The 144,179-nt window shown below is 37.5% G+C and overlaps 1 protein-coding gene across 3 annotated transcripts; it reads left to right on the top strand.

Annotated features, from left to right (window-relative positions):
- The first annotated feature begins 10,709 nt into the window (after window positions 1-10,709).
- MDFIC (MyoD family inhibitor domain containing) lies at window positions 10,710-114,194 on the top strand. 3 transcript variants are annotated; one of them, XM_082632182.1, is made up of 5 exons: window positions 10,710-10,834; window positions 11,397-11,585; window positions 33,864-33,986; window positions 76,359-76,631; window positions 111,441-114,193. In XM_082632182.1, the coding sequence occupies exons 2-5, from the start codon at window positions 11,501-11,503 to the stop codon at window positions 111,686-111,688; spliced, it is 729 nt and encodes a 242-aa protein (XP_082488308.1). In that variant the 5' UTR covers window positions 10,710-10,834; window positions 11,397-11,500; the 3' UTR covers window positions 111,689-114,193. The 3 variants fall into 3 exon arrangements, with proteins under 3 accessions (XP_082488308.1, XP_082488310.1, XP_082488309.1); XM_082632184.1 differs by lacking the exon at window positions 10,710-10,834 and adding an exon at window positions 10,876-10,969 and having other exon boundaries at window positions 111,441-114,194; XM_082632183.1 differs by lacking the exon at window positions 10,710-10,834 and adding an exon at window positions 11,011-11,102.
- The last annotated feature ends 29,985 nt before the right edge of the window (window positions 114,195-144,179 follow it).

Here is a 144,179-nt window from a genome sequence, read left to right on the forward strand (position 1 = left end):
AGTTTTTAATGTATCTGTTGCCCTGGGTCAAAGACAACTAGGGAAATATTTCAAACTGCTGATTGTTTTACTATAGTTTTTATCTTTCTCTTGGATTAACGTTTCAAATTCTCTAATTGAAAGTCTTCTCTTTCCCCCCTTGCCCTGTTGTCTATCCTGATTCGAGTGAGGGGCGGGGGGAACATACGTGTCTCCTTGACTTAAGAACCTGTGAGTCTTGGAAAGCATGACTTTAGCAGAGCCCAAGAAGGGAGTGACTTAGCTTCTTTATGCTGAACTAAACATCAGAATCATAATTTGAGTTATTTAAGAATCTTCCATAGCTCCGTTTCTAAGGTAGTTTTGCTAAATTTGGGAATTATATTCAGTTTTTTTTAATGGCTTTTAAATAGCGATGCTAAGAAAATCCCAGGCTCTCTCCAAGGATTGATTTATCAGGAAAAAAAAAAAAAAGGTCCTAAGAAGTTGCTTCCTTCTGGTTGTGAAAGTATTCACATCCTTGTATGAAAGAGGTTTAGTGTCTGTAGTGCTGAATGATCACAGATGATGTCCGTCAGCTAGTATCTAAAGAAAGAGCACTCTGGGTCTCAATGCAGACTAAATGAAATATTCTAATGTTATTCCAGCAATTTTAAGTATCATGATTTCATTTTGTAATGGTTTGTTTCAACCTTACCTTTCTTATCATCTTTGGCCTTAATGATTATGTTTTACATGATTCAGAGATTTCCTTTTATTTTCAAACTATTTTATTATCATACCTTTTATAAGCACCATTCCTTCTTTTTTGTTTAACAAATTAACTTTAACTTATTAGTGGGATTTCCAAGTACCGCCTTCTTGATTACAGAGAGACCCAGGAGATAGTTCTTCAGAGTCTAAAAAGTAAAGACTCTAAGATGAAAAGAGACAGATGACACCAAAGGACTCCAGCCAATGTCATATTCCAGCAACACTGTAGGGCAAGATTATTCTACTGTTGGTGGTGCAGTTTGGTGGTATTGGTGGTGCAGTTTATGGTGTAAATACAAGTGAGCCTTCTAAGCATACTCTTCTTTTTGTGTGTGTGTGGCTGTCAGGTGGATTTCTTTTAAAATTTTTATTGGGGTATAGTTGATTTACAATGTTGTGTAAGTTTCAGGTGTACAGCAAAGTGAACCCATTATATATATATATATATATATATATATATATATATATATATATACATATACATCCACTCTTTTTTAGATTCTTTTCCCACGTAAGCCATTACAGAGCATTGAGTAGAGTTCCCGGTGCTGTACATGTCATGTGAATTTTTGCCAGCACCACATAGCCAATAGCATCTTCAGCATACTTCAAATGGGTTTTTGTTTGATCACCTGGGGGAAATTTAATAAACAGTCTCATTGTTAGAGAGGAGAACACTTAGTCTAGAAATCCCTCTAATAGAATTCTGAGAAGAATTTAAAACGTCTGGAATGTATAAATGAGACCCTAATTTGATATAGGCATACATGTTGTAAGAAATGCGGTAGAACAGGTGTTAGGTTTGGAGTTCTCTGAATGCCCACTTCACCTTCTCCTGTAACTTTGCACTTGCTGCTTCCTTTCTCTTTCCTCCTCACCTTCCTATCTATGGTTAAGTCCATCTCATCCAGGCTCTTCTCCAAACCCATTTCATTCTTCAGACTCCTCTCTCTTAGGATTGGGTTTGTTGTTGCCTCTTGTGTCCCATCATAGGGCCCAATTCCTACTTCAAAGTATGAATCCCATTATATTTTATTCTTCTCTTTACTTGATCCTTTCCCTTACTCTTTTAGAGCAGGGACTTTGTCTCTAATTCTATGCCCCTCTTACACACACTCACAGCATGACATTGTGTCTCTAATTTGATGCCCCTCTTACACACACTCACAGCATGACACTGTTCTTTACTAACCACTATTTGTACTTAGATACTTATATGTGTGATTATTTGACTAACGTCTACCTGTCCTAAGACTGAAACTTTGTGAAGACCAGGACACGTGTTTCACTTTTCATTTTATTCCAGTGTTTAGCAGAGTATTTGACATCTTGTAGGTGATTAAAAAAAAAAAATGCTGCCAGGACCTAACTGGAGACCTGGGGTAGAGCTTACATTCAACAAATATCTGATGAATAATTACATGAAGATTTCAGTTACAGTCTGAGCTTTTCAACTTACTACTTAATTGTTCTCCATTGAACTTCTCTCAAACGTTGTTTCCTTATTTTTATAGAACGGGGATTATAATATTGTACATTTAATACATATCAGAAAGGGTTATCCCTAAGATAAAATTGAGGATGCATGGTAAAGAATGTGTACATTTTAAAGGACTTGGTATATGATAGTCGTTATAATTGATTATAAGAGATGGGCTATACCTCTGGAGGTATTGGACCTATGTCAACCTGGAAAAGGTTTTTGATAAAAGAGTTGAGTCCCTTCAGGGATTCAGAGTAGATTGCTTTTCCCTTTGATAGTGAGCTAACAGCAAACATCAAATAATTAATAGTACACTGGGCCTAAAGAGCTTCAATTTCACTTTTTCTAAAGACAGTTGTATTAGTTTTCTGTGGCTACTGTAACAAATTACCCCAAACTTGGTGACTTAAAACAACAAAAATGTATTCTCACAGTCTCAGCAGCCAGAAGTCTGAAATCAAGGTGTTTGCAGGGCTGTATTTCTTCTGGAGGCTCAGGGCGAGGATCTGAGCCATGACTCTTTTAGTATCTGATAATTACCACCTTCCTTAGCTTGTGGCCACCTAACTCCAATCCCTGCATCCACCTTCATAGTGCCTTCTCTTGTCTGTGTGTCTGTTATAAGGGCACCTGCTGTATTAGATAGGATTCTTCAGAAAAACAGAACCAATAGGAGATATATATGACTTATTGTGAAGTATCAGATAGAGGCTGAGAAGTCCCAGGACCTGCCGTCTACATGCTGGAGACCCAGGAAAGCATGTGGAGTAGTTTGAAGGTTGAGAGCCAGAGAGCCAATAACACAGATTCTAGTTTGAGATTGAAATCTTGAGGACTAGGAGTGCCAAATGTGACAGAACATTGATATTCTAGCTCCAACAGTCAGGCAGAGCGTGAATCCCATCTTCCTCTACCTGTTTGTTCTTTTCAGGCCTTGAAAGTTTTGGATGATGCCCATCCACACTGGGGAGGTTCATCTGCTTTAATCAGTCCACGAATTCAAATGCTTATCTCTTCCAGAAACACCCTCATAGACACACCCAGAAGTGATGTTTAACCAGCTATGTGGGCATTCCCTGACTTAGTCAAGTTGACACCTAAAATTAACCATCACACCTGCTGTTGACATGAGGGCCTACCTGGATGATCCAGAATGATCTCTTCATTTCAAAATAATTATGTCTGCAAAGGCCCTTTAGCCAAGTTAACCGTGTAATGTAACATTCACAGGTTCTGGGGATTAGGATGTGGGCATATCTTTTTAGGGGCCAATACCAGCAGACTACAACAGTCTATATGAGAGTGAGTAAGAAAATATGGCTTTGTATGGATGGGCTGTTGTAACCAAAGTGTTCTGGTGTTGCTGTGTTATCTTTAACACAGATAAATTAGGTAATCACCTCTGTAGTGATTTTAGAGATATATGTAAGATACGCCTCTTTCAATACATATCCTATAACATCTTCATTTCTTGTCATTTTATTGCATTGCCTGGTAATAAGACTTGCTTGAATTTTTGTTTGGTAGATTATTATTACTTTATTATTTATTTATTTATTTATTATTGGCAGTAATAGTTGTCATGGTTTTGGACCTCTAGAGCAAAGAATTGAGTTTATCAGCCCCTTGGTACATGGCACATTATCATGGTCTGTCCAAGTCCCTTTTCTTGTATGTATGCTTGTCTGCCTCTATATGTTCTCTCTGATTCCTATTCTTTTTTTTTTTTAACATCTTTATTGGAGTATAATTGCTTTACATGGTGTTATTTCCTGCTGTACAACAAAGTGAATCAGCTATACGTATACCTATATCCCCATATCCCCTGATTCCTATACTTCACTCTTTTCCTTCCTCCCATTATCATTCTAAGATGTGTATGTAAGTCCTTTTTCTTGTGTGTATTCTTATAAACGGTGCTCTGTTGTTTTGTGTGTATATAATTTTAATTATTAATTGCTGCTGCGCTAAAATCACATTGTTCCTTACTCCTTTCACTAAGTACAATGTTTAAAGATCCGTTCTGTGGCTGACATGTACATATAATCTGTTTCTTCTAGTAGCTACACAATGCACATGCTCGGCAACCACGCCATAAACTGCCTGCTCCCCCAGGGATGGCTGCCCAGGTTGACTCCAGCTCCCTGCCACCAAAACAACGTGGCAGCAAATAACCTAGGTCCCTTTATGGGCCTGGATACATTTTAGGGGGACTATGAACATGGGAGCAGGTTTGTTGCTCCTAGAATTTGGAGGACTATGAGTTACTAATATCTTTGTGTTTAAGGTTGGAAACCTGGGTCAGCAAGAGAATAGAATGGGGATCCAGGTGCCTGGGGAGGAGGGACGGTTCAAAGTAGGAGAGAGGAGAATAATGGGAGGTGGGAGAATATTCAAGAAAGCTTTGCCTTTTTCCCAGAGTAGATTATAGGTCTCAGGATTGAATGAACAATATAATCAATCTGTAATCCTGCATTTTTTTATTTAGCATCTACCTCTTAACAGAAAATTTGGAGAAATAGAGGCATTGGTTTAAATCCCAGAGTTGAAAGTTCCTCTCTTTACCTGAGACTATAAACGAGTTTAGGGACCATGGTGACAAAAGAATCCTCATCTTCTACATTATTTCAAATATCTTTGTCTGGATCATCATGCTAAAATTATTTCTAATTGTGATTTTAGCACATGGGTCATCATTTTCAAAGACCTCCTGTATTTACTACTTTTCCACAATACCTTATATATCCAGGTTCACTATCTACATACCTTCCTGTTGGCTGCATATGATAGAAGCACATTTTCATTTCTACCTTCACTCCACTTGTTCTCTGACATGTGCCACTGTCTGCCTTAACCTCTCCCTCCCTTCCTTCAAAACACAAGCAGGAAAGTACAGTGACAGCAGGGAAATACCTGAAGGCCAGTGCCCCAGGCCAGAGGAGTCAGACAACCGAAAGGGACACTAACTGAGAGCTTGGTGGGCAGGACAAGTCAAGCTAATTCAACAACAGGAGATTCTATGCTGCATTCTTTGGTCACACATTTACAATAGAAAATCGTTGGAACTCCTGAATGGAAGATCAGATATGCCCTAGCTTCACCATCACTTAGAAGTGATGGATTCATTTACGTGGCTTCTCCAGATAATCAGTCAGAGCAAGAAGCCTGGATGTTCAGAAACTTAGCTCTATGGCAAAGCTACAAAAGGACCTTTGCCGAGTCATTTAACTTCTCTGGGGCTTTCCAGTCATTTAGCTTCTCTGTGCTTTGTAGGCATTATCTCTTGAGTCTGGAATTCCCTAAGCATTTTGACAGGCAAACTTTTACTCATCAGCAGTACTCAGCTTGGTATCTTCTCCTTTCTGAAACAGCCCCTGGCTCTCCCCGCCCACGCTCCCGCAGTTAGGCTCTGCTGCCTTCAAGTTCCTGCTGTACAGGCATTATTGACGTGAATGGCCCTCTCCCACTCCGCTCTCTGCCCATCCCTTCCCTCACACACTCTGAGCTGCCAGTCTTTCCTCTATCTTTGAACTTCTGATGCCCAGCATATGGTCTGGCCTATAGTAGATTCTAAGTATATGTTTGTTGAACCTAATGAATGAACTTTATGTCTTTATGTTTCTTTATATGTTAAATGAAGGAGTTGGGCCTTTCAGCAGTTTTCAAATGTTCAAAAAGTGGAAGAACCAGTTTTCTCAGTTAAATTTAAGGGAAGGACCTATGCATTATGGAGAAAAAGAACAAAGTGCTCTATTTGAAGTAAGGATGGAATTCCAGAAATCTGTCCACTTGACCTCTCCTCTTCAAACGGGGCACCAGGAGGTGGAGAAATACAGTCACAGCAGGTTGGCCTAGAATCATGATTGCTCATTTCCCTGGCAGCTATAAAAATGTAATCCTGTGAAAGTTATTCTTTCAAGTAGCCACATTTTCTTATGTGAACTTTTTTTTTTTTTTGGTGGAATTTTTCCTTAAATGTAAAAATACTCACCTGCCTCCTTAAAAAACAGAATGCAGCGCTAACATAACTGAGTCCTTAATGACTCAGGCCCTCATTCGCGGAACAGTCCGTTTCACTGAGTTGAAGTCACAAAGGCATTGTTATGACGTGTTTATGTCCCTGTATCTTCCCTGTCTGTCAGCTGTCATTTCTTCTGTTGTCACTTTTTTCTGACCTAATAGCTCCCTGAGCTGATCTCTTTTCCTCAAAGCCCCTGTGCCCTAAACCTTCTGTGAGGTAAAACAATAGAAAATAAAGTTTGTTGAAAAGTATATGTGCACCAAAAAAAAAATGAGTAGAATTTGAGAAAGTGGATGGCCGTTGTGGTGGCATTATGTGAAGGTTATGGAGGTTACCTGAGGGTACTAAGAGACTCAGTTTGTATGTTTGTATGTCCTTGGGTTTGGGGATTGCTGAAGTCATGCTTCTGCCTAAATGAGGTAGGTATATATGTTTTGTAGAAAAACTAACCTTGGTACAATCTGGGTGAATGTACTGACTGAATGTACCTTAAATGATATAAAGCATTTAAATCCTTTTTTAACCAAGTGAGCAGTAAAATACTTTTATGCGTGAACCCCTAATTTATATTTATTTATAAATTATACATACTTTTGTATTGAAACTTTGTATAAGTTTTAAAACATACTTGAGAATTGAAATGACAAATGATGACATAAAAACAAATAGAAATACTCATCCTACTGTTTCCTCCTCACATTCCAGAGAATTGTCTTGTCTGCCCCCTGGGAAGTATGCACAATAGCACACCCCAGTTGTAGACCTCTGGCTTAGATAACTATGCAAAGGTATTAACTTCGACGTTTGCTAGGCAGATAGCCCTCTACCCAACTGAAAAGTAATTTAGCTGCTTTTCAAGACATTAAATCAAACTAAAAAAAAAAAAAAAACTCCAGAAACTAACATGTGGCCTAGGATATAATAGGTGCACAATAAATGTTTGAATGTTGACTGAGTGATGAAGATGTGGTAGTCCACAAGGATGCTTTATAAATCCTTTTAATTAGTTCACTTCATTTGCTTAGCTCATGTCAGATCTCTTTCACAATGTGTTTACGTATCATTACATCATCATCAGTGTGTACATCACTAGGCAGGAATGGTTGTAAGGCACATTGGGATTTCAGTGGCAGAGGGCTTTGAGCCAGAGCTAGGGTATTTAATTCTAAAGGAAAGCTGGTCCCCAGGGAAGGTTTCCATCTATCAGGATGACTGGAGTTTGAGACATGATCAAATCCGGTTTAATCAGGACCATCAGGTGATACACCTGGGGCATCTGGGCTGGTGGAGGGGCACAGGCAGTAGTAGTACTAAATAATGGTGATTCTCGAAGCTAGTCAGATAAAAGTATTACTTCATTGAGAATGGTGTGGAGAAACGGAGAGGGGCCAGTAAGGACACATTTGGTTTGAGTTTCAGGGCACAGCTGTGTTTTAGGCCTTCTGTTCTTACACAGCATGCCCACCTTGGGTACTCAGGACATCCTTGCCAGGAAATGCCATCTATGTGCTTGTATTCCAGACACCTATCCAGCAGCCTACTGGATGGTTCCAATGAGCCATTTCACAGGTTTCTCAGACACTACATCATCCACATGACTAACTCAGCAGCTTTTCCCCACACCTGCTTCTCCTGAATGTTTCCATCTCTGTAGGTACTATTACCCCCATTCATCAAGATGCAGAAAACTGGAAGTCACCCTTGATTCCTCTAGCTTCCTTATCCTTTATCTCAGCCTATTTGGCTCCATTCCCACTTCTATCATCATCCCTTGCCTCCTAATTGGACTTCCGAGCTCCAATCTCAGTGCCTCCAAATCATTTTACATATTATACCAGAGTGGCTTTTATAAATAGACATTTGGAAAATATATCCTCCTTGTTCAAAGTTGCTAAGACCTCTACTCTTCTCTTCAACTTCCATCTCTCTCCCCCTCGCATTGGGTTATCCTCTTATACTGGACTTCTTTCAGTTCTTCATTGATGCTAGGCTGCCCTCAAACCTCTGCACTTGCACCCACACTGCCTAGACCGGTCTTTTCTCTTATCAATTTCTTCTTCTGCTTCCAGGAGAGACATAACTTTTTCCAGAAACTTTTCCCTGATTCCTAGACCAAACTGTATCTCCCTGCAAAAAAGAATTATCATGGCATTCCAGAACTTTCCCTGCCATCCCATTCAGCGACTGTTGTTAAGTGGTTGTGTGTCCATATTTCCTTCTAGACTGAGTTCCATGAAGGCAGTGGCCATGTTGATCATCTTCACTGCTGCATCCCCAGCACCCATGACAGTGCCTCCCACTTCCATACATATTTGTTGAATAAAAGAATGAGAGGATGAGGGCACTGGAGTGCTCTTCAGGAACCGAGCTAAGTGATGAGTCAGAAGGACTGAAATACAGCAAAGGATGGGGTAAATGGACAGCCTGGGGAACACTTAGGATCCCACACTTAATTGCTGGTTTATCAAATACTAAGCTTATGGACTTCTAGGTGCTCCTAGAAGGAAGACCTGAGTTTACCTAAAGACACAAGATAGGCTTTCAGTCAGACAGACTTGAGCTATAAATCCTAGCAGTGTAATCCTGGCAAGGTACTGGTAGGGCTGATGTCAGAAGTCTTTGAGATAATTTGTGTAAAGTATAGATTGCACATGTATGCCAGGCATGGTTACCTGGTATTTTGATGTGGCCCTTGTGATATTGTCATTATGCCATGTTCAACACTACCCATCAAAATGCTTCTGCTGAACAATCATAATAGTAAATATTTTTGAGTACCTTTCCTCATAGCTGATGTCCTTCTGAAAATTATCTTATTTAGTCCTTATGGGACCCTGTGAAGAGTTTCTTTTATCATTCTCACTTATGAAGCAACCAAGGCATAGAGAGATTGACTAACTTGCTCCAAGTTTTGCTGAGCAAGATATAGCATTTGACCATCTCGGTGATTCTACCACACAGACCCTCATTTGTTCCTAATATTTTTATTTGAATCTTATTTCTTCACTGTTAAAGAGTAAGATGTTTAAATTTAATTCAAGGAGTATTTATTGAATCACCGACCGTGTGTGCAACATTAAGTACTGTGTGAAATTAAATTAACAAATATTTACCGCTGACTATGACTTTCTAGAAGAGTGCTGTAATTTCTTAAATATTCGTGGAGTTTAACATCTTAGTGAGGGTACATTTTTTAAAAAGGCAGGGCAATATATAAAATAGAGATAAAATAGTATCTAGGCATGAAGCTTCCTCAAATGTTTGCTCTCTAATGGTAATGCAGATCAGAATTGATCTGTTTTCATCAAGCAGATTCCAAATAGTCCAGGCCCCCAGACAAGTTTTCAGAGAGTTAAGGCACTTTTATACACACCATTCCTGAAATCTCTAAATTGAAAAAAAAAAAAGGCATTTGTTAGTCACAGGTCATTGGGCAAAATGTCATTTGTCTTTTGGGGCAGAATATGGTCTGAATAACTGTCAGCAGAAACTTCAAAGGCTGTGTTTTTCAGGTTTACTTGAAAGTAAGTTTGGTTGCACCAATTCTTTAAAGGTAAGAAATAGGACTTCTCAGTCAATTGGAATCAATTCCAGTTGATTTTTTGAAGATATGAAATTCCTGGGATATTATTGATACCCCTGGAAGGAAGATGTATCCAAAGTACATTTTCTCCAATTTTGAGAACATTATTGTCATTACTTTTGTCCTAGAAAGTCAGAGAATGAGTTTGTTCTAGCTTTCTACAAATTTTGCATTTCATTCACAATGAAGTAAAGAGCAAAAGTTATCTGAAATACTTTACATCTGCAAATTAGTTTATACTTGTTATTCTTTGCTCATCAGATTAAATTGCAATCGGATCGTCTCCTTTATAAATGGAGAGTTGATCAGCTTTTTACTTCCGACCACAAGTTTATCTCACCACATAAGTCATCTGTGGGGGAGGCATTCCGCCTGTAATAGGCTGGGCCTGAGGCCCTGGGCCAGTGCATCCTCAAGGGTGTCACCCTTGCCTGCCTGGATGCCTCCAGGGACTTCATGCAACTGCAAAAGAAGTTGCAGTTTCCTCATCCTGTTTGACCAATACAAAGAAAGAAAGAACTGAAAAACACAATAAAGGTTACTTTAGAGTCAGAGATGAAGAGATTAAACACTCAGCTAGGGGTCAAGGTTTCAAAACCACCCTTACTGTATTCCACCAGGAAAGTCTGATACTTTTTTCGTTTTGCATTGTTCACCCTAAAGGCTTCTACTTTCCTCAGGGCATCCCCAGAATGTCAGTGGGTCTGAGGCAGGGCTGGGAAGAGGAGTAGGGAGAGGGGATGCGGTGACTCTCTGGGTGGGGGGCACTCTGGGGCAGCCAGGGAAGAGCCTGCTCCCTCCTTTCCCCCCCCACCGGCGTCCTCCCCAGCGCCAGCCCTGTAGGGCTTTGGCCTCCTGACCCAGACAGAGCCGGGCGCTAGGGAGCCTGCGGCCGAGCCCGGGTCGCGCCGCCCCCAGCCTCGGGGCCGAGAGCCAAGAGTTCGAGGCCTCCCCGACCCGGATATGATGAAAAGGAGCCACAGAGGGAGAAGTGTTTCTGGAGTATAGGCGCGCTGTAAGGGGGAAAGAGAGTTAGAGGGGAGAGAGTCCCGCTCGGAGGGGAGCCAGCGGGGCTGAGCTGGCTGGAAAGAGGAGGCGGAGAGCGCCGAGCAGAGGAGCGGCGGCTGCCGCCGTTGCCGCCACTGCGGTGGTGTGCGCTGAGCGGGAGGGAGGAGGGGAGGGACACCCAGGGGTGGCCGCCGGCGGGCCAGCGCGACCCACGGCCCTGCCGGAGCCTCGCTAACTTTCCGAGGCGGAAGAGGAGGAGGAGGAAGGGGCTTTGAGTGAGTTGGGGGGATGCCGAGGTAGGTGGCGGTCCCCCGGGCGGGAGGAGGATGGGTTCTGATCCCAAATCCGATCTCCCAGCCTCTCCCCCTTGGGTACCCCCGCCCCACTTCGACCCCCTAGGACTCACTGCTGTCAACTTGCTGGGTAACAGTTTTCCTCCCGGGTTTCAAGTCAAAACTTCCCCGGGGTGGGGTTTGGGGGGAGGGAAGCAGAGGGGGAGGGAATGTCCTGCAGGGGTGGTGAGCTCTTCTCTCAAAACACTTTTTTTTTTGTTTTTTAATCCCCGCCAGAAGCGGTCAGTTGCCTGCACCCAACATCTCCGAGCCCTTAGTGCGTCCGACCCGCAGGGCGGCGAGCTAGGCGGAGGCGCGGCGAGGGCTCCGTGAAGCGGCCCATGTCCGGCGCAGGTGAAGACCCCGCTCCCGGGCCCCAGCTCGGGGCCGAGGCGGGCGGTGGCCGGCTGGGCGGCGCGGCCCAGGGTGAGTGTCGCTTGCAAGTTGCAAGCTCCTTTGTCATTGTTGCATTTTCAAATGTGTTCGCACATTGACTGCTGGGGGTCTGTGTGGGGGGACTTGGTGCGAGGACCGAGCCGATCTCGTCCTTGTGAACTTTTGCATAGTTAGCGTTACTCAAGCAAGTTCTCCAGCATTGCAGCCCTAGATCAACAACCGGATAAGAGGGCGGGATCCGTTGGTCCCTCCACTCCCCCCTTCCTTTGGCTGCGGAGAAACAGGATGGCAGGATCGCTGCTTTCTTAAGCATATGCATTTCAGGGCCTAAGACCCGACAGTGTGGGCTCTGAAGCACTTCCCCACTACTTCTCTTCAGTTCTGTGCCTTCGTCAGATCAAGGACTGCCGCTGCTTTCTGAACAAGCCTGCACTCTCCCTTCATCTTTCTGTTTCTTGTGGGCTCGTCTGCAACTCTGATAATCCAGGTTTCTGTGACCAATTGCTTTGGGATGGCTCATGCATACATTTTCAACAACTGTTTTTGTTTTGAAATACACAGGCTTCAAAAGAAATGCTTTTCTAGAATGAATTAGCCCTTTGTGTTCCTCCAAAGCGTAAACACATTCAGCCTGTAAAGAAAATACTTCTGTTTCTCGGGAGAATTCCACAATAAGCTTATTAACAAGTCAAACAGTATCTTTTTTCTCTTGAAGGTAACATACTTTTCACTGGTGACAGAGAGCAAGGATCTTAATCTCCTGATGTATTTTCCTCTTAGGGTGGTTCTGATTTAAAGAGTTCTGACACTGATACAAACTAAATAATTTTCCAGGGCTCCAAAACCTATTTTACTTTTTCTCTTGATTTTAAGTCTATCTGATACACGCCCCCCGCCCCCGCCCCCTTTAGCAATAATGTAATGAGCTTCTTGGGATTCTTTTTGTTAAGGCAGTAAAAAGTGGAAAAGGAGAAGTGAATGTCGAACCCACAATAGGTAAAAGCAGAAAACATCCATGGCTAAATTAAAATGTGGAATTCAAGGGCTGTTAAATTGAATTATGTTTATCTTTTGTTTTTTTTTGCTTCTAAACAGTGAATCATTTTTTCTAAACAGAGAAAATCAGAAAATCAGAACTAGAATGGTAAACACGTTTTCCCAGAAGCAACCCATGTTCCTCACACTGTATTGCCAAGGCAATCATTTTCTTGTCATTAGGCATGCCCTCAGTAGTCATATCGACTCCTTGATGGGATGTTTAGGTTCACACTTGAGGTGTTCATCACTATTGTTAACAAATGCTTATGCCAAGAATCAACCTCAAACCCACTAGAAAAACAATTGATTTAGAGCTAGTGATATCTACAATGTCCAACTTTAATAATACACATTTTTTAAGTCAGTAGAAGTTGCAGTGATAATGCACTGTACAGATGTAATGCTGTAAGGTATCACATGATCTGACTTTAAGAAGCCAGCATCTAGAATGGTCTGAAGGAGAATGTGGACTGCATACAACACATTATCAGTGTGGAAACTCTTGGGTTATGTTTTACCTGAAAATTGACTTAACCTCAGCAACATTTTTTTTTTTTAGTAGTTTAACCTTGACTCACCACATCCTCTAAGTAGGCATCAGTTTAATTGTAAATGTAATATAAAGTTGAGTTTTTAAAAAAGAAAAACCTCAGAATCTTGTTAAAAGATTGTGTCTCAAACAAGCAGATTTCATGAGCTGAAAGAAAAAAAGTTTTGGAGCAAGTGGGTAGGGAGAAAGCTTCAAGACGTAGCCGCCATGGTTAGGGTGGTTTTATTGGTAAAGACAGTTAGTGAAGAAACTTTGCCCACGAGCCACTCTCCTCTTAAGCTCTTGCTCGAGTTCTTTCATCCTCATCCTTCTGCCCTTGGGTTATTGATCATCTTTTCAGAATAATAGTTGAATAGTACTCTGGTAAGATAAGGCTGCTTAGTTAATAGAAACCTAATTTAAAAATTTTATATATTAAAATCAGTGAGAAAAATGGAATGTTCTACGAAAGTTAACAGAAAATGTCTTTTCATGAAGGGGGAGGGTAAGATCAAGTCTTCCCCTGCGAACAAAGTACAATATATATGTGTATTAATATGTATGTGCATATATATACACATATTATATCACATAAAGACATACGATATAATCTATACATATATTACTGTGTTGTGATGCACTATCTATACTACTAACCAAAGGCATAGGAAGTTAAAGATGAAAGTAATTTTAGGGGGTCTCTAGTCTGAACTCCCCATCAAATCTAGAATTTCTACGTTCTTTCAGGTGGTTAGTTAGACACCTACAGTGTAGTACATTCTCCTTATCAGCATTCATAGTTGTGAAAGATTTTCGTATTGAAAGCATTAAAAATCTTATTTGTGCATTCTGAAAATTGTCACAGATCAAGGACTTAAGCTCATATGCCCCAGGCTGTCAGAGGGAACCAGAATGGGTGTGGGAAGGTAGGGAGCAGTGGGGACTGTGGACTACTATAGAGCTCAGGCCCAGGAGATGGTACTTCTCAGCTGCAGCTCATTGTTGCCATTTGGGTTAATATCTTCCGGTATTTCAAGAGATACTGGAAATATGGAGTTTTATGTATCATTGCTCCCTTTTTAAAAGTTGGCAACTAATTAAATTCAATTTTTTATCCAGGCCAAACAAAACAACCACACCTGCAGGCTGGAAATGGCCTGTATGCAGCTGATTTGTGATCTCTATTATAGAAAATAGAAAGTAAACCTGTGATTTAAAACCATTTCCCTGTTTATGATGAACTTCTGAAAGATTGACTTGATTTACCTTCTCAAGCAAAGTACGTGTATAAGTGTCTCGATAGGTGAAGGACAGTTTGGGCCAAACTTATTTTTGTTTTAAGAGAGAATGGATCTTGTATAGGGAGTTCACCTAATTCTCATTTTTTTCTTTTTTGGATCAAGCATCTTAAAATTCATTGTGTTATCAACCCTGATAGGTATTTGCTTTTTTGTGCAAAAGTTATTAGAATCCATGTGGTTGAAAGAGCCTTTTGATTAAGTGCTTCCATATTTGTGACTTGTAAATAGAAGGATCTTCAGAAATAACTTAGTCTAACTGGCTCACTTTCTAGAAGGGATGCCCAGAGACTTTAAGTGACTTGCCCAAGGTCTCATACACAGTAGAAATCAGGGTGTTTTGTGGTAAATGTGGTTGAAGTAGAGAATGAATACAGCTTTTTTCCTGTGGATGGATGAATTGAAGATAATCAGCTTTGGATACTGCGAATCGCTTGAGCCTGTTCCGGCCCCTGCAGCCCCCCTCCCTCCCCCATTGCATTTGCCAAGATTTAGACTGTTGGACTGTGTGCTGGAATATTCTTTAATGTGATAATGTGTGATTTACTGCACTCTTCTCTCTTGGGAGAGTCCTCTGAGACTATTAGGCGGACTTTTCATAGCAGGATGCAAAACGCCACTAAAGTTAATTAAAAATAATTTAAAATAGAAGCTAGGGAGAAGATGTTCAAGTCGAAATTACACAAGAAGAAAAATTACACAAGAAAAATGACATTGACTCAACTAGTTTACAGGTTGGGGGTGAGTAGAGAACAACAGGTTTTATACACAGCAAAGGGGAAAACAATTACAAACAAATTACATGAATATGCAATTGAATACAGATATGCAAATGAATAGGTGTAAAATGCAGCAGTAGTGCAAATAATCTCTCAATAATCTGGGCTCTAAATAAATGGGGGGAGAAAGAATTAGACACTTTCCATTAAAAAAAAAGTAGTGGGGAGGTTAGATAAAGGCACGGTGGTGCAGGGGACCAGGACACATTATCTCAGTCGTCTTAAATGTCCTGCACCTCTTACATCTAAATCTAAAGTTCCTCACCCTAAAAATGTGTTTTCAGGATAACTGACCCCTGACTCCTGCCTTCTCAGATACAAGTTCAATTGTGTTATTTCTACCAGCAAATATACTCATATTAAAGCCAAACTCTCATAGGCTCATGGAGTTTGGAGTGACATGGGCTTATAAAGATCTCTTAGCCCAACCTGAAAACATGAATTCAGTTCAAAACAATCAACATCCAGCATCGCCAGGAATAAGCCAAGGAGAGTAGGCATGAATACTTCCAGGGATAGGGAAACAGCCTCAGAAGACAGCTTACTTCAACTTAGGATGCCTTAATTATTCAAAGACTTCTCCACAATTGTCTAAATTCTACTTATAATTTTCACTGATTCATCATATTTTGCTCTTTGCAATCAAAACCTGATCTTCCCTCTTCCATATTCTATCCACTTTTATAAGCACGATAGTCTTCTTACTCTTATCTAAAAAGCTATCATGAAAGAATTTGCCTTACTGACTGTTGAAATCCAGATACCATATCTATAGCAGTTCCCCTACTCAGCAGTCAGTTAACCCTGTTACAATATAAAAAGGAATTGTATGGGAAGCCTGTTTATTTCAATTATACCACGTATGCTCGTAATATCCATATTCTTCAACTTTTATCATATCGTTTTATCCTTTTGATTAAGAATGGCATTTCTCAAAGTGTGTCATCTTTGGGCAGCTTCTATCTCTGGTCCTCAATGATCGGGGACGATAGTGCCTTCCAGGAGACATTTGGCAACCTCTCAAGACATGTTTGGTGGTCGTAACAGGGGTGGGGGTGGCTGCTCTGGGGATGTAGTGGGTGGAGGCCAGGGATAACGCTAAACATCTGACAATGCACAGGACAGGGCAGCGCCTCGCAACAAAGAATTATCTGGCCCAGAATGTCAATGGTGTTGACTTGCTATCCTAGTCTCTCAAGGCTACTGACATCTTTGGCTCCACTCCAGAGTTACAGAATCAGCATCTTGAGAGTAAGACTCAAGAATCTGCATTTTTAACAAGCTCCAGGTGCTCTTTATCTCTATTTGAGAATCATTGTTTTTAGAGGCTTTTATCTGTAGAAAGACATACTATATATATATATATATATATATATTTGGTAGAAAGCCTTAAAAAAATCTTGAGAAAAGTCCCCTTTTCAAATTCCAAACTTTAAATCATATCACTCCACGTGTACCATCTCTTAGAGCTTGCCAGCATTTTTATCCCATATCCCAATTAATAAAACTAGGCCTGAGTATTCATCCTCAAAAATGTTTCCTGTCAAGATTATATGTACTATAGTACAGTTATATTGTGAATATTAGAAAAGAAATATATGAATAAAAATTTAAAAGGATGAGATAAAAATAAGTAAATAAATAGATCTTTTAATACTTTCTTCTGCCCACCTCAGTAGACATTTTTGTCCCACCACCCTACACTTCTCTCTGAGGATCCCAGCATTATGCAATAATAAGGAAAGAAGTCCCTGATTTGCATGTGAGCTGTATTCACTTGTAAATTGGATTTTTGGAATCTGGATTATCTTTTCTCATAGAAACAGAATGATAACTTATGTTTACCTCCATAATCTCAAAAGATTGTTGAAAATTTTATTAAATTTTATATATTTACAATGATAAATTGTAGAGAACATACTCTTATGATTCTGGCAACCACATACAAATAACCAAGAACAAAATTGAGTGAAACATTTTGAATACAGATGCTTGAGAAAGAACAGCCTTAATTGGAAAACTATAAGGAAACTTGTCTAGATTTGGAAGAGGATTTGGGGGCATTTTCAAGCACCTTGGACTTTATATTCCCAATTCTTTTTATGCCTAAAGGAACTAATGTTCATTTTACAAGTTTAGTTAGAGAAGTGCAAGCCTTATCAGCTAGGCATAGTCATTTTCCTTCTGCTGAGTAAAAGAATCAAATGCGTAAGAGGAGGATGTAACTGGGAAAAAACTAAGAGGGGAGGGAGGAAGGAAGTGGTTTAAAAAGGTACGACTAAAAAGTGTCTGGAGAGGTTGAAGTGTTTGAGTTGAGAACTGCGAATAAAGTTCTAAGGGATAGCATGGTATGAACTGAGCTGGAGGGGACCATGTTAAGAAACAAGATGATGGCACAAATCTTGAGAGAGGGAGCACTGCTTACCTTGAAGTAGGCCCTAGTATATATTTGTGGAATAAATGATTGGGTAAATGGAGGGCTTGATTGCTGTCCAGAACAAGTGTGAGTCATGGCAGCAAAAGGCAATGAACAGCATCGGTTTGGGGGTCAGGGTGGAGGATGAGACTAGGGAAAGCATTTATATGTTTGTGTTTATAATTCAGAATACTTGTATAGAGGATAAATTTTTAATACCAATTTTCATCTCTACCATAGCCTTTTTGTTTGTCTTCACATCATTTATTTCTGCCTTACTCAGGTGCTCTGTGAATGTTCCATCATATCTATCTACCTCTAGATAGATAGATAGATATGATGCTATATGACAGATACAGAGAGAAATACATTGATGAATGAAATCTGGGACGTGCAGGGTGATGGGAGGAATAAATAAGTTTACACATACCTATAATATAAGGTAGATGGAAAGGTTATAACAGAGGCACAAAGAAAATGATGGCAGAACATGGGAGGGAGAAAGCATCTCTAGCTGGGGCATTTGGAAAAACCTCAAAGAAAACTTTTGATTTGAGTTGGACTAAGAAGCATAGTCAAACTCGCCTTTGTGGACATGGATGTGAAAAGCAAAACTTGGAAGGGACTGTTACAGGATGTGGAGGACTTCACTAAGACCATTGTGTGAGCTGCATTAAGGAGCTGAGAAAAAGGTAAAGTTGTAAAGATAAGCTAAAGTAATTTTGAGGAGGGCCCTGATTTTCTTGCTGAGGCATTGGTCTATCCTTTCTGTAGGCAATAGAGCCATTGAAAGTTCTTGATAAGGGTAAGGATAGGACCAAATTGGTGTTTTTAGGAAAATTAATCTGGTGGCAGTTCAAAGGATGATTTTGGAGGGAGAGGCATGAGTGCAGGCAGTGATTTTCCAGGAGGCTACTATAATAGCCTGGCAAAAGATAAGAGGACCTAGGGCTGTACCAGTGGGCGTAGAATTGAGACTATGGATTTAAGAACGATAGCAAAGGTAGGACAGAGCTCTATCTTGCTGTGAGAAATTGTTCAGGGCATTGATTTTTACTTATTCATTTTCAAATCTCCTAAAGCCAGGCACAATGTCCAAATTTTGTTCAATGGAATTGATGTGGTTGGGCAAAATATTTAATATGGGAGAAGGTGGAAAGGTAGAAATTTAAGGTAATCCACAGGTTTGCTTTTTAGCCTGAGTGGAAACATGGGAGGAGCTGTTGAGTCTTCTTTTGATCATGTTGGTTTCATGGAACTTATCCTTAAGCCAGGATAAGCCAGTAGGCCACTGAAAAAGAGAATTTGTTACTAGGAGAGTGGTGAGGGTCAGGTGCACGGACTAAGAGTTCACCACCAAGTAGCTGATGGATGGGCACAAGAGTGAGAGAGAGAGGACTGAAGGCAGACTTGGGAGAACGGCTGCCCTTTTGGGAGGAGAAGGGAAAGAATACAGAAAGAGAGTCCATAAGGATTGGTCACAGAAGTGTCAGGTGTTTAGAGGTCATGGAAGATGAGAAGAGTTCTGGTTTGTTAAGGGAGAAGCAGGGAGTATAGAAGGCTCCTTTTGGATGGGCGGATTTTGAGCATGTCCACCACACACTCATGGAAAGAAAACCAGGGGATAGAGAGAGAAAAGATGAAAGAGGATGGGGTGGAGCCGTGCTGCAGTGGGTGTTAGTAATTGAAAGAGTGAAATTGTAGGAAGGAAGGAGATGATGAGATCAGTCTTAGGAAAGTTGGGAATGTTCCCCTTTGAGATGGGGATGGGAGAAAAGGATGAGTGATCATCTAGAGAAAATTTCATGTGAGAAAGGATTATTGAAGGCCTAGATGTTCTCAGCAAAATAGATGTAACATTTGCTGAGAGCAAGGGGAGGTGTTAGGATGAGTCAAGAAATTTGAGATGTGTAGAAAAGATTAGGAAGAATGAAGAATTCAAGAGGGAGTCAATCTGGGGCAAACAAAAGGACTGCTCAGTAACACTGAGGGCTTAACAAAGAATGAACGGCATGAATTTTTAGTGGACACGGTCAGCATGGTTGATTGCCTTTCTCAGCAAGAAGCATTCGGGACCTTGGGAATAGAAGCAGATAGAATGGAGTTTTTGTATTAGCATGGGGTTGGAAGTTGGCAGAATGGAAGCAGTGGAGGGGCTGGGGCAAGGGAGGAGGATTAGGCATGTGTGGGAAGAGTGTCTTTGTACCAGCTGATCTTGTGTTCCAGGCTGTATGGGGAGCTGGAGAGACCAGCAGTGCAATTAGAAGGCTATGATTTCTGGCCAGGAAGAATCATGCCTGTTGGCCTTGTTTGGTCAGTTCACATACAAGGATTTAATATACATAACTGAGTGATCTTTACAGGGCTACTGGGGAAGCTGTGGAATTTTTGGGTGTGTAAGAGCCTTTCCTGTTTCTTTGAACCTCATTTCCTGGATCTTGGTGAGGTGATTTCATGGAAAGTTCTAATAAAAGTGTGCAATTATTTTACTAGCATTATATTTTTATAATAAAAGATTTTGGGGAAAAGGAAACACATAAATTGTCACAGTCTAAAGTTAGGCCATTTGCAAATGGAAAATTAGTTAGAACAACAACAAACAGAGGAGGAAAACAATTCAAACAAATTGTTTTTCTGAGTCAATGTAATTATTCTATTGTATAAAGGCATGGGATGTGATTTTTATGTTTCTATTCCGAAAAATCTTTACTCAATTTTTATTAAGGGGGGATTGATTCTGCGCTGGCTAGAGTCTAGATGTTTGGATAGTTGAACTTTGGTGATTCATTGGAGCAGATAAAAGATGCTGCAGCCCTTTCTGCTATCTTAATCAGTCCTGGGTTTTAGATGATTTTCTCTCTCTGTCTTTACCTTTTTTTCTCTGTGTCTGTCTTTTTCCCCCTCCTCTCCCTCTTGCCATTAACACTGTACTGAAGTTACTTAAACTTTTCATATTTTCTTTTGACATTAGCATACGCATTCTGAAGGAGGTAAGCATTTTTACTGCAAGTTTTTGAAGCTGAGTTGTATTTAATAGGTTCTAATCGCTCAGAGTTCACTAGGTAGGAACTACAGAGTTATTTTAACATTAATTTTGTTTGTGGTTTCTACTTGCAGTCCACTTCTGTTTTCAGATTCACACCCACATGATCTGAAGTAAGATGATTCATATGCATGTGCTTTTATGCCAAATTTTTAAGTAGTTTCAGGAATAAAGTCTGAAATACATTTTCACGCTAGCACATATATTTTATCAAATATATCGACATATTTGAACAGGAAACCCTGTCAACAAATATTTCTTGTGTGCCTACTATGTAGAAAATCCCGTGATGATTGAAAATGTATAACACATAGTTCTGCCCAGAAGGAATTTGTAAACTAGGTGAGAGAGAGGATGATGTTTACATGTGTGCCAAATTAAATTGTAATCCCTTGTCTAAATATCAATTCAAGATTACGACAAGTACCATGTGACAGATGAGTTTATGGGCAGTTGCCAGCTTACTGGTACAGTTCTGGCTTCTTAAGGTTGAGAGCAAATCTCAGAATAACGAGTCAGTTTTGTCTGGGTTGGGCTGTGAGTGACCCCAGCTGAAGAAGGCACAGTTTGTAGGTCTTCTTGGTTTGGATTATGCAGAGTTGAGCACCAAAAATAAGGCACCTTGTGGTTGAGCAGGTGACAGGCCCTCTGAAGGCAGGTGGCAGAGGGCAAGGGAACACGCTTCCTCTCCTCACTTTCTCTACTCCAAGAGATGGTCCTCCTACGCTTTTTCATAGGGGATCAGTCTGTAATCTTCTGGGTCTCTATGAATATAGGCCTATCCTGTTCTTATTTTTTCCATCACATCATCCAAGCAACATGCAGGATTTTAGGAAAATTTTTTGAGAGGTTTTAGTCTTCATTTCTTACTGAGATACAAGGTGAAATTATGGAGCATGGGAAAGATGTAGGACTTTACAACCTTAAAATATGTACAATGTTAAAATAACTATCAGTTTTTCATCCATATGCAAAATGAATTTAATTCTTACTGAGCCAAGGAGTAGCATGTTCAATCTTTGGGTTAGAAAAATATTTCTGGTTGGAGCAGAAAAAGATGGGAGGCCCTGGTAGTGGGTATGGGCGAGAAAGTATAGATTTAAGAGAAATTGGGGTGCTGTAACTAGCAGGGTCTGGTAATTGATTGTTGGGGCCGGGGAAATAAGGGGGAAAATAGAGAGCTAAAAGTGATTCCATGGATACCATTGACCAATATACAGACTATAGTTGGAGAAATAGGCGGGGACTGAAGAGAAGTGGTGATGAATTTTGGGAAATGTTAAGTTTAAATTGCTAAAGATATAGTCGTGTAGAGTTGAAACTCCAAATCTACAGGTCAGGGCAGGAATCAGGGTGAAGGTAATGGATCTACAGGTTATCCTCCTGGAGGTGACTGAAACTGTGGAAGTTAATGAGATTGCAGAGGTTGTAAAGCCAAAATGGGTTGGTGGTCTTAAAGGAGAATTTAAAGTAGGCAGTGCCCCAAAGAGATGGTCCAGAAGGTCAGAGGCTGTGTTGGTGAATTAAATGAGAGGCTCCTGGTTTTGTCCTTTAGGAGAATTACCAGAGAGGAAGCATCCTCTGACTTCTAATTCATATCTGTCATTCTGAAGTCCAAGAAATCAATTTCAATATACTGCAAATTCTCTTATTATTTGTGGCTTCACCACTATTTGAAATGCTCTTCTCCATCCTCTCTCATTTATTTCAAGATCAGGCTCAAATCATAGCTTTGAAATGCCTTTACAAATTAAACAACTTCCTTTGGTTCACTTTTGACTTCCAATGGCCTTCCTTCTTGTAATAGTGCTAAATAAGGGTTTATTCCTTAACCAGAGAGCTTGGGGCAGAAAATGTTCTTGATAAAATCACTCAGTTTAACTGAGAGGTAACAGAAAAGTTTTAAAAATTGTGGCACTTAGAATAATGATGATGCTAAAAAACTAAAGATGGGTGTGTACCCTTATTTTAAAAAAGGGGAAGAAGGTAATATCCTCAATTCCTTTTTATATTGTAACAGGGTTAACTGACTGCTGAGTAGGGGAACTGCTATAGATATGGTATCTGGATTTCAACAGTCAGTAAGGCAAATTCTTTCATGATAGCTTTTTAGATAAGAGTAAGAAGACTATCGTGCTTATAAAAGTGGATAGAATATGGAAGAGGGAAGATCAGGTTTTGATTGCAAAGAGCAAAATATGATGAATCAGTGAAAATTATAAGTAGAATTTAGACAATTGTGGAGAAGTCTTTGAATAATTAAGGCATCCTAAGTTGAAGTAAGCTGTCTTCTGAGGCTGTTTCCCTATCCCTGGAAGTATTCATGCCTACTCTCCTTGGCTTATTCCTGGCGATGCTGGATGTTGATTGTTTTGAACTGAATTCATGTTTTCAGGTTGGGCTAAGAGATCTTTATAAGCCCATGTCACTCCAAACTCCATGAGCCTATGAGAGTTTGGCTTTAATATGAGTATATTTGCTGGTAGAAATAACACAATTGAACTTGTATCTGAGAAGGCAGGAGTCAGGGGTCAGTTATCCTGAAAACCCATTTTTAGGGTGAGGAACTTTAGATTTAGATGTAAGAGGTGCAGGACATTTAAGACGACTGAGATAATGTGTCCTGGTCCCCTGCACCACCGTGCCTTTATCTAACCTCCCCACTACTTTTTTTTTAATGGAAAGTGTGTAATTCTTTCTCCCCCCATTTATTTAGAGCCCAGATTATTGAGAGATTATTTGCACTACTGCTGCATTTTACACCTATTCATTTGCATATCTGTATTCAATTGCATATTCATGTAATTTGTTTGTAATTGTTTTCCCCTTTGCTGTGTATAAAACCTGTTGTTCTCTACTCACCCCCAACCTGTAAACTAGTTGAGTCAATGTCATTTTTCTCATTCTTTTGAATCGAAACACACCATAAGCTTCTAAATGCATAAGAAGCCCTTTGAAGTAGTGAATTTAGATTTTGCTATTATTTTTCAAAGTAATGGTAATAACGATTAGTTGATTAAATTGATTTAAGCATTTAATTCATTCAACAAACATAGTATATCTTATTATATAATAACTTATAAAATTATGAAATTTTGTGCATATGCTCATTCATCTGTTAAAAATGCTTTGGTTATCTTAAAATGTTGTTTTGGACAATGAGATTTTAATCTGTGTTAGAACATTAGGCTAAGCAGGTAGGTTTTGCAGTGTTTCTTAAAGGTCATTAAGCTTGAGAGATTTTTGTTTGTTTGTTTTTCTTTTTTTGGATCAGTGAAGAAGTAAAATCCAGAACCTCAGGTCTTCCTGAAAGCTGCCTTATCTTTGGTTTTTAAAGGTTACATTTGGGAAACATTTGTAGATTTCCACATGTTCTTAGCCTCTGGGAAATAGAGATCCAGATTTTTTTTTTTTAACTTTTCCCAGACATTTTAGTCTCAGATTACTTGAGATTTCATAATCCGGAATACACATAGATGATCTGAGATAATGCTGGTATTTGAATGGAAGAGTAAAAATGAAATGGTTTAAAGCTTACAGATAAAGGAGGTATGAATATAGATTGCATAGCAGTAAGAATATACGTATTATGTAGATCTTAAATGATTTACCATAGATTAAAATCAAATATTTAATTGAAGTAGATCTAACATGCAACAGTCCTAAATTTTAAGCATGAAGAAAGTTGCTAATGCTCCTTTCTATAAGAACTAAGTGTATTGTATACTGATTAAGTTTTATGAGGTTTTATAAGGATATCCGCCAAGGACCATCATTTATATTAGTTCTTCGCAAAGTAAGCATATAAAGTACGGATAACAAGTAGACCAATGTACTTGATGATTGGCTCGTGCATTTTACACTTACCTCTGCCTAGTTCAAAAGAACATTTGAGGTAACTTATAGGAGTACATTTTTAAAAAGAGATTCAAACAGAATAATGGGAAGTATGGGTAGCCCAAGAGATACAAACCTGAGGGAAAATAGAAATGTACAGGTATAACTGTAGGGTCCAACCCGGTTACTCAGTTTTGTCTGCAAAGTTGAGGCAAAAAGAAAACATTTTTCCCTCATATGATTTTCATTGTCCATAAGGAAAAAAAAATAACATATAGCTTCTCAGAGGAAGGAATAGTTTTCCTTATATTCAGTCTGGAAACAGATTTCTAGCACAGTTTCTTACATGGAGATTACTGAATAGATAAGATACTGTCCTCAACAGTATCCCTAAGGTTTTAAAAAGGTGCTTATTGTAATGACACTTAATGTAATACTAATAGCAAGTGTGAATGAGCCCTTATTGTATACCAGCCACTCTGCTTTCCAGGCATGGTTTCCGTTTATTTCCGCATCCACCTTCTGATGTAGGTACTGGTGTTATTCCCATTTTAAAGATTAAGAATCTGACAAAGGTTATGTAATTTGCTCAGGATTCGCATAGTTAGTGGTGGACCCAGGCACTCTGATTTCAGATCCTGTGCTCTTAACCATTTCTCCAGTAAAAAGTACAGTTTAAGGATATTATTTCTGTCCCAGAGAACCTAATGAGAGTCTTTATTTATCAGGAAGGATTCAAATATCTGGACTTTTAGGTGACAATATTGTCTCTATTTCTTGGAAAACCATGGCATGAACAGTATTGGACATGTTTTAAAAGTTCATTCGTGGGCTTCCCTGGTGGTGCAGTGGTTAGGAGTCCGCCTGCCGATGCGGGGGGCGCGGGTTCATGCCCCGGTCCAGGAGGACCCCACATGCCGCGGGGCGGCTGGGCCCGTGTGCCATGGCCGCGGAGCCTGCGCGTCCGGAGCCTGTGCTCCGCAACAGGAGAGGCCACAGCGGTGAGAGGCCCGCGTACCGCAAAAAAAAAAAAAAGTTCATTTGTAACTTTGACAAGCTGATTTCATCCTCATACGACATTACTAAATTCTTCTGTTACTCTTATTTGTTAAAACCATTTAACTATTGAGAGAATAAATGTGCTTGACTACAAACTGTTGGAAAAAAAAATCCCTCTTCAATAGTTTGAATGATTGTCTTATAGAAGTAAGTTTATTATTTCTACCTACAGTGGGCAGAACTAGAACTAGTTAAAGATCACCTGTCGGTGTATTTATGCTCAAAATAAAGAACAACTTACTACTAAATCAAACTGATGAAGAATAGAATATGTTCCTTTATGGGATATCATTCCTTGGAATTTTGGAGAAAGGCTGAGTATTCCAGGGGGCTTTCTGTCCTGGGAAGGATATGAAATTAGCTGAGCTGCAAGATCCTTTCCAGCTCTGCATTTCATCATTCTATTTCCAATTGAATATCTATTTCTGAGACTCACTCTGTAGTCTCATCAGTAAAATTGAGCTAACGTTTTCCTTATTGTATGGTTGATGGGTTCTGAAGATCAAATAAATATTATATATTAAAGTCCTTTGAAAATTGCTAATACTGTAATTATAATAATTCATTAATTCTTTCAACAAAAGGAAACATTTTTTCTTTTCTTTTTTTATTTAATAACTACATACCAGCTGAGTGGCTGTTATATGGCACATATAATATTTTACATGTATTACTATCCAGTTGACTTATTTTTAATACATTTAGATTTTTCTCTCTTTTTAATCACTATTCACCTATTTTATTCCCCAACTGCCTGAGATAAGTAAAATGCTGAAAGTTTTAAATTTAGATAATGCCAACTAGGTAAAATATTATACAGTTTTAAATCAAATGGAAATTCTGTTTACCTGAATCTGTCTCATTATCCTTTAGCAAGAAAAATCAAGATTGGAGACAGATTGCTTCTCACCATCATGCCCTTCTTTAGAAAAATAGCAAAAAATAAAGAGTATTGATCCTGTAAGATAGACAGTCATTTCTGAGTAGGACATATTATAGTTAAATTGATCCTTTATGGGCTTCCCTGGTGGCGCAGTGGTTGAGAGTCCGCCTGCCGATACAGGGGACACGGGTTCGTGCCCCGGTCCGGGAGGATCCCACATGCCGCGGAGTGGCTGGGCCCGTGAGCCATGGCCGCTGAGCCTGCGCATCCGGAGCCTGTGCTCCGCAACGGGAGAGGCCACAACAGTGAGAGGCCCGTGTACCGCAAAAAAAAAAAAAAAAAAAAAAAAAAAAATTGATCCTTTAGAACTATTACTTTTTTCCTTTGACTCTTTGGTGTAATTCATGCTCATCATTTTCTTTGAAAATTAACTCAAATCCAGTGCTTTACAGAGGGTTTACTAGGTTTTTCTCCACTTCATTCTAAATACTCTACAGTGTGTATATGAAGTTTTGGCTCTGTTGTTTAGCCCTTGCGCAGACTCAGATTTACAGATTTTTAGAGCCAAAAAAGTTCTCTGCAACCATCCAGCTCAGTGCCTTCATTTCTCGATAAAGAGAATGAGACCCAGCCCCAGTCACAAAGCTGGTCAGTTTTTGAGCCAGAATTATGACCCAGGGCAATTTTCATTCCCTTCTGTTTTGTAGTTGCTTGATTGTTTTGTGTGTATGTTGGGTCTCCCCAGCTAGAGGATTCGTTGTCAGGGACCAAGCTTTTTTCCCCTCATCCAAAGATTCTTCTGCATTGTCCCTATTCAGTGGAGGCACAATAGAATGCTGGGAAGCTAGCCTTTTGGTAGCAGATGCCAGTGGTATATGACTATCCTTTGCTCTAGTGCTATTTTTAAACTGTCTTCAATTTTTGTATTAATATTGAAAACATATTTCTTATATGTTTATCTATTAGTGGGACTGTTTAGTGTTATCTAATTCAGGTTTTGTATTCTCAGAGTTGTCCTGACACAGAGACAGAACTAAATACCTCTGTATTAATTACTGATTAGATAAAATTGTACTTTTTGATAACTTGGAATACTGTGACAAAGGGGATGAGAAGCAAGGTCTGTGTCTCAGTGTTTGATGGGCTCTTCTAAGTTTTCTGTAAGTTGTGTAGTACACAAGAGTTTACCTAGCACAGTGCCCCTCAAACCTGGCCATATATGATGATGACACGCCCCTCCCACATACCACCTGAATTGGGACCCCTGACGTTGGGACTTGTGTATCTTTATGTTTAAAGTGCTCTGTGGTAGAGAACCATTGGCGTGGAAGAACAGCATCATTGAGATAAGGTCCCCTGTTAAGAGAAAGTTGCTAAGTTGGGAAGGAGTGCTTGTATATATATAGTTGAGGAAGAATGGATGTGTATATAGAAATCTTGTAGAAAGATACAGATTGATTTTTTGCATCATTGAAATTACTTGATTGCTTTTGGGATATGTCTTTTGGGCCCACATAGCAGTTGAATTGCAACTACAAACCTTCATAAAGCCAGAAAGGAATTAAATAAATAAGGACTATGGTTTCTGCTGCTGCAATTCAGAAGTGATAGACAATCTACACTGATAACAGAAATCTGTTATTAGAAACTGCTATTTTGTCATCTTAATGAGTAGTGGCTAACCCAAACCTACTGAAAGTTGTAGTAAGATTGGTTCTGTACCTGGACATCATGGGACCCATTTTACAGTTATCTATCAATTAAATCTCACTCTCATTGCATTTATTCAATATTAGATATAACCGCACACCATTTATGAGGCCTCCATATTGGTATTCCATTAAATATTAAAGAGATGTTAATAAAATAAAAATAGATATGTTAGGAAATCACAGAACAGTCAAGTGGTCACAGAAGTTTATAAAAGTGGAGAATTAGCAAGTCAATTTAAACTTGGAGTTTTTTCTGAGCCTTACTTTGGGCTGGGTTCTATGGGTTACAGCAAAAGCCTGAGACCAACTTTTTTTTTTTTTTTGAATTTTATTTAATTTATTTTTTTGTACAGCAGGTTCTTATTAGTTATCCATTTTATACATATTAGTGTATATATGTCAATCCCAGTCTGCCAATTCATCCCACCACCACCACCACCACTTTCCCCCCGTGATGTCCATACATTTGTTCTCTGCATCTGTGTTGCTATTTCTGCCCTGTAAACTGGTTCATCTGTACCTTTTTTCTAGGTTCCACATATATGTGTTAATATACAACATGTGTTTTTCTCTTTCTGACTTACTTCACTCTGTAGGACAGTCTCTAGATCCACCCACATCTCTACAAATGACTCAATTTCATTCCTTTTTATGGCTGAGTAATATTCCATTGTACATATGTACCACATCTTCTTTATCCATTCGTCTGTCGATGGGCATTTAGGTTGCTTCCATGACCTGGCTATTGTAAATAGTGCTGCAATGAACATTGGGGTGCATGTGTCTTTTTGAATTATGTTTTTTTCTGGGTATATGCCCAGTAGTGGGATTGCTGGGTCATATGGTAATTCTATGTTTTAGTTTTTAAGGAACCTCCATACTGTTCTCCATAGTGGCTGTATCAGTTTACATTCCCACCAACAGTGCAAGAGGGGTTTTTTTTCTCTACACCCTCTCCAGCATTTGTTGTTTGTAGATTTTCTGATGATGCCCATTCTAACTTGTGTGAGGTGATACCTCATTGTAGTTTTGATTTGCATTTCTCTAATAATTAGGGATGTTGAGCAGCTTTTCATGTGTTTGTTGGCAGTCTGTATTTCTTCTTTGGAGAACTGTCTAGGTCTTCTGCCCATTTTTGGATTGGGTTGTTTGTTTTTTTAATATTGAGCTGCATGAGCTGTTTATATATTTAGGAGATTAATCCTTTGTCCGTTGATTCGTTTGCAAATATTTTCTCCCATTCTGAGGGTCGTCTTTTCATCTTGTTTGTAGTTTCCTTTGCTTTGCAAAAGATTTTAAGCTTGATTAGGTCCCATTTATTTATTTTTGTTTTCATTTCCATTACTCTAATAGGTGGATCAAAAAAGATCTTGCTGTGATTTATGTCAAAGAGTGTTCTTCCTATGTTTTCCTCTAAGAGTTTTATTGTGTCCAGTCTTACATTTAGGTCTTTAATCCATTTTGAGTTTATTTTTGTGTATGGTGTCAGGGAGTGTTCTAATTTCATTCTTTTACATATAGCTGTCCAGGTTTCCCAGCACCACTTATTGAACAGACTGTCTTTTCTCCATTGTATATCCTTGCCTCTGTTGTCATAGATTAGTTGACCATAGGTGCATGGGTTTATCTCTGGGCTTTGTATCCTGTTCCATTGGTCTATATTTCTGTTTTTGTGCCAGTACCGTATTGTCTTGATTATGTAGCTTTGTAGTATAGTCTGAAGTCAGGGAGTCAGATTCTTCCAGCTCCGTTTTTTTCCCCTCAAGACTGCTTTGGCTATTCAGGGTCTTTTGTGTCTCCATACAAATTTTAAGATATTTTGTTCTAGTTCTGTGAAAAATGCCATTGGTAATTTGATAGGGATTGCATTGAATCTGTAGATTCCTTTGGGTAGTATAGTCGTTTTCACAATATTGACTCTTCCAATCCAAGAACATGGTATATCTCTCCATCTGTTTGTATCATCTTTAATTTCTTTCATCAGTGTCTTATAGTTTTCTGCATACAGGTCTTTTGTCTCCCTAGGCAGGTTTATTCCTAGGAATTTTATTCTTTTTGTTGCAATGGTAAATGGGAGTGTTTCCTTAGTTTCTCTTTCAGATCTCTCATCATTATTGTATAGGAATGCAAGAGATTTCTGTGCATTAATTTTGTATCCTGCAACTTTAGCAGATTCATTGATTAGCTCTAGTAGTTTTCTGGTGGCATCTTTAGGATTATCTATGTATAGTATCATGTCATCTGCAAGCAGTGACAATTTTACTTCTTCTTTTCTAATTTGGATTCCTTTTATTTCTTTTTCTTCTCTGATTGCCATGGCTAGGACTTCCAAAATTGTGTTGAATAATAGTGGTGAGAGTGGACATCCTTGTCTTTTTCCTGATATTAAAGGAAATGGTTTCGGTTTTTCACCATTGAGAATGATGTTGGCTGTGGGTTTGTCATATATGGCCTTTATTATGTTGAGGTAGGTTCCCTCTATGCCCACTTTCTGGAGAGTTGTTATCATAAATGGGTGTTGAATATTGTCAGAAGCTTTTTCTGCATCTATTGAGATGGTCATATGGTTTTTCTTCTTCAATTTGTTAATATGGTGTATCACATTGATTGATTTGCATACATTGAAGAATCCTTGCATCCCTCGGATAAATCCCACTTGATCATGTTATATGATCCTTTTAATGTGTTGTTGGATTCTGTTTGCTAGTATTTTGTTGAGGATTTTTGCATCTATATTCTTCAGTGATATTGGTCTGTACTTTTCTTTTTTGTAGTATCTTTGTCTGGTTTTGGTATCAGGGTGATGGTGGCCTCATAGAATGAGTTTGGAAGTGTTCCTTCCTCTGCAATTTTTTGGAAGAGGTTGAGAAGGATGGGTGTTAGCTCTTCTCTAAATGTTTGATAGAATTCACCTGTGAAGCCATCTGGTCCTGGGCTTTTGTTTGTTGGAAGATTTTTAATCACAGTTTCAATTTCTTGTGATTGGTGAGACTAACTTTTGATCCAAGACATTTAGTTTTCAAAGGAGGCACAGTTGGATAGACTGATGATTGTGATTTAATAGTAGTTACATATTTATAATTTCTTGAATATAATGAGACAGGGGATGATAATTTTTCTTTTCTTTTCAACTTGAGGACTCCTGGGATCATCTAATTCTATAATTTCACAGATAAGGAAACTTCAAAAAAATGTGATAACTGTCTCTTAATAAGTATTCAGAGCAGGAAGAACTTTATTTTCCTCTTAGTAGTGGGTCACTACTAAGTTATGTGTGTACGGATCACATGGCATTTTCATTTAGTCAGTGGAGAGTTGAGAGGGTCTGTGTTTTAGCACTTGCATATTGGACATGATTCAAATGTGAGTCAAGTGTGTCTAGAGGCTTTATTTGTACCTATTTTCTTTTAGTCAGCAATGCTTCGTAATGCCCTGGTTTCATGAATTAATTTTAGTGGAATTAAACTTGAACAGCTCAAAATTATATAATTAATTTCATTCAGCTACAATTAGAGTTACTAATTGAATCAAGCCTACTAGCATGACACCTGGCGGCAGTCAGCTACATGACAGTATCAGCAAGTATGTAGGACTCTGCGGTGAGAGAGTTCCTGTGTACTAGTGAGTTGGTAGAAAAATCTTTTCTGTTGATCATTTCAGAAAGGCCTTGGGTTGACTGTAGCAGTGGAAAAATTTCTGGAGTTGTTTAAAAAAGTGAAGATTTTAATTGAAAGTAACACATCTCAGGAAGATTACATTTTCTCTAGGATAATGCTGAGTAAATGTTACATAAATCTAGAACATATTGGTTTAGCATGCTTCTAATTTATATTTTACTGCTATCTGAATATGGTTTTGCTTTCTAAAAATACTTAGCATTGAAGACCCTATTTTTTTCAGAAATCTTAGCCTCTGGACTTATTCCTGAGTGTCCGTGTATTTTCATGTGTTGAAATGTGTTTTATGGCAGAACTTTTCAATTGTGAAATCCCCATGGTACATGAGAAATTTCTGCATATGCAGAAATTTTTTCCTTCCACTGGAAATGTTAATACAGTTGACTAACAACTTCTGATTGAATCTCTTTCCTTTCCTTGCTTCCATGGCTTGACATTATCTAGTTTTTCTTCCTTCTCTGACTCCTTTCTAATTGTACAGACCCGCCTTGATAGTCTTCTTTTAATATACTCACTCTTTTGGTGAGTGTATTCATTTGAATGTCTTCAGCAATCAGGTTTAGGAAGATGACTGTTTCTCGCTATATGGTATTTGTGACTTGCAGATTCAAATGTTCAACACTAAACTCATCCACTAGACTGTAAACTCCATGAAGGCCTGGGCTGTGTCTTGTAACTGATTGTATCCCCACTGCATAATACGATGCCCAGACATCTACCATGTACAAATATATATCTTAAAAATTATTCTCCTGGTCTCTAGGTTTTTCCAGTCAACTCCAGACTAAGAGAACTCAGTCAGCTCCAATCCCATCTTCTCTGATAATCTGTGAATCCTCTAGTTATTTTCTCACAATTACCTTCTTTCCCATTTTTTATCCAGTTGTTGAAATTCTCATCAACTTCTACCTGGACTGTGCTAAGTTTCCCTTTTAGTTTCCCTTACTCTGCTCTCCCTCTTAGATGCATCCATACTCCAGTGATTCTCAAGGATGTAAGTATAGTATAATCACCTAGGCCCCCTTCCCCAAAATTAAATTAGAATTTTAGGTCATGGGGCCCAGGAATCTTTTTTAAAAAGTTCCCTGAGTGAGTTAAAGTACAGTCTGGATAGAGAACCACTGGTGTGTACAAGTTCATTAATCTTTCTTATGTGTGGCTTTGATTAGGCAATTCATAAAGACTCAGTGGCTACTGTCACTTATTTATCTCACTTTGAAATAAGGTCCAGATTTTTCACCTTGGTATTCAAATATCCATAGCATGTCCCTATTCAGACTTTTACCATCTTATTTTCTAATATGCCTCTTTAAGTACTTCACAGTGCAGAAAGTTGGAACTTTTGCCCAGGTGTCTGCTTTTTGAGTTCACCCATTGCTGTTTTTCCACCTGGAATGGCCTTTCTCCCATCTCTACTTCGAGAATTCCTGCTGATCTTAAAGACCATCCAACATGCACCATTTTCTGTAACACCTTTATTGAGCTCTCAATACTGATGAGTTTCTTTTTCTTCCTTTGAACCTTTTTTTTAGTGCTCTAGACCTCTTATAATGTTAATTTTACCTTATGTTATAGCCTGCTTTTTGCCTGAGTTATGTTCCTAATAAGACATTACTTTTCCTTACTTCTTGGCTTCCCCCTTGAGAACCCATAAACCCACATATAAATCTCTCATCTTCTTTGCTGCTTTCCCTGCCACCCCTGCCCTCTGCATGTATGGACTCACTTCCATCCTTGATGTAACCGTTCCACATTTTTTTATTATGGCAGATCATTTGCTGTTTCCGTGACTTCTTTACAATAATCTTAACATAATTTTTACAGTAAAATCTTCACTGCTAGTCATATAGTAGGTGCTCAGTAAAGCTCTTCTATTGAGTCAATAACATATGCAACAGTTACTAGAGATACTGCTCCCATTTCTTTAAATTATGGCAGATTTAGAAGCATTTAGAAAAAAATCTATAAAATGAAAAAATAGAGAAATATGTAACATTTAATGATAATAAATATATATATATATTTTTTTTTATTTAGAAAAATGTGATAAAGAAAATACTGAGAGAGATATAACTCAAGCCACTGATAGCTGCTTCACACACGGAGAGATGCAAGACCAGTCCATTTGGGGAAATTGTTCGGATGACGAACTCATCAGAAGTAAGTATTTTTGGAGAAAACTGGAGTGCTTTGGGGACATGACTATGATAATATGCTCTCAGTTAATTGTCTGATATAATTCTGCTGGAAATCTGTAAATCAACAGAGTTCATTTGAAAGTGTTTTTCATGAGTCTTTTAACATGCAGAGCTAAAAGTAGGGTATAAATAATACTGTCAGCTTTCATCCCATCTTTAAAAAGGAAGAATTGACCTATACATTTTGGACTCCATCCTCAGAGAGATTTAAACAAAGCTTAATATCTTCTTGAGCAGTGACTAAGTAGAAGTCAGACAGTTCTAAGTATAAACAGACTGTGAAACTAAAAAGATAAAGACGGAGGTAAAGGACAATGAGTAGTACTTTGGTAATGCCGTGTGGTCCTTGTTCTTCTGGCCAAATGATTCCAAACTGTTTTTTACAGTTAACACTTTTATCACTACTTGGCTTCTTTTTATTCTCTTTCTCTTCTTAAAATTGCTCTGTAGAATATATAAGAAGCTTTGGTTTAGTTTTGTTTTACTCTGGGAATACACTGAAATGTCAGTAGCTTTTGAGTGCTATTCAGAATGCCTGTCAATGTCAGGTTTTACTTGTTCTGGTCGCTAAATTCCCCCAGGTGGATTCAAGATGAATTTGCCATATAATGAACAATTTTCTGTAGTGAATGTGTAAGTAGAAAGAACACTACTATGCCACACCTGGAAGGGCATAGGAGTACTACATCTTTTGAAATTCTCATTCATGGTAACAGAATTATCATGTCACTTCTCAGTTTTCCAGAGTAGACAGAGGAGAAGTTTTATTCTGGGAATCAAGTGTTGTTTTTCTTTATTTTTTTAAATTTAATTCTTCAGTTCAGACAACTTCATAATACAGACCCTTTTTTGTGTTACATATTACATTTACTTTGAATCTTGGAATATTGCCTTTCCTCTCTAGAATGCCCAGTATCTGTCCCTAGCTGAAACCAAACAGAAAAAAAGCAGATAGAAGGAAAAAGCCAACTTTGTAGAAAACAAAAAATAACAATAGAAACAGTACTGAAGGAGACTTCAAGTTTTCAAACAAAAGTTCTAAAAGGGAGTGTGTTTTAGTTTAATTTTAGAACCATTCTGGTGTTTTACACTTTTCTATTTGGGAAGGGAATAGAAAGGAAATGAAACTCAGAAATTTGTGAGGAGCGAGATTTATATAGCTTTCTCCAAAGAATCAAATAAACATTATTTCAAGTAAACATTTATCACCAAAACATATATTGGTTGTCTTCTATCTAAATATTGACTCTACTGTTGTGAAACTTAAGGTTTTGTGAGATACTGGCATATTTTATCTGTGATTTCCCAAACAACCAGAGAGTTAGAGCGAGAAGGGGTCTTACAGACAATTTTAACTTCACCTTTTGGGAGGCATAATTGTTTGCTCATTTTTTTCCCCATAGTCACAGAATTTTAAGTGTGTGTGTTTCATTTAATTGGTTTATTTCCCTAATCCCCCTTCCCAGGGCCCACACTAGGAAAACGTGAGTAAGAACTCTTAGGACAAAACTCAAAATATAAGTACTGTTGTGTAAGGATGTGGTGAGTCATATTAACATGTTAAAATTTCTTTATGCTATTTGATGAAGCTCATTTTAGTTGCAGAATTCATACCATTAAAGGGAATGGATTTAAAATGAACTCCTCTCTCTATTGTCTATACTGGTTACATGGACAGTGATAAAAAGAAAATATTGTAAAGTGCATGAAATCGATTCTTTATTGAGATGATGATGCAGCCTGTACCATGGGGCACTGGAGTATTTGGGAACAACTGTCTAGTTGCCTACTAACATGCACTGAAGGAATGCAGAGAGAGAGATTTATGGCCCCCTCTGAGAGGGCTGCTGGGAAAACTGACAGATGAACGGATATTGAAAGATAATGGCCAAAGACAGTATTGTTCTCTGGCCCAAAACATGTTGCCAAGAATTTCCAGATATTTGTGGGTGACTTTGGACTGTGAATTCTGATGACAGAGTTCAAAAACTACATTTTTGTTATTTTCCTGGTCATACTTTTCTAGACAAAGGCTACTCTGTTGGGTCTACAGAAAAATTTGATATCTCGATTTGCTGGGCTGGAGCATTTTATGTCATCTTTAAAACCGACTTAAGTCTGGATAGCATTTGCAAGTTTGATAATCTGATAGCTTCTGCTCTTCCAACTCCCAGATGCTAAACTCTACAAACCTAGCCTGACTTTCCATCTTTGGCTTTACCCATTGAGTCGTTGGCCATCTCTGTGTCATTTAACATCTGTCTCTCTTAACCCTGCAGTTAGGGAGATGCTTCAGCATCTAGCCCATGTTTGGGGGCCCAGTGAGTCTTTTGTAATAACAATAGGCCCTGGAAAGAAGGCGGTGGCTCAGAGCTGCATGGGGGAGGAGGGGAACATCTGTGGTGAGTCAGGACTGGGCTGGCTCCTGTGCCAGAGTCCTGTGTGGCTCCCTGAGCACCGTGGAAGAGGCGGACAGCTTGCTCTCATGGAATTGATTTTAGTTTCCCACTGTAGTGCGAGGTTGGCTGGATGGAGGCATCATCAGAAAAATGAGGCCGGCTAGGGTGTGGGAACATTTTCAAATGTGCAACCCACTCTTTTTCCAAGCTTCCATGGGACAGTTCAGCTGCATAAGCAAGAAGTGAAGGGGAGTGACTGTTTAATGAGACTTCTTTTTCTTATCTATTCTTGAGAGTGGTGAGTGAGGGCTGGCCGCTAATGTCTCTGTTGTCCCAGATGCCTGCTGCCTTCTTTGTTGGATGTTTAAGGCATAATTTATAGGGGACCGTTAGCTGTCAGTGTGATGAGGCTGTTTTTACTTTTCTGAGAATAACCGGGCTCTGGAAAGTCAAGGGAGTGGCTGCTTTGGAAATTGTATTCTAATTAAAGGGTGTATTCTCAGGCCTCATAAACGAGATCCAAGCTGAGAATAATTTCCAAATTATTCTGTGAACTTTAACCCTGACCTCAGTGGACCACCCACTTGTGGCTCAAAATTGGTGCAGGCTCTGCACAGCCCTTCCAACTTGGTGTGCCTTCTCTGGTCCTTCTAGAAAACATCACAGGTGGCAGACCTGAGGTATTATGCTCTCAGGGCCTAGATTTCAAATTGGTTGCCCTTGAGTTGCTGACTTATTAGAATCCTTTCTGGAAGTTATAAATAAAGCAGAAGAAATCCATATGGAATCGAACATTTCAAATAAATAGGCCATACACAATCTGGTCAGGGAATGTGCATTGTGATTCTCTTTCTTATGAAATAATGAAAAAGATGATTCCAACCACTTAAATTTGTTTAAAAAAATCTAAATCAAATCAGTAAAGAATTAAAAACATAAGGAGGTTTTGTGAGGAAATTTTATAATTGGAAAGGTTTTTTTTATTGTATAAATTTTTATCCTTTATACAGTTTAAAAGTCATTCGTATTTGGAGAAAATATTTTGGTGTATAATTTAATTTCTGGAATGGGGCTTACATTTTAGAGTTTGTAAGAGTATCTTTCTATGGTTAAGACTGGCTTTTCCCCTCTGATTAGCATATATGGGACAGTATAGAATTTGGAGCTATGCCTTGTTTTACTAATCACTAGTCCTCTGACTTAGTGGAATAAATGTTACAGTGAAGTGACGTCCTCAATTAATATTAATTTTTCTATTTAACCCATAATATGCATAAACTGATAACAGGCAATAGCCAACATTTCATGTTTTAATTAGGCTAGAAAAGGAACAGAAGTAACATTTCATCTCAGTCTTTTGGGGGATTTCTAAGGTAGGAAGGAGTGTGTCTCTGTGTGTGTGTGTGTGTGTCTGTGTGTGTGTGTTACTGTGCTTATACTCATAGGCATGAGTAAATTTTCCTTTAATTTAGGTCAAATTCTACTATTCTAATTATTTCCTATGGAGAGAGAGCTTACATTTTTCTTTGTTCTTCTTTCTAAAATGCCTCGGGTCTCTCTCTCAGTTTTTTCTAGGTCTTTCTGAAAATTCTTACTACTTAACTTTATCCTTGGACATTGCCTTTTACATAAACGCCTCCTAATTCTAAATGCCATTACTTCACCCTAGAAAATTTCCTTAGCTTCTCTTCTGAAATAAATTTCCCATTAAATGAAACTATTTTGCTCAGCCAGTTCTCTCCTTTGTGATTTTGTAGAATTCCCATGATCTGAAGCAAAGTTAGAATGCTCTACTTAAATGGTAATCCCCATTCTATTTAACCCATTTATTCATTTTGAAGAGGTTTTAGCTCTCATAGTAGTAAGCACTTAATTGGTAGTAAAACGCAAGCCCTCGTTCTCTAATTCACACTCGCCTCTTCTTTATGGAGCTGGTGCATCACGCTTTTTCACTCATGCTTCTACTTGAAACCCTCCTCTTGGCGTCCTCTGAGTTTCCTCTCAACAGGCTCTGTTGTTAGGAACTCTATCATTTCTTTTACTAGCCTTTGCCAACTTATTGCTGATCACCCCTTAATGAATACCATTTCATCACATTAGGGAATGCTTCCTCTATCTAAAATACTGAAAGAAAGGCAGAGACTACTCAGGTGTACTATTTATATACTTAGAGCACTTCTCACTTTGACTATAGGGAAAGAACACTGAGAGGTCGGGATTTAAATGTTTTCAGCATCTCTCAAGTTTTAATGCTCATCTCAGTAAGTATTATTTGGTTTTCTTTAGAATTCACTTTATATAAAAGAGGCCATAAACAAGCATCCCACCCCCTTTCCCCCCAGGTAAGTACCACCCAGTAGGACTGGGAGATGTGGCTTTCCTGCCATGTTTCTTAGGTAATCTGGTAGTCTTTCCCTAATATCAATACTTCATGCTCATTCATTTGGGAGCAAGTCATGGTGACTTCTATCTTGCTTAGGGTCTAGTCCTCTATTTGTCTCTCAGAAAAATTCTCTTTTTTAATATGCTGACCAAATGGTGATGTAGCTACAGTTCAGATGCTTTACTTGTTGCTATGGAGAGGAATCTTTAACCATCAATCAATCCAAAACCCAACTCATGGTTTGATTTTAGGGTTGGGAGGATAATCAATAGCCATTTTTGATGGCTACCCATATTGAACACATTGGTCAATGATAGCCATTAGGCTGTGTTCTAGAATGGAGCTCAAGTTCCCTGACACACTTTTTCCTCGTGGTGCGTGCGTTACCCCACGCTCACCTGGGTTCTGCCCCAAAAGCTAGGGAGAACCATTGTCCATATTTTGTTTTCAGCATCTTAGATTCAGGGACCTGGAGACCAATGAAAGCTGACTGCCAGGGTTCAGACCTTGGATGCATCATTAGTACTGGTGTTGAGCAAGTTCCCTAAACTCTATGAGATCAAATTTCTCATTTTTAGAATGGAGGTACTAATTCTGTATACCTCATTGTGTTATTTTAAAGGTTATACAGGAAAACACATTGTATGCTTAATTAGCACAGAGCTAAGTGGGTAAACACTCAAGTGAATTTATCACTTTTTATTATGATTATTCTTGGGCCCAAGTATCAGTTATAAGGCTTTTTTTTTCTCTCTCTCTCTTTCTTTGGTTCCAGTGGGTTACATATCCAGACATCCTGGGTACAGAGGCCTGGTCTTTCTGAGACCATTGATATTTACATCCATGACAGTAGCCAGCATAGTGGCTGCTACATGGTTTATGATTAATAAATGCTTGATTACTTAAGTGTATTGAATTAATGAGAGGAGGGCAGAGATTCCTGGTTCATTCATGTCAAGTTCCATATGGAACTTCCAAGTTCCATAGATACTCTAATGATGTAAAGCTATCAAGTCCTAAGTTTGACTGCTGTTCACTGATAAGGCTCTTCTGAAGCATTTTCAGTGAACTATGGCAGTGCTCTGGATAACGTTTATTGTCTGCCTAGGTGGGTAGGGATGACGCTTTATGTAGGGCCTTTTTTGGTCCCCTATTCCTTATTTCTCTTGCCTACCTGCAAGAAAAAAGTTTGAGACTACTTAGTTCCCTTCCTTCCTTCCCTTGCTTTCTCCCTACCTCCCCACTCTCCTCCCTTCTCTCCCTCCTTTCTTCTTATATCTTTAGCTGCCTTTCTAAGTTAGTTTTTATGTTTTGTATTCTATAAAATACAGTATTTTTATTATTGTTCTTATGATTCCTATTAATAGTATCATTTAATCTATTACTTTACCTTTCATCTTTATCAAATACCATGACTCATTCACTTTCCAATCTATATCCTACTACACTTTCGTTAAAGATTTTCAGACATTCCTAACATCTTTTGCTCTTTACTGGGGGGGATGAGATGGTATTGAAGTACAAGTGGTGGATGAGGGCTCAGTGAGGGAGCCAGATTTATTCCTTTCCCATTTGGGAGTTCTTTGAGCCTCAGGGAGGAGCTGAGGCCTGGGAACTAGCTTAGTGACCACCCTGAAAATGCTAACCACTGAAGAAATAAACAACCTTTAATGATCAGGACCATAAATACTGCGGTCTAGATAATTTTAGTTCTCAAACCTCAAACTTCCTGGATCTGAACACTGTGAATTTACTCATAGATTATTATTTGTAGAACATGTTACTATAATGAACTTTCAGGATTAAGAATCAAAATATAACTTTGAAAACTGAATAAAAAATGAGTTACATTACAATGGAGTGCTAATAGTGTGCCGGCATTGTGTTGTGTTGGATACAGTGATGAATAATACAGGTGCGGTCTCCACATTCAGAATTTACAGTCTGGTGGAAGAGACATACAGTTCATCTTGAAATGATAGTGTGTGTTTTGAATGCTGTGATGGGGAAGTGCAGGCGGCTGTGTGTTCACATTTGAGAAACACAAATACTCAGATAGGGGAGAGTCCAAGAGGGCTTTCCAGAGGAAGTGGTGTCTGTTTTGACACCTGAAGGAGTTGGCCAACTCAAGCAGAGCAGGGGAGGGAGTGGAGCCAGAGTGTTCCAGGCCCAAAGAACAGTACACCCACAGGTCTAGAGGCAAGAGAGAACGTGGCCAGCTTGAGGAGAGTTGGAGAAGTTTTGTGTAAGCTGGGATGTAAAATGTGAGATGAGGGGTGGAAAGATGGAGGGAAAGAATCTGTTAACAAGGGTTGAGGGAAGATGGAAGGTATTGAAGGGAGAAGTGACTTAAATTTATATTTTAGTTTGGCTATATTTTAGGATGATTGCTTTTGCAATAGTTAGAAAATAAATAAGAATGGGAAGGACTGAAGGCATTAGGAGATCAACTGAGCCTGTTGTGTTAATCCAACTGAGAAAAGAAGGTGGCTTGGACTGGGGTAGTGGCAGGTGGGTCTGCAAGAAGTAGATGGATTCAGCTTTTTATAGGGTAAAATCAATCAGTAAGACCTCTGGGGAAAGGAAATGGCAGGCGCTGGGAAGGAGGCCAAGGTTTTTAGTTTGGACAAATGATAGTTGTGATGAAAGGACAGTGGGGCAAAGGAGTTAAGGACATTGTCCAACTAGGGCTTGAAGTGATGGGCTGTGAATGGCAGATGGGTAGGGAAAGAAGTAAAGACAGGAAGGATCTTACTGATAAGAAAGAAAAACCAGTGATACTAATGAATCCCTAAAGATTTCTGTTTTTTTTTTTTAAGAAACTAAACAAAAGAGGTATAGATGCAGTAAGTGAATGGGATAAGTGGAAAGAGAAGATGGATTATGAGAATGGGAAATAGGAATTTAAGACTTCTGAGGTGGAACAATCTCAGGTGAGGACAAGGACCAGAGTGTGGCCCTGAGGATGGGCGGTGGAAATAGCTTTTCCTAAACCCAGAGTACTCGATTGGGAAGAGGTTTTGGAAACTTCATAAAAATTGCCATATTTGGCAGGTGGGGAAACAGAAATGCAGATTTCCCTCCAAGCAACATGGCAAAGCTGGGGCTTTATCTATGTTTTTCTTGCATCTCAATCTCTTGAATTCCTCACCAAACCTTAGTGGCTAAGAAGAAGGCAGCCAGTGTCCATGGTTCTTGAGAACTTTTCTCTGGGTCTTTGCTGCTTTGTGCTAAGGTCAGTCACCTGTTGTAGATCAGAGAGATAGTAGTTTGATATTCTCTAAGCTGAGGACCCTGAAATGAGCAAAGAATAATACACATGGTTTGAAGCTGCTGGTTTTCTTTACTGGAAGATTCTAAAGGATCTTTTCCATCTAGTCCAGTAGACATACAAAATTGGGACTTAAAAAAAGATTAATATTAATCAGTGTGTGCATATCAAATTATATGTGTGTGTGTATTTATTTTTTTCTTAATGGAAGATGTCTCCTCACAATAGTTAGCTCTAGGGAGTAATGTGAAATTGAGTGAGGACATACTGGTGAAGAAGACTTCCATTTAATATTCTGTATGCTATCTTCTGCATTGTAGTTTTTCCCCCCATGAGGTGAATTATTTTATTGTATTAAAAGCAATAATATTTGAAAAAGAAAATTCTCCCATATAGCAAAAAAATGATCAGGGTGAGGGCCTAGCTTCCCAAAGCTGCATTAGAGCCCAGTTACCTGTAGGAAATGCTCAGGTCACAGGTAAGCCAGGAGATTCCGTTTCCTTCAGGTTCTGCAGAAGACAGGACCAGCTATATCATTTTGGACGTGGAGAGCAGTGTAAGATGAGAATGCAGGACCCCTTGTTGAAAACTTATGAATTTCACTGTGACACGAGCAGAGCATTAAACCAAGTGCACTGGTCCTTTTAAGCTTGGGGCTCAAGTGCTCTTGGCACGGGTCACATGCCTATGAAGCTGGGCCTGGCTGGAGCCTTGAGAGAGCAGGGATTTAGTTCTGGTAAGCAAAAAAGGTATACCTTGTACACATTTTATAATTTTTTAAGTATGTTCCTGAAATTCAAGAATGAAGGAGTTTTTCTGGGCTTGTCAAATCAGTTGCTACGTTGTTAGTCACAAGCATGAGTGACTTGTGACGATAGCTTTGTGAAACAGCTGCCATGCGGCAAGCTCTCAAAGGGAGATAGTGGCTCCCAGCTCTTATCCGGCCACAGAAAGGGTGAGATCTGCTTCCAGCTTTACCTAGGCTCAGTACTGAGAGTGAGGGGCTGCCTCGGATTGAGGAGCATTGGTGGAATTCCCTCTCCACACCTTTCAGGAGTTCCATTGCCCTTCAGCTTAGCACAGCTGGGAGTCAACACTGTGACTTGTCCCATGCTTCTTTCAAGGAGTCCTTCAGGACTTGGTGGTAAATCCGAGCTCCATGGTTCTCCACCGGAAGCTGGATTCTTCCCAAGTCCCTGGGTTCTGTAGCAAGAGACACAAAAGTCAGGGAAATCCCTTTTAAAGCCCTCAGATGCTGGCTTAGAGGGTGAAATTGCATTAAGCGAACCAGAGAAGAGAGTGGGTGGAGAAATTTGTTCTGCTTTGGCATATTATATTTAATTAAATACATTTTCCATGGTTCTTGAGAACTTGGATTGGGAGATTTAAGATTCCCACAATCTTGAATTGTCACAAATAATTGATTCATGCTGGTGTGATCATAATAAGACCATACGTCTCATCTTTGGATGCTGCCCATACATTACTTGTCTTTATGAAAAAGATATTCACCTGTCTTCTATGTAGAGGCCTGTCTTTGCAGGTTATCTTCTCCCTATTCCTTCAACATTACTAAGGTTCTGTCATAATCACGAAGGTGAGTGATAGCGTAGGTTGAAGCGGTGACCACAACACACCTAGTGAATAGTGTGATCGTGTGTAATTAACATTGTCTTACTAGTCCTCTGAGTTAGGCTTTTCTCATTGCACTTCTCCCATATCCAGTAAACTTTTTAAAGTCTTACCAAATAGCTCTGAATGTGAAAATTTACTACTGGGAATGTAAAATTAAACCCATATTCTTACATATTTAGGACTTCAATATTTTTCACTTTAGCCAATTTAAGAGGGTCGACTTTAGGTCTGGCTTTTTTTGCAAGAAACAGAGCAAAAGCCATTCGGTATTTTTTATTTAGATACGCATGACTTGCCTTTTAATTTTTTTTTTTTTTTTTTTTGCGGTACGTGGGCCTCTCACTGCTGTGGCCTCTCCCGTTGTGGAGCACAGGCTCCGGACGCGCAGGCTCAGCGGCCATGGCTCACGGGCCCAGCCGCTCCGCGGCATGTGGGATCTTCCCGGACCGGGGCACGAAGCCGTGTCCCCTGCATCGGCAGGCGGACTCTCAACCACTGTGCCACCAGGGAAGCCCCCGCCTTTTAATTTTTTAAACAAAAGATTCCTTTTTAATTTATTCAATTTCAAATATTATACATATAATGTGTATATAAATATACATATGAGTCTGTTTTTATAGAGGGTTGAATAATACTTTTGCCATGAAGTCCAAATCTGTTTGGACTAATTCAAGGCAGGGTGAACAATTAATTTCAGGCTACAAAATCTTCTCATCATTTCTACTTTACATTTGAGCCTAGTTGCCAATCTGGTACCTGGAAAGTTGATGTGAAGGGGTGTTGGTAGTATATTAATTTCCTGTTAACATTGCAAATCCAATGGCAGAACCATAGTCAGTCATTGTGTGAACTGGTGTTGGGTGTAACATAGCTGTGACTCTTTATTCATGCCGTCGGCTCCACCTTCTAGCATAATCACTTTTATGCTTAACTAGTATCTTGTGTGTCTTCTAAGTCAAGGCTTCCCAGTGTTTGACTGATATAGAGCTTCTTTTAATTCCTTTGAAATCACATCAATTCTTGCCTCCTTTAACTCTAAAGACTTTATGTCTATTTCACTTTAGCCACCTTACAAATATGGACACACCTTGGACCTTGCTATCAATGAGATCTGCTCTATTCTAAGATTTTGAAATCAGAAATTAACTTTCTCATTTCTTCCTGCACTTTACCTTAATAATAAGTATGCCTAATCTGCTAACTATGTTCTTTTCCCCCATAGTATCACATCTCCTATTTCACTTCACCTACCATTTTTTCATGGCCATCTGGGACCTGCAAATGATCCTTCATTATCCCCTAAATTCTACAACCTTATGCTGTATCTGCCAGGCTTACACTGAAACTAAGGTAGCCGACCATACCATCAGTCTTCTCACTTCACATTCCAAGGGCTGTGGATCATAGACCAAAAAGGTTGTGTAGCAGATGGAGCAGCTCTGGTATAAATACATGGTCTCTAATCTCAATTAAGGCATCTCTGCTAGTACTAGAGGTACAGTTTCTGGTTGATTTCCACTTGTGGTCCATTCTTGCCTTTTTATTTTATGACATTTTTTAATAAGGGCTCAGATTATGTTCTAATTCCTTCATCACGGAGACATGTTATGTTCTATTTAAACACCAGCTCCTGGTATTCAGAGCCTGTTCTGGTCTGTATAGCTGATACCTTGTCCTTTCTTGATCTATGTTATGGAAGGGTTAAATACAACTAAAATAGGCTCTTATAGATCACTTTTCTCAGTCCAGTGGCCTCTTCTCAGTCCTCATGTTTTCTGTAAAATTTGATAGGACGTTTCCTTCTTGAAATTCTTTCTTCTCCTGCTACTCTTGCCCCTCTTTCTGCCTCTGTAGCTATAACTGGCTTCCTTTCAGTCCCTCGGATGCCCTGAGTCCCTTTCTGTCTCTGGGCTTTTGCATTCCAGATCTCACCCCAGGCTTAATTGTCGCTTCCAAAGGGAGGCTTTCCCAGACCTCTCAATCTAAAATGGATTTCCCTATTTCTCATAGCACCTTTTCCTTCCTAGCCCTTGTCACAATTTGTAATTGATTTTTGCTATTACATGTCTAATGTCTGCTGGCTTTACGTTGCACTCCTAGCAATTAGCATTACTCTAGGACCACAAGAAACTTTCAGTAAGCTATTTTGGATGAATGACTGTGGGAATAAAAGTTTACTTTGTCCTTCACTACTTCCTTTCATGAACTTTTCCCTTAGTTAAAATATGCTCCTTGCTCTTCCCTCTACCTGTAGAGTATTTTCCTTCTCCCAAGCTTCACTTGTGTTCCCTGTCTTTCCACATCTCCAGCCAGACATCTGTGATTTCTCCCTCATTTGGACTTCTAGAGTATTTATCTTCATCTCTCCTAAAGGACTCATTAATTTCAAAGTTGTAGTGCCTGTGTGGATGGCCCTCTTCCCTGTCACGAGCTGAAGGCCCCTTAAAGGCAGCATCGGCATCTCATTCAGTTTTGTATCCCTCACAGTGTCTAGCCCAGGGCCATGCATGAGAGTTTGTTCCCAATACATACATGTTAATTGTTGAATAAATGAAAATCGGTACCTTTTGACTGCACTTAGCTTCTCTGTAGGAGTCTGACGGCTTTGAATTGGTTAAGCTGTAGTAATTTGTCTTAAAATGTGGACTGACTTTCTTTGCTTCTCTTAAGGAACTAATTTTCTGTCTACAGTTCATGCATATCAAAGGATGCTTTTTTTTTTTTTTTTTTTTTTTTGGCAGTACGCGGGCCTCTCACTGTTGTGGCCTCTCCCGTTGCGGAGCACAGGCTCCGGATGCGCAGGCCCAGCGGCCATGGCTCACGGGCCCAGCCGCTCCGCGGCATATGGGATCCTCCCGGACCGGGGCACGAACCCGTATCCCCTGCATCGGCAGGCGGACTCTCAACCACTGCGCCACCAGGGAGGCCCCAAAGGATGCTTTTTATTAGTTATATTAACAATGTTATTACTTAGAGCTTTTTATAGTTAATGAAAATTTTCATATTGATGATCTAACTTGGCCTATCAGCAACTTTATCAGGCAGGTGAGATAAATATTATTATCCACAGATGAGATTGAGCTCAGAAAAGTCAAGCAGTGTGCCTAGGGCTGCACAGCTAATATCCCAATTACCTAGCCGTGATTCCCACGTGGGGGGTGGAGCAGAGGAAAGGGTAAGGACTTTGTGCTGTTTGTGGTCCCCTAGAGAATGCATTAAAATCACAGGCAGAGATGACAGTTTTCCCAAATTATAAGCATATTCCAAGCTGAAAGTTCTAATCCATTTCCTAGTTGGGATTTATTGCTATTCTACCACTGTGAATGATATGACTGCATCCTGCCTTTGTCTTAGGTCAGAAAAAAAGTTGGGAAAATTACAATCATACTCCTTTGGAATGTCATCTTTGTTGTGATAAATTCAAGACAATTCCTGGGCTTAATATATACTTGATATCTTAGAAAAAAAAGTCTTCTTTACTTTTCAGAACTATTTACTCATTGCTTCCATGAGAACTTGTTCTCATTTCAGGAGATGGGCAAAGAATCTTGGCATCTGCCATTCTTTCTGTGGTATGAAGATAGGCATTTTCCTTCTGCAACAAAAAGAGATCTTAATAATGGAAGCTGAAGATCTGGGGGATGGGGATGGGCAGGAGTTTGATTCTATAGTCATACGCCTTTGTGCAAAGCAATTGTTCTCAACTCTTCACATTAGCTTAAAAACAGGCCCCACCCCAGACCAATGACCTCAGAATCATTTAGGAGTAGGGTCTAGGCAATCTTAATTATTAAAAGCTCCCCAGTTATTTCTGAGTTGCAGCTCAGGCTTAGAACTCGTAAAGTTTTTAATCAAATATGTTGCCCTACAACAAATAAGCTTGTATGATAAGCTGAAAACTAGTTTTTTATTTGAACATTTAAAGACTTTTTTTTTTTTTAAGTGGTTCCTTAATAGTTGTGATGGTAAGACCCAGAGGAACTGATGGATATGGCTGCCTACTGGGGAGAGCCCAGGTGCTGGCTACCTATCTTAGCCCTTCGGGGAAGTTGTTTTCTCAAGAGATGTTTACATTGTTCAGAATGTATGTTTCTTTTAATTTTGCTATGTAGCGCTTTAAGTTTTATTACATTGGTAAAGAACGATTATAATTTGTACCCCTAGCCTTGTTCAATGAAAAGACTTGAAAATCTAAAATTTGATGTGACTATAAGGAATTATGGTGTATCTTAGGATCTTGACATTTATGAAGTCAAAATTGAAGTTTGTTACGTAAGTCAAACGTTTCAAGTATGAAAATGCTTTTGCCTGTTTTTTCTCTGAAGAATTACAAATGCTTGCTTCTTTCATCTGCTTTAGACACTATGTTCTGAACTAGAGTAAGCTGTCTCTTTCAGTTAAAAATTTCTGGAATAGGCAGCCTTCCAAACACTATATCTAAGTGTCTTATAGATATATTGGAAAGAATATCTCCCTAACTATTAAAGCTAGAGTTTGTTCTTAGGGTAAAGCAAAGTCTCTTATAATAGAGATACAGTTTACCTAAGCGTCATATTAATAAGTAAAAAAAAAAAAATCAGCTTTTTGAATAATATATGAATTCATATGGTATCAGTGGTATCTAGGCATTTGGGACAAAACATAATTAGTTTCAATTCCCTTTGAGAGGGAGATGTGGATGTTAAAATAAATTGCTGATGAAGCATATACTTTGGAGAACAGTGTATTTTAAAACTTTGTGCAATACCAGCTATTTCTTTCAATGGTATGGAAATATAGCCTAAGACTGAGAAGATTTATTAGGGGCGGTTTGAAACCATTCTTAGTATATAGAAGTTCATAGTTTGCTACTTAGAACTGGATACCGAAAAGAAGAATAATAGCAAATATTTATAGGCCTGCTTGGAAAACATTAATTCTATACAACTTCTGGCACCATTGTTTGTAGCCAATAAACCAAATACTAATCGCTTGTATAAGAGTAATCAGTATCACAATATGTAAATATTCAAAAGGGCTTGGTTATATAGTTATTATGAGTTACTCCTTTACAAAACACTGAATAATGGACCTACTCCAGAAAAATCAGCACTTACAGAGTAAGAAGACTTAGATTTGTGCAATAAATATATTCTGAGGGAGGAAAGGAGGAATAGAGTTTGGAATAAATTGACTTTATTAAGTAAAAATGAAGAAACTACCTCTATGGAAGGAACTATTTTGCTACCAGGAATAAATATTCCAAACTTGCACAGTAGAAAATCTAATCATTCTAACCTTGAGGGACTTCTTTCAAAGGTTTCAGTTTTATCATGGAAATTAATCAGGCTATGATATATATATAGTATGTGTAGTATAAGACCCTATGCAAGCAATTTTCCATCAACTCTTAATTTTTTGAGACACATAAACAAAATACTGTACCTTCTCATTTTTTGAACAACTCTTTGAAATTTGCACTCTGGGAAATTAGCACAGGTGTATCATCCTTATTTGAAACATTTTCAAGAGTCTTCCTGAGATGGGGCTTCCCTGGTGGCGCAGTGGTTGAGAGTCCGCCTGCCGATGCAGGGGACACGGGTTCGTGCCCCGGTCCGGGAGGATCCCACATGCCGCGGAGTGGCTGGGCCCGTGGACCATGGCCATGGCCGCTGAGCCTGTGCGTCCGGAGCCTGTGCTCCGCAGCGGGAGGGGCCACAACAGTGAGAGGCCTGCGTACCACCACAAAAAAAAAAAAAAAAAAAAAAGTCTTCCTGAGAAATGGAGCCCATTACTTAGCCAAGGATTCACCACTCTGCTCCTCATCGCCTTTTTCAGGTTTGCTTAGTTTGATAGACACTGGATTCATGATCAGCTCCTTGTCCCCATTAAGCCTACAGAAAATGAGGGGTTTGTTACAACACTCACTGGGAAGAACTCTTCCATTTGGTTTGTTTTTCTGATGACATCTACAGTGTTAAAGTAAAAATATTTAAACGAAACCGTTCACAGAGTGCGTGCTTAATGTGCCAGAAGCACAAATGTGTGGGAGTATTCATTTTCTTTCTTTTTTTTTCTTTCTTTCTTTCTTTTTTTTTTTTTTTTTTTTTTTACTAAAAACAAACAAACAAAAGCCCAACCACTACTTCTTGGATCTAAAAAACAAAATAGGATAACTCAGCTTACAGAGTCAGGATCTACCATTCTAGGAGGCTGAATAGCTGCGATTATAGCTTGGTCAGTAATAATGACAGATTTTAGTGTCCATTTTAGTGTATGAAACACTAAATTATGAGTTGAAAAACAGGTAGTTTATAGTCCTAGAATAGCATTTCTTGGAGGCTGTGGATGATGTTACATCATTTCAGGGTGGTTTTCTTTTTTTCCCTTTTAATTGCAGGTGCAGTGTTGTTTTCACTTCTTTGCATATTAATACAAATATGAAAATATTTGTTGATGGTCTATTTGGAAAAGAGGCTTATTACTATGTACATCTTGACCCTCATTGTATCCTTATGATTTTTTTTTTTTTTTGGCACACAGTATTAAAACTTAGTCCTTTGGAAAATGTCATAAAGAAGTTTCATTATTCAGATAACTTAATTTTTATAAGTCTTCATAAGGGCTGCCTCAACTTAGAGAGTTTCCAGTCAGTTGGGCTTGATGCAATCCACTCTAGTATGCCTTGCAAACTAACTGCTGAAATCTCACATACTGTTAATGATTATGTATGAAGACTCTGGAAGAACTGGAGGTGTCACTGATGATGGATATAGACATAGCATAGTGCTTTTTTAAAGTAGGGGAAGGTATACATGTGGCAAGCCAATTAACTTGACTCCCAAATTCTAAATAGACAAAGCATTTGGAGGAAAACGGAATAATGGCCAAAAGCTTGACTGACTTGTCTCCCAGCTCCATTTTGACAGGAGTGAGCCTTCTGGTCAGACATAGTAAAGCAGCAGCATGTAACACTGGTGCTTAGAGAAAGGCTGTGTGTATGTAGAGAAGGTAAGGCATGGAGTCCTATGATTTGGATTCTAATCCTGCCTAAAACCCATTAGCTGTGGGGCATTGGGTAAGTCACTTGTCATCCAGCTTCAACTTCTGCATCTTTAGAATATAGATGGGAGGAGTACCTTCCCTCACTACCTCATGAGGTTGGTTAAGGGTCAAACATGGAAATCTAAATGGAAATATTTTAAATCTAAGTTTATAGATGGATATTAGTTATATATAATGATGAGAAAAACTAGTACCTGGGTTAAAGGTTGAAGTGCAGGACCACTTTGAGTTATGCCTTGAAAAGAATGGAATCTCTTCCATAATTGCATTTTTAGGCTGATCCAGAGATACTAAGCAGAGAACCAGGGAAGCAAATGGGGTGTGATTCTCTGAATGCTCTCACTGGTTATCCAGAGTTGGGGGAAGAGTCAAGTACACATATCATGGCCTCTTTCATATGATCTTAAAAATAACCACCCGAAACAGATCATCAGAAAATGTGCACTGAATAGGCCCCTCTTATATTTAAAGCTGAAAATTAATTTTAAAATAAATGAAGTCTCTCAGTCAGATAAAAATATACAACAGAATATTCTTCTACAAAATGAATACTCTTTTTGTCCTTGATTTCTGGTAATATACCACTGTATTAGTGTTTTCAGTATAAAATGATGCTTCTACCTAAGTTACTAATCAATAGGAATTTACTTCTGTGTGGATTTATGTGCTTAATAAATGGAATTCTGACTTTTCTTAACACTAAATTAACTACTTTAAAAATGGGGAAAAAAAAGAATATGCAAATACCAATATACTAACCATGCTCAGATTTAACAAGTGTCAACATTTTGCCAAATTTTCTTGTTTTCTCAGTTTGTTTAAAAAAAAAACAAACATGTTTTGTTCAACATGGCAGATTGAACATATATATTCCTTTCTCTTTGGAAATCTCCCTTAAATGATAGTAAATTAATACTATTAAAAAAGACAAATTTAAATAGAGAGAGAGAGAACAGACAAGGACACAACAGTGGATCAGAAATGTTAAGAACTTTCTGAATGATGGAAAGTAGATGGAAAAATAATAACTGAGTTTGTAGCACTGAAAGCCAGAACTGGGGTGTCAGTATAATGCAATATGGTACTTAATACCCCCTAAAAGTTCAAGATTTGGAGACACCTGGGATCTTGGAATCTGGGGTGAAATTTGGACTGAGAAGAAGAGGGCAGGTGGAAAGTTTGCATATACAAGGCTTAGACCATCAGATCCCTTCCACCCACTGAATCTGAGCAGCTGTGCTACTCCCACTCCCACTCCCACCCTCACAAGACACAAAAGAGTGGTGCTCTAGAGAATTTAAACCAGGGAGGCTCCAGACCTTGGACACCTGGAATAGCAGAGCATGGGAGCAAGTGACTTACTGACCACAGGGTGCTTGGTGCCAGTTAACTCCCTGCATGATGAGACACAGACGCAGTCCCAATCTCCTTTCCCCTTAATCATTGATGGTCATGAACCAAATATCACAAACCAGAGAAAAGTACTTACTTTTGTATTTTTCTTGCTCATTAGTTTTCCAATTTTGGAAAAAAAAAAAATGGAAGAGATTTCATCTTCCCTCCTGTTGGCTGCCATGGTCCCTAGTAGCATTCCTGAGCTCCCAACAACTGGCTGAGAGCAGAGGGGCTATGAACCTAGTTAAATTAGTCATTGTTGGCTGTAGGCGGACAGAAAAGGGCTCAATCCCTACTCCCACTCCTTCAGGTTAGTCTTGCTCCCAATGAAGCTACCTCTATTTAAGGTGTCATACCTTCTCCCTGCCTCATACTTCTTTCTCTAGGAAAAGAAGAAAATTTTAGTAACTGTGTTAATAGATATTATCCAGGTGGCTTAGATTTTAAATGACCAGGTCCTAGTGAGGTGGGTACTTAAACTGATTCTTTTCGGATTGTTTTCTAGATATCATGTCATATATACATTGTTTTTCTACATGTTGACAGTGAATCATGGATCTATACTCTTGTAATATTAAAATTAAGGAAGGTGCCTTAGAGATCAGTGCATTCAACCTCTATTTTTTCAGTAAGCAGAAAGAAATAAACAGTTTGTCCAAAGATAATCAGGTAGTTAGTGGCAGGAGCAGGGCTATAATTTTTGAAAATGGTCTTTGATTATCAATGAGAATATCTAGTTACCCCTTGCAATTTGTAAACAACAGTGTGGGATTTGAAAGGCCATATTAATAGAAAATAATTACTAGAAATTAATAGGAAGTTTAATGTCCCCAGGTAGATACATTTATTCAATTCACTGTCCAGTTGCCCGTTTTGTTCTCCCTTAAGAGTTTGTCTTCATGATAAAAATGGCTTTGGTCAGCATTCTACCCACCTGTGGTTCTGGTTATTAGAATTCTGATTCTTTCTCCAGTAGAGCGCACGAGGCAAGAGACAAGGGGAATCCCTGGAGGGAGAGTATGTTTTTTGGAACCTCACCAAGATGTTACTAAAGCATGTGTGTTGCTCAAATAAACCCTGTGGAGTTGGAAAAAGGTTGAGACTTACTGCTCGAGAATTGTGTTTTAATTGAGTAATGGAATCTGATTTAGGAAATTGGAATAAAATATGAAGATTAGTATGAATCAGTGATAGTGTTATTTCTAAAATCTGAGCAGATTCATAAGAATAGTAGCAAGATACCCTCACAACCATTCATTTTACTATTGAAGAACATCAAATAATTCATGCTATTCTCTTTAGCCTCAGAACAATTTTCACCCAATTTCAATATAAACAGATTTGTGCGTTTCAGGGAAATGGATGTATGTGTTTCTTTCTTGGAAGGTAATTAAAGGATAAGGTTTCTATAAATGTTTCCTAATATTCCAAATTGTGATAGTATTTTACATGGCCCCTTTATGTAACTTCCTAAGAACCCTTTTATTGAGAGTGTCTTAATTCACAGTAAGTATTTAAGCCAATTTCTGGTCAGTTATACCGAGAGTGGTCTTATAAGTGAATAATTTATTATGATAACGGCTTATATAGTAAAGAAGCGTAATATCTGGAAAAATATTGTCAGGAATTGTTTATGGAAGCACAGTCTATGATTTTTCTACTATATTTGTTTATAAGTTGAATTAGGCAATAAATATGTGGTCCAAAGGGCTGTGGAATATTCTCCAGCCAAACTGGCTTCCCATCAGTTTAGCAAATGTGCTGAGCCCTCTTCTGCTTCAGGGCTTGTTCTGAGTTGTTAACCTGGCCTGAAACTCTGTTACTCCTCTTTGCAAGGCCCCTCCCCCTCCAGATCTCTGTAGAAATGCCATTCCTAGCTCTCCAGACCAAAATAGTTTCCCTTGTTATTCTCTCTGGTAGCAGTACTTTTCCTTTATAGTACTTACCATCATTTTAAATTGCATATTCTATTTATTTTTATTTAATGTTTAAAGTCTTTTTTTCACCTCTATTTAGTCTCAGCACTCTGTCTGATACATAGTAGATGTTCAATAAATATTTGGCAAAAGCATGCATAACACATAAAGAAAACATAATTTCATAGATAATGAGTACTTCCACCCACTCTTTTATCTTCAAGTGCTAAGATAACAATCTTAGTTTTTTTCTACTGGCTCCAGTTATTATTTGTGTGTTTTTGTCTACTATTGGAAAACAGAGCATCATTCTTTTGATTAAATTAATATGAGGTCAGTGGTGATGAATAAACTTGACATTCTCATTTTTCCAATTCTTTTGAATTACAAATAATAATTGGCCGTTTAAATGTGTGGAATAGTTGTGGAGCTTTGGAGGATGAAGGTAATTGCTACGGGTTCTAAAAATCATCTGGATTAAGAAGAAGAAGTCATTATATCAGGGAGGTATGGGAGAAGGCAATTGTGCTTATGTTTCCCTTGTTTACTTTTCTAGGTATACAGTATGTACTTATTAAGATTTTATTTAAATGGCTGAAATTGGGAGCTGTAAAATGAGCATTATTTTTTCCTCGTGTCATTCCTTCATTTTTTCTAAGTGACCACTGTTCAAAGTGCTGGAGCAGATATTCTGAAGAGATGGGCACTTCAGCACTTAATAAATGCTCATTGAATGACTATAAAAGTGCATGAATGACATGTTTCTTGCTACAGAGGAGCCTGCAGTCTGGTCGAGAGGGCAGACCTTTAAACAAATTTTGCTCTAGGGGTAGAGAGGAAGGAGATTTGGGGTCAGCACGTGATGCAGTGCTAACAAATGAAACTTGAGGGATGTCTCCTGGAGGGTTTCTGGGAATGGTATTTTTATATTCTTAAAAGGGACAGTTGGAAAGAGCTCCCTTTTTTTTTCAAGGACTGTCATCATCTCTGGATATGGTGCCTGGACCGGTGTCAGGGAGTCTTGTAACTATGAAGGGAACAGTCAGATGGGAAAGCTGACATGCCAAGGATGGCGGTGAAAATATATCGATAGAACCTGTGAAATTAATAATACTAGAGCTACCGTGTTTGGATTTCTTTGTATGCAAGATAATGTGTATCCGTAAGCTCTGTGAGGGCAAGGTCTTTGTACATTTTGTTCACTGTAAATCCCTTATGCCTAGAACAAAGACTGGGACTAGAGTATATACTCAACAAATATTTTATAATAACCTATTTAATTTATCAATAGTATGCAGCCAAAGGTACCTTGATGGATTTTGTATGTTGTAATGGCAAAATTAGAGGAAGAAATGTTTGTATAAATGGTCTCAATCATATTCATCTTTAAATGCAGTTAATGAGTCTGTTCCTCTGTGTTTAGTCATTTCCTGGTGCTTATGTTTGGGAAACATTTTATTCTCACAGAGGCTAAAATTGTCTTGATACAGTGGTGAGGACAAGAATCTAAAATTCACATTCCTCCAATCAGTCTCCAAAAATTTAAAGCAGCCCTGTAAGGAGGTGGGGGGAGAGCTTTTATCTCAGGAGGAGACAAGATAATGAGAAAATACTGTTATTTTCACTTATTCACTTGCATATTGAAACCTTTCCAATATGTTTAAGTTTATAATATGTTCACATATAAGAAAGAATTTTAAATTCATATATGTGAATCTACCTCTACAGGTTTAGAAAACTGTATTGCACCATTATTCTGAATATTGTTGTTAGTTAGTTTCTGGGATAAGCAGCTTATTTATTACTTCCTTATGGAGGAAACTCACAGCATCTCCTGTTAGGGTTGGACATGACAGTTAGGACCATCCCAGTCTTAGTGTCAATTCTGAAAACTTTGCTTGGAGACCCATTTTCAAATTATGTCAGAGACAGCATCATCTATAATGAGAACTGCTATTAAAAGTTAAGTACAAAGGTTTCCTTGTCTTGGGCCATATGTTAAAAGAATTTGTTGAAGAGTGAAAAGCCATACTAATAACAAATACTCACCAATGAACTTTGATGGTTATGTGCTCTATTAAAGCTCTGAGGGAGCTTCCCGGGAGCTTCCCGGGGGCTTCCCGGGGGCTTCCCTGGTGGCGCAGTGGTTGGGAGTCCACCTGCCGATGCAGGGGACGCGGGTTCGTGCCCCGATCCGGGAGGATACCGCGTGCCGCGGAGCGGCTGGGCCCGTGAGACATGGCCGCTGAGCCTGCGCGTCCGGAGCCTGTGCTCCGCAGCGGGAGAGGCCCACGTACCGGGGGGGGGGGGGGGGGGGGGGGGGGGGGGGGGGAGCTCTGAGGAATTCATAGTGACAGAATTTACTTTTTTTTCTGATTCACTTGTATAAGCTATTGGAAATAAATGGACTTTTTAAACGTTCAGTTAGCAATTCATAGTTTCCTCTCCCTAATTTCAGATCTCCTAACTGGAACTTCATTTGCATTGCCACTCCTGTAATCTCAAGGAGATACCAGTTTTCCTTGTACATTAAGTTGGATTTACTTTTATTACAGGGAGGGGGAAAAACTTTTAGCTCTATAATTTGGTACTGACTTTTCTTAGGCTGTTTTCAAAAAGGTCACTTAACTAGTATTTTTGATGCATTTCCCTACACACAGTTTGATATCTCTAACTGAATCTTTAATTCCCTTGTTATAACAGAGTTTCTTGAATCCTTGCTGTAGCTTCACCATCCTTATATTATGCTTTTACAGCAATTCCCTAGACTCATGAAGGTGAAGGATGAAGTTTGTAATGGTATTGAATACCAAACTGTTGCTTGATTTATTCAGGAAGGTTGTTATATACTGGCATCAAGTGACAGCTTAAAAGCTAGTATAATTTATCATCATCAGTTAATTTTCACTGGGTGTCCACTGGGTGCTGAACATTGTACAAGGCTTTTTGTCAGCAGGTATGTGCCTGATAAGGTTGATGGAACTCTGAGAAGACGGAATCTTGCCCTTAAGGCACTTGCTGTATAATCAAAGGCAAGTCAGCAAATGCCTAGAGTTGTCAAGCTCTGTGTACAAAACCTATGTAACAGAAAATATTAGGGTTCTTGTCAGCAAATGGAGGTCCCACTCTCATTAATACCTATACAGCCACCAGAAGAAAGGGGGCATTGGGTGGACCAAGAATAAGTGTCTACTATGGTCTGTTTGACTGGCACACATTTCTGTGTGTGTCTACACAGATATATTTTTTTCCCTACATATCATTTCAAAATACTCCTATGTAATGAGATCCAGTTATCTTTTGAACAAACATTATGTACTCTGCCTCTGCCTAATGAGAGGCAAATCAAAGTTACATCCCGATGATGTATCTAGAGCTAGTGTCATATGGCTATTCCACAGATCTCTGGGTGATCTTTATTCCGCTGGAATGACCCAGAAATCTGATCTCAATCAAATTTGGATGTAGTGACTCATCATCTTGGAAATTATGGCTTAAAACGGATCTGATTGTATAAGGGTGAAGGAAGTACAGGATAGCTGCCGTGTAAACTCAGTTACAGTACTGGTCTAAGGAGTATCCATATTCCCCTGATTCAGGATAGTCCAGAAGATGCTGTGGTCAGGGACTATCATCTAAGCATCTCTATTCAGTTTCTTCCCTAACCTTGGGTTTTGTGGCCAGTGGATGGATTACCGAGGATTACCCGAGGATTATCTGCTAAGATGTTTTCCCTTTTTGGGTTACCTTCATGGCCATCTCTGAGAAGGGTTTTGAGGAGAATTCCCTTGCAGGGGCCCTTAGCAGTTTTTTTCTTTTTGGTAATAAGAACTTAGATTCAGGGATTGCCTTAGGGTGGAACAAGTCACAGGTCTTTATTTGCTAGGCTAGGGTTTTTTTTTTTTTTCTAGCAATATAAATTCTTTAACATCTTTGTTAGGTGCTTATCAATATCCTTTTTTTGGAGGTAGTGGTGGCATACTTCATTTTCTGGTAACTGGCTCAAAAGTTGTGTGTCAAATAATGATCTTTGACTCTGGTCCCTTGCCTTGCCACTTTTGTTTCAGAGTTCAGGGATCCCTCTGTCTCCTTTAGTCTTGATCTAATGGCTTCCTGTCACTAGCTCTACTTATGTGGGTGGTGAAGCTTGACCCAGGCTGTATGCTTCTCCAGGCTCCTTCCACAGGCTGTACCCCTTGTGAATGAGTTACATGAACTACTTAGTGAGTAGGAAAGGCACTTGAGAGAGCCTGGAGTTTCAGGCTTCCGCAGATCTTGCACCTCCTTAATATCCCCTTATTCCATTTTCCAACACTTCACATTTACCCAGTCAGCACACTGCATTCAGACTGTAATAAATAATTTAGCTGCTGAAATTCAGGTAACATATCTGAACTTTAGTGGTCCAACATTACTGGCTACCAGGGCTATTTCTTATGGGTTTATATCTGTGAGTTGCACAAAGGCAAGTGGGGGCCAAAATCTAGCTCTTGCTCTACTCACCAAGGTTTGCGTTCAGGCAAGGAAGGCTTTTTGAAATTTGTCTCTACAGAGAGAGGGCAGTGCCTTTTTCGGTTTGCAGAGTAGCAAATTTATTTGTGTGATGCTGTCTTTGGCTGTTGCTTGAAGGTAAAAAAAAGCTTTCTTTAATAAAACTGTCCGCATTTTCTAGTCAGCTTTTATGTTGGCCAGTTAGAATGGAGTTTGTTGTTTTATTGTAGCAGCTACTGAAAGCCATGAGAAATCCAGTATACCAATATACGGGTAGATTTCTGCAAAGTCCCCTAATGCTCCAGCCTTCCTGTGTGTCCCAAGGACTGATGACTGCTTATTTTAACTAGCTACTTTGCTACTGTTTCATACTGACAGCTTATTTTCCAGCTAGGATGGAGTGATCCTTATTTTTCCCAAACTTGTCTTTACTTAGTTTCCCATTTTAATAACCTACTCCTGATGCAGGTTTTTATATTATATCACAGTCCTTCATTTCAAGGTTTTTGACTTGTACCTTGCCTTACCAGAGAGCCTTATCATATAGAGAAGGACTGAAGGCACCCAAAGGCAGGCTGGGTTGAGGACCTACGTCAGAAAGCAGTCTGCACCTATCCAAGTGTGTCAATGTGTATATTAAGTTAAAACCTAAGAGTGCTGCATGCTTCTTAACGGGATGTCTTCTTACATGCTTTGTGGTCCTTGAAAGCTGTAATCAGCGTGTAAAGACTCTGGGTGAATTCTGAAGTTTCAAGTATTTGGGATTTTCAGTATTTGCTTTTTTAGTTGCCAACTACCCTAATTTTACTATAGTTTATGGCACTTAATGTTTGTAAATGGTAACTTGGTTAAGCATTTCTGATGTGTTATTTTAAAAGGTAATACCTGAATATGTTCTATCCCATTGTGATAGATGATCAGGTGCTTTTAAAGTGATTACTTCTAAAAACAAATAATAATAGTTTAAAAAATCTTTTTCTATAAATCTCATGGTGAAACACTAGCAAGGTCACAGAAATGTTTAACTAACGGTCTGAAAATTGAAGTAAGGTGTAGCTTCTTAATACTTCCTGACTTGCTATTGTTTTGAGAATTCTGAGGAAAACTTCTATTTGTTGAAACATAACACAGTAACAGTAGGAATTTTCAAACTTCTGCTTGCCCACTATTGATCTTAAAAACAACAATAACAACAAAGGAAATGCCTTTTTATACCTAAAAAAAGTATATGTGATATATATATATATATTTGTCCTGAATATGCCCATTATTACCTATTAGAAAACTCAGGAGTCATTCTTCAAAAGAACATGAAGGCATTACATTCCTTTTAAAGTTACCACATTAAAAAATATTTCAGTATGTAAAATAGGTTTTTGGAAGATTGCGTCTTTGTGCTATTTTTATTAATATATTTTCAGGCATACAAAAAACACCATATAAGCTATTGATTTTCTGCAAAATATAAGCACATATACATTTATTTAGATATTTATTATACAATTATAAGTAATTGTGCAGAGGTCACTTTATCAGTTGAATCAAATGAGAGAAATACCTATTGAGTCAGTGAACAAAGGAGACCACAGCAACCAGAGGTCTCATCTTCACTACGGGATTAGATGGGAGGATGATATGCTCTTTTTTTTTTTTTTAGAATGATTTTATTTTTTAATTTTAATTTTAATTTTTTGCATCTTTATTGGAGTATAATTGCTTTACAATGGTATGTTAGTTTCTGCTTTATAACAAAGTGAATCAGTTATACATATACATATGTTCCCATATCTCTTCCCTCTTGGTCTCCCTCCCACCCTCCCTATCCCACCCATCTAGGTGGTCACAAAGTACTGAGCTGATTGCCCTGTGCTATGCGGCTGCTTCCCACTAGCTATCTATTTTACGTTTCGTAGTGTATATATGTCCATGGCACTGTCTCACTTTGTCCCTTACCCTTCCCCCTCCCCGTGTCCTCAAGTCCATTCTCTAGTAGGTCTGTGTCTTTATTCCGGTCTTACCCCTAGGTTTTTTTGGTTTTTTTTTTTTGCGGTACGTGGGCCTCTCACTGCCGTGGCCTCTCCCGTTGTGGAGCACAGGCTCCGGACGTGCAGGCTCAGTGGCCATGGCTCACGGGCCCAGCTGCTCTGCGCCATGTGGGATCCTCCCAGACTGGGGCACGAACCCGTGTCCCCTGCATCGGCAGGCGGACTATCAACCACTGCGCCACCAGGGAAGCCCCACCCCTAGGTTCTTCATGACATTTTTTTTTCTTAAATTCCATATATATGTGTTAGCATACGGTATTTGTCTTTCTCTTTCCGACTTACTTCACTCTGTATGACAGACTCTAGGTCCATCCACCTCATTACAAATAGCTCAATTTCGTTTCTTTTTAAGGCTGAGTAATATTCCATTGTATATATGTGCCACATCTTCCTTATCCATTCACCTGATGATGGACACTTAGGTTGCTTCCATGTCCTGGCTATTGTAAATAGAGCTGCAATGAACATTGTGGTACGCGACTCTTTTTGAATTATGGTTTTCTCAGGGTATATGCCCAGTAGTGGGATTGCTGAGTCATATGGTAGTTCTATTTGTAGATTTTTTAAGGAACCTCCATACTGTTCTCCATAGTGGCTGTACCAATTCACATTCCCACCAGCAGTGCAAGAGTGTTCCCTTTTCTCCACACCCTCTCCAGCATTTATTGTTTCTAGATTTTTTGATGATGGCCATTCTGACTGGTGTGAGATGATGTCTCATTGTAGTTTTGATTTGCATTTCTCTAATGATTAATGATGTTGAGCATTCTTTCATATGTTTGTTGGCAGTCTGTATATCTTCTTTGGAGAAATGTCTATTTAGGTCTTCTGCCCATTTTTGGATTGGGTTGTTTGTTTTTTTGTTATTGAGCTGCATGAGCTGCTTGTAAATTTTGGAGATTAATCCTTTGTCAGTTGCTTCATTTGCAAATACTTTCTGCCATTCTGAGGGTTGTCTTTTGGTCTTGTTTATGGTTTCCTTTGCTGTGTAAAAGCTTTGAAGTTTCATTAGATCCCATTTGTTTATTTTTGTTTTTATTTCCATTTCTCTAGGAGGTGGGTACAAAAGGATCTTGCTGTGATGTATGTCATAGAGTGTTCTGCCTATGTTTTCCTCTAAGAGTTTTATAGTGTCTGACCTTACATTTAGGTCTTTAATCCATTTTGAGTTTATTTTTGTGTATGGTGTTAGGGAGAGATCTAATCTCATACTTTTACATGTACCTGTCCAGTTTTCCCAGCTCCACTTATTGAAGAAGCTGTCTTTTCTCCACTGTATATTCTTGCCTTCTTTATCAAAGATAAGGTGATCATATGTGCATGGGTTTATCTCTGGGCTTCTTGTAGACAGCAATCCATAATGAAAGCTGCTAACTTAAACTGAAAATATTCTATTTTCGAGTATATGGGTGGTGAGCTCCTATTATCCAGATAAGTTAACTAGAAACTGATATTCAATAGCTGGTGTAAAGTAAGGCCAAATTTGTCATCCATTTGAGGATAAAAAGAAGCATGAGAGAAAAGCTCCACTTGGAGGGGATATAATAAAATTTGTGTTATTCATCGATGTACTGTCTGGGGACTTTTCAGTAATACATGCAAATATTAAAAGAAAGTGTAGCTCACTTTCTTTAATGATCTTTATTGTTGCATTTATTCTTCTGTTTGTATATTTATTTGAAGCCTGTTTATTTACAAGAAGGTTTGGGGTTGATTTATAGGGGGGAAAAAGAGCACCTGGCAACAGAGAATAAAAAATAAAAGGCAAGTAATAAATCAGAATGAAATGATGGGGGAGTGGATTAAGTAGGGGAAAGTGAAGAGGGAGAAATCATTGGGGTAGAACTGGGAAGATAAACCTCCCCAGGCCCATGAAGATGTATCATTTTGCCAGTGAAGATCCTACTGCCCAGGGAGATGCAATACCTTTCTCAAGCTCACAGAACCAGGAAATACTGACTCCAGAATTCAAACCCTAGCGGGTCTTGTTTGTCAAAGACTGCATGCATCCCACCATCTGTTGTTGGCAGTATCTTGTTGAAGAAGACACTTGTGTACCAATTGCTCCTGATATAAAGGAGACCGACAGGTCCTAGCTTGCCTGGGACGGTCCTGTTTTTAAAACCACTGTTCTACTTCTCAGCACCTCCCTCAGTCCTGAGCAAACTGTGGTGGATGGTCAGCCTGCTGGCTTTCCTTCCAGCCACCGTAAAGGAAGAAATTTGACAGAGTTGTATCACTGTCCTTGAATGGCAGCTGAAGGCTGGGGTACTTTTCCTACAGAACTGCGTGATGCATGATTATCCCTCAGTGATAGTCGGATCCTGTGTTATAAACCTGAGCTGCTGCTTTCTAAGATCCACCAGAGGCTGTGGATTTGGCAGTGGTCTTTCCACTGCTACTAATATATTGTTTTGTTTCTTTCTTGCTAGGGAAGTGTGGTGTCTTTTGGGCCATTTGGGCTAGGGGCAATTTACCTATATTATATGTTGATATACTATATACATAGTTGTTCATAGGCTTTGATAGAAGATATGAATGTTTTAAAATAAATCCCAGCATTAATTCCATGGCTAACTCAAAGTTTATTTCTTTTTTTTTAAACATCTTTATCGGAGTATAATTGCTTTACAATGGTGTGTTAGTTTCTGCTTTATAACAAAGTGAATCAGCTATATGTATACATATATCTCCATATACCCTCCCTCTTGCGTCTCCCTCCCGCCTTCCCTATCCCACCCCTCTAGGTGGTCACAAAGCACCAGCTGATCTCCCTGTGCTACGTGGCTACTTCCCACTAGCTATCTATTTTACATTTGGTAGTGTATATGTGTCCATGCCACTCTCTCACTTTGTCCCAGCTTACCCTTCCCACTCCCCGTGTCCTCAAGTCCATTCTCTATGTCTGTATCTTTATTCCTGTCCTGCACCAGGTTCTTCAGAACCATTTTTGTTCTTTTTTATATTCCATATGTATGTGTTAGCATACATTATTTGTTTTTCTCTTTCTGACTTACTTCACTCTGCATGACAGACTCTAGGTGCATCCGCCTCACTACAAATAACTCAATTTCCATTTTGCTTATGGTGTAATATTCCATTGTATGTATGTGCCACATCTTCTTTATCCATTCATCTGTCGATGGACACTTAGGTTGCTTCCATGTCCTGGCTATTGTAAATAGAGCTACAATGAACATTGTGGTACATGACTTTTTGAATTATGGTTTTCTCAGGGTATATGCCCAGTAGTGGGATTTCTGGGTCGTATGGTAGTTCTACTTTTAGTTTTTTAAGGAACCTCCATAATGTTCTCCATAGTGACTGTATCAATTTACATTCCCACCAACAGTGCAAGAGGGTGCCCTTTTCTCCACACTCTCTCCAGCATTTATTGTTGGTGGATTTTTTGATGATGGCCATTCTGACTGGTGTCAGGTGATACCTCACTGTAGTTGAGTGATTAGTGATGTTGAGCATTCTTTCATGTGTTTGTTGGCAATCTGTATATCTTCTTTGGAGAAATGTCTATTTAGGCCTTCTGCCCATTTTTGGATTGGGTTGTTTGTTTTTTTGATATTGACCTGCATGAGCTGCTTGTAAATTTTGGAGATTAATTCTTTGTCAGTTGCTTCATTTGCAAATACTTTCTCCCATTCTGAGGGTTGTCTTTCCGTCCTGTTTATGTTTTCCTTTGCTGTGCAAAAGCTTTTAAGTTTCATTAGGTCCCATTTGTTTATTTTTGTTTTTATTTCCATTTCTCTAGGAGGTGGGTACAAAAGGATCTTGCTGTGATGTATGTCATAGAGTGTTCTGCCTATGTGTTCCTCGAAGAGTTTTATAGTGTCTGACCTTGCATTTAGGTCTTTAATCCATTTTGAGTTTATTTTTGTGTATGGTGTTAGGGAGTGTTCTAATTTCATCCTTTTACAAGTAGCTGTCCAGTTTTCCCAACATCACTTACTGAAGAGGTTGTCTTTTCTCCATTTTATATTCTTGCCTCCTTTATCAAAAATAAGGTGACCATGTGTGTGTGGGTTTATCTCTGGGCTTTCTATTCTGTTCCATTGAACTATATTTCTTTTTTTTTCTTTTTTTTAAACATCTTTATTGGAGTATAATTGCTTTACAATGGTGTGTTAGTTTCTGCTTTATAACAAACTGAATCAGTTATACATATACATATGTTCCCATGTCTCTTCCCTCTTGCGTCTCCCTCCCTATCCCACCCCTCTAGGTGGTCACAAAGCACCGAGCTGATCTCCCTGTGCTATGCGGCTGCTTCCCACTAGCTATCTGTTTTACGTTTGGTAGTGTATATATGTCCATGCCACTGTCTCACTTTGTCACAGCTTACCCTTCCCCCTCCCCATATCCTCAAGTCCATTCTCTAGTAGGTCTGTGTCTTTATTCCCATCTTACCCCTAGGTTCTTCATGACATTTTTTTTTCTTAGATTTCATAAATATGTGTTAGCATACGGTATTTGTCTTTCTCTTTCTGACTTACTTCACTCTGTATGACAGACTCTAGGTCCATCCACCTCACTACAAATAACTTAATTTCATTTCATTTTATGGCTGAGTAATATTCCGTTGTATATATGTGCCACATCTTCTTTATCCATTCATCTCATGATGGACACTAGGTTGCTTCCATCTCCTGGCTATTGTAAATAGTGCTGCAATGAAAATTTTGGTAGATGACGCTTTTTGAATTATGGTTTTCTCAGGGTATATGCCCAGTAGTGGGATTGCTGGGTCATATTTCTGTTTTTGTGCCTGTACCATACTGTATTGATTACTGTAGCTTTGTATTATAGTGTGAAGTCCAGGAGCCTGTTTCCTCCAGCTCCGTTTTTCTTTCTCAAGATTGCTTTGGCTATTCAGGGTCTTTTGTGTTTCCATACAAATTATGCAATTTTTTGTTCTAGTTCTGTGAAAAATGCCAGTGGTAGTTTGATAGGGATTGCATTGAATCTGTAGAATGCTTTGGGTAGTAGAGTCATTTTCACAATGTTGATTCTTCCAATCCAAGAACATGGTATATCTCTCCATCTGTTTGTATCCTTTTTAATTTCTTTCATCAGTGTCTTATACTTATCTGCATACAGGTCTTTTGTCTCCTTAGATAGGTTTAATCCTAGGTATTTTATTCTTTTTTTGCAATGGTAAATGGGAGTGTTTCCTTAATTTCTCTTTCAGATTTTTCATCATTAGTGTATAGAAATGCTAGAGATTTCTGTGCATTAATTTTGTATCCTGCTACTTTACCAAATTCATTGATTAGTTCTAGTGGTTTTCTGGTAGCGTCTTTAGGATTCTCTATGTATAGTATCATGTCATCTGCAAACAGTGACAGCTTTACTTCTTCTTTTCTGCTTTGGATTCCTTTTATTTCTTTTCCTTCTCTGATTGCTGTGGCTAAAACTTCCAAAACTATGTTGAGTAATAGTGCTGAGAGTGGACAACCTTGTCTTGTTCCTGATCTTAGAGGAAATGGTTTCAGTTTTTCCCCATTGAGAACGATGTTGGCTGTGGGTTTGTCATATATGGCTTTTATTATGTTGAGGTAAGTTCCCTCCATGCCTACTTTCTGGAGGGTTTTTATCATATATAGGTGTTGAATTTCGTCAAAAGCTTTTTCTGCATCTATCAAGATGATCATATGGTTTTTCTCCTTCAGTTTGTAATATGCTGTATCATGTTGATTGATTTGCGTATATTGAAGAATCCTTGCATTCCTGGGATAAACCCCACTTGCTCATGGTGTACGATCCTTTTAATGTGCTGTTGGAATCTGTTTGCTAGTATTTTGTTGAGGATTTTTGCATCTATGTTCATCAGTGATATTGACCTGTAGTTTTCTTTCTTTGTGACATCTTTGTCTGGTTTTGGTATCAGGGTGATGGTGGCCTCTTGGAATGAGTTTGGGAGTGTTCCTCCTGCTGCTGTATTTTGGAAGAGTCTGAGAAGGATAGGTGTTAGCTCTTCTCTAAATATTTTATAGAATTCGCCTGTGAATCTATCTGGTCCTGGGCTTTCGTTTGTTGGAAGATCTTTAATCACAGGTTCAATTTCAGTGCTTATGATTGGTCTGTTCATATTTTCTATTTCTTCCTGTTTCAGTCTTGGAATGTTGTGCTTTCCTAAGAATTTGTTCATTTCTTTCAGATTGTGCATTGTATTGGCATATAGTTGCTTGTAGTAATCTCTCATGATCCTTTGTATTTCTGCAGTGTCAGTTGTTACTTCTCCTTTTTCATTTCTAATTCTGTTGATTTTAGTGTTTTCCCTTTTTTTCTTGATGAGTGTGGCTAATGGTTTATCAATTTTGTTTATCTTCTCAAAGAACCAGCTTTTAGTTTTATTGATCTTTGCTATTGTTTCCTTTATTTCCTTTTCATTTGTTTCTGATCTGATCTTTATTATTTCTTTCCTTCTGCTAACTTTGGGTTTTTTGTTCTTCTTTCTCTAATTGCTTTATGTGTAAGGTTAGGTTGTTTATTTGAGATGTTTTTTGTTTCTTGAGGTAGGCTTGTATTGATATAAACGTCCCTCTTAGAACTGCTTTTGCTGCATCCCATAGGTTTTGCGTCATTGTGTTTTCATTGTCATTTGTTTCTAGGTGTTTTTTGATTTCCTCTGTGATTTCTTCAGTGATCTCTTGGTTATTTAGTAGTGTATTGTTTAGCCTCCATGTGTTTGTAGTTTTTTACAGACTTTTTCCGGTAATTAATATCTAGTCTCATAGCATTGTGGTTGGAAAAGATACTTTCTACTATTTCAATTTTCTTAAATTTACCAAGGCTTGATTTGTGATCCAAGATATGATCTATCCTGGAGAATGTTCCATGAACACTTGATAAGAAAGTGTATTCTGTTGGTTTTGGATGGAATGTCCTATAAGTATCAATTAAGTCCATCTTGTTTAATGTATCATTTAAAGCTTGTGTTTCCTTATTTATTTTCATATTTGGTGATCTTTCCATTGGTGAAAGTGGGGTGTTAAAGTTCCCTACTATGATTGTGTTACTGTCAGTTTCTCCTTTTATGGCTGTTAGCATTTGCCTTATGTATTGAGGTGCTCCTATGTTTATGTTGGGTGCATAAATATTTACAATTGTTATATCTTCTTCTTGGACTGATCCATTGATCATTATGTAGTGTCCTTCTTTATCTCTTGTAATAGTTTTTATTTTAAAGTCTGTTTTCTCTGATATGAGAATTCCTACTCCAGCTTTTTTTGATTTCCATTTGCATGGAATATATTTTTCTATCCACTCACTTTCAGTCTGTATGTGTCCCTAGGTCTGAAATGTGTCTTTTGTAGACAGCATACATATGGGTCTTGTTTTTGTATCCATTCAGCCAGTCTGTGTCTTTTGTTTGGATCATTCAATCCATTTATATTTAAGGTAATTATCGATATGTATGTTCCTATTACCATTTTCTTAATTGTTTTGGGTTTGTTATTGTAGGTCTTTTCCTTCTCTTGTGTTTCCTGCCTAGAGAAGTTCCTTTAGCATTTGTTGTAAAGCTGGTTTTGTGGTGCTGAATTCTCTTAGCTTTTGCTTGTCTGTAAAGGTTTTAATTTCTCCATTGAACCTGAATCAGATCCTTGCTGGGTAGACTAATCTTGGTTGTAGATTTTTCCCTTTCATCACTTTAAATATGTCCTGCTAATCCCTTCTGGCTTGCAGTTTCTGCTAAAAGATCAGCTGTTAACCTTCTGGGGATTCCCTTGCATGTTATTTGTTGTTTTTCCCTTGCTGCTTTTAATATGTTTTATTTGTATTTATCTTTTGATAATTTGATTAATATGTGTCTTGGCGTGTTCTCCTTGGATTTATCCTGTATGGGACTCTCTGTGCTTCCTGGACTTGATTTACTATTTCCTTTCCCATATTAGGGAAGTTTTCAACTATAATCTCTTCAAATATTTTCTCAGTCTCTTTCTTTTTCTCTTCTTCTTCTTGAGACCCTATAATTGGAATGTTGGTGTGTTCACTGTTGTCCTAGAGGTCTCTGAGACTCTCCTCAATTCTTTTCATTTTCTTTTCTTTATTCTGCTCTGCTATAGTTACTTCCACTCTTTTATCTTCTGGGTCACTTATCCATTTTTCTGCCTCAGTTATTCTGCTATTGATTCCTTGTAGAGAATTTTTAACTTCATTCATTATGTTTTTCATCGTTTGTTTGCTCTTTTCTTCTAGGTCCTTGTTAAATGTTTCTTGTATTTTCTCCATTCTATTTCCAAGATTTTGGATCATCTTTACTATCATTACTCTGAATTCTGTTTCAAGTAGACTGCTTATTTCCTCCTCATTTGTTATGTCTGGTGGGTTTTTACCTTGCTCCTTCATCTGCTGTGTGTTTCTCTGTCTTCTCATTTTGCTTAACTTACTTTGTTTGGGGTCTCCTTTTCAAAGGCTACAGGTTCGTAGTTCCTATTGTTTTTGGTGTCTGCCTGCAGTGGCTAAGGTTGGTTCAGTGGGTTCTGTTACCTTCCTGATGGAGGGGACTGGTGACTGTGTTCTGGTGGATGAGGCTGGATCATGTCTTTCTCATGGGCAGGACCACTTCCGGAGGTATGTTTTTGGTGTCTGTGACCTTATTATCATTTTAGGCAGCCTCTCTGCTAATGGGTGGGGCTGTGTTCCTGTCTTGCTAGTTGTTTGGCATAGGATGTCCAGCACTGTAGCTTGCTCATCGTTGAGTGTAGCTGGGTCTTAGCATTGAGGTGGAGATCTCTGGGAGAGCTTTCACCATTTGATATTACGTGGAGCTAGGAGGTCTCTGGTGGACCAGTGTCCTAAACTCGGCTCTCCCACCTCAGAGGCACAGGCCTGACACCCAGCCAGAGCACCAAGACCCTGCCAGCCACACAGCGCAGAAGAAAAGAGAGAAAAAAAGAAAGAAAGAAAAATAAAATAAAGTTATTAAAAAGTAATAAATTAAAAAGAAACAAAGAAAGAAGAAAACAACCAAACCAAAAAACAAATCCACCAATGATAACAAGTGCTAAAAACTATACAAAAAAGAGAACAAACAAACAAAAAAAACCAGACAGACAGAACCCAAGACAAATGGTAAAAGCAAAGCTATACAGACAAAATCACACAAAGAAGCATACACATACACACTACAAAAAGAGAAAAAGGAAAAAATATATCTCTTTTGGGAAGTCTGAGGTCTTCTGCCAGTGTTCAGTAGGTGTTCTGTAGGAGTTGTTCCACATGTAGATGTATTTGTGATGTATTTGTGGGGAGGAAAGTGATCTCCACATCTTACTCCTCTGCCATCTTGAAGGTCTCTTTTTCAAATTACAGGTGTAGGAGCAGGTTTTGTTGAGAGACAGCTGGAGAAGCAGGTTGGCATAGAGCAAGCCAGCTTGCTGCTGCTTGAAGTCCAGCCCTCAGTTGCCACGGCCGTATGTCGGTCCTGTGAACCTGGAAGGGAGGACAAAAGAGGTGTCCCCGTGGCCGGGACAGGCTCTCAGTGTAGGCGATGGGAAGGACCCGAGTGAGGAGCTGAGGTGGCTATGGCCGCTCCCACTGCAGATGCCGCCAATTCCCCTGGGCCAGAGGTGTCAGAGAGGCCGTGTCCTCAGGATTGTGGTGCCCAGAGCACAGCGCTCACCTCAAGGTTTATTTCTTATGTAACAGTATGAGATGAGCATTCCAGGTCACTGAGAGGCTCTCTTCCCTGCTGCCATGCAGATTCCTTCTGTTCGGTTTCTCCAACATCCCTTAAGATATTTCCCTCAGCTGTGGTCAAAGCTGGGTTGCCCAAGTGCCCAAGAAAAATAGTATAGGGAGGACACAGCCAAGTCTTAAGGCCCCAGCCTAGAAGTGGAAAGAATAATTTCTTAGTCCTTCAGAGCGAACATGGACACGTGGCTGAACTGAACTGCAAGGGAGGCTGGGAAATGGGTTAGCCCCATGCCCAGGACAATGGGGAGGATGGATCTGGTGAACAGCTAGCAATCACCCTCTTCCAGGCTCTACTTAAAGATGTTTAAGTACTTCCTAAATGTTCTTTATGAAATGGAGAAAAGTGCTCAATTCTCCAAACTTCTAAAAGTTGTATTCTGTTGTTTTGGGAAGAAGTACATCTAAGCCCTGACTTCTGGTGATTTATTTTGCAATACTTAAAAAGGAATTACTGTTAAAAATGCTAACCACTGTGATAGCATCATAAGACAATCCCCTCCATCCTGTGAGCCCTCAGTCATGTAGTCAGAATTTAATTGGGATTCTCAAATGATCAAGGTTCTAAAAAAATTACAGTTCCAAAATATATCTCAATATGTTAGTACACACATTAAATAAAATGAAGATGGAAAATCATAAGGCCCTTGGAGGGGAACTAAGGACACAGAAATAGAAAGTGCCAGGAGCTTCCAGAGTGTGTGTTAGGATGCTGGGTCCACCCAGGGTCTGCACACTGAGAAAGGCTTGCATCAAGCTGATACCTGGTTGTCTAATAGCACATTTATTTTAGTTGATTTTAGCCTAAATTTACATGATAACAATAAAGTAGTATAGTTTTTTCATATTAGTGCATATTGAAGTAAGAAACTTTTAAAGCTATTATTGTATGTAGATACATATTTTATGTATATATATTAAAACACTATTTTGTTATAGATATGTATAAATAAAGTCTACGTGTGTGTGTGTGTGTGTGTGTGTGTCTGTCTGTCTGTCTGTCTCATAGTGACCGTGGAGTAGCATAGTACTTTGTACCCAATAAAAGCTTTTTAACTATCCCTAGGAAGAGTAAATTCGGTTTACACCAAGTCAATTTCCCCTGTCCATATTCTGTTCTCCATATTCTATTTTGTTCATTTTGTTACTGACAATTTTAAATCCTAAGCATTTAATTTAGACTTTTTTTTTGTATGTGTACAACAACCATTTAAACTGACTAAATGGCATGAGAATTCTTTTGTAATTTTATTAAATCTGACTTGTGTAAAGAGACCAGCGACTGAAGATGATTTGCACATTCTAATAGATTATACACTATAGCAGAATGTTGCTTTATATTGCTACTCCAGCAGCTGCAGTTTCAAGTATAGTTATTAATAGCTCCAATATCACCCAGTTTTTTTTAAAAAAAATTTATCAAAAGAAGTTCATGCTATTGACTCATTACTCCCATATTTATTATTATTGAAAATCACTAGATCTAATTCTATTGGTTTCCTTCCTGATTGAAAACATTTGAACCTAGAAAGCACAGTATTTCTTAAGACATTTGTAACTATTCATCATGGATATTAAAATTACAATCATGGTGCATTGTGTGAACAATGATTTAAATAAAAAAATTCTTTACACATATGGTAAGCGGGTGACCAATGCTATCCAGGTTTGGAGATGCTGAATGTTCATATAACTGGTATTTGAAATTTTGATGTGTATTGCATTTGTTAGTGAATATCAAGAATACATTTTTTTGCTCATATAGAGTAAGTTTAAAATGGGGTCTTTTGTAGAAGCACCCATCCTGTTTAGAATGATATAACAGATGCTGAATGTTCACATATCAAACAAAATGCCAGCCTTCTGTAGAAAAGAGGTGTCAAAAAGTTTCTTTGTACCTTTAACGCATGTGATTATGTAGTACAAAATGCAGAGTTTGTAAAATTTCTTGAATATACAGGCAAAAAAATGAATAATTCAAAACAACTCATAAGTTCTACATTCTATTGTCCCTTTATAACGCAGGCAGAAGATAGCAGTGCACTCCCAATAGAGCTGAATTTGCACAAGTTACACCTCTGAAAATGCCAGATGGTCTATGGTCTACTTTTGAGAGCTGTCACATATGTAAAGATTTGAAAAAAGAAAGACAGCTGAATGAGAGCAGTGGATCATTAAAAGGAGAGTGAGGGTCCCTAGGCATCACTTGTGTTTTAAGAAGCATTGTGTCATTCCCATATTAGTGTGCTTTTTTTTTAAGCCATACACAACTTTTACACAATAAGGAAAAGAAATCTGTTTAAAGCCAAGTAGTTATGGTTTAATCAGTCAGATGTTTCTGTTCTTTATTCAAGAATAAAATCACATTCCTGATTTGGTTTTAGTTGTACTTTTACTGTAAGATTTAATTCACATCTATGAAAAATTATCAATGAAGTTAAATGTCTTTTAAGATAATTCATATATCTAGGGTTTATCCAGTTTTGATTTGACTCATATATTGCATGCATCTGACAAAATCATAATGTTAAGAAACTGGAGTGAAGAGATAATACTTGGTTACTTGACCCATAATACAAACTACACTAAAAATAATTAGGTGGCAGTGAAACAAAAATGAATGTACTATCATTTATCTGCCAACAGAAATAGATATCATTTTGAAGATTGAAATGTAGATAAATCATTAAGGATATGTTTGAATATCACTCCGGCCATACCCAGTAATTTGCAAAAAGTCAATTTTGATAGTAGGAAAAGGTCAGACCTGTCGGTTTTAGAATTTGGTGACAAGACCTGATGTCTTTTGCCACCTTTATTTTTACTTATGGAGAATGTTTATTACATAATAATTTTAAATTGATCTTGGATTATGGAATATGACAGGGCCTTTTTGATTGATGTCTCCCCAGCATTGGTCAGTAACATTTCAACTTAACCCAGCTCTCAGATTGCTTGAATTATTCTTTGCAGAGAAGAAGTGGCCCAAAACATTCCATTCATTTGGTGGGATTATTGGAAGGAGCTCTGAAAAGAACACCAAATTAGGTTTAACTGTCTTCTTTGGCATCCCGTGAAATACATATGCATAACTAGCTTTATGTTCAATAGCAGTCATTAGGATGTCATTCTAGTTGATACAAGAAGTTACAGGAGCAGCAAATTAATCTCTGGATCAAATGATTGCACACCCATAAGAAATAGATCTCCGGCACAAGCCTTGATTGTTGATTTCAGTTTTGAGAAGGGCATATATAGCTAGTAAACAGAGAAGTAGCCTTCTTTTTTTCTTTTCACCAGAAGTTAGGAGAAAAACAGAACATTTTGATAAATTTTATAGCTGTTACTTTGTGTTATTCCCAAATAATAAATGTTTAGAAAACTATTCTCCTTATCACTAAAAAACTGAATAACTCTAAGAGGAGTTCATATATTAGTTTTATAAATTGGGTATTATTGTTAATAGACTTGGTATGAAAGGATGCTTTCATTAAGCAGAAAAAAAACAAACTTTTTTTCTTAGAATATGCACATTCATGAGTAAAATATTCTGGTATGTTAAGATGTTTTTCCTTAAGAGACATAGAATATGTGAACAAGAATGGAAGTAAACAATATGTGCTAAAGAGTCACTCAAATGCAAGCTGTCTTGTTTGTCAAAAATATATACCAAGTCTTAGGTAGTCCCCAGATGACAGGTAATTAGTCCATTTTAGACTTATCAGTGCCATGTATAACTGTTACAGTTTTGCATGCAATACTTTTTCTAAGTCAAAGACCTCTTACTATTCAGATTTAATTTACATTTCCTAACTGTTCATAATCATAAACAGAAAAGACTAATACAGCAGCTTCAGATTTTAAAATTTCAGGAAATTATATAATAGTAAAATTTCACACCGAACGGTTTTTGTTGTTGCTGTTGTTTTGATGAAATGCTATGATTGGTAACTCTGCTTAGGAGCTACACAAGCAAGGTAAATGTTTATTTTAAGAACCTCATTACTTAACCAATGTAAACAGATAACATTTTGGGTTGAGATCAGGGCTCTTAGCTGCAAAGACCAGAATCCATTTTAGCTAATTTATAGAAAATAAATGTATTAGTAGCAATAGATTCTCCCAAGAGTTACACAGCCAAGGATCATGCCCATCCATTCAATGGGGCTTCCCTAATGAAAACCCCACTAATGCTGCACCCTAGGCCCACTGGTCTGCTAGGAAGTGGACACCAGACACTGCACCCACTGCCAAGACCAACAAATGCCTTCTTTGCTGTCTGTGCGAGAGGCTCCACGACCCAGGTGTGGCTGCCATCTTGCATTGGTACTTCTGAACCTTCTGCACTTCTGCATACTTCTCCTTGGTAGAATGTAAGTCAATTATGTGTCCTCTAATTCAAGAGGAATGTAGGGAAGAGATGGAGGATGTTATCAAAAGCTATGAGGGTATTCAGAACTGCTGGGCAGATGATCACTAGTCGCCCGCTTGTTTTGTGATTTGTTGTCCAAAGAATCAAAGTAGTTTGCCCTTTTTAGTGTTATGCTAATAAAATATTCTTTTATAATTTTCTTTTAAGCTCTTCATATATAGACATTTAATACATCTGAAATTTCTTTGTATGAGAGATACATGCATTTGCATGTGCATACATATACATTTTGGGGACTTCCTCTGCTGTTCCATTGGTTTATGTCTATGCCTGGGCCACCACCATACTGTCTTAGTTACTGTAGTTTTAAAATAAGACTTTATATCTGGTAAGTCAAGTCCCACATTTGTCTTTTTCTTCCTTAAAATTTCCTTAGTGATTCTGTACTCTTACTTATAAATTTTGGGATCAGCTCATCAAGTTCCACAAATAAGCCTTTTGGAAATTTTATGGGAATTACATTAAATAAATTGGGGAGAATTAACATATTATCAGAATTAACATATTAACATATTTATACTCTCTCAATTTATTAGGGTTTTCTTTTATGTCTTTCAGTAATAATTTGTAATTTTTGCCACAAAATCTCTGCCGCCTTTTTTCTAGCTTAATTCCTAGATACTTATAGGGTTTTTTGTTTGTTGGCTTGTTTTTCTTTTTTTGTTGCTATGAAGAGTTCAATTTTTCTTGCATATTTGCTAGTTGCTTACTGTTGGCTTGTAGAATTTGGTTGATTTGAATATGGTTCATCGTGTATAAGTCTTGCTAAATTCTTAGTTTTTCAGAATGTATAGTCTCAGATTTCCCCTGGAATATTCAATTATGTACCCATCTCAGAAATTTTGTTTCTTCCTTTCCAGGACTCACCCCTGTTTTTTTTCTTTTTGGTGTTTATTGTTTTTGCCAGTGTAATGTTGCATAAGAGGGTAAAGGTGGGCATTCTTTTCTTGGTCCTGACCAAACAGGAGCACTTCTCCAGTGTTGACTTTTAATTTTGATAGATGCGTTTTGCCAGATTAAGGAAGTTCTTTTCTATTCCTATCTTTCCACAAATGGTTTATTTTAAAATCAAATTAAAGAATATGGAAAAGGTTTTCTTCTTCAGAATTTAAAGTGGAATTAAAAAGAAAAACAACTATCTCGTTCTCTTATCCAGCTTTGATACCTGACCTCATAGTTCCTTGCCTCTTATCTCAAAAGGTAATTGAGCAGTTTATCATTTTCAGGGATATTGCTATCATACTGCTTGTCTATGGCACCTAAAAAAGGACCTGGGACTTAGAAAACAATCCACATTAGCTGTTGAATGAGTTTTGAATTAACGGTTTTCAGATTTGCAACTTAAATTTTTTTAAGAAAAAAATACCTTTTTTTCTCCTCTTTTTATATCCCTTGTGGAAAGTCACCCCGATGACCTCCTTCCCATTTTCCCTTTTAGTAATTATGCTTTCTCTATGTTCATGTTTATTCATGGTTTCCTTTTGTTTTTTTCCCCTCTTCACTTTTAGGATCATGGGTAAAATCCAAGAAAGTCTGTTACTGAGTCTATTTTGATTATTTTCAAATATTCATTTTTTTAACTGGATAAACTTTGCCTGTTTTTTTCACTTAGCCCAACCTCAGCGCTTGCCTCAGCTTCAAACTGCAGCACAGGAAAGTGAGGAGGAAATAAGCAAGATAAAGAACGGCCACCCAAGTCTGAGCAATGGAAATGGAATCCACCACGGGGCCAAACATGTATCTGCAGAGAATCGAAGACTTTCAGCACCTGTTTCTCAAAAAATGCATAGAAAAATTCAATCCAGCTTGTCTGTAAACAGTGACATCAGTAAGAAGAGTAAAGTAAATGCTGTCTTTTCTCAAAAGACAGGCTCTTCACCTGAAGGTAAGTGTGAAATATATGCATATTTTACTTGACCAGATGTAAAATCATATTCACGAAGAATTATTTGATCAAGCAAACATAAATGAAGAATCCTGCTTATCCTCCAAGCAGGAATTTTGGTAAAATGCAGCTTCCCCAAAGGAAAGCACAGGCCGGGAACGGAAGCGTTGGCAGCTGACATCCTGCTTTTAGATTGTCTTCTAGAGTGAATAGTCATTACTTTAAATATGACTGCTATACTTCTTTTTTTAATACCACCTTTAAAAATACAAATACAACGTTTTGGTGGCATATGAATGTATGTATTTTTTTCATCCCTGATTCAATATGTTATGCTGTGGTTCGGAGATACCCACTTGTATTTTTGTCTTGCAAATCAGTTTTTAAATATGCAAAACTAAAGCAAAGATTTGGTAATTTTCATGCTTTTGCCAGGGAGTGGGCTAGGTGATCTCTGTTGCTTGATGCACCAGTATCTTCCAGCTACCAGTGCTGCCCTGGACAGCTCCCCTCCCCCAGCCCTGCCTCATTCCAAGCTCACTGTGGTCTGGCCTTTAGCTCCTTCCCTAGGGGCACTACGCTGCGTTCTCTGACCTCTCAGGAATTAGTGATTACCTTGTTAATTAAATACTATGAAGCTGGAAAAAGCTTTTCTTTATTATGACACAAATCCATCTGGTGATGTTGGGTTTATAACCTACAGATTTCTTTTATAGAAATGGCGGTGGTGTTAGGTCAAAAAAAGAATAGCTTTCCCTCAAGTTTAAGGTCCCAGATTTCCCCCAGCATATATGCATGTTCCTCTCCTCTACCACTTTCCTCCTTTCAGCAGTTCGTGGGCATCAAAAACTCAAATCTTTTTTTAAAAATATATATATGTATTTTTTCTGGTTCAGGTATTGTGTTTGTGTGTGTGTATATATATACATTCATATAGATAAAATATAAAATATTTTTCTTGTTCCCCTTACCTTTCTATTTTAATTATCATGAAATCTTAAAGAAGGGAAATTCGGAGGATGCTTCTGTGAAGTTGGCCATGCTTATTCATAGAGAGAGAAATTGAGTTGTAAATAGGAAATTGTATTGAGAGTTACCAGTAATGAGTGGGAAAAAGGATATTACATTTTGGCTACAGGTGTCTCAAACTCAACTGAGGTAAAGTGTTAGGTTGATCAAATGATATGATAATAAATGGTCTGCATAGTTCCAGGTCAGTGACACTACTTTCCAAACTAATTAGATTGAAAGGGACATGATTGACACTTTAAAATGAGTTTGACATGTAAGCTGCATGGTCATCTCTGAAGCATAGGTAGGCTGTTAACTAAACTGGCTCTCCAAGGAGTTGGGAAGGCAATGCAATTTTTGATAGAGAATCTTTGCTTCTAAGTGATTGGGTGAAATAATTGAATGCAATTGAAATCTTCTTGTTTTATACATTTGACTTTTCTTATTGTGCCCCTAACCTCTAATTTTCCATTTGATAGTTACTGATTTTAAATAATGGTAACATTTGCATATCCAACTTGAAATAGCTTATGGAATTTTTATAAAATTTGTTATTATTCACTTATTTTTAATACCATGTCTGAATTGATTTCTAATGGAAGAATGCAGCTTTGTAAGTAACATATGAAGGAAGAGGAAAACCAGTAGTTATATAAATGAAGTAATATAAATGAAATATAATTCTACTCTCCCTCTCTCTCCTCTTCCTTGCTTTTTCTCTACTATCCTCCTCTTCCCCACACATACTTAGGGCTGACTTCAAAGGTGTGGATAAGGGAAGTCCCTTCTAATCCTTCTCTTATTACAAAATCTGTTCCAGATTGGATCGGGGGTATGAGGAGTAGGAAATGCCAATGGAGTTGTCTAAATATATTGTACAATGTCCTACCCACTTACTTCACTCTTACAATATACAATTTAGCCTGATGGTAGGTTCCTTTTATTGTGATTAGTTGAATTTAGATGAAAATTCCATTGTCCTGCTACATATTTTCTCAAAGATAGACATCTTCCTGCTTTTTGCTGCTGTTTAAGGTTGTGCCTTCAAATTTTATTGTTTCTTCTGACTTTCAGTTTTGAAGGAAAGTTTAAACAAACAAAAAGCACAGAACTGGTAGATGGCAAATTAAAAGGAAAAGGACCTCCGCTCTGCCACCAACTAGTGGGGGCACTTGGGTCTGGGGCTGCTTTTTTCTAGAAAATACCTTGGATTAGAAATCTAAAAGGTTAGGTTCGATTCCAGGATTCTGTGGTGCTTTCTTTATAGCAAAGCTGCTTCACTCTCGGAACAGGTCTCTTGCTGTATAGAATATGTGAATTCTGGGCAAGTAGAAATCTAATAACTGCTGATAGAACAGGGCAGTGGCAGAAATTTTAAAAAATTATTTCTTTTTATTGAAATATAGTTGATTTACAATGTTGTGTTAGTTATGTAGGTTCATTCTGTATACCAGGTACTGTTCCACCTACTTCACTCACATGAACTCATTTAATCCTCCTAATAGCACTATAATTCTATGAACTGTATGTAATTATTTAATTATAAATGAGAGAACTGAGGCACAGAAAGGTTAAGTGAACCCACCAAAGTCAAATTAGTACATGATAGAAAGGAGACTCAAACCCAGATCATTCTGGCTCTATAGTCTATGCTCGAAACCACTATGGTATTTTGCCTTAAAGTTCTCTGAGGAAAAGGTAATTTAGTGGCCATTCTAACATCACATGGGATGTTGATATCATTGCAGCTGTGGGTCAGGCAGGGATCTTCTGATTAGTAAACATTGGCCTTCTTTAAATTCTTCTAAAATTTTAAAAACAGGTCTCACACCTGTGTTCTGTGTCCATTTTCCTTCCCTACTAGACCATAAATTTCTGAAGAGGCTGGATTGGGTCTGAGTCCATTTTTTAAAAATTTACAGTGGTGTTCAGTACTATAGCTTCATAGAGTTTTGCACGAGTTAATAAATGATGCAATGTTTTATTCCAAACCACTTCCTTGAAACTAGCACTGGAAAGTTAAAATATGTACTCATATTCATTAAAAAAAATGTTCTTTAAAGAAGTTCCTTTTATGAAATAGAGGAAAAAAATACCCATGTGGGAAAATATTGTACATTTTATCTAAAGATTATTAAATTAGTAGTTTTCTACTTGTTTTATATAATTAAACATTTTCATACATACTTCAATCTCCTGATTGCATCACCCAGGTAGAAAGTTTTAAGACTAAATGTTTAAGATTCTTGACCTTTGAAATAATTATAGTATAATTTAGTATCATAATATTCAAATTACCAAGGGTTTTCATTAGACTCTGAGATGATTTTTCTTATAGGAATAGTAAATCCTAACACATCTTAGGTGTGCCAGTTATAGCTATATGTTTTTGTAAAAATTAAGTTTCAACGAAGATATTTTTGGAAGAGATTTTTATACTTTTTAGGAATATTTGATAGTTAACATACTTCATCTTAAAATATAGATTTAGTACTTATAGAGAAATTGCATATCCCATCCCAGCAGCTCATTGAACATAAATGCTGAACAAAAGTGTCAGGAGCATTGCAGACACGGCAATATCTAGGAACAGTCTCGTTTTAAATCATAGAGGCAGCATAGCCTGGTGATTAGAGCACAGACTCTAGAACCAGTCTTCTTGGGTTCAAATATTGGCTTTACCAGTGGTCCATGTTGTATCCTCGGGTAGGTTACTTAATCTCTTTGTGCCTCAGGGTCTTATCTGTAAAATGGGGATGTAATTAGTTACCTGTATCATAGGATGGTTGTGAAGAGGAGTTGAGTTGATGTTGCATTCAGTTGAGTTAGCATATACTTCATCCGGGCCAGGCTCTGTTCTAAGTGTAGCTGCTGTTATCATCATCATCATGAAGGAACACACAGGGAAGGAAGGGTCAGGAATGTCAGCGTTCTGGACAGGGCAATGCCTGGATGGAGATCTGAAGGATAACACAAGTTTAGGGAGTTGAAAGAGGCATTCAAGGCTGAAGGGGGCTTGTGAAATAATGTATTTTGTTCAGAGAACCAGAAATAGTTTTTTGCTGAGGAGTCAAAGTAAGAAAGATGAGACTGGCAAGGACCAGTCCATAGGCAGCCTGGGATGCCCTGTTCTTCCAAAACTATGTAGCCACATACTTACAACTTCTCTGAAGGACATCATTTTATATCACGAAACGTATTTCTTTTTTCTCCATGATGCAGAAATTCTATGGTTGCAATTATGTAAACCCAGAATACTGCTATATGTTAAGCATCTGTACTTTGATTGCCTTTATAATCTTTTTGTATTTTAGTAATGAACTATTACCATAGATAAAATGATGAATTGGTTTTAGACTTGTTGAGCTGGGGATGCTAACAAGATCTTTAGGAAAGCTTTGGCCCTATAGGGATGGACTTAAGCCCAGTCCTCCCATTTTACTCGTTCTGTCTGCTTCCCTTTCTTTAAACTAGTCTCTTGGCTTCTTACCTTTTCTCAGTCTTGTTTTTAGACTCCTGTTCCTCTTCTTTTCCATGTATTTCCCCTTGCATTCATAGTGTAGCCGTATTTCGCCACTACCATAGGAACAGGCATCCTGTCACCAGTAGGAGGAGTACAGCCATGACTGGGAGGCAGTCTGGGTGGGGCACACAGCCTTCAAAGGAGATATATAGCACAACTGAGCAGGACAGTTTGAAAAGCCCACTAGGTGATTCAGATAGATCCCTCCCCCTCCTTCCTTGACCTCACCATTTCCCCTTCTCTCCTCATCATCTGCAAACCCTGACTTAACTCCTTGCACTTGAAATTGTGCCTTCTCTGCATGCTTGAAGTTCCCTGCACACATGGTTAACGACACAGCTGAATGCCTTTGCTGCTTATCTTCCCTCACCCTGGAATGTTCTTATAACTTACTTTGCCTTCTTGACCTCTACACATTTTTTTCAGAACTCAAGCATCATCTCCTGATGCCCCAGTTTTGGGCTAATTGCTCTTCTTTTGGGTCCCCATAGTATCCTCCAAATACAAAATGATACTGGAGTTTGTTTCTTTTACTCTCTGTCTTCCGCACTAAAATGTAATCTCATTGAAGGCAAAGATTCTCTTCTATTCATCTTTTAGCCTCGAGCACACAGCATAGTGCCTGACTTAACATAAATGGTGAAACATAACATTTTTCAGGTAAGGAACATAAATTGGAGAACATAGATACTTATTCTTTAACATTTCACAGACATTATGGTTGAAACCTCAGGAATTGTTGAAAGCCTTAAGGGAGATAATAAGGGGAGATAAAAGGGAGAGCAGATATTTGAGCTAAAAGAAAGGCAAAAAAGAAACTCAGCTGAGGCAGGGCAGACTTGGAACTCAGAATTCCTGTCTTCCAGCCCCATCAAGTTTTCTCATTATTCCGTATGGTTTTTCAGTCAACTATACATGCCCAAATCCTAAAACCATAAAAAAAAAAAAAAAAAATTAGAAAGGTAAACTTGGAATTGAATGGTTCATTCTTAGTTTTAATAGTATTATAAAATCTTATTCACTTTTCCCCCATAAAAAAATTCTCTTGTAGAAGTACTAGTATTTTAGTGGAATGATAATAATAGGACTTCATGATGTGACCATAGTATTATAATCTGAGATTCCAGAAACAAATTTCCTTCAACTTTGGCAAGATATATTGCTGCATCCCTCAAAATACTTAATTTGCTTGGATGATGTTGTGTTTTGTTTTGTTCTGTTTTCTCAGGCACAGTGCCTTCCATTCCATGTCAGAATAATTGTGTGGGAGAAAGGTTTAGAATTCTGCTTTCCGATGCAATATTTGCCAGTCCATTGGAAAACAGGATTTTAATAAATTTCATTGCTCAGCCAGCAAGCTAACTGGAACAACAGTAATACAAAGAGAAGGATGTTTGAATGTGTGTGTGGAGAGCAGGCATGATCAAAGTTGACTATGTCATTCTGCACATATAAATCATTGCTTCTTATTTACTTGAAATATTGAATCAGCTGTCCTTAAAAAATTAAAACAATTATCTATCAAAGTATTTATAAGTGCTAAGTGTTACTTTAGGACCAAAATTAAGTATTTAAGAACACTTCCTTTTGAGTTTAGGAAAATAGGTTAACTTTGTAATTTATGATATAGTAAATTATTCTCATATCCATGCATTTGATGAAAAGCAAAGATTTTACAAGGTTCTGAAATATATATATATAAATTTGACATTTGAAACATAGAAACACCTCAAAATATGCCTCAAATCTTGGAGTGCTTCTTTTCTAATAACTGACAGCTTTGTGGGCCATGTTAAAGAAGAGATAGACACAGCTATCCACTGTATGTGGACTCCACCTTTGGTGTTTTGGTTTTGTAGGCACGCTTAGACCACTGCTCTAAGAATTTAAATTAGTTTAGCATTCATTCAGGAGATGGGTGGGGAGGAAATAAAACAATGGAGATACAGATAGATTGGCCAGGAAGCATTGGGGTGTGGGGTAGCTGAGTGAAGAGACTATTTAGAAACCCAGCTTCAGAATAATAGGCTAAGTGGAAAGAAGAATTGAATAAATCTAATGACCCTATTAATATATCCAGGTTTTAATTTTTTCTTTATCTGGTGATGGTAAGTTTAGGTGATGTTTTATTAGGTGAAACAGGAACAGGTAGGTGCAGCAGCTAGGCTTGTCCCGGATTACTCAGATTACAGTTTGTTTTCAACCCCAAGAGTTGTGCCAGGTGTGGGCAGTGAAGGTTTTCTTTAGGGTTTCAGGATTGAGTTTAAGGGTCCTGGCCCAGGACTAAAGCTGAATAGAACTGAAGCAGCAGTCAGATATGCATTCTAAGCAGGACTGCCATTCATTGTCTTGTTCAACTAGTTGGGAAAATGAATAGAAATTAGGAAATCATGAAGAATAGCTGAATATAGTTTGAGACTGACCATGAGTTGAGTTTTAGACCTGTTCAATTTCAAATAATGCTATACAATCCAAGAACATTTGGAAATATACCACTGGAGCTTCAGAGAAGGAGAGGGTGGTGTCATGGAGGCCAGAGAAGAAATGTTTTAACTCGAGGAAGAGGCCTGCACCCAATATTGCACCAGTTATTGCTGACAGCCTCAGTGGGATGAGAACTGAAATAATTCTGTTGTATTTAACAAGGTGGATGTCATTAGGTGGCCTAATTAAGAGCCATTTTTATGGAGAAGCCGGAATGATGGGGGTTGTGGATGAAACACACTGATGACAATAGCTCTAGAAAGGCCAGAGTCCACGGAGGGTTGTTTTGTTTTAAGATGGGAAAGGTTTGTGTGTGTTTACATTTGGATGGAAAGGATCCAGGAGAGAGGGAAAGGTTGAAGATTTAAGAAGGTAATAATGATACCCTTATTGACATGCCAGCATGTCATTTCTTTAGAGTTTCGATCTAGAGTTCAGTATACTGAATTATGTAAATGCACATCCATTATCAAAGCATGAGACCTGAGTAACCAGAGAAGCATTTACTGAATTGTTAACCTAGGTAACTCCACTCTTTATGGGTTGTACGGTTGATTAATCTTAGAAGCTTTCTGAGTAACTTCTATGGAATACATTGGTAGGAAGAAATGATTAAAAAGCCTATCAAGTCCCCACTCGTACCTCATTCCAGGAACATTAATTGCATTTGAATGGAAGTCATTGACAGGGCAGACATTTATGATTCTGAGTTCCAAATTCCTGACTTCTGTTTGGGACCATAAGTTGATGGAAGTTGATAGCTTCTTATACTTTAGATTGCTAAGGCCCTTGATTGAATTTAATCATAGCTTTGACACACAGTATAGAATAAGACAGGAAATAGAACATAAACAAGTAAACACACAGTTAAAGAGTTAGAAGAAAAGTGTAGGAAAGATGAGTAAGGAAACTACTGCAGAATCCAGTAGCTTAATTTTAAAATGTTTTGAAAGTAAATTTGTGTTTTAATGTGGTCTACTCTTCACTGAATTACTATCACCAACAAAGGCTTTAAAAGGTTAAGACAATCAAAATTCCAATTAATTTAACTGTGATAGTCCCTTAGAGAGTGATTCTGATTATATTTGGTTCATGGGCTTCTTTGAAAATCCATCAAGTTATGATTCTTTCCCTCAGGTTTCTAAGGTAGTAACAAAATCCTGTTAGAGCTTGTGTTATTCTTGAAGGTAACAAAAGACCCTGGATACCTTCAGGTGTCTTATTCTAAAATCAAATATCTCTAAGAAGTAAACAGTAAAGTGAGGAGCAGATTATGGGGGACCTAATGAGCCACTGTAAGGATTTTGATTTGAGTGAGGTGGGAAGCCAGTGACAGGGTTTGAGCAGATGACTGACATGACCTGACTTACCATTTTTAAGTATCACTTGCCTTTTGTGCTGAGAGTAGACTCCAGGTACCCAGTAGCCAAAGAAGGGGGGCCTGCTGGGTGACTCTTGCAGTAATTCAGATGGGAGATGATGGGGTTGGATCGGGGGGCAGTGGTGGAAGTGGTGAGATATTGTATACGGATGTATTTTGAAGGCAGTGTAAGATCTCTTGAAGGATGATATTTCACTGTGAGAGAAAGACAGGGATTAAGGATGACTCCAGGTTATTTGGCCTGAGCAGTTGAAAGTATGGATTTACCATTAACAGAGATGGGAAGAACAGGGTTTGGTTTGAACATGTTGGACTTGAGATGCCCATTGTCTTTCCAAGTGGTGATGTGAAATAAGTGGTTGGATAGAGGAGTTTGGAGGTGAGAGGAAAGCTCTGCATCCTGAGATGTTTTGTGAGTCATCAGGGTACAGAGTGTTCAGTGGATGAGATCCCCTAGGATTTTGGTTCTCAATTCCAGCATCTGGGTACCTGGAGTAAGAATTTCTGGGCAAAAGGAGTAGAATGTGCAATATCACTCTGGGTATAGACCCCAGAGGATCTAATTCATTTGGAGTGGAGTGGGGCCAAGGCATCAGCATCCTTTAGAAGTTCCCCATGTGATTCTAATATACATGCAGGGTTGAGAACTACTGCCCAGGAAGTAAAGTTGATTAGTATTCCAAGAACTTAGCTATGGACCAGTCCAGTGTGTAGGTGTCAGAAAATGAAGAGGAACTGAAAAAAATGAGATGAGTAGTCAGCAATGGAGAAGGAACCAATAAAGAGGGGGCTGCTTGGAAACCAAATGAAGAATGTATTTCAAGATGGAGGGAGTGATCATGTGTCAAATGGCAACTGAGAAGACCAGTAAGGTGAATAAGAAATGACCATTGACATTGTCCTGTGAAGGTCATTGGTGACCATCATACTTTTGATGTTGTGATGGGGACAAAAGTCTGATTGAAGTGGGTTCTAGAGAGAATGAAAAGAGAAAAATTAAAGATTGCAAGCCTAGGCTACTCTGTTCAAGGAGTTTTCCTAGAGGAGAATAGTAAAAGGGCTGTGAGCTAAAGGGGAATATTTTTAGAAATGGGCTGTATTGGTTGAGTGTTGTTGGTAATGAGCTAGTAGAGGAGAAGAAGTTGGTAGATTCTGCAGGACAAGGATGTCCTTGAGTAGGTGAAGCAGAAGAGATCCATTAGAAGGTGCCTATCTTTTAGTTATTGATATCTGTATCTATTTCTTATCACCCCTCTCAGATTTTAGATCATTAGCAGAAAGTGGCCACATTTTGACATTATCTTTTACAGTGCCCTCTTTAGTAGGCTTACACGTATGAGGCACTTTGTATTTATTTAACCGGTGATCTTTCAAATGACCAGTAGGAGTTGACATTGTGGATTTACAGTTTTGCGAACCTTCCATCTAAGAAACTATTTTATCATTTGTAATGATGTAAAGTGTGCTAGAATTTTTCATTCATTTTAGAAGGATTTCAAAATATTATTTCCTAGTTATAATCATAGCACTAGACACTGCATAATACTACAATTCCCAAAGGAAGAAGTTTTTGGGAAGAGATGCAGGATGTTTTGAATCTTCTGACAAAAACTGGCTGGTGACTCATTAGTCTCTTGTAGTTTATGAAGTATATACAAAAGAAAAATAGTATCAGAGAGCATTTTCATTTAATATAATTTGTCATCAAATATTTGCTGGCTGGTGACTCATTAGTCTCTTGTAGTTTATGAAGTATATACAAAAGAAAAATAGTATCAGAGAGCATTTTCATTTAATATAATTTGTCATCAAATATTTGAGGTGACCACCTAGGGTAAAACTTTATCTTAGATGCTCATGACAAATCAAAACATTTTCTTTATATTTTGTGTTTCACCTTAGCCTAAATTTTTACCACTTTAGCTAAAGTGTTTTTCACTTTTTAAAAATTAGTTTCATTTTTAAGGATAGAAGAATAAAAATATTTACCTCAGCTGATGAACTGAAGAAAATACTGGTGTATAATTTGTACCTCAGTTCACATCTAAATGCCATGTGGTCTGCCCATTGACAATCTGGAGGAAAGAGAAAATTCAAAATTTTAAACCTAAATAGATTATTCACATAGCTTTGTCTTTAACTAAAACTGTTTCAGTAATACTATGGTTTTTTTTTTATTGTTATCTTTGGTGCTGTTGTAAATTTCCTTCTTTTTCCCCAGTGTTTTATTATTAGATTTTTTTCCCAATTTCTTCCTTTGTGTGCCTGCCACTGCTCTCTCTATACACTTAAAGGATCTAGTGTTTTATTGGCTAAATAGACACTAAAATGTTTATGAATAGAAAACTGTAATATTGGAGGGAAATTAACTTTGAACAAAGAATTTTTGAAAAAGAAGATTCTTAAGGAACAGGAACACATCTAGAAACATGTCTGTTTTGTACACTCATCAGAGAAGCTTCCATCTTTAAAGATCTGGTCTGCAAGCCCAGAATTTTGGTTGTCTTATTTTGGTTATTATTCTAAAGCATACCTTCTGTATCTTTGTCCACCTGTCTGTCAGTCTTTCAACACGCTGCCTCCTCATTTCTTTTTCTTACTTTCTGTCTTTCCTCCCTCCTGACTCATTTCAGTTAGAACTTTTGCATGATTTCACTCAACAATTTACTGCAATTTAGAGGAACTCAAATGGCAGTGATTCATGACATTTTCAATAATAATGTTTTAATACTCTTTTCAGATAAAACTATCTGGAACTATTCTTAGTTTGTATGTTTGTGAATATCGGTATATAGCTTAAAAGAAACAACTCCAAAATTCTCTAAGACCCAAGACTTTTAACGGTGATTCTTTTCTAGGTCGAATTAGATCCTCATGATATTTGAGTTGATTTCTTTTCTTTCAGAATACATAGTTACTTTGCTTTTTTTTAAAAAAACCACATTCTTAAATGACCCTGCCTGAGTCCTAAAACTAATTGAGATAACACAAAAATACTAGCTTCTCTTAGAAGTTTTCTCATTAATTTTAATACTTACATATAGTGTTAAACTATGACAGTTTTGAGGACATTTTATAATTAATTTATGTAACTCTCAACTAGTATAGTATGAAATAGGATAGAGGGGAGCTCGTGGTATAAAGTTGCCATATTTCTGAAAAACTCTTGTAAGATGAAAAATTTTTTCTATAGAAGGATTCAGTTGAATACATAAGGAAGCTATTTGAAAGATCCACTTACGATCCTCCAGTTCAGGAGTTCTTAGCTTTGGGGGGAGCCCATGACTTTGATGGGGGAAAAAAAAAGTCAACTTAATGTCAGTAACCTCTAAACTTTGAAGAAAATACTAAATTTTACTTAATTGTAAATGAAAGCAATAAACTTAAGTAGTGTTAGTAGTACCTGGGACTTTGATATTTTTACATTACATTACAGTTATTTCAGAAATCATGAAATATTATTTGTTAGTCACTACTTTAAAATTATAGTAGTTATCAGATCATCTCTAGATCTTGTTTTTAATGTGTTAAAAACATATTTATCTCAACTTTTAATACTATGATAACTATTCCAGCATAATTGGTTTCCATTGAAATCTTTTATATTTCATTTTACACATTTAAAAATATTATTTCGTGTCCATAGCACTTGGAAATAAACAAGGATCCCTGCTCTAGCTCCCTTTGCATCCTAAGCATTCTTTGTAGTATAACATTCTTCGTAGTATAAATTTCTTTTGTAACATACTTGTTTTGTAAACTTACATTTCTGTGTGCAGTTTTCATAATGCAGAGGACATTTTATAAATAGCTTTTTAATTTTTGCTCATATTAAATTGAGGACGTATTCAAATTTCTACCTTAAAAATTATATTAAATAATAAATCCCTAAGTTACTGTTGTACTTATTTTTACATTTTAATGATATTCTTTTGCCAAGGCATTATCAGCAATACCAGGACACAGAGGCATGGAGAAAATTAACTTCATGGTTTTGCCTGCCACCATTTGAATAATCTTAATGTAACTCTCCATAAATAAGTATGGGAGAAAACAGAAGAAAGAATCAAAGTCAACAACCTGGTGAAAAATGTTTCAGACTAATCAGTCTTCCGAAGGGATTTTAATTGATATACAGCAGAGTGTGGCCTCAGGCCCCTTCCCAGCACAGGTCCTTGGTAAGTTGTACGGGCTTCCCTACTTCTTGTACATTTGACAGAAGGGAAAATGGAAGGTGGTAGACCGCTCTCAAGTGGATATAGGAAGCAATTAGAAGAAAAAAAAAAATCGAAAAATTATAAAAGTTTGCTCAGGGAAATTAATCATTTCCTATTTTGAAGGGAAAAAATATTCATACAAATAAATAGTAGTTGTCTCCTAAAGACTGAGAAATCCAGGAGTTTGGGGGAAATGTGAAGATAATTGAAAGAAAAGAGCAAAATGGCTTAATATCCTACTTTTCCAACCATGTATTAAACCTGCCTAAATTTCTACTCTGACTTCTCTTGGGAAATCAAACTGGAGGAACTGGCCCTCTTGGGGAATAACATCCCATAACATAACATAATTTAAAGTTGACACTAGAAGTTGAAGTTTATTTTTTTCCTAATAATTATGCTCAGTGAGGGATGCAGAAATTGTATTTTGGAATGACAGAAGAGTAGTTACTTTAGAAAGAACTTTTTAACATCTATGGTAGCTATCTCCTAGAAAATGTGTTCTGTAGAGTGATAGGAGAAGTGAAAGTAAACCCAAAAGGAATCTTTGCCTCAGGCCCTACAAACGAATTTCATCAAGTCAACAGGTATTTATTAAGGGTCTGTCATGTGCCCAGCCTTGTGCACTAAATTCTGTACAGCAGTGCCATTTTATTCTTTAACCTAGTGCCTTTGATTACTGTTGTTACTTTTTTAAAAAATATAGTTTTAGTCAGAAATAAATATGAATAAATAAATATGAACATACTGGCTCTTGAAACCCAGTTGACCATTTTATTATATATATATATATATATATATATACACACACACACACACACACAATAGTGTCTATATGATGGCATTTAATATATATGCAAATAATATACATTTAAACATATTCTAATATATTCTTTTTATATGTATTTGGAATATATATATATATTTATTTATTTATATATTTGGATCTCTTGACAAATCTCCTAACTTGCTTGAGACCCTGTCATTCTGACATACTTGTCTTTCAGAACCCCAAATCTACACTGTCTTTTCACCTTCTCTCTATACCAGGGAACTGAACAATAGTGAAGAAACCTTCATGTCCATAAAAACTGCTGTCACTACCCATGTGTGGTCTTGGGTCTCAACTGGATTCTCACAGACCCTCAGGTACCAGCATACAGCAGCAAACTGGGCAGGCCTGCCCTCTCCCATTTTCCACAATGACTGCTTCATTTTGTTGCTATTCTTTCAACAAAGCTCTCTGAAACTTGCCCTCACTCTGCCTGGAGAGAAGAGGCCATCCAGCATTTCCTCAGTATCTCTCTACCTTGAGCCTCTCCCGCAAACTTACCTAAATAATCTGAACCTGTTTTTACCTCCCATCTCAAAGGAACAGACGGCTCCCTTCTGCTGCAGCACATCCTGTTACTGCAGGTCCTGCTGTCCACTTAGTCCTCTGAGTACCCCTTCCCATATTGTTTTAACTCTTTCAGTTACACAAGCCTTTCCTGTCTCATGGCATATATGTTGTGAGCGTATCCAAGTGTTTGTGTATGTCTCTTCCTCAATTCTGCATCCCTTTGTAGCGCTTCCTCAGGTTTTTCTTTCCCTTCACAGATTTCTTGAAAAGCTATCTGCATTTGTAGTCCCTACTTCTCTATTCAGTCGTCACTCCTTATCTCACTGCTATTCATTTCCATCCTTGAAAGTTCTCTGGCTAAACAGAGTTGACACCAGAAATATTTTTCTCTCTTGCTTCCAATGCACATCCCTTTCCTGGAGTAGTTCCTGCTCCCTTGTTAAGTGCTCAGTCTCCTCTGCCTCCTCTTCCTCAGTCCTTTCCTTAAATGCTGTTGTTCCCTTGCATCTCTTCTCTTTTCATTCGGGACTTTCTCCCTGGGCTACTTGATTTTATTCACTCTTAAGAGTTTCAGCTACATCTTACTCCCTAGCCCAGCTCTGACTATCGCCCAATCTCCAAACTAGTGTCTCCAGCCACCTCTTGGACATCTCTATTTGAGTGTTCTCAGGCTTAACCTGTCTTACATTCAAAATATTTTCAACAAGACTATTTTTTTCTTCCTCTATTTCTTTCTTGGTCAATAGCTCCAGGAAGTCACACTTGACTCTTCTCTTCCCATCACTGCCTCTCCAGGGTCTTATCAACTCTTACTAACCCCACCTTCTTTAATATTCCTCAGAGTCATCCTGCCTGACCCACACTGATACCATATTATTACCACTGATGCTGTCCCTACCTCCTCATTTCTGAAATAGAAAATTTAAGGCTTTCTACCTGGTTTTCCTGCTCCAACAATACTGAGCCACTCTTATCTCTAAAACTATCATATTCTTGCCTGTGTGCCTTTGCATAGCCTCCCCACTACCTGTATCCACCTTTGCTTTCTCTTCACCTAACAAACAAACACATGTTATCTGACCATCTGCTCCTGGGACTTAGCTGGCTTGGAGTCAACTCCTGTTCAGCATTAACTTTCCACTGTGCTTTGACCTTTGTGTTAATCAAGCAATGGCTCTCTTCAAGGCCAAGAAAAGACCCCGAGCTTTAAAATCTACTGTTTGTTGATAGATAATAGTAGATTGTATCATCATAGAAACGTAGTGCTTGAAAAGAACTTGGAGATCATTTTCCCCCACATTCTATGCATATGGACACTGAGTGAAATGACTTGCTCAAGGTCACTAAGCCTACTAGTGACAGAGTCAAGACTAGAAAACAGGTTTTAATTTTCCAGATGCTAACAAATAGGATAATACTTGGCTGTCTGTGCCACTCATGAAGATGGCAGGGTGATCATAAATGGAAACATCTTTGGTTTCTATGAGGCTTCCAGCAACAGGGAAATAACATTCTTGGGGCACAAAACCAGACATACAAACAGCAACCACCACCACAGACACTTACAGCATTTTTTTTGGTAGTTCTGCCATTTGCTGCCTGAATTGTCATAGTAGGTAATGAGCTGTGACTCAGGGAAACCTCAGCTGGGGGGGTGGCCCTGATGAAGTGCAGAGGATTGGGAAGCAGCTAAGTAACAGGGTTTTTATCTTCTTTTCCACAATTTACAGTATTATCACAAGGCTACACAGTTGTTTGTTTTTTTTTTAATGTATGAGAAAACCAGGTTTATCTGCTGTTCTCGATTCTAGAGTATTGCAGCCAACAAGACCATAGACTTTTCTTGGCTCTGGAGTTTTTTGTACGCTAAATTAAGGTGGAGGTATTTATACCTTATAATTTCAAGGTCCTGTTCATCTAAGACTTGTAATGGTGCCTTAAAAAAAATCAGACGGTATTAACAGATAACATGGGTGGAGAGAGAGCGATGTGGAAATAGGAACAGTGGCATCATTGATTCACAAATTAATTCCATAAATAACAGGATTTACCTCCTGTGCACAGCTTTGAAGTGTGCTTTGGTATCTCACTTCGCCCTACCGTTTTACTCGGCTTGTTTCCCTTCATCTTTCCTGCAGTGTCTGTTGACTGCTGTGCCTCTTTGGTTGGGGCCTGGGTTTTCTGTCAGGGCCAGGGAGCACATCCTGGGCCTTCTCAAGTGAGGCTCCCCCTGCCTGCGTGAGGCCTGTGCGTCCTGCTGGGGATGCTGCCCTGCCTCCATGGGGGCCTGCAGGAACAGTCACTGCTGGGGCCGCTCAGCCCTTTGGACTCTTGCTAAGGAACACTCAAGTGCCTGGAGAGTTGTTGTGCCTGACCCCAGCCTTGTGTGTACTGTCAGCTTCTCCTTAGTGTGTTTGTTTACTCCCACACTGCCACAAAAACTTCGTGTCACATGGCCAACCCTGGGGGCTCTGTAATAGTCACTGATATTAGCCTAAAAACATTGTACATGGGGAGTTCCGGTTCAAGAAGGTGACATAGGAAGATCCTGAACTCACCTCCTCCCAAAGACACACCACATCTACAAAGGGGACAAGTTTCTCTTTAAAAAGAACCCTAAAAACTAGCTGAGCAACTCCTACACATCAGGCAAATGAGAAAAAAAAAAAAACACATCAAAGAAGCTAAGAGAGGCTGAGACACAATCTCACCGTAAACCCCACCCCTGGTGCAGTGACCCACAGTCAGGAGAGAACTCAAAACCTGGAGTTTCTCCCTGAGGGTGAGGGGTTTAAACCTCGTATCAGAGACACCGACTTTTAAGACCTGCAATGGAGAGATGAGCTCCCAAAACATCTAGATTTAAGTACCAGTGGGACTCATTTCCGTGAGACCAACAAGGCTACAGTGACTGAGAAACAGCTCTTAATAAAGGGCTTGTTTGTTGACTCACCTGTCACCTGGGACCAATGCAAAGACAACTGAGAGGTGCCAAACATTATGTGAAAGAGACTTGACTTATTTACTTAACTTAAAGTAGCAACCTGAGGGGCAGGCATCTAATTTAACACACATCTAGGGGCCTACTGAAGTTCTCTCTGGGGACAGAGGTGGGCAGGCTCCATCTCTGTGTCCCCACTCCCCGCCTCCCTCCAGTTCACTGGGTTATCTCCCAGAAAGGAACCTGTACCCTCCTCTAGCACCCTGATTCTTATGGCTGCTGCCCAGGGATATCTCTAGATCACCTAGCTCTGGTGGCCACTGGGGCTTATGCTCAAGGGTCCCAGAAGACCATCACCAAAGGACAAAGAGTTCTTAAATGGCCCCACACACACCCCTCCGGACACATCAAGAGGCAATAGTCTAAGAAAATCTTTCTGTGAAAGAGGCCTATTAGCTTATCTTCATAGCTATGGCCTGAGGGGCAGGCTTCCAATTAAACACACTTCTAAGGGCCTGCTTTGTAAACCTGAGGGCAGGCACTGTTTGTGTGCTCTTCCGCCACTGTGCTCTGGAGCACCCATATATCTGCCAGGGGAGCTTTTATACACATCTGGTGGCCAGTTTTTATGGTTGCCACCCAGGGGCCAGGTAATGCTCCATGATCGCCTAGCTTGGGAGGCCAGCAGGTCTTGCATTCCTAGGTCCCATGGTATGTAACAAACGGAGAGACAGTTCTTGGCTAGCTATCACTCACAGGGCACTTCACAGACAGAAGACTAAAACACACCCCCAGTGTTTTTGTGAAAGATGCCTGTTTGCTTGAACTGAGCTTAAGCTGGAGGGGCAGGCTTCTGATTTGGCACTTATCTAAGGGGCTGCAGAGCTACACTTGGGTATGGAGGTCAACGGATGCCATCTTTGCACTGCCTCTCTTCCTTGCTGCAGATCACCAGTATCTCCTGGAAAGGAACTTGTAGACTCATCTGCCCTGATTTTGTGACTGCTACCCAGGGGATACCTCTAGATTGGTGGCCAGTGAACTTATGCTTGGGGTCCCACAGAAGTGTAATATATTTAAAAGCTGCTAACAGAGGTCTAGCTTCTAATCATCCTGGACCTAGGTGCTGACTGAAATTCTCCTCTTAGGAACACTGTTAGGTCTTGGCACACTCTCAAATACCGGGAGCTGCTAAAAATAAAATAGGCTGCTTCAACAATCACAAAGGTTTGAGAGACAACCAAAAGCTAGGGCAGGATTGAACAGTAAGGTTTATCTCCTATATGAGGCTACTCCTTCAAGACTGGGAGAGGTGGCTGTTTTCTCTAATAACATAAGTCAACACAGGGTGTCAAAGAAATTGAAGAAACAGAAATACGTTTCAAATGGCAAAATGAGAAAGAAAAAACTCTCAAAAGCTCTTAATGAAGAAGAGATGAATGATTACCTGATAACAGTTCAAAATACTGGTCATAAAGATGCTCACCAAACTCAGGAGAAGAATGGATGAACATAGTGAGAACTTCAACAAAGAGATGGAAATATGAGACAGTACCAAATAGAACTCACAGAGCTGAAGAACACAAAACTGAACTGAAAAATACACTAGAGGGATTCAACAGCAGACTAGATGAAGTAGAAGAAAGGGTCAGTGAACTCAAAAACAGGCAGTGGAACTCTTTAATCAGAGCAGCAGAATGAAAAAAAGAAAAAAAAGGGTGAAGATATTATAGGGGTCCCAGGAGGAGAAGAGAGAGGGAAAAGCGTGGAAAATTATTTTGAGAAATAATGGCTGAAAACTTCCCTTACCTGGAGAATGAAACAGATATCCAGTTTCAGGAAGCCCCAAAATTTCCAAATAGGAGAACCCAAAGAGACCCACAAGACACATTATCATGAAAATGTCAAAATTTAAAGACAGGGAGAGAATCTTAAAAGTAGCAAGAGAAAAACAACTTGTTACTCATAAGGGAACACCCATAAGACAATAAGCAGATTTTTCAGCAGAAACTTTGCAGGCCAGAAGGGAGTGGTACAATGTATTTAAAGTGCAGAAAGAAAACTTCCAACCAGGACTATTTTACCCAGCAAAGTTGTCCTTCAGAATTGAAGGCAAGATAAAGAGTTTTCCAGAAAAGCTAAAGCAAAACAAGTTCATCATCATTAGACTGGCCTTATAAGAAATATTAAAGGGACTTCTTTAAGCTGAACAGAAAGGGCACTGATTAGTAACAGGAAAACATATGAAAGTATAAATCACAGTGGTAAAGGTCAATATATAGTAAAATTCAGAATAATCTAACATTGTAAATGTGGTAGATTAATCACTTATAAAGCAATTATGAGGTTAAAAGACAAAAGTAGTAAAAATAACTTTAACTACAATAAGTAGTCAACCCAACAAGAGGATATGACATTTGTATATATTTATGCACCCGACATTGGAGCACCTAAATATATAAAGCAAATATTGGCAGATCTAAAGGGAGAAATAGCAGTACAATAATGGTAGGGGACTTTAATATTCCACTTTCATCAATGGATAGTTTATCCAGACAGAAAATCAGTATGAAAACATTGGCCTTAAACAACATGATGAACTTAACAGATATATTCAAAACATTCCATCCAAGAATAGTATGGAGGCTCCTTAAAAAATTAAAAATAGATCTACCGTATGATCCTGCAATCAGCCATAAAAAAGAATGAATTAATGACATTTGCAGCAACATGGATTGGACCTAGAGATTATCATACTAAGTGAAGTAAATCAGACAGAGAAAGACAAATATCATATGATATCACTTATATATGGAATCTAAGAAAAATGATACAAATGTACTTTATAAAACAGAAACAGACTCACAGAATTAATATTGTTAAAATGGCACTACTACCCAGAGTAATCTACAGACTTAATGGGATCCCTATCAAATTACTCATGACATTTTTCACAGAACTAGAACAAATAATCCTAAAATGTATATGGAACCATAAAAGACCCAGAATTGCCAAAGCAATCCTGAGGAAAAAGAACAAAAGAGGAGGCACAACCCACCCAGATTTCAGACAATACTACAAAGTTACAGTAATCAAAGCAGTGTTACATTGGCACAAAAACAGACATACAGATCAATTGAATGGAATAGAGAGCCCAGAAATAAACCCATACACCTATGGTCAATTAATCTTCGACAAAGGAGGCAAGAATATAAAATGGGAAGAAGACAGTCTCTTCAGCAAGTGGTGCTGGGAAAGTTGGACAGCTGCATGTAAATTAATGAAGTTAGAACACACCCTCACATCATGCACAAAAATAAACTCAAAGTGGCTCAAAGACTTAAACATAAGACATGACACCATAAAACTCCTAGAAGAGATCATAGGCAAAACATTCTTTGATGTAAATCATACCAATGTTTTCTTAGGTCAGTCTCTCAAGGCAATAGAAATAAAAACAGAAATAAACAAATGAGACCTAAACAAACTTACAAGCTTTTCTACATCAAAGGATACCATAAACAAAACAAAAAGACAGCCTACAGAATGGGAGAAAATATTTGCAAACAATGCAGGCAACAAGGGCTTAATTTCGAAAATATACAAACAGCTCATGCAACTCAACAATGACAAAAAAAAAAAAACCTAAACCAAAAAATGGGCAGAAGACCTAAATAGATATTTCTCCAAGAAGACATACAGATGGCCAATAGATGCATGAAAAGATGCTCAGCATCACTAATTATTAGAGAAATGCAAATCAAAACTACAATGAGGTACCACCTCACACCAGTCAGAATGGCCATCATTAAAAAGTCTACAAATAACAAATGCTGGAGAGGGTGTGGAGAAAAGGAAACCCTCCTATACTGTTGGTGGGAATGTAAATTGGTGCAGCCACTATGGAAAACAGTATAGAGGTTCCTCAAAAAACTAAAAATAGAGTTGCCATATGATCCAGCAATCCCACTCCTGGGCATATACACAGACAAAACTATAGTTCGAAAACATACATGCACCCCTATGTTCACAGCAGCACTATTTACAATAGCCAAGACATGGAAACAACCTAAATGTCTATCAACAGATGAATGAATAAAGAAGATGTGGTACATATATACAATGGAATACTACTCAGCCATAAAAAAGGAATGAAATAATGCCATTTGCAGCAACATGGATGGACCTAGAGATTATCATACTAAGTGAAGTAAGTCAGAAAGAGGAAGACAGATACTATATAACTTATGTTGATTTGTATCATATTTTCAATTCCACATATATCTATGAAACAAAAACAGACTCACAGACACAGAGAACAGACTTATGGTTGCCAAGGGGTGGGGGTGGGGGGTTAGGAGAGGGAAGGAATGGGAGATTGGGGTTAGCAGAGGCAAACTATTACATATAGGTTGGATAAACAACAAGGTCCTACTGTAGAGCACAGGGAACTATATTCAATATCCTGTGACAAATCATAATGAAAAGCATGAAAAAATGTCATTTGCATAACTGAGTCACTTTGCTGTACAGAAGACATAAACACAACATTGTAAATCAACTATATATATGTATATATAAAACTGGAATATTCAAAAATGTGTAGTGATTAGACAATATGCTATCAAACACCAGTGGGTCAAAGAAGAAATCAAAAGAGAAATAAAATACCTTGAGACAAATGAAATGGAAATACAACATATTAAAACTTATGGGACAAAGCAAAAGCAGTTCTATGTGGAAAATTTACAGTAATAAATGCCTACCTCAAGAAACAAGAAAAATCTCTAACAGCCTAACTTATACCTCAAGGAACTAGAAAAAGAAGAAAAACAAAGCCCTAAGTTAGTAGAAGGAAGGAAATAACAAAAATCAGACCGGAAATAAGTGAAATAGATAAACAAAATTGATAAACCTTTAGCTAAACCTTTAGCTAGACTCACCAAGAAAAAGAGAGGTGACTCAAATAAAATCAGAAATGAAAGAGGGGACATTATAACTGATACCATAGAAATACAAGGGAACATAAGAGACTACTACTATGAGCAATTATACACCAACAAATTGGACAACTTAAAAGAAATGGATACATTTCTAGAAATATGCAACCTACTAAGATTGAATCAGGAAGAAATAGAAATCCAAAAAGACCCATTTTTAGGAAGGAGATTGAATCAGTAATAAAAACAAAACAAACAAAAAAACCCAAAACCTTCTAATAAACAAAAGTCAGGACCAGATAGCTTTATTGGTGAATTCTGCTGAACCTTTAAAGAAGAATTAATACCAATCCTTCTCAAAAATCTTCCAAAAACTAGAAGAGGAGGGAAAACTTCCAAATGTTTGTGAGGCCAGCATTACTCTGATACCAAAAATAAACAAAGACACCACAAGAAAAGAAATTACTGGGCAATATCCTTGATGAACAGAGATGCAAAAATCCTTAACAAAATATCAGCTAACTGAATTCAACAATACATTAAAAGTATCTTACACCATGATCAACTGGGGTTTATTCCAGGGATGCAAGTATGGTTCAACATCCACAAATCAATCAGTGTGATACACCACATTAACAAAATGGAGGATAAAAATCATGATCATCTCAACAGATGTAGAAAAAACATTTGACAAAATGCAACATCCATTTGTGATAAAAACCCTCCAAGTGGGCAGAGAGAGAGCATACCTCAACATAATAAAGGCCATATATGACATGCGCACAGCTAACATACTCAACAGTAAAAGCTGAACGATTTTCTTCTAGGATCAGGAACAAAACAAGGATGCCTATTCTCACCACTTTTATTCAGCATAGTACTGGAAGCCCTAGACAGAGCAATTAGGTAAGAAAAAGAAGTAGACATCCAATTTAAAAAGAAGAACTAAAGCTGTCTCTGTTTGCAGATGACATGATCTTGTAGAAAACCGTGTAAAGACACTTCCCAAAACTGTTAGATCTAATCAATGAAGTCAGTAAAGTTGCCGTATCCAATATTAGTATAAAAAAATCTGTTCCATTTCTATACACTAATAATAAACGATCAAACTTAAGAAAATAATCCCATTTATAACTGCATCAAAATGAATAAAATACCCAGGAATAAATTTAACCAAGGAGATGAAAGATCTCTACACTGAACACTATAAGACATTGTTGAAAGAAATTGAATAAATGGGAAGATATTTGTGCTCATGGATTGGAAGAATTAATATTATTAAAACGTCCATACCCTCGAAAGCAATATACAGATTCAATGCAATCCCTATCAAAATTCCAATAGCATTTTTCACAGAAATAGAACAAACAATCCTAAAATTTGTATGGAACTACAAAAGACCCAGAATAGTCAAAGCAATCTTGAGAAAGGAACAAAACTTCAGAAATTATGTGCTCTAATTTTGACTATATTACAAAACTATAGTAATCAAAGCAGTATGGTATTGGCATAACAAACAGACACATTGACCAATGGAACAGAATAGAGAGCTCAGAAATAAGCCCACAGATATTGGTCAATTAATTTATGCAAAGGAGCTAAGAATATACAATGGGGAAAGGACAGACACTTTATAAATGATGCTGGGAAAACTGGATAGCCACATTCAAAAGAATGAGACTGGACCACTATCTTACACCATACACAAAAATTAATATAGATTGAAGACTTGAATGTAAGACCTGAAACTATAAAACTCCTAGCAGAAAACATAGGTAGTAAGATCCTTAATACAGGTCTTGGTGATGATTTTTTAGATTTGATCCAGAAATCAAAGGCATTGCCTTTAAAGCAAAAATAAACAAATGAGACTACTTCAGACTAAAAAGATTATTTGAAGCAAAGGAAACCATCGACAAAATGAAAAGGCAGCCTACTAAATGGGAGAAAGTATATGCAAATTGGGATTAATATCCAAAATATATAAAGAATTCATATAGCTCAATAACAAAGAAACAAACAATATGATTTAAAAATCCACAATGAGATATCACCTCACACCCGTTAGAATGGCTGTTTTCAAAAAGACAAGAAATAAGAAGTGTTGGGACTTCTCTGGTGGCTCAGTGGTTGGGACTCCATCTGCCAATGCAGGGGACATGGGTTTGATCCCTGGTCCAGGAGGATCCCACATGCCGCAGAGCAACTAAGCCCGCAAGCCACAACTACTGAAGCCCATGCACGTAGAGCCTGTGCTCCGCAGCAAGAGAAGGCACCACAACGAGAAGCCCGCACACTGCAGTGAAGAGTAGCCCCCACTCTCCGCAACTAGAGAAAAGCCCACGCGCAGCAATGAAGACCCAACACAGCCAAAAGAAAAAGAAAAAAAAAAAAAGAAATAAGAAGTGTTGATGAGATCGTGGAGAAAAGGGAAAACTTGTGCACTGTTGATGGGAATGTAAATTGGTAGTCACTATGGAAAACAGTATGGAGGTTTCTTAAAAAATTAAAATAGAACTACCATGCGTGGGCTTCCCTGGTGGTACAGTGGTTAAGAATCCACCTGCCAATGCAGGGGACACGGGTTCGAGCCCTGGTCTGGGAAGATCCTACATGCTGTGGAGCATCTAAGCCCATGCGCCACAACTACTGAGCCCACGTGCCACAACTACTGAAGCCCACACACCTAGAGACCATGCTCCACAACAAGAGAAGCCACTGCAATGGGAAGCCCTGAGAAGCCCATGCACGGCAACGAAGAGTAGCACCCGCTCATCACAACTAGAGAAAGCCCGTGCACAGCAATGAAGACCCAAGGCAGCCAAAAATAAATAAATTTTAAAAAAAGATAAGTAATATTATTAAAAAAAAAAAAGAACTACCATGTGATCCAGCAATTCCACTTCTGGGTATTATCTGAAGGAAATAAAAACACTAAGTCGAAAAGGCATATACAACCCAGTGTTCATTGCAGCATTATTTACAATAGCCAAGATGTGGAAACAATCTAAGTGTCCATCGATCAATGAATGGTTAAAGAAAATGTGGTGTATATTATACCATGGAATATTATTCAGCCATTAAAAAGAAGGAAATCTTGCCATTTGCGACAACATGGATGGACCTCCAGAGCATTATGCTAAGTGAAATAAATCAGACAAAGACAAATACCATTATGATCTTATATGTGGCATCTTACAAACAACAGCAGCTAGGAGCTATAGATACAAGGACCAGGTTGCTGGTGGCTGGAGGCTAGGGGTGGGGGTGGGCAAAATGGTTGCAGGGGTTCAAAAGCTACAAATTTCCAGTTATAAAATAAATAAGTCATATGGATTGACTATAGTTAGTAATACTGTATTACATATTTGAAAGTTTCTCTGACAGACATTAGATCTTTAAAGTTTTCATCACAAGAAAAAAAAAGTTGTAACTCTGTACAGTGACGGATGTTACTGAGACATATTGTGGTGATCATTTTGCATTATATACATATATGGAATCGTTACATTGTACACCTGAAACCAATATGTTGTATGTCAACTATACCTCAGTAAAAATGAATAAATAGCATCCCGTATGGCAAAGGTATTATTTTACTATCATCACCATCATCACCTTTTACATGATCACCCAACTGCAGTACTACATGGCTTAAAAAAAAAAGTCTGATTTTTCTCATAATATACCTTGCACAATATTTAAACAAGCACAAATCAGAAGTGAAATTGAAAGGTGAATTGTTAAATAAACACAGTTGCAAAAGTAAAAACAGGAAAATATTAAGTTAAGCTTTTGGGAGAGATTTCTTACATCATTTTTATACAAATATGTATTTTCCTTAAACCTAGAGGATTTACTTATGTTTTTGTCCTAACCATAGATGATATTGTGACCAACTTTAGCAGACTGTTTATACAGTGACTCTTTCTAGGAAAATGCTTTTAAGATCTAAAGTAGATTTTGTTATCCAAAAGTTATATTCAACCGTCCTATTAATTAAACTTTTTGGATTAGAGATATTTCAACTGGCCAACTTAATAAAATTACCATTGAGTACGTTCAAGTATGGTTTTCCTCTATTTTTGCTTTCTAGCTTCCTGAGAAAATAAATGGATAACAGTTTAAATATGAGAAATGATTATTATTTTTAAATCTCCTGTCATAACCAAACATAAGATTGACTAAATCTTTCTGGGCAGATTTCTGCTCCACTCTTCTGCAGATTGTGTCTTTTAGAACTACCTTCTTGATTCTCTCTTTTTAAGTATTTGAACTATGAACAGCCTTTTATAAACCTCCTTAGGTTAAAATTGAATGGCCCTATTTTGTTGTGGTAATCAGAGCGAATGAAACATCGAAAGGTAGAGAGTTGTACCCTCTCTAGAATAAATATTTTGCCATTATCTTTGTTGCTATCACAGTAATATTAATAAGTATGTACATGAATTCTTTACTGAGTACTTTATATACATTGTCTCGTTTAATCCTTACCTTAACCCTATGAGGACAGTACTGTTATTACCAGCTATCAAATGTGTGATCTTAAAGTACTGTAGAGATTCAGTAAACTCATATGCATAATACTTGCACCATTGCTATTTTTTCACTTTTCTTTCCCTGCCTCTCTGTCCCCATACTAACTTTGCGTTTTAAGTGTTTTAAATAAACACCTCTACTAACTGAGTGTTTACTCCCTGGCAGATTTCTGTGTGAAGCTCCTGGGAAACAAAAGGTGACCTGATATATATGTTATCTTCCTAGACTTTATAAAGTGTGACTCTTTAGAAAGGAATACTTGAATCAGTGCTATAGTTAAGTCATGACCAACAATTACTGGATCAAATCTCTCTTGAAAGTTTGGAATATTTAATGAATCAGCAACAGATCAGGCAGCAGGGTAAACAAATAAGAGAATCAAAAAAAATCTGTGCTATCCACTTACTGTAATTTAAAATATGAATGCACTTCCCACAGGAGGAGGATGGATTCTAGGATTTGGACACGTGTTAGGTATATGATTGAGGAGTTCTTTTGTGGGGTGTGGGAGAATGGTACTGTTTTTTTCTATAGTTCTTTTGAGTTTATTGAGAGGAAAGATAATAGTAAAGGTTACTGTTCAGTTTCTGTTAAGTGTGGTCCTCTTTGTGCTGCAGTGGAAAATGTAGCTCCTCTCTTTCTTTTACCTCCTGACCTATCTCACTTTCTTCCCTACTAGGAAAATGTTGACTGTGTTTTGGCTAAGATGCATGGCCTCGCGGGGACAGCAGTGTGCCAGAGGGCTCTGTGTGGGAGGCATACTTCGGGCCAATTTATGCAAGCAGCAGGTCATTCTAGGGCTGTAGGCCAGAATGCTGTGCGTCCTCTGGCTTGGAGACATGCAGCTACTTGGAGCTAAGCTACCGTGCCGTCTTAGTAAATATTTCCTGCCCCCGTGATCACTTGAGGAACAGAACTCCCTGGAGATGTCTGTGTCTCGTCCCTCACAGCTGGCTTTTCACAGGGGCCAGATACTGACTTAGCCATCCTGGCTGCAATTCAGGATGACCAAAACCCACTTTTAGCCTGCTTTTTTATTTTGTATTGAGAAACAGTTGCAGCAAAGCAATATCTGGGAAGAGGAATGCCTCTTGCTCTGCATGGTGAGTCCCCCTGTGCCCTCCCAGGGCGGGTGTGAGCCTTAGCAGCTAAAGACATGGGGACACCTGTGGGTTCTCTGTGGCTTTGATTATAAAGCTAGAGTCAGGTTTGATCGCAATACAATTTCCTAAATTACTAATTACACATAACTGACTGCTCATGCTTTAACCTGCATTTGCTCTTTGGCATACTGTTGACCTGTTGAAAAAAATAATGAACCCCTGTTTCTTAGTATATAGTCTACATGATGGGGACCTGATTAAGAAAGCATTTTCAAGCATTTTCAGTCATAGGAAATGTTATTAGAGATCAGTCAAGATAAGACACATACAAATCTACCTTCGCTTAAAAATGGGTTGTGGGTTATTCTCAGAATTCACTGTTCTTTGCCCTTCCCTGTACTCTGCTCTACAGTGTCTTTGTTCCAAGAAATTCAAAGCACCTGTCATACCACATCTTAAAAGAAGGAAACTTAAAAAAATAGACTTATTTAGAATACAGCTGAGTTTCCTGTGCAAAGAGTTTTCTGATGGTTCTTAGGGTTCATTTCACTATAACTGCTTTCCTTACATTTGCCTAGTATTTTGGGCCACCTATGATTGGGTAAAACGATTTGGGATTTTATTATTAAATTCGTGTATTCTTATAAAAATAAGTCTTCAATCTCATTTCAAGAGAACAAAGGCCCTCAGATCAGTCACAGATATTTTCACCAGTCATCGAAGATGCTGTTTAAGTAAGTTTCAGTTGTTACCTTCAGGGTGTTGGGAAGCTAGACACTTGCCAGATATGCCAGCTGCATGGATTTAACATTGATGACCTTTCAGAGGACTCAGAGATTTTGTTTGGGTTTGTGTCTGCAAGTAATTCATAACAGTTTTTTTAAGAGTCAAATGTTGTGCTAAAGATTTCCTTTTATGCTTTCTTTTTAGCTCCTTGGCTGCTGGTATGTTTCTCTGTTTTCCTAAATTTACAGTAGCTGTCAGTCTTGTGCTGAGTTCTCCTCTCAGTAATACACTGAATTGTGCAATTCTTTTGGGCCTAGGTTGGAACAGGCATTCTTCCCAGAACCTAGTTGGCTTCTCAAAGGTTAAACACTTTTGGCAAAAAACTGCAAATATGACCGAATAAAACCATGAAAACGAAAAACCACAAGAACAGCAGGAAAAACAATTATTTCTGACAGTGAACTACATGGATGCAGAGGACTCGTCTCTTTTAAAGTTTGTTTCTCCACTTAGGTCTTCTCAGTTTGTTAATTCTTATGATCCTCTCTTTGCTTCAAATAAAACCAACAACATAATGCCTTTTATGATTCTCCATCCCCCTGGGGGTGGGAGGGGTGGCAGTGACAGAAACTGTAACAGCTGTTTCTTCTTAGTTTATTTTAACCTTTTTGTTACCCCAATCACAATCAAACTACTCTTTCTAGAACACAACTGAAAAGAAAAATGCTTTTGGAAAAGAATACAAACCAGATTCTTAAAGTGATTTGATAGAATTTAGGGATTCATTTTTTGGTTTCTTTTTTTGTTGTCATATCTTAAGTATTTTTCTACTTATAAAGTACAGAAAATGAATGTGTTTCTGGTAGATGTTTCTGTAAATGCACCTTGCTTAATATCACTTTCATTTCTAAAATGAATTTTGGTTTGTGGCTTCTTTACGTGCCCTATTCATAGATTTGATTTTTCAGAGCAGCACAAAGTGCTTGTCTAGTAAATTATGTAGGACCTATGTTTTAAGAGGATGACTATTTTTGTAAGTTTTAATATTTACATAAAGGGCTTATTCTTTTGAGAACTCTGTCATAACCGTATATTTTACCAGTAGAGTTCCTATGTAATCTCTACAATGCTTCTGTTCATATAAATATGACCCTTAATTTTTAAGTTTTAAATTTAGACTTCTTTTGATTGACACATCATCTCTCTCTTGGCTGCCTACCATCTTATGTCTGTTTCAACAATGTAACTGGAAGTTTATGAGTTCTCCAACTCATCAACTTTGCTCTTAACTTGTTGAAGGATAATATTTACTATCAAGTCTTCATTAAAACTAAAATTCAGAATAATCTTTAGAAAGGAAATGTGAATCGAGGCTTAAAACAGATCAGCAAGACAAATCAGCAGAAATCAGTTGAATTTATAACAGATCTTCCCCCCAGGAAGGTGAACTAAGTGTTAGAAGTGACCCATCCCTGTATTGGCAGCATAGCATGATGGATTAGACCATGGATTACAGAAGCAGATTGTGTGGGTTCTGACCCTGCCTACTACTTCCTGACTCTGTGACTTTGAGAAGATTTCCTAAGTTTTCTGCAATCTGTCTGTTGTAAAATGGGGATAATACCATTACTGCTTCTTAGGGATGTTATTTGAATCAAATGAATTAGTATTTGTAAAGAGCTTAAAACAGAATTTAACAGAATTACCAAGTTTCTTAAATAGTTAAAAAAATATGAAAGAGTAATGAAAATATCTCTTCTCCTAAGATTACACATTCTTAATTAATAAATGCTTTTTTCTTCATTAATGCCAGGCTTCTTATTCTCTGTAAAACCACTGCTTGTATCTATTATACAAATTACACTGTATGACCCAGCAATCCCACTACTGGGCATATACCCAGAGAAAACCATAATTCAAAAAGACACATGTACCCCAATATTCATTGCAGCACTATTTACAATAGCCAGGTCATGGAAGCAACCTAAATGCCCATTGACAGGCGAATGGATAAAGAAGATGTGGTACATATATACAATGGAGTATTACTCAGCCATAAAAAGAAACGAAATTGAGTTATTTGTAGAGACGTGGATGGATCTAGAGACTCATACAGAGTGAAGGAAGTGAGAAAGAGAAAAACAAATATCGTATATTAATGCATACATGTGGAATCTAGAAAAATGGTACAGATGAACTGGTTTGCAAGGCAGAGATAGAGACACAGATGTAGAGAACAAACCTATTGACACCAAGGGGGGAAAGCTGGGGGATGGGGGTGGGGTGGGGAGTGGGATGAATTGGGAGATTGGGATTGACATATATACACTAATATGTATAAAATAGATAATAAGAACTTGCTGTATAAAAAATAAATAAAATAAAATTCAAAAAAGAAATTACACTATGTTGTTGAAGACAGTCTAGAAAACGAGTGTTTGATCTATTTGCACTAAGAATTTATTTTTTCATGTTCCTTGTTTACTAAAAATGCAAAGTTTAACAGACTTAAATTACTTTGTAGATCTTGTTGGCTAAAAGTAGGAGTTTGGAGAGATTCTATTCTTGGCTTAGGGCTTCTGATTTTTGTATAACAACCATCATTATTGTCTAAGGTCTGGAAGGGACTTTGATTCTCAAATGAATATGTTCTATGAGCACCAATGAGTTGTTTAGTTGGGAATGTCACTCCCATTCCTCTTCATCCTGAAGGCAGCTGATTTCACATGTTACATTCAGTCCCTCCCTCCTGATTACTTATTGTTTTCCCCTCCCTTTCTGTATATCGAATGGCTGGACTCCCTTGTTTTGAATCAAATGCTAAAACTTTTTATTTCATTCTGCTACTGAATCATCTTTTTAATGCCTCCTCTCCTTTTCACTGGCTCATTTGCCAAACTTGGCTATCTGCCACTTTACTTCCTCAGCCATATTATCCCATATCTTCAGCTAAAAACAAGATTTGATTTGAATTTCTCTTCATCAGTTCAAACTCTCAAGGTCTAAATGTTAACTCATCTGTATCTTATCTCTTTTAACTACAAAAAGCCACATACTGAGAGAGGACAATCATATTTGACAAAGGACTGATGTCTTGATTATATTAAGAACTTCTACGAATCAATAAGAGAAAAAGGCAGTTCAGTAGAAAAGTGAGGGGAATACATGAACACCTGTTTCAAAGGTGAAACATGAATGGCCAACAACATGATAAGATGTTCAAACTTATTAGTAAACAAGTAAATGCAAAGTAAAACCACCATGAGATGCCATTTCACACTCAATGAATTGGCATATATGAAAATATGCCAGTTTCATAGATTGGTGAAGATGTGGAACAATGAGCATTCTCATACTTGGTTGGTGGGAATACATTTTGGAGCAATCACTTTGAAAGCAAATGTGGTATTACCTAACTTGATTAAACATATGCGTATCCTGTGGCCCAACAATTTTACTGCTAGTTATTTGGCATGTGTACTCTAGGAGACCTGCACAAAACTGTTTCAAACATTAATGTTTGGAATAGCAAAACACTGGAAATGACCAAAATATTCCTAAGTAGGATGAATAAATAAATTACAGTGTATTAAATCAATGGAATACTGTACATCTAGAAAACAAGTGAACTTTAGCTACATGAATCAAGAAGGGTCAATCTGAAACACATAATATTGAGGAAAAATGCTATTTATGGGAATTTATATGGTATCATTTCCTTTCTGATAGATTATGTAGGGATATTTACACATTCACTGTTGTATAAAGTACAATGAAAAGCAAGGGAAGAGGAAGATGATTTAGGAAGGGACCAAAGGAGGCTTCAAAGGTATCATTACCCTCTATTTCTAAGGCTGAGTGGGAAGGCCATTCTTTCCCCTTTAAGATTGATAGATTCACTACATACAGTTCAATGTATATTTTATGATTAATACATAAAGAATCTAATGCTCAATAACTATACTTAATGTTTTTCAGTATCAAGTGAGTTTTTGTGAATTCCTCCTCTTAGTCTTGAAATATAAGCATTCCACAGTAGAATACAAAGTTAAGGTTAGAAGTGTCCTTAGAATTAGTTAATATGGATATTTGTTTGAAGGCATATTGAATAGAACTGGGTTGCTTGCCAGTTAAACACTAGTTTCTTAATAGGAGTAATAATAATACAGCCAGCTCTTTATAACATTTCAGATATTTTACAAATCACGATGATAACATAATCCTGGAAAAACTCTACTGAACAGATACATATAAGACATTAGGATAAAAATTTATAGAAAGAATGTAGAAAGAGGGAAACTATAGACTCTATAAACAAAGAACTTTCCAAGGCTGTGGACTTGGATCCATGAAGTTGATTTTAGTGTTCTCCTAATATGTTTGGATATCATAATCCCCACTTATCTGTGGTTTTGCTTTCCATGGTTTCATTTACCCACAGTCAACTGCAATACCAAAGTATTAAATGGAATACTTTAGAAATAAACAATTCATAAGTTTTAAATTGCATGTCGCCCTGAGTAGCATGATGAAATCTCATGCCTTCCCACTCCATCCCACGTGAAACATGAATTATCCCTTTGTCCAGCATATTTCACCTGACCATCACTTAGCAGCCCTCTTGGTTATCAGACCGACTGTCACAATATTTCAGTGCTTGTGTTCAAGTAACTTTTATTTTACATAATAATGGCTCAAAAGCACAAGAGTAGTGATGCTGGCAACTCAGATATGCCAAAGAGATGCTGTAAAGTACTTCTTTAAGTGAAAAGGTGAAAGTTCTCAGTAAGGAAAGAAAAAAAATTATATGCTGAAGTTGCTAACGTCTATGGTAAGAATGACTCTTCTATCCATGAAATTGTGAAGAAGGAGAAAGAAATTTGTGATAATTTTGCTGTCGTACCTCAAACTGTAAAAATTATGGCCACAGTACCTAATAAGTTTGCAGTTAAGGTAGAAAAAGCATTAAATTTGTACAAGATATTTCAAGAGAGACTACATTCACATAAATTTTATTACAGAATATTGTTATAATTGTTCTCTTTTACTAGCAGTTATTATTGTTAATCTCTTTGCCTAATTTATAAGTTAAACTTCATCACTAGTGTGTATACATGGGAAAAAAATAGTATAAATAGAGCTCAGTATTATCCGTGATTTCATGCATCCACTGGGGTTCTTGGAATGTATCCCCCAGTAATAAAGGAGGACTACTGTACCACTAAATACATTAGGGGAAGATGGAGAGAAACTCACAGTCTTACAGTTCTGTGATCTTTTTCCAATTGCTCCATAGACAATTTTACATGAGAGTGGGCTTGGCACTGAGAGGATTGGGAGGAAACATTGGTGTGTTTTTTAGCTTTTTTTTTTTTTTTTTCCACACTGCATGGCTTACGGGATCTCAGTTCCCTGACCACGGGGTGAACCCGGACCATGGCAGTGAAAGCCAGGAATCCTAACCAGTAGGCCACCAGAGAACTCCTAGACTTTATTTCTACAGCCAACTCTGGAGTTTTCCTTTTTGAGTTTTTTCTGACTCACTCCCCTTTTTGCCATCTGGCATGTAGAGTATGTATTTCCCACATTTCCCCCTTTTACAAAGTTACAGACTCTCTACAAAGTTAGAGACTACAGAGAAACGGGAATGTTCAAGGAGTTGGGGAGTTTATGATGGAATACACAATTTGATGAAACTCCATCAAAGGCACTCAATCGTAAAGCCAAATACAGAAATACACAAGTCATGTGACAGTGGGATGCAGGTAGGGATTGTTCTGTACCGTTGTTGTTGTTGGAAGCAGAATCCCCTCATTAAAGCTTGCATTGTATGAAATTTAAAAAAGAAAAGAAGGAAAAGAACACAAATACAAACCCAGAAATAATCCTGCTAAAAATTCACAAATAGTTCTGAAAATAGATAAATGTCTTATAACATTGGTCTTATTTTTATTGTATGTGTTAAAGTCCTCCAGAAATAGAAATTTTCTTCAGTTGTTCCTTTTACTTGCCCCAAAATTCTACAGGAAAGAAGTTTAGAACATGGTGTACTAAATTTATTAGATTGTAATCCATTTGATTTCTCACTTTTTTGTATCAGTTCATGAAATTTATTGTTTAGAGAGGCATCACTATAGATGTCTCAGGAAATAATAGAAATGTAAAGTACTTTGCCACACAAGAAGTGGAAACGCAATTTCTATTTTCTGAAGGACTATAATGTCATGGAGTCATTTAGCAAAGAGCAGTAAATAGGGAAGATGGATGAGAGGCATAGAAAAGTGGAACTCAGGACCCAGGACCAGTGCACAGTGTGTGAGTAATACTCTAACCCACGTGCACACACACATATACACAAGTACGATCTTTTTTTTTTTTTTTTTTCCAGATCCAGTATCTACTTCTAAAGATTGCTCATCTAGAATTTAACTTGTTTCTTTTTATGCTTCTAAGCCACAAAAGACTACTAGGACTGCATGTCATTAGGTTCTGGATTACTTAATTATTTTCATCAATTCTTATTATTCAGTATATTGATGATTTATATATTTTGTGTTCCTCCTTTTTCTGACTATGTGGCCTCCTCCCAACTGAAAATGAAGATTGCTGTGTCCACTGTATCCTGGCCTGCCTGTTCTGTGAATTCCTGACCCTCTGCAATATTGTCCTGGGACAAGCTTCGTGTGGCATCTGCACCTCAGAAGCCTGCTGCTGTTGCTGCGGAGATGAAATGGGAGATGACTGTAACTGCCCTTGTGACATGGATTGTGGCATCATGGATGCCTGTTGTGAATCATCAGACTGTTTGGAAATCTGTATGGAATGCTGTGGAATTTGTTTTCCTTCGTAAATATTTATCTTCTGTTTGCATTAAAACTGGAGAGTGTTTTAAAATTTTTCTTTTAAGGGGAAAGAAAAGTACATAGTAAGATTCTCATCAAACAATCCAGTATTTGCACTGTTAACTCATTATTTTAGGAAATCTCTGAGAGCCTTTTTTTCCCTCTAACCAAATCTACATGGTTTAATATGTGAAATTTTAACTACTTTTAGACTTCTTGATAGGTTACAATGACTGAGGGACATTTTGACAAAACAGAAAGAAAGGAAGGGAGGGAGGAAGGGAGGGAGGGAGGGAGAAAGAAAAAGAAAAAGACAAAATGTCTCCTCCTTTGTTTACTTATTTCTATTTCTTTTAACCATTCTTAGGAGCCCCTTGCTCCAAATGTATTATTTCTCAGTGGTTATTTAAATCAGACAATTTATTTGTGAGGTTTATTAATGGTTAAAAGTAAGTATTCTTTAAACTTTGGGAAACAAACCCACACAGTTGTTGGGGACCCAGTGTTCATCTCCATGCCGTGTTCTCTACTCGCTCAGCAAACACTGAGTGCCTACTGTGTGTAATCTCCTGCTGCAACACAGAGATGGATGTCATTCAACTCCAATCCAGAGGAGTATAGGAAAGTTTAGAAGAGGAAAGAGACCTGTAGAGAATAAACCAGCCCACAAGGCATATTGAAGTGAGGATTATGAGAGAGAGAAACTCAAAAGGCTATGGGAATACACAGAAAGGAAAGCTAATGTCTACTGGAATATTCAGAAGGCTTCAAGGAGAATGTGGCATTTGAAGGAGGCCTCTTAGGATGAGTGATTCATCTGCTGCTTGAATGAATTAGATTTAGGACCAAGTTTGAGGTGACTAGCCTGAGCTGTGTGTGCCCTTGAGCAGTTAGAAGAAAAACGCCTTAAGTATGTATTTTCTTTTTTTAAACTATAAAATTAACTAATAAAATGCATTTTTACATAATTTAGATATTATGATAAAGTTTTGATAAAAACAATGCTTTATTAAAATAGCTATATTTTTTAAAGAATGTGGAATACTTTTGAAAAGTTGCACTTAAATTAGGAGATTTTTAAATATTAAAATCTCAGCATTCTAATTTTGATTTATTCAAAAGCTTTTCTTTTTGAGAGCTTTAAGTCTTTTGTCGGGGGGGTTGTTAAGAAACAAACTGAAACCCCCCCAATATTTATAAACACAGTTAATCTTAAGTGCAAACCATTCCTTCCAATTCAGTAGGAATCTTGACATCCACTACTATGACCGAATTTCAGTACTGCAACTTTATATTAAATTAAACCATTATGGCAGGTTATAAATATCCTTAAGTATAAAGAAATTAGTCAGTTACAAGACTTACTAAGTGTTAGCGACTTGGTAAGTTACAAAGTTACTAATACATAGAGACTTTGTGTGATGCAGATGAAAGGGAGAGTAAATTTTCATACTACCTGCTCTCCTACTAAGTTGGACGTCCCCAAATTGTAGTTTGGTTTGATTTAATGTAATTCCTTGTAGAAATTTTGAAAGTATACCTTTGGATGAATAGTTATTTTTGATTCTTCCGGTTGAATATCAAATTGATAGGAAAAACAAATGCATACTTTTAGGAAGCCTTTTAGCAAATTTAGGCTTTTAAGAAAGATTTTAAACCTAAAGCATGAGTATGAGACCCATGGGTTTTCCTTTGAGCTGAAACTTAGTTTCTACTTATATTATTACTTAAAAGGCTTAAAAAAGAAAAAAAAGTTAGCAGACTATTGAATCCCCCTTTCAGTACTGTTTACACACACACACACACACACACTGTTAAATTGTCCATTTTAAATAGAGTTCTAGTAAACAGCTGTCTTTCTGTTCCTTGTCTAAAGAGTGTCTTTGATGTAACAAATGAAATATAAGAACATCTTTCTACTATTTCATAGTAACCAGAGTCTGAGTATTTACATATACCCAAAGTTAACTTATGCATATATATTAGGATGTGAGAGTATCAACTTTATATTGACATATAAAACCTCTAATGACCTGGAATCATTAAAATATACTTTTTGTCCTGCAAAAATTTTCAGCCAAATGGTTTGACTAATATTTAAGTGTATTCTGCTACTATTTGCGATGATGATATTAGCACTTTTAAAATAATGTTTCTCTGTAACAGAGAGCATTAGTTGATAGCAGAATTATTCTCATATTTATATTCATAGTACTTTTGCTCTATTGTCTATTCTGCAGTCATTCCATGAAGTACCATGTATGATTTTTAAAAAATAAATGAAAAAAACAAAAGTAGGCAAATGTGAAAATAGTTTCAATATGTATTTTAGAATTTCTGTATGTAAAGTGTTTTGTTGAATTATATGGCCATCATGACTAAGTGCTCTAGTTTACAGTTATAGATTTGGTCTCTTTTTAAATGTGGAAACTTAATCTTAAATCTTTTTAAACTGGATCTGTATTATCCCAAATATATTATTTTGAAATTAAAAAAATGACTATTATTCTTTAGCCTATTTTCAATCTAATTGATATATTGATATTTAAACGAATTCAACTATAATTTAAAACCTTAAGCTTTTCTTTTCTCCTTACATCCCTCTCTAAAGATTTCCTAGTCTCATTATGTAAATCACATGACTCATGCCCATAAATGAACTATGAAAGATTCAGATCGGTTTATACTGCAAATCATAGTTGACAAACTATTTCAAAACATACTTTTCTTTTAAAAATTCACAATAGAGCAAAATGCATGTTTTGTACATTTTTTTAGTAAATTTCTTTTATTCATTTGCTTTGGGATTATCTCCCAACTTATAAAAACTGTGGTAGGTTTTTTTAAATATGTGTACTGAAATTAAACACAAAATAGCCGTGCAGTTGGGTATTAAATTTAACGAATTTCACCCAAGAGTAAATCATCAGAAGTACTTTCAACTAGGGCCTTTAGTGTCACAATTTTTAAGTAACAGGAAATGTTTTACTGTTAGTATTTAACCCCCCAAATCACTTTATTTAGGAGAAGCCTTTTTACTTAGGAATATAATAATTTTATTTTTGTGTTTTTATAGTATATCGACTATATCCATTTTCCTCACCTGAAGCAGTCAGTGCTTCTCTGAACAGTTCAAGGAGTAACCAAGGCAACCTTATGTAATAATTTTTCATTCTTTATCCATACAAACTCTATCAGTGCCCTAGATTCTAATGTTATAAACATCAAACTCACTGCCTAACATAAATAAGACTTGAGTCCAGAGTCTCTGTGGCTGGCCTTCTTGAATTCCAGTTTAAATACCTAGATTTACCCAACCACCTAATGAATAAGTTTATTTATTAATAAGATTATTTTTCAAATTATTCAAGACCTTTATGCCCTTTCCAATTACTTGCGATTTGTAGGCCTGTAGGTTTATTACATCTAATCTGACAGGCAAGATAAAATTTAATCAGATACTATAATATCCATTTTTCTCTTATTTTAATACTAATATAGGAAATCATACAATTTTGTTTTAAATAGCAGTTAATCAGGGATAGGGTTTATTCTACACTACTTACATTTTAAAATCGAGGATTAGGTACTTACTACAAGGCAGTCTTTTTAACCCTTCATCTCCATGTCCCCTATAACCAATAAATTTATAGTGACTATTTTCTCTAAGCCCCTCAAGGGAGTCAAAAAACCCTCAGGATGTTTCATCCTAGGGAAGAAGTTTGGCACTTCCCGTGAGAAAACTGTTAGTTCCAACAGTGAGGCGACTGATATTTACTTGCTCATTTCAGATTACTTTTAGAGATTCTGGTTAAAATGGGAGGGGTTGTGGAGAGGGAAAACCGTTATGATGCAGCCCTGATGTAGAGGGTGGTTTTTGCAAAAACTGTCATTGGTGACTAAATCCACCATGCATTTTCACACTGCAAAATTCCCAGTGAACAATGGCTGCTCCCTCTACTTTAAAGGACTATGAATCAGTATCACCGAATGATCAAATTTTAATAAAGTCAACCGGCAATCTGTACGTGAAAAGGATTCTAAGCAAAGCCACATCTGAGCCTCACCTGGAAAGCAGGATCTCTATCTAGGCAAGCAGAAATCTGCACCACCTCATTCTTTATCAAACTGGGACAACCGTGTGACGTCTCCCACTAGGGCAACAACTATAGCCCCTAAGCTGCCAAATGTCAACCTGAGTAGTTCCCTGCCTTCCAACTGAACAGCGGCCACTAGTTCCAGTTCTGTTGTTTGTCCATTATGTATACCCTTGATCCCTCACCTCAGCCCTTGCTAAAAGAGACTCTTGAATTTATTTGTGAGGTGACCATGAAGAAATCACTTTAAATAACCATGCCTGGACATATTACCAACATCGAGTATAGCTATATGTGTTAAAGACAAAGTATAGCTCTGCAATTAAGTGTTCACTTTCAGGCAGGTCTTTGAGGTTCAGTGGAGAATGTAATTATGAGGAAAATAGTGAAAAGCAAATTCAAACAAATTCTAAGTTTAGCTTGAAAAACTGAAAAGGTTCTTAAGTTCTGTCTGATGCATAAAGGGGTAGGAGCAAAGGAATTACATTCCAAAGCCAAGAAAGAGGGTGTACAAAAGCAGCTGATCCACTTGACATAGTTCATAGCCTTTTGCAAAGGAATAAAAGCCCGTTGAGCAGGGAACCAAAAGATCTCATTATAGGATGAAGCCAAGCCATATTAAAGCTTGTGCACTAGTAACTATGTCTAAAAACAGCCTGCTGTTTTATATTGAACCAATACATTTCTTAACTTGGTAGGTTGCAGTGTAAAGATGTACAGAGCCTGTCTGCTGGATGCTATGCCAATTACAGATGTGGCGGAGTGGTGTCAAACACCTACAAATAGTTAGGATCTCAAGCAATCTTAGAGTGAAACAAAAGAAGTTTTAAAATGTCATCTCAAAACCTAGATAGCACAGTTCATCATATGTGTCTGACTCTCAGAGTCTCGAGATCACCTTTATTATATAATTTAATGTGGACGTCATATGATCCCTCAATCAGAATGCACAATTCTTTCAAGGACATGAATAGTGCCTGAGAGATAAGGAGAATATCTTTTAAAAGTAACACCTTCAGATGACAAGGCACCTGTGATCAGCTCTGCAGGAACTGCGTTTTATTGGTGTTGAGGTGAAGGAGGAGGGAAATGCCCATGAATACATATTATGTTAGATTTTGTTAGATCATCAGGAAGAATAATTGGGCATATTTACACAATTACATTTTAGTAAACTATTATGCCAGCTTAACGATAATACATATTCTGGTAAAAGTACATTAAATGACAATCCTAAAGCAATTTAGCTGCTGAGGACATTATATTTTTTTATCTAATTATTCACAAATTAATGAATAAAATTAAATTCAAATCACTGAAGAAAATGAAGCAATGGTGAGAATCAGAACTACAGATTAGTTAAAGCAAAGATATGCAATGCATAACAGAATTAAAGCATTTCTTTTATTCAAACTCGGTGCTTAAAAAAGAACAAATCCATCATCTTGAAATTTGACTTGTAGCTTGACATTAAAAATAATATGAGTAGAATTTTCAGTGGGGTAAGCACAAAACTAGTTCAAGTTGTGTCACTCTCAATTACTGTACTCAGGTGGTGTGCCCATTAAAATTCCCACTTGTGGGTTCCGCTCACTATGCAAATGGGGTCATTACCTGGAGAATTTAATTGGTTATGACACTGGGAGTAGGACTTCTCCTTTCAAAATAAACCTACTTACACACATTTTCACTAGAAATTTGATTGTTATATATACTTTGGATTGTTTTGCCCTATAAATATTTACTAAAATTAAACTGCCTTTGCTTACTTATTTCTTACAAATAATTCAAAGTGGATCCGAATTACTTTGTGCATGTGGTTTTATTTGTTTCTCTATAAGGCTAGTTAGAATGATCTTTTGTAAATCATATTGCTAACAAAATAGTATTTAAAAAAATCTTTGTATCTTTCACACTACCCATCACATGTGGGTACATTTCCAGTGAAGGTTTTCATCATTGAATAGTATCTGTTTTCTCTTTCATCATAGTTCTAAATATTCACTTTGAGGGGCTTTTTCCATTTTTCTCCTTTTTTGTCACTTACCAAAAAAAGTGTACAGTTAAAGAGTTGACCTGCCCTCTTGGGTGTATAATATACACAGCATGGCTGAGAAGCCATGCCTGTAACACTTGCAAGGCCCTTATATTCACTGATAAGATGGGGTGAAGATATTAAGTTGTTTGTAAGAATTAGTTCTAGAGACGGTTCTACCAAGAACCACGAGACATTTAAAAATTTAAAAAGAACAAACAATAAATCATTATGAAAAGTACAGCTCTCCATATACCTACCATCTGTTTCCGCTAACAGTGGCAATTTCAACTGGAAAAAAACCCGAGTTTACAACTAGATAACAAGAATATTGATAATGGCCTGAATTTATAACAAACACTGAAATTACAGTATGGTTTAGTGAAATGTAATATTAAACTGGACACCCAGGAATTTACTTCCTAGACACTGTCTCAACCAGCAGTTCCCAGAGTGAACTTGAAGTGGGAATAGGATTGCTGTAAGTATTAATGATATACTCTCAGGTAAGTGCTAATAGTTCCTTGGAAGAGAGAGGGGTTTGCAGTCTAAATTTGTATTACAATACCAAGTTGTACAACAAGCTCAAATTTTATTACTAGCTTATCTGGTCCAGATAAGCTAGTGATAAAAGAGAATATTTTTCCTTTAATGTAAAAAAGAATATTCTAAAATCAGAGAAAAAAATAATTCTAGGGATGATAGAAGAAGAAATACTACAAATTTGTAACTGGACCATTGGGCAGGATTTTTAACATCTGTAACTATGGGAAATTTCCCATAAAATATCAAACATGGATCCAAGTCTCTACATTCATTTTTCTATGATATTTCTAATTGTGCCCGGAGGATAGGAAAGAGTTGGCGCATCCAATAAATATAATCATTTACATGCACAGAGCTCCCTTTGAAGTTAATAGGACCTATGGAAAGGGGAGTTATGCACCACGAAAACGGAGTTCAACCTGAGTTTAGTTCTTTCTTTTTAACATGCAGTGATATTGCCAACACATTTGGATTTTCCTACTGCTTACCTTTTCTTTGTATGTGATGTTTCAGTTGGAGTTGAGTGAAGTGCTCCATGTGTAGAGGAAAGATAGCCCAGAAGAGAGGATGTGATGATTGGCAAGCTTATACTCAGGGACAAGCTTTATAAGATAGTATCCAAAAGTGATAGGGCCTGACGTTTGTAGAGGTTGTTTAACTTTTCAAAAGGAAACCATATACATTTTCTCATTTGATCTTCACAACCCCATGATTTATCCAAGATATACATTTTTACCTCCATTGTACAGATGAAAAAACTGTGGCAGACTGCTTAAGTTCACTTCCTAAAGCCACACAGTTCCTGATAGAATGTAGGAAACCTGATTTCTATTCCCAGGTCTTTTCATTAGAGAGGTATATATTTTTAAGCAATCTTATATACAACTTAATATAGTAAAGAGATTCAGCTACAATGTCTCTGCTTGAAACTGGAGTGAGGAAGTTGGGATCTGAATTCTTACCTGCCTTGTTCCTTGTTTCCCATCTTTCCTACCTTCAATGGATATCCTGGCATGGGCTCCAAGGGAGACTGAAAATCATAGCTACTTATCTGAAGATACTTATATGTGCTACTTATTTCTTATTATACACGTTGACCCAAAGTCAATCAACTCACAATATTTCACCGTCCTGTTCCTACTTATCAATGAGTCTTTTTGTTTTTTCCTAGATGGATGAGGAGTCAAGAGTTACATGTTCTTCATAAGACCGTTTGCTGGTCATTCTCCATAGGTCCCTGCAGATCTGTTCTCTGTCTCTGCCTGCATTGTGCCAGGATCCCTTGCTTTCTGATTTCTAATTGGCTCTGGCTGATGGCAAGCACTAATGGGAAATCAGAAGGTGGGAGGAGAGAGAGGTCAAGGTACTAATTCCCACTGTGCTCCTAGGGCCCCTTCCTGCCAGGCAGTGATTTTTAACAACTCCATTCCTCCATATAAGGTGATCTTGTGCAGTGACCCCTGTCCCGTAGCTACAGCTCCATGATCTTGCACCCTCTGGCATGGGGAAGTAATATTTCCCAACTCTGCTGGTCCCTGGCACTTCAAAAATTCCTGTTTTGTTACCTTTCAACTGATTGTTCCTCTGTAAACAGTCTCTTTTATTAAAGGCTCTTCAATTAAGCCCTTTGAGTGAGCCATCTGTTTCCTGCCAGTACTCTGACTAATGAGTAAAAGTGAGTTTGTGTGTGTGCAAATGCACATGTTGTCTGAATCCAATACTGTTATCATGTGTTTCTAAGATTTATCAAAGTAACGTAAATCCTGGTGGTCTCTTAGATGTCTGTCTCTAACATGGACAGTCTAATCTAATATCGCAAGAACTACCCTGGACACTCCAGAAATGTACTTGACAACTTCAGGTTCAATTATCACACCTCTCCATGCTAATATTTGAGACTATAACAAGCTGAGGGTGGGAGACGGAAAAAAAGAGGGTATCATTAGCATGAATGGTCCAAAGTTTATTGAGTTTATAAAGCTTTAGGATCGCTAGAGATAATGAGGTTTTCCTGTCTCCCTATAACCTAAAATGATTCAACATTATTGACATAAGCAGACCCACAATAGAAACCTTAGCCTGGAAATGAATCCCTCCAGAAATGTCCTATCTGGGAACTCTATGTGATTGTAACCAGTGGTAATAAAACAACTGAATATGACATCTGTATGCCTTCAGAGTCAAACAGTTCTAAGCTAAAGTAGGTCCAGTATCAACCTTGGTCCTCCAGTTCAACCCCCAAGTTGGTAAACTGACAACATTTTAATTGATGCCTCAATATTCACCCAGTTAGTCAAGGAGACTTTACTGATAACCTATTTGTTCAGACCCTGTGCTGGGAATAGGGATAGCAAGATATCCATTTATGAATTCTCAGTTTAGAGAGAGAATGCAGATTAATTTGATAGAATTAAAGAGTTATAATAGAGACAGTATAATTGCTACGAGAGGGGAGAAATGGAGGCTGACTAATGCTCCCCAGGAGAGCCAGGGAGTTTTCCTAGAAGAGGTAATATTTGAACTGGGATTTGGAGAAAGTAAATAGTTATTGGTGCATTCTGAAGTTGCAGTAATGTTGGAAAGGATAGAGTTGGTGATTATGGCAAGAAGTAGAACTAAGTCCAACAAGGCAGCACTTTAACTGCTTTGCTGAAGTCTTCTGAACCCTGACCTGTAGGCAAAGTGAAGCCTTCTGAGGATTTAAATCAAGGAAATGGCAAGATCAAATTTATATTTTGATATAATTTTATTGGAGCAGCAGAGGAATGGTGGATTACAGGGGACTGAGGACGAATGTGGGTCAGGAGTTAAAAGGTTGTGGGTTCATCTGCACAAAAGATGGTGAGGGCCTGACCTAAGGCATTGACTGTAGAAACGGATTGGGGTGGGGGGCGCCATGGGGAGGGACTGAATTAAACACATTTCTGAAAGAGAGTTGAAAGACTATTCCAGGTGAATGAACATGTTAAATGTGCCCTGTGTTTGCATACAAAACCAACTGTATGAATGTTAAATCAAAGTCAAATTCATAGAAATTTTAAAGTATATACATGTTTCAGGCCACCAGTGTCATGTCTTCACTAGTGAGTTAATGGATCTGAAAGTACTTGTAAATAGTTTCACCAATATCAGGAAACTTTGTCAGAATTCCATTTAGGGTTTACATGATGAGAATGGTAGTATACATAGTGTTCAAGTGGGTGAACCAGTGAGAAAAATGTTAGAGTAAAATTTTCCACTTCCCTAGTATGCTAGAGATGTATGCTAATGGATGTAAGCCAGGGGTTAACAGGAAGAAGTGAGAGAAAAACAGAAGCAAAGAGACATGGAAAAAGGATCTCCAGAGTGCCTGGCATATAAGAGGTGCTCATTTATATATTTACTGAATTAATATGTGAACAAATGAGTAAATAAATGAGCGTATATGTATATGTATATCATGAATAACAATGTGCAGAATTGGATTTGTATTACTACAACACACTAGATGAAAATTACGAGCATAATAACTGAAAGAGAGGGGAGATTTTCACTGGGCTATGCACACAATGGATGGGTCATTTTTAACTAAATTGACAGATCCCTAACCAGTCACTGATTACTGACTGGTTAAATGAGTCATTCTTTAATCGGCTTAGTGAGTAAGTCCAGTTCCCATCATTTCTTAGGTCATACATTACCTAATACATTGTTTCCTTAGTTCTATCTAATAAAGTGACCCAAACCTGCTTTAACTATTTTATTCTTCGCAAGAAATTTGCAAAAGGATCATAGAATTCAATTCTGGTTTTTTACAAAATAATTACGTTAAAATGTAAATACTTAAATTCAAGTTGCAAATACTAATGAATTTTCAAGGAGGTCTTTAAAATATAGGTGTGTCTTAAGGATCATAAAGGAGAAGGAGAGTCACCAGGACAAAAGGAAGCTACTTGTCCCTGGTGGTGGAGGCTGGTACTTGAAGGGAATCACAATACAGCTGCCCAGGAGGAAGTTTGACTTGCATCTGGCAACTAGATCATAAAATATGAACTGAGGGCTTTTATCTGTTCATGAAAATATTTATTAATTATTGAAAGTATGGAAGACAAGGCAATGGAAATCCAAACCAAAGCTTAAATTGGCTAGATTCTTAAAATGTTTATTTTGATTCCTTGAGTGTTTCTGTTTTCAGAGATCACATCATAGAATAAAAGGAGTCATATGCTAAGGCTTTTCATATATTATGAAGTTAAAAGGTTGCCATTTATTTAGATTACATTTTCCTTTAAACAAAACTTTTTGTTGTTTAGGTTCTTTGACCTAAAATATGATAAATTGTACTGAAGTATATAGGTGGTACTAGTAATTAGTCAGAGGCTAGCTCAAAACATCTATTTTTAAAATATTTCAGTGCATAGTATTGGCATTTTAATCATTTCTTCTTTAAAGAAGAGTATCTGCCTGGGACAAATGACTATTTCCATGGGGAGTAAAGTTCATATTTAATGAGAGAAAACGTGTTACTTTTATGCTTTCTTAATTTTCAACAAGTGTCTGATTTTGAAAAGTATCAAATGCCTGCCTATACTTGTGACAAAAAAAGTTGTATTCTTTCTATATTCACTCAAAATTTCCCATCATTTGGAAGATGGCAGATTGTCTTCAAAAAGTTTTTCTAAATGAAAAATATGGTGGGATAATACACTGCATAATTACATGCCACGTTTGCATTAATAAAGAAGTTTTACAACTAGAAGTAGCACTGTGGTTGTCGTATATTACAGCACACACAATTTGATTGTTACAGAGTAGACATCTGCCAGAAACATTTCAGTTTAGCATGATGAATTTACCTTAGCCCTGTCAAGAATCGCATTACAATGCCAAAGTATTGCTTTGAATATATGTTGAAAAACAGAAATAAATTTGTTGAGGTAGGGTTTCAAATCCCCTCAGAATCATGTCATTACTGGTATTGTGGCTAGGCACACATGAGCTCACGTTACTCCAGGGGGGATTTGCCAATATTGAATGTCTCTCATTTAATCAGGACAGCTAAAGAAAAGATACTGTTGACTGGGGATGATAGAGGAGTTTATCAGCATCACAGCAAGGATGCTAGCATACTCAATTTACATAAAGGTATAAGAATATTTAAAACATAATCCCTTTCTAAGCCATTTAAACACATTTGCATGGGAAGTGGTTTATCTGCAGCCCCCTTTTCAGCTTAATGGTAAACTTCTCTGAAAGATTTAACTAAACTCTAATAGAGACCATATTTATCTCAAAACATTTAATTGTAGGCATTGTTGGTTCAAATGGTGGAATTTACACTTTCCTTGTGTGTGAGATATAAGATTATAAGGTAGACAGCAGGAGATGCAAACAATTGGTAGATTATTCCCAATCCACTCAAGAACTATTGATAAGTCTATGTCTATGGTCTTTGGGAGCCTAGGTAGACCGCAGTCTCCTCTATAGCCAGCTTCAGAAATGCCAGGCAAAATTTTGCTCTAATTTCTTGAAAGGCCTATGAATTCTATCAAAAATTTGCTGCATACTTTAGAAAGATTTTATGGTGTAGACATGACCACATGATAGGTTTCTTATATCCACAGCAAATTTTAACATCTAAGATACAAAATAAAGACTACTGCCTTAATAATACCAAAGGGCCACATCCACACAGGCAAGATTGTGTGCAAGGTTCACAGTTTAAATACCATAAAATTTAGCTGCTGCTTTCATTTGAGAAATGTGGCAGATAAGAGCAGGTTCAATATTGCACCACTGCATTAATGTAGATGTAGCACAGATATATTAAATTTTTTCCTCTCAACACCATGCTCTAAGAAAGTAGTAAAAGTATTATGTTTGCATGATACTGATTTGACATGTAGTCTGAGAAATATATGAAATGTTGTATTTTTAAAGGACTGGGCTTATGAAAAGTCTTATTTGAGGGAGTGTGGAATCAATTCGCAGGGATAGTTTATGGTCTAGAAACTCCTACAAGGTAATGGGAGAAACTGGTATATATGTATTAAAAAAGTATGACAGAATATTAATAACCTATATTGAACTTCATCAAGGAAAAATAAAAATCATATAACATCTAAGTTTATATGTGCAACATAGCAATAGTATTCAGTTAGTCTAGAAACAGTTTATATCATTTTTCAGTTTGCCTTCTGTATCTTCTGATTGCTTCCAATTCAGCTAAAATAAAAAGTTCTATCACAGTCACATAAGCTAAGTATAATAATATGACTTAAGTATAAAGTAATCCCAGAAGTAAGCTTTTTATGTTGTGTTGATTAAAATATATGCGTGTGTGCGTGTGTGTGTGTACCTCCTTGTTTGATGTAATCACCTATATATCCTGGAAGAATAACCAGAATAACTGTTTTGAAGAAGGTTTGCTGACTCTTCTCTAGCAAAATCTGATTATATTACAGGCATTAGAATCCTAGTTGTCTCCTTCTAAAAGGAAAAACTCATGGCAAAATAGCCCAGCTAAACAGAAGACATGGATAGGAAGAGAACAGAAAAATACAATCATACTGTATTAAGAAAATAGTAACAGAGACCATTGACAGTGTATCAAAAAAAAAAAAAAAAAGGATTCACAGAACATCGTATCGTGGCACAAAGAATATCATGTCACTGCAAGACAGCGACAAAGAACACTGCACTCATAGGGTAAGTTCTTTTATTAGAACTATGAGAAATCCTTTTTCATATGAATTCAGAAATCTCGGACAGTCTAATAGGTCTGGTATCTCTCCAACATATCTTCTATATTAAAATCAAAAAAAGTTTCAAATCTTTTCTACTTGCTCCATATAGTCTAGCAAGGGGAATTAACACTATAAATCAAATCAAGTTCTGCTGAACTTGTATGATGAAAGCATGTCGAGTTTTTCATTTGTGAAAATTTCAGAGTCTTTTTGGCAACCCGATACTACTGCTCATTGGGCTCCACCTCTGGCTTTTACATCAGGAAAAATATGAGATACTCAGAGTGATGCTCAACATTCTGATATAGAAGCCTGAACCATCAAGATTTTCAAAAGGGAAATTCCAGAATGTAAAATATTTTCAAAATAGAAATGATCATTTAAATCATTTAACATTATTTTGTACATGTTGTCTTCACAGAGAAAACTTTTAAAGAATAAATTGAAATCTGAAACTAAATTAACCCTGAGAGTACCACAGTTTGTATAAACAATAATAGTACTTAGGAAATTTAGCGCTAATAACCTGTAGGATATTTTTTTAAACTATAGCAACAGCCCTGAACAGCTGTCTGTATCATTTGTATCTCTCTTCTCTTGGCATTCTATCTGCAGATGTTTTTCTTCTTCTGACTTTCCTTTTATATTCAAGTTCCATTTTCATTCATCATTCTTCACTGCTTCCTCCAAACTGCCTGTTTATAATATCCTCTCCTAAGTCCATCATCCTCTTCCCCCGGTGCTTCTCTTCAATGTCTCTCTCGACATTCTTATACCATTCAGCTAAGTTCAGCACACCCTTTTTAAAATTAATTAGTTAATTAATTAATTTACGGCTGCGTTGGGTCTTCGTTGCGGTGCACGGGCTTCTCATTGTAGCCGTTTCTCTTGTTGCGGAGAACGGGCTCTAAGCGCACAGGTTTCAGTAGTTGTGCCTCACGGGTTCTAGAGCACAGGCTCAGTAGTTGTGGCACACGGGCTTAGTTGCTCCGCAGCATGTGGGATCTTCCCCCACCAGGGCTCGAACCCGTGTCCTCTGCATTGACAGGCGGATTCTTAACCACTGCGCCACCTGGGAAGTCCCTCGGCACACACTTTTAACTGGCCACTTTCTACTATGCACTGGGAAGACAAGCTAAATCAGAGTTGGCTCCTGCATTTCCAGAGCACACGCTAGACGGAGGGAAACACAGACGTGAAGAAATTACGAAAATGCATTGTGAGATTTAGAGAAACGTGAAACTGTTTGGGACTGCAGAAGACCAAGGCTTGGGAGGAACGAGAATTAGGCTGGAAATATCATTTGAGCCAGTTCTTGAAAGATGATTTCACATTTCCCAGGCAGACAAGGAGAGGAGGGAGGACAGTTCAAGCAGAAGGAGCAGCATCTACAAATAAAGGAAGCTGTGAAGAGCGTGCATGTCCTAGTAAGACCAGAGAATGTTCAAGTGGCTAAAAAACAACTTACGTGGGAGGGACAGTGTGGAAGATGAGACTGAGAATATAAGCTGTGGCTAAATTGTTTTTTATGCTATGCCAAATAATTCAGATCTTATTCTACTTGCCATAATTGTAAGCAGGAAAAGACAGTTTCAGATTTGTGTTTTAGAGAGGTCATTTAGGCAAATAGATGGGAAGATACTGGAAATGAGGGAGAGAGAAGGAAGAAAGCGAGACCAGATATGTTGGTCTGTTGTTATAGAGAGGTCAACGGTGGTCCAATACTTAAGGCTCCTAGGTCTATGGTAGAGGGGTTAAAGGATGGGGGATGAGACATTCAGGAGATAAACTGATGATTGAATATATGGGACTTAGTAACAGGATATGAGAATGAGGAAGAGGAAAGAGTCGAGGATGACACCAAAGGTTTTATCTTGAACCGCCTTATGATCATGTCAGTAACCAATATAAAGGAAGTTTGATGAATGCAATGTGCTAAGAATAAGGGTCGCGTACGCATGGAATAACCAGGCAGCCTGACACGGGGAACGGGAGCTCTAAAAAGAAGTCAGGACAAGAAAAGTAAATTTGAGTGTTATTTTAGTTTGGATAGCATTACTCTGAAAGCAGAGTCTGAAGCAAGAACTTGTATTTACTTTATTTGGGAGGTGATCCAGAGAGCAGGATTGAGGGATCAGGGAGAGAGACACAGGCGAAGAGGAAAAACCAATTTAAAGGTGTTACTGAGGTCGTCACTGTGGGCAGTGGGCCTCAATTCTGCTAGTACCAGCTAAGAACAGCACAGAATGTTTCCCAGAAATGTGTATCTGAGGACAAGAGGTCAGGGCATTCATCTATAACATTCTATTCCATTGGCCGACATTCCCCGAGGGTATTGACACCCACACTTCCAAGCTGTGCTTGCTCTGGCCCACCTAACTCTCACAGGTCTGAACTAGAAACTCTGGTGCAGAAAGCCAGTAAGGGGTTACTTGATGCCAGATTTGGTCAGCACGAGATAGGTAGAAACCCCTCGGAACTATCAGCTCCATGCATAGCTAAAAACAGAGGTGTCACTTAGCAAATGTGAGTCAGGGCACCAGATGTATTTGCTATAAAAGATAACCACAAATAGGTGCTAGTTGAAGTTCCTCAACTTAATGAGATCACAGAGTAAACACACAGACCAGCACCCCTTGACATGGTCAGATTTCACAGTAAACCTATAAAAAGTATGAAATATATTTGTATTTATTTTGAGATAAACTTTTCTGAGAAATAAGTCCAAAGCTTTCATCAAACTCTCAAAGTATTCCTTGACCCAGAAAAGTTTAAGAAACACAAATTTGGAGCAAGAGTGGAAGTACAAGAAAAGAAGTTTTGGAAAATAACATTTAAGGCTTAGAGAGGAGAAGATGGGGAAAGAAGTGTTAGTGCCCAGGCTTTGGGATCATAAAGGCTTGGGTTTAATCTAGGCTCTATTTGAATATGAGCAGATGATTGCATTCTTTGATTCTCATGAGCTCCTTTGTAGAATAGAGATAACATTTAGATCACAGGGGTGTTATGAGTATTATAAATATGTGCAAAGTACCTAGGATAACGTAAATGCTCATTAAATGATGAGTTACTAGAAAAGTAGAAAAATGCCAGGAAGAAACTATGTAATAGAATTCAAGAAACAGTCACAGAAAAAGAAGCAAATGATGATTTTCATTAGGCAAATATATAAGAGGAATTTGAAAAGAGTTCATTGAATTTTTGATGATTTTTGTCAAGAACAATCAAAATACATTGGGTAGAGAAGGTCAGGAGAATAGTGGGTTGAGGAGTAAAGTATTGGATTATAAAGCAGACTCATACAAATCTGATATCTCACCCAGTATCAAGCTTTATAAATAATTTTAAGGATGTTCTCGAAAAGAAGCACAGATGAAACAGAGAGGTCTGGGACTTCCACATAGCTTTCCAAGTCATTCCTCCTGCAATAGACATCCTATCTCCGGCCCCAAATAACATAAGGCCTCCAAAAAAGGTTTTACAGTGTTACCTGACACAATCAGGAACATATAAGTTATGAAACATCTCCATTTTACACCCAAGAGAATTCTATAATTTATGGGACATTCTCCAAGAGTCATGCCTTATAAATCCATACATAGATCCTGGATTTATTTACTATAGTAATCCTTTAGTCAGGAGCATCTTGCTGAGAGAATTCTGTGAATAAGGTCACTTTCTTCCAGCAAATATTATTAGTCTATTTACATGTAAGTCCAGCTGATAAGGAGATTAGATCAATTCACTTTCCCTCATTTTCTTTTACCCAGGGGTACTCCGCACTCCAAAGGAGACTGAATGGATCATAAGCCAACTGCTTGAACTTTTCTCCATAGTATCCTATTCATTGCCCCACCCACCTTTAACTCAAATGCCTATCATACTTCTCTTCCAGTAGATAAGTAAGCTTTTTAAAATTATTTGCTGTATATTCTTCCAGAATTCTCTTTAAATATTTACATTCTATTTGTGTATGTTGGGCTCAGATATGGGCTTATACTCTACGTGGTATGTGTGTATTCGTATATACATTCTTGTTCTGTTTTGTCCTTCACAGTATGGCTCAGAGATCTTTCCACATCATTCTATAGAGACTTAGTTCAACTTTTTAATGATGTCCGCAGCTGTGAAGGGTCTGAGACTTTAGTCTATTTGCAAGTTAAATCTAGCTTGCCACAATTTCAGGGATGCTGGTAGACAACAGACACCTTTGTTAGAAACAAAGAACTTTTTTACTAACAGCGAGAGCAACATCCAGAGTATCAGCATTTATAAGAATTTCCTGAACTCCAACTCCCACAGGGTAACACAAAGAAGAACAGGCAATGCCTGCATATGCAGAAGATTGAGTGACCCAAGCTTAGCGAGCCCAAATCTTTATTAATCAGCTGTGAGCAAACCAGCTATACTTTTTCCCTGGAGGAAGATATTATGTTTATTATACTGGAGAGTAAACAAACATGGCCTGAGCTCCAGAGGGAGATACGATCTCTATCTTCCAAGGCTATTCATTACAGAAACATTCTTGCAGGACATGCAGAAATGTGAGCGGTGCCATGGAGGATTGTCTCCCAACAAACAAGTTTAAAAAATTTCATAGACATTAAATATTTTCCTATTAATGGTCATTAACAGGAAAGGTAGAACAAGTTTTTATTTCTCGAATAATTATTTTCCTGGGGTTACCTACTGAATGAACCAAACTTTTTAAGTTATTGTCTAGTTGTTCAATTATATTTATTTGATGTGAATTCATTTTCTAAATTTTTATTTTGTTTGTTGTCTTTCTTAATGGCAGTTTCTCGTGTGTTTGAATGTTTATTCTGAATCTTCTTGAATGCACTTTAATTTTTTTCTCTCTCTAAATTCCAGGTCTTCCTCTCTGCTGTCTAAGAATTTTTGAGTTGCTCTATCTGGTCCCCTAGGGCCACCTTGTCAGAATCAGGTCTTAGGCTGATGACTAGCTGTTCCCAACTGGGGATATTTCAAATTGATTAATTGAGCCAATATCTGGTTTGGGTTCAGACCTGGCTTCAAATCTGAGTTCCCTCCCTCCAGTCTCTCAAAGTATGTGTCATCTTTTAAATCACAGTCCTTAGTGATCCAAAGCAGCTATTTTCATTGTCCTCTCAAAGCACAGTGGAAGCAGGGGGCAAGGGTAGGAAACAATATCCCAAACCTTTGTTTTAAGAACTGAGGCTGATGTAATATTCATTACATCACAGTAAGTGAACCTCCTGCTGTCTTGACCTGATCTGGGTGTGGAGCCCAGCATGCCCACAGCCTCAGCTTTACTTATACTATGTGTACCTGTTCCAGTAGTCTATTCCACAGAGCCATTCAGCTTGCTATGAGCTCAGATACACAAAGAAAGCTATATATGTGTGTGTATGTGTGTGTATACATATACATATATATATATATATAGTTTCTTTCTAAAAATTATATTTTGTTTTCCACATTGCTATGTATTTTGAGCATGGGGGACCTCAAAGGATGAACTTAAAATGCTACCTTGACAGCTTGACTGGAAGCAACTATAACATAATAAAAACTAATTTATACAACTGAAAAGCAAAAAACCAACCAACCAAAGAAAAAAAACGTCAAAATGCAAAAAAGCCCGAAGAATTTGATTAAAACATGGGCAGAGGATCTGAATAAACATTTTCCTGAAGAAGACAAGCAGATGGCCAATGGGTACATGAAAAGATGCTCAATATCACTAATCATTAGGGAAATCAAAACTTCAATAACATATTACCTCACACCTGTTAGAATGGCTATAATCAAAAAGATAAATAACAAGCGTTGGTGAGGATGTGGAGAAAAGGGAATGCTGTGCACTCTTGGTGTGAATGTAAATTGCTTCAGCCACTATGGAAAACAGTATGGAGGTTCCCCCCCCCCCAAAATTAATAATAGAACTAGCATATGATCCAGCAATTCCAATTCTTAGTATTTATCTGAAGGAAACAAAAATACTGACTTGAAAAGATATCTGCACCTTCATGTTCATTGTAGCATTGTTTACAATAGGTAAGACATGGAAAAAACCTGTGTTCATCAATGAAAAAATGGATAAAGAAAATGTGCTATATATATGTCATATATATATTTATATGTATATTTTTTTCAAATATATATCTCACTCACACACGCACACACACAGAAACAGAATATTATTTAGCCATAAGACAACATGCGTGGAACTTGAGGGCATTATGCTAAGTGAAATAAGCCAGAAAGAGAAAGACATACTGTATGATCTCACCAATTTGTGGAATCTGACAAAATGAAACCAAAAAAAAAAAAAAAAAAGCAAACTTGAATTCATAGATACAGAACAGATTGGTGGTAGCCTGAGGCAGGGGGTGGAGAGTGGGCAAAATGGGCAAAGGTGATCAAAAGGTACAAACTTCCAGTTAAAAAAAAAAAAGTAATTTATACAGAATTGTGGAAATGCATATAAGCCTTTTACAAGGTTATAAATTGACACCTAAAGTTTAGGATTATTTTTGAGCTGGGTTTAAATCAATAGAATTTTTCTATTAGAAGAGCAACTATTCAATGTACTTCCAACCTCAGAACTTTCTTCCATGCCCTAATGACCTGATGACCTTAAAATACTTACATACTTGCCATATATAAAATATTATTATCAGGTCTACCAAGTCTACCAATTACTCGGAATCTAGACCCAGTTTTCTGGGAGGTGGGGACCATGGAGGCAGGAGAGATGGGGAATCAGTATGCTTAATTTTTAAATGTATCAGTTCTATAAATATTTAAAAATGAACATTTTTTCAGGCCAATCATAACCATCTGTGGATCCCAAATAAAACAATTAAAAAATAAGAAGTTACCTTTGAATAAAGCTCTGAATCCAGTGAAAGTGTTTTACCATTTAGAAATCTGAAAAATATGTAAAAAAATAATTTGTCTTTTAAGAAATATGGTAACTCAAAATAGAATAACATAGCTTTTAATTTCCTATTGTTATTTATAAATGGGGTAAAGCATAATCTTTTTTAAAAAACTTTCAAACTTTCAATAAATTGTTAAGCACAATTAATGAAGGACAATGCAATCAGATTTTGAAGGATTTTTTTCTCTAATATTGTGTATTTTTACTTAGATTGTCACTTACCTAGTGACAATGTGAATTAAAGTAAGGAACGTATATATTTAAAAATAGCAGAGCTACATATTCATATGGTAAATAATTAGATAAACCTAAAAAATTCCATCCTTTAACTAAATCTTTATCTTAGCAAAAAACCTAAAACCTATCCCCAGCCAACTTCCCTGTTCTACAAATAGATGAAAACAATGCCCTTTGAGAAGATAAGATTTATTGAGAGGTGTTTTTTACCTAATTCTTGAGAGAAGCGACCAGAATTATAAGACATAAAACTTGTATTGCTATTTCATACATGTAATATTTAAATTAATGATGGTGCTTATTGAAATGCAGTTCCATACCGATATTTGGTACATTTTTTTTCTGAATTTCTCTAGAACTTCGTAGTATATAGAAGTTTAAAATCAGACTTTTGGATTTCTTAGATCAGTAAAATTTCCAGAAACAGTTGTGAGAACAAACATAAGATTTTCAACTATTTTATTTTGCTAAGAAAAAACATTACAAAAATACCCCCTGTTAATATCATCAAAGATTTTAACAAACAAAATTAATCAAAGACATAATATCAAAATAAATTACAAGTTTTCTCAAGAAGTAGTGGTTGGCAGAAACAAATATATATTACTTGCATTTCTTGTTTTGAAATGAACCCATGAACACTTCATTGTTGACTTATTTTTTTTTAATTTTTTTTTATTTTTTTATTTTTTGCTTTATAACAAATTTAATCATTGTTGACTTATTATTCAAAAAATATTTACTGAGAGCAGTGTGCTAGGTTCTGTTCTAAATGCTAAGGAACAGCAGTGAACAAAACAAAGTCCCTACTTTCAAAAAGATTAAATTCCAGGGAGAAGAATTAATAAACAAATGTACAAGTATAAATTTTCTCCATCTGATGTTATAGCAGATGGAGAAAAATAAAGCAGAGTAAATGGAATAAGCCTTGCCAGAGTGTGACAGGTGGCTATTATTTGATATAAAATGGTCAAAGAAGATCTCTTTAATAGGGTGAAATCTGTGCAGAGGCCTGAAGAAGTCAGGGAATAAATAATGCTGCTATCTGGAAGAAGTAAGTTCTTGGCAGAAAAAAAAGCAGTGCAAAGGCCCTGAGGGAAACACATGCTTAATATGTTAGGAACAATAGCAGAGAGCTCTGCATGGCTGAAGCAAAGTGAGCCAGGGAGGGGCTTCCCTGGTGGCACAGTGGTTGAGAATCTGCCTGCTAATGCAGGGGACACGGTTTCGAGCCCTGGTCTGGGAGGATCCCACATGCCGCGGAGCAACTAAGCCCGTGAGCCACAACTACTGAGCCTGCGCATCTGGAGCCTGTGCTCCACAACAAGAGAGGCCACGACAGTGAGAGGCCCGTGCACTGCAATGAAGAGTGGCCCCCACTTGCCACAACTAGAGAAAGCCCTCTCACAGAAACGAAGACCAAACACAGCAAAAATAAATAAATAAATAAATAAACTCCTACCCCCAACATCTTCTTAAAAAAAAAAAAAAAAAAGAGAGCCAGGGAAAGACTATAAGGAAAAGATAACAGAAAGTTCATGGGTAGCCAGATTATATACGGATTGTTAAATACTTCAGCTTTGAGTGAGATGAGTAGCAAATGGAGAATTTTGAGCAGAGGTGTAAAATGATGTGCCTTTTAAAAATATTCTCTCCCAATAAACTTTTCACTTTGAAAAGTTTAGCGGACGCGCTGGGCCTGCGCGTCCGGAGCCTGTGCTCCGCAACGGGAGAGGCCACAGCAGTGAGAGGCCCGCATACCGCAAAAGGAAAAAAAAAAAAAAAAAAAAAAAATCATGTATGGGTCAAAGACCATTCAAAGTGTAAGACAGGTCAATGGATTTTAATGCGACAGTACAAAAAGTTTATTGATATGGCTTTAGATTTCTCTTTGCAACTAATCTTTAAGAAATTACTGCTACTTGTAATTTTCTTTTTTTTTTTTTTGGTGAGGCATAAAAAAAAGAATATCCATGATTACATGAAAAGGCTCTTATAAGATAAAATAAAAGAGTATAAAAGAGATAAAAGAGTATAAGATACTCTTTCTTTTTTCCATTGACATATTCATGTGAGGTTGGGTTTTCTTCCTATATTTCAACCAAAGACCATATTGCAACAGACTGAATACAAAAGCAGGTATCAGACTCTTGCTTTCTTCTATTAAGTCAGGCATGAAAGAGATTTGCTAACGTGTAAATCAATGTAAATTTACTCAAGATTTGCAGAGGTAGCAGTGGGAGTTCCCATACATGTACATCTCACTAGTTTCCCCATTGTTAACATCTTACATGGTTTCTTTGTCAAGGTAAATAACCAACATTTGTACACTACTATTATCCACATTCCAGACTTATTTGGATTTCATCAGTTCCTCCATTAATGTCCTCTGTCTGTTCCATGATCCAGGCCATGCTTTGAATGGCATTAGGTTGGCAGGTCCCCATGGTCTCTTCTGGTCCATTATAGTCTCTCCATCTTTATTTTTAATGACCTTGACAGTCTTGAGGAGTAGTGGCCAAATTATTCCGTAGAATATCCCCCATTCTGGGTTTGTCTGATGTTTAGCTCATGATTAGAATGAAGTCACCCATTTTGGGAAAGAGTTCCCAGAGGTGAAGTGCCCATCCTGTCATGTCATATCAAAGGGTTTATGATATCTGCATGACCTCATTGATGATACTGAACTTCATCATTTGGTTATGGTAGTATTTGCCACATTTCTCCACTTACAGTTACTATTTTTTCCTTTCTATATGCCATGCTTTGGAAGCATGATTTATGTTTTAAAAGGATAATTTTGATTACTATTTTGAGAATAGAGTAGATGCAAGGAGACAGTTGGGAGGGTGATGCTGTAAACAAGGAGAGAGAGTGATGCTGCCTGCCCAACTGGAATGAACCTCCACATAAATTAAAAGAAGGTGACTTTTCACTTGAGAATATCTTTGAAGAAGCAGTAATAATTATTAGCAGTATTAAATCTCAACCCTTAGGCATAAGACTTTTAAAATATACTGCTTGACAAAATTAGAAGAACACTTCTGCCTGCTGCAGTAAAATGATTGTCTTGAGGAAAAACATTTGTATGATTGAATTGTGAGATGAACAAGCCACCTTTTTCATAGTACACCATTTTTTACATAAAAGAATTACTAGTAGACAAACTATTGTTATCCAGACTTAGGTATCTGGCAGACAGTGTCTTGAAAATTGATGAACTAAATCTGTCACGTCAAGGAACACAACTGCTGGTATTTGTTGCCAATAACAACGTTTGAGCTTTCAAGTGAAAATTTGAGTTTTGAAAACTTGTATCCAATACTCAAAATCTTTTTTAAAAAAGATTTAAAATTAAATCAGCCAAGATAGCAATGAATGTGAGTTTTTAAATAGTTTATAATGAAATGTGTCAACACTTGGAAGATCTTGTAAACTCAGGGAGCCAAGTTTTCCAAAGACCAATGAACAATGTTTAAAAATCATGTATGGGGCCTCCCTGGTGGCGCAGTGGTTGAGAGTCCGCCTGCCGATGCAGGGGATACGGGTTCGTGCCCCGGTCTGGGAGGATCCCATATGCCGCGGAGCGGCTGGGCCCGTGAGCCATGGCCGCTGGGCCTGCGCGTCCGGAGCCTGTGCTCCGCAACGGGAGAGGCCACAGCAGTGAGAGGCCCGCATACCGCAAAAGGAAAAAAAAAAAAAAAAAAAAAAATCATGTATGGGTCAAAGACCATTCAAAGTGTAAGACAGGTCAATGGATTTTAATGCGACAGTACAAAAAGTTTATTGATATGGCTTTAGATTTCTCTTTGCAACTAATCTTTAAGAAATTACTGCTACTTGTAATTTTCTTTTTTTTTTTTTTTGGTGAGGCATAAAAAAAAGAATATCCATGATTACATGAAAAGGCTCTTATAAGATAAAATAAAAGAGTATAAAAGAGATAAAAGAGTATAAGATACTCTTTCTTTTTTCCATTGACATATTCATGTGAGGTTGGGTTTTCTTCCTATATTTCAACCAAAGACCATATTGCAACAGACTGAATACAAAAGCAGGTATCAGACTCTTGCTTTCTTCTATTAAGTCAGGCATGAAAGAGATTTGCTAACGTGTAAATCAATGAAATTTTTCTTCCTGAATTATTTTCTTTTGGAAAATACTTCACAAAAACATGCTATATGTGTTAATGTATGAAGGCTTACTATTGCTATTTTTGGATGAATTAATTAATAAATACAGATTTTTAAAATTTCTTGATTTTAATTTCTAACTTAGAAACTATTGACAGATATAATCAATATAAATAAACATTCTTTGGAAGTAAATGTTAGAGGAGTGTTGCTCCAAAAGACAGTTCTGAACAGGTCATACCTTTTACGTAAATCTTTAGTGACTTAGGCTTAAAAGAAATGGAGAAATCATTAAGAAAAAGAGCAACTGGTGTGAATGCACAAAACAATGAAATGACTACGATTCAAAAACACATACACAATTATTAGGCAAAATGTGTAAGTGGGAAGATTATTACAACAAATATTTACAGGCCAAGTATCACTATCTTATATATAGGAATACATTGCTTTTTTCATTTTTAATAGTCAATCCTCAATTTCATAAAATATTCTCTCTCTTGCTCCCCACTCCCATCTTGCTCACACTTTTCCTCTGTCAGGAAAATATACTTAAGAGTGGTTGTCTCTAATTGGTGAGATTAGGATACTTTTAATGATTTTTCTTCTTCTTTTTGTAATCTGTATTTCCCAAATCTCTAGTTTTTAATGCCAGAAAAAAAATGCTAACAATGTTTAGAAGCCAGACATTTTAAAAATCATTTTTAATCTGATGATTCATTTATACTGGTATTCTTTATGCAAAACCAAACATCACTTATCCTGAATCATTAAAATTATTTGAATAAAACAGTAAGATTGCCTAAATTCATTGGTACATGATTTCCTTATGGACACTAATAATTATAGATGTTTTTGATGCTTCCTTCAAGCACTTAGCACTTTGTCAACAGTGAAATATATATAACTTTCAAAAACAGTCCCAGTTGTTAGAAAATGTATAAATGTCATTGATTATTTGCAGTTCTGATATAAAAAAATAAATATACTTGATAAAAGAAACATGGAAAACATTGGTTTAAATAGGTTTGGGTAATGAATATTGATTTTATTTTTTCTTGTCTTATCAGCCCCCTATTACTAAGACAAGTCAAGAATTGTTACTGTCTGGTTGCATATGATTTGAAAGATTGGTCCAATCATCTGAATTGTAGAAGAATTTGAGTAGTTTGTTGTGTTCATTACATTCACTTTCATTTCACTACAAGATAAGAAAGAATATTTTGAATTCTTAAAATTTTATCTACATGTTTAACATTTTAATATTGCCTTAATTTTTAACAATTAAAATTTAAAAGTTAAAATGAAAAAAATAAAACATTCTATTTTATTTCTTCTCTGCAGTGGAGTGAGATTATAACATTTTTGTTCCACAAACCATCAAACCCATCAGCAGAACTTCTGTGTAGTAGCTTAAAAATGTTGGTTAATGTACAGTTTTAAGTTTTTTTATTTCTCCCGAAACACAATAACTAACTAAATTTAACCAAACTTAACCAAAGTCAACCTCTCTCTTCCCCAAATGGTTCATGTTTTTAAAAATGTGCTTTCAGAGGACTTGAAATGAATGGCTTGGCACTATTCTCTGACATCTTCAAGTATTCTAGTATTCTTTGAGAAATTAAATGGTGAGTTTACTAATAGTATCCTCTATTTTGAATTTCTTTTACCTACTCCAAAGTCTGAAAAACAGTTGAGCTTCTAGTGATCATGCCCATGAAATTGCCTTTGTGAGAGCTGCCTTTAGAAAGTCTTAAGCTACACTCAACACCCAACAGAATATTCTCTTAGGTGATTAAATTCACAATAATTATACTTGCTTCTTGTTGTGTTATCCAACAACTAGTGCTTCCATATTTCCATTTTTACTAGGCAGTAAGGTATCTGGTTCTATTGTAGCTTCCTATAGTTATGAGCCAGAAGAAATATCTACCATTTGAATTTCTTCTCTTAATGCTGAAATACAGCCTCCATTTCTTCCCCTTTGTTTCCCACTGTTCTTCCATTTCTCACTTGCTTTTGGTCTCTTTTACTTGTTTGCATCATTATTCATCTCTTCTTTTGAGGAGACTTCCTCAAAATAGATTGCTATTAGGTCAGAAGTCACAGCTTCCTTTAACTTGAGTTCACTTTTCAGCTTCCTTAACCAAGCCCATGAGCAGATGGTCATATTTGTTGTTGAACAAGTTAGACAACAGTACAGAAAAGAACTACTTAGGGGTAGTTCAACCCTTGATGATAATTCTCCTAAAAATAAAAATCTTGAGGCAGTTGAAGGGAAATTATTATTTCTCCTTTTATCTTACCGTTTGGTTCGATCAATTTGCCTACTTTTGCAGAGGTATTGAAGAGGTCTCATTTTTGTGTTTATTTCTCCCAAATGGAATAAAACTTTTGGTATGTCTTTATTCAGCTTTGTTCCTACATACATTTTTATTTTAATCAAAAGCTTTCTTGGAGTGAGTGAAGGCCAGCTACGGAGCTAGTTTATGTCTTTTAAAGCTTTGTTTATCACGGAGAGTGATAGTCTATCATAGAGGATTCATTTGGGTTCAAGGACATATTATTGTCTTGATTGGGCTTATACATCAAAGGGAAGAATTAAAGGGTTCTGATGAAAACTTTCCACTTGACACACAGGTGGCTGAAAGTATGTGCTATCCTTTCTTGGGTCCTTTTGTCACCTTTCTTAGCTTTCTTGTTTTGAAACATGATAATAGTAGTATTTGAGTTTTCTGGGGATTTTTGTTCTATATTGCATGCTGTGAAAGGATTTTTCTAGGTTCTGCTTCCGGGCTCCCTCTGATCTTGTGATGTTAAACACACTGCTGTCTTCCCTCGGCATTACTCTCATCATTTTCTTCTCCACTTGTTCCACTTCTGTCCTGTGTATGTGGGAGGGGGCTGTATAGAAGATGTGAGAGGAAATTTAGTAGAATGACAGAGTAGGGGGATGTCAGGGAATCACACTGCTGAAAAAAAGGCCTCCACAACTTCTAAAAGAAAAAAGGATAGGCTGTACTGGTCTTTGCATTTTTTTTTTCTCCAATATAACCACAAAAGTTAAACTTTTTCCAAGGAAGCCTTTAGAAAAGAAATACTGTCACTTAACTTTGAAGTTTGATACCATCTTGTTCCTAGAGTGGTGTCCCAAATTCATGAAAATTCATGATTTGTTTTCTAAACAGTAGAGAATGATTTATGCAACACAAATCCCATATTTTCTAGTAAGACCAGTGTCATTTTGACCTTGAAGAACTGTGCGAATTGTTATGAAAATAAATATTTCAATAAAGCATGACATCATATCTTGATTCATTTTGCATTGTGTGTGTTTAAGGAAATATTAGAGCTTCCTTCTGATAGTCTTAATACCTTGGGCAATATGTTGACTTTTGCTTTCTGTCTTGACCCAGGTCATGTTTAGAAATTCCACTTGGTATTAGAACCAGATTTAGTCAGTCAACAACAATAAAGGAAAAGAATATTGGGTTTTTTTGGACTAGGTATTACTTTTAAAATATTTTTCTTCTGCCAGTCATTTTGGTGAGAAATGTATACACAAATGAACTCAAAGGGAAGCAAAATGTTGACAAACATCTTGAAGAATAATTTAATAGGGATCAAATTTCTTGCACATAGGATCTTTCTAGTATCACTTTCTGCTATTCAGGGCTTCAGTTTAATCTTTCTTTGATATCATTTTCTGGAATGACTGGCTGGAATTATAAAATTAGAACAACTGCATGTGCTACCATAGATTTGATTGTTCTAGATGTTAGGACTAAATTTAGTACTAACCATGATAAGCTTTGATGGTTAAAGAAAAAAATAAAATCAGTTTTGGGGAGTACTCATCATCAGAAGTATTTTACATTCATTAAAGAGATTAGCATAGCTTTGGGCACATAGTAGGAGACAGATATAGATATAGATATAATTTTGATGAATGAATACATGAAGATATACATCAAGTGAATTAAATAGCTAACAACTCTTCAGAAATGTTCATTCTAAGAGAATCAATGCTTAAAAATAAACATGTGGTGGACAAGTAAGACAACTGTAAAATAAAATGAGCAAATGGTAAACTGAAAAAATTAACTCTTTTCTCAGTTCCCTAGCAAAACATAAGTGCATTTGTGAGTAGTAACAGGAATGTTGCTGAAATCTCAACTTTGGATCCTACCTCCTTCATTCAGTAATGCACACAGTGTGATGGATTTCCATTTTAAAACTTCTGAGGGCAATTACAATTGCTCTTATTAACATATTCAACATAATGAAAACCATTTGCTGTAATTAACACACTGTTTTATTCTCTCTCCCTGTGTCAGTCTCTCTCTCTCTCTCTCTCCTGTTCTTTCTCCTCTCTCTCCAGGTCCAGGCATATTATAATTAGCTCAAACAAGAGGCTTCTTTAGATTCATTTATTGTTCATTCACTCATTCATTCATCCATTCATTTTCATTCATTCATTCATTCATTCAATTTCTTTTATCCACAGCCCCCACTCCCTTCTGCCTCAATCATCTTAACATATATATAAATAAGTATACATATATGTAGTATGTGTGCACATATTTTAAGTGTGTCTTGAGTGTTTCTTTCACATATAGCTTTTAATTATAAGTGCTTATTTACTATCCAATTATTGCACATTGGATTATTTATATTTTCCCCTCAGATCAAGTTTTTAGGGTCCAATCATGCTGCTTATACATATCTCATCCATTACTCCTGCTCTCATACTATCAGTTATATAATAATGGGTAAATGACTTAAACTAAGCCTCATTCTCTTCATCTGTAAAATGGGAGATGATATGTCTACTTCATAACTTAATTAGAATTAAATACAATTAAAAATTCATTTCCTATGTTGCACTAGCCACATTTTACCTGCCCAGTCATGTGTGTCTGGTTGCTACTATATTGGATGGTCCAGATACAGGACTTTCCCATCATTGCAGAATGTACCATTGAGACCAGTGTTTTAGGAAGCTCATTTTAGTGGCGGGTATGGAAGATGCATTGGAAGGGAACAAGACTAGAGTCTAGAAGAATATCTTGGGAGTCCAGACAAAGGCCTCTATGAAACAGAAGCAGTAAAGATAGAGAAGATGGGATAGATATGAAAGACATTCTTTGTAACTAATTCTTTGAAAAATATATTTATAAACATATTTTTTCCTGAAATTCTCCTTAAAAAATTAATAGAACTTTAATTGTACTGCCAGTGGGACTTTTAAAAAGCTCTCAGTAGGTATTACCAGATTGCTTTATAGGAAGGTTGGACCCATTTGACCCCCCTCCTCACCAATACCCATTAACAATGAATGTCATCACTGAAAACAACTTTTGATTATGGAAACATGGAATCTCATTTTTAAAAACTTTTACGTTTCCTGGTTTCTGTCTTTCAAAGCTTTTTTGATATGCCATAATATTAATTTTCATACAACCCAAACTATTGACTTTTTCTTTTGCTCTAACAATATTTGTACATTTAATGATTCTTCTTTAGATGACACGTGTATACATTGTCGACCGTTGAAGTGTTCTGCGTGTCAAAGAAAATAGTGTTTATGAGAGTCTTCCATAGGATCAAGTAGGATGGAAGGGGTAACACTTGGGAAACCATTACAATAATACAGGGATGAGGTGTACTTTGTTTTAGGTGATGGATGTAGGAAAGAGAAGCAAGAGATACTCTGAAGGAATCATTAACACCTTTCAAAGATTGTCTAGGTATATGGGATCAAAAGATAGGAATCAGAGTGTCTTCTGATTTTAACCCAGAATAACTGACACATCTGTGGACTCATGATTAAGACAGTTAAGTTGTGTGGCGACAAGGTAAGTTTAGAAACACTGATATGGGGAAATAGGCACATGACCAGGTGGAAACTAGCAGGGTTGGAGGCAAGGAATAATGGCTCAGTTTAGAGGTAAGAACAAGCAAAATGGCATTGGATTCAGAGGAGGAAGAAAACACTTGAATTAAGAAATGGATGAACTTTCTGAAGCAGATGTTTAAAGAGAGAGCAGTAAAATCTCCTGGTTTGGCCAATTCCTTTCCTCCCTTCCAAAATCCACACTGTTCTTTATGCACTTAGAAGGAGAGTCTTCTGTAGGATCAAGCAGGTATAGGTAACACACCACACAACTCTCTCCTTTCCCAGGTGAGCAGCTCAGAGCACATCTTTATGAAAGTGATGCTGCTCTTTTCTTTCTATACTGCCATAGCCTCTGAGCAGGTTACCTTGCCCCACGCCCAGTCTGTTCTCAGCATGGAAGTTCTAAAGCCTCTGAGCCAATCACAGCACTCCTCTGCCTAGAACCCAGAGTGAAAACCAAAGTGTTTTCCAAGATGTCCAACTAGGCTCAACAGTGTATGCACACCTACTTGCTCTCTGACCTCATTGGTTGCTTACAGTCTCCACCCATTTTTGCTTTTCCAGCCATTAGGCTCCTTTCTGTCCCACAACATGCCATGCACACTCACATCTTAGGACTTTGGCTCTATCTGTTCCTTCTGCCTGGAACACATCTCTCCCCTTATCACTTGGCTAATGCTCTAAGATTTTAAGTCTTTGCTTACGTTTGAATGAAACTTACCTTGACTCTTCTCTCTGTATCCTCTTTGAGTAAAACTGAAACTTTAGAACCATACTTTATTTCCTCTTTGTATTATTGCATATCCCCTTTTCATGTACAAGTCTAATTTACTATGTTAATTTTCTGTTTTTCTTTCTCCAAAATGTAAGCCCCACCAAGGCATCTGAAGGATCTGAGCACACTCTGGCCCATAGTAGAGGTTCAATAAATATTTGTTGAATTGTTTCTTTCCTCTACACTGAATAACTTCTGTTCTTTCTACTTTTCCTGTTAAGTAACTTGGCCATTTTTACCAGAACTCAGAACCATGTTCTTAAGAATTCTATTTTTAACCTTGTTTTTCTCAAAGTAACCTTACTGACGCAGTCATCCTGGTGTTAAATTTTTTAGCATTTGCATTTTATATAATCCTCTGGCCTGCTTGTCTAAATGACATGTGTCAGGAAAATGGTGCTTACCAGCCACTCACACCTGTCTTGTTAATGTTTGGTGACTTGGCTTATTTTGTCTGGTTCACTTCATAATTTCTTGAAAAATTTGGCAGAGCCTTTCCCAATGGTGTGAAAGCATTTTCTAAGGGTTTGCTGATGCTGTGACTATTTCCCTCTGGTGTTTAAGCTTTTGAGTGGCTTAAAATAAAAGACTGAATTATTCCTCTACCTGGCAGTATTTATTGCTGCACTTCATCAACCCAATCCTACTAAATCATGAATTTATTTTACTGACATGCCTACATAGGCATGGTGAAAAGGAATCTGCATAAATGCCACAAAATAAAGTGCCTTCTTTATTTCATCCCTGGCATTTGTATAGAGCAGAAGACTTCTCTTGCAAATTCTCTTCAATTTTTCTATAAAACAAAAGTCTGTCTCCCTAAATTTGAAAATGGCAACAAAATCAAAATGAAAATTTTTAAAAAAATATTTTAGAAAGGCTTTGAATTGGTATCATGTTTTCATGCACTTTCACAACATCAGTGGATGAAGAAAGGCTCAAGAACAATTCTGACTCATCTTTTCTTCTTGGATCCAGGCCACCATCTCCTCATCTTTCTAGAAACTCAGTCTGCTACTTTTCCTTGATATCTTGTTACACCCATCCTCCTGAAAGTGTCAACTCCATATTGAATTTTGAACTTTAGAGTGCAAAAGAAAACTAAAAAGTTATTTGTCTAATTC

The sequence above is a fragment of the Mesoplodon mirus genome, assembly GCF_964341445.2.
Source record: "Mesoplodon mirus genome assembly, chromosome: 9".
NCBI lineage: Eukaryota > Metazoa > Chordata > Mammalia > Artiodactyla > Ziphiidae > Mesoplodon > Mesoplodon mirus.

Bases quoted from the DNA above. Each gene is read 5' to 3' on its own strand.
- MDFIC (XM_082632182.1), top strand. From the start codon at position 11,501: ATGTCCGGCGCAGGTGAAGACCCCGCTCCCGGGCCCCAGCTCGGGGCC. The intron at 11,586-33,863 runs GTGAGTGTCGCT...TTTTTTATTTAG, and splicing joins GCTGGGCGGCGCGGCCCAGG to AAAAATGTGATAAAGAAAAT. The intron at 33,987-76,358 runs GTAAGTATTTTT...TTTTTCACTTAG, and splicing joins GGATGACGAACTCATCAGAA to CCCAACCTCAGCGCTTGCCT.